General features: G+C 36.1%; 2 protein-coding genes and 1 long non-coding RNA gene across 7 annotated transcripts; 1 reads left to right on the forward strand and 2 right to left on the reverse strand.

Moving 5' to 3' along the window:
- The first annotated feature begins 43902 nt into the window (after positions 1 to 43902).
- ATSIK (Protein kinase superfamily protein) lies at positions 43903 to 48458 on the forward strand. Of its 2 annotated transcripts, none has more exons than XM_088223053.1 (5): positions 43903 to 44136; positions 45422 to 46093; positions 46748 to 47005; positions 47110 to 47229; positions 47626 to 48458. In XM_088223053.1, exons 2-5 carry the CDS (start codon positions 45464 to 45466, stop codon positions 48253 to 48255), a joined length of 1638 nt encoding a protein of 545 aa, XP_088079179.1. In that variant the 5' UTR covers positions 43903 to 44136; positions 45422 to 45463; the 3' UTR covers positions 48256 to 48458. The 2 variants fall into 2 exon arrangements, with proteins under 2 accessions (XP_088079179.1, XP_088079180.1); XM_088223054.1 differs by lacking the exon at positions 43903 to 44136 and adding an exon at positions 44159 to 44339.
- Positions 48459 to 51228: 2770 nt separating this feature from the next.
- On the reverse strand, positions 51229 to 52685 carry LOC148253400 (uncharacterized). Its single transcript, XM_088223359.1, has 2 exons — positions 52287 to 52685; positions 51229 to 51237 (listed from the first exon to the last, which is right to left on the reverse strand). The coding sequence occupies exons 1-2, from the start codon at positions 52683 to 52685 to the stop codon at positions 51229 to 51231; spliced, it is 408 nt and encodes a 135-aa protein (XP_088079485.1).
- Positions 52686 to 61369: 8684 nt separating this feature from the next.
- LOC110824319 (uncharacterized) lies at positions 61370 to 112471 on the reverse strand. 4 transcript variants are annotated; one of them, XR_015812888.1, is made up of 4 exons: positions 112206 to 112471; positions 110643 to 110772; positions 105593 to 105721; positions 61370 to 61583 (listed from the first exon to the last, which is right to left on the reverse strand). It is a non-coding gene; the product is annotated as an uncharacterized LOC110824319 (long non-coding RNA). The 4 variants fall into 4 exon arrangements; XR_015812887.1 differs by lacking the exon at positions 61370 to 61583 and adding an exon at positions 70102 to 70279; XR_015812886.1 differs by lacking the exon at positions 61370 to 61583 and adding an exon at positions 98276 to 98561.
- Positions 112472 to 144179: the final 31708 nt, after the last annotated feature.

A 144179-nucleotide genomic window follows, 5' to 3' on the forward strand; every position in this document is an offset into this window, starting at 1 on the left:
GAAATAAATCAATACAAATTCCTTACAAATATATATGAGTTCTAATTACATACATATAACTGAGGACAGAAGTAGCTACAAAATATAAAGTCAAAATACAAAGGAGGGCAACTTCTTTCACTATGCTATTAGACTCATCAAAGTACGAGAACAATCATACACTCAAATTTTATGGATCCACGAGATCCTCATAAACCCAATAGGTAGGCCATCTAGCAGTTCCTCATTTTCTTCTTTATCTTGGGAGGGGCGGCATAGAAAAAGTGAGTTCCATATGCTTAGTAAGGAAAATATTATTTAAATAACATCGCAAGGTTTTAAAAGTGAATTATTCTAACATAAATGTTTACCATTTGGCTACTTGTAAACCTATCTTACATTATGAAAATATTAATTTGTTAGAGAAAACAACACGTTAATCAAAGTAAAACAAACACACATTATACTAAATAATAGAGAAAATCAAATAAATCATGAAATGCTTAGATTTTTGTGTCATGCTTCATGAAGTAGTTACAACTTCCATCTCTGAAGGCAGAAATATATTTCCAACTACCCATGTGGAATGACCAGATTAAATACAGATAACGGTAATTTACTCAGGTATATTTCCAGCTTGCCAAACTATAGTACGATCTATGAACATGACTGTATTGACCATAGTGGTTCTATCAAATATTCTATAATCATGACATTACTTAGTCAAACGTGACCCCTAATAGATATTTGCGTCAGCACTCTCATCAAAGGGTATGTTGTCATCCATAGGGAGCGATCCTCTTATATCTTTTTAGACCAGATGAGGGAGGGGGAAACAGATACCCCAGATGGGGTTAGGGGAATAGATGTCCCTCAAAGATAAAAAGGCTAATGAGACACTTAATGCATTATGCATGTCAATAAATGATACATACTTCGGACCATTCATGCTTCATTCTATATTTTTTTTTCTTTTTTTTTTATTTCTTTTATTTTCCAAGTAACAACACTGACTTCATATTATTTTTATTACATGCAAATTATTAAGTGTCTATAAATCACATAGCATGCTTGAAATCAATAACAATTCAACTTATTAAACCTATAAATACAAAAGCATGCAAAACAGGCAAAATCACAATTGTCATATTTAATAATTATTTTTTTATCTAACAATACCCCTTAAAACGTTTAAAGAAATACTAAATTCCTTACTAAAACCTTGATAATTTCTCCTTCACCGTTCTTCTTTTCTTTCCCTCATTCTCTCTTTCTTTCTCTCTCTCTAATTCTTGAAAAATAGAAGAATGGAAGTGTGGGGAAGAATGGGAAAGAAAGACCCTACTAATAGATAATTAGGAACCATCAAATTCACACCAAGTGGCAAAATCCAGTGAAGAGAGGGAGGAAAAAAAATGCTCAACACAAAAAATAAGGGAGAAGAGTCTCCTCCGTCGACGGTGGCAGTGCACCGGCCCAGGTGACTGCGGCGGTGGTGCCCCACCCAAGGTGATGGTGGCGCACTATCCGAGGTGGCAGTGGCCCTGCATGCTAACCTATAGGTACACGGCCCTCTTACCACGCGCACAAGCCCCAGACGCACAGGAGCTAGCCTGTGGGCGCAGGACCTGGGCACGCTGGGCGCCACGCGCGCAGGCCCCAGGTGCACAGGGGCCTATCCGCGCAGGCCTACTGCACGAACAGCACGCGCACAGTGTGCGGTGCCTGTCCGCGCGGGCAGCTCCCTTCGCCGCGGGATTTTTCTCGTTTCTTCATTTTTCCAAAATTTCATTTTTTTCTTTTTTGGTACTGAATAAAATAAAATTAAAATTAATGCAATTAAATGAAAATTAATTAAGATAAAATTAAATAAAATCAAATTAAAATATACAAAATTCACGAATTAGGATAATAATTTGTGGAGTAAATTAAATGAGTTCAATGTAACCTAAAGACTCAAATAAATAAGATGAAGTCTGTCCCAGTGTACTATCTATTTCTGATCTCATTCTACCAAGTAACGGATCGGCATGGCCTACCATAAAGGGCTTCGAATGGAGCCATACATATACTGGAGTTGTAACTATTGTTGTAGGAAAATTTATAGAGAGGGAGGTGCTTACTCCAATTACTTTCAAAATCCAGAATGCAGGCATGCAACATATCTTCTAAGGTCTGGATGATGCATTTTGACTGTCCATCGGTCTGGGGATGATAGGTAGTATTAAAATACAAGTTAGTGCCTAGGGCCTCCTTAATACTATCCTAGAAGTGGGAAGTAAATTAGGGATCTCTATCTGACATAATAGAGGAAGGTAAACCATAAAATTGAATAATTTGATCAACATACGAACAGACTATCTTATAGGATCAATGGTTTTGATGGTGAGGAAATGGGCTATCTTGGTTAATCAATCCACAATGACCCAAATTGCATTACAACCACTAGTGGTCCTGGTTAGACCAGTGATTAAGTCCATGGTCATGTGTTCCTACTTCTATTTCAGAATGGGAAGGTTATGCAGCAACCCACCAGGTCTATGATGTTTAGCCTTAACCCTCTGACAGATGTGGCACCGAAAGACGTAATTCACAATGTTGCTCTTCATTCCTATCCACCAGTACTGACACTTCAAATCACGGCAAATCTTGATGCTTCCTGGATGGATAGACAAGTTGGATGCATGAGCTGCCTGAAGAACATCATCCCTGATAGTAGGAGGAACTCAAACACAGTTTTGAAACCAATACAAGCCATCGTCTGACATCTTGTAATCAGGAAAATCATCTTAGGTGAACTTCTTGAGGTTTTATGCAAGCTTGGGATCAGTAGATTGGGCTTCCCAAATCTTCAAAAGATCTGGTAAGGCTTAGATTGGCAAGGTAAGCACCATTTCTATAGTGATTTAGACAGAGAAACTGTATCGAATCTATCAAGTTCCAACTAGATATCATCATCTGGGCTAACATGGTTGATTCCTTCTGACTCAGGGCATCACCGACTACATTACCTTTATCGAGTTGATAAAGGATCTTGCAGTCGTAATCCTTCAACAAATCAATTCAGCGCCTTTACCTTACATTTAATTCTCTTTGCGATATAGATACTTTAGGCTCTTGTGGTCGGTGTAGATCTCGAAGGTTTGACTATAAAGGTAATGAAGTCAAATCTTCAAGGCATGCACAATGGTCGCCAATTCAAGATCATGAGTGGGTAGTTGCGTATGAGGATTTTGAGCTTTCGGGAACCATATGTGACTACCCATCCATGCTGCATAAGGACACAACCCAAATCAAAATGTGAGGCATCACAGAATACCTAAAACCTTCCTGTATTGTCAGAAAGGATCAACACTGGTGCAGTGTAGAGTCGATGCTTCAACTCTATAAAAGATTCTTCACATTTCTCATCCCAACAGAAGACTACTCCCTTCTTGGTGAGACAAGTCAAAGGGGCAGTAATCTTAGAAAAGCCTTTGATAAGTGTCGGTTATAATCGGGTAAACCCAGGAAGCTGTGGATCTTAGTGACATTAGTCGACTGGTTCCAAGTCACAACTACCTTGACTTTAAAGGGCTTGACAGAAACTCCAGCACCAAAAATCTCATGACTAAGAAAATATACTTGTTTCAACCAAAAAGAACACTTATTAAACTTGTCATAGAAGTGGTGCTCACAAAGGGTGATCATGACATAGATCAAGTGATTGGCATACTCCTCTAGGCTCTTTGAGTACACTAGGAAGTCATCGATGAAGACATGATACATTGATCCAGTGCATGATATAAAACTCTATTCATTAAGTTCATAAAGACTGCAGGAGCATTGGTTAGTCCAAAGGGCATAACTCTAAACTCAAACTGACCATACCTGCAGCAAAAGGTCGTCTTAAGAATGTCCTCTTCCTTCACTTACAACTGGTAAAATAGATCATCTATGCGGGGTAGAGGGTACTTACTCATTATGGTCTCATGATTGAGCTCGCGGTAGTCAATACACATGCGGAGGGGTCCGTCCTTCTTCTTGGCGAACAAGAGATATGTACCCCAAGGAGAATGACTGGGGTGGATGAATCTCAATCCTTGCAGTTCAAAATGCTGGTGCTCCAATTTTGCAACTTCTGCACGACTCATGCGATATGGGGGTTTTAAAATTAGCTGGGTACCTGGAATCAGGTTAATCAAAAACTCTATCTCCCATTCGGGAGGTAGATCTAGTTACTCCTTCTGAAAGACGTCCAAGAAATTCCATATAATGGGGATTGAAGAAATTGTTGGGTCGAAATCCATGTTTCTGTCCAATACAAGGTGAGCAAAGTAATAAAAACGTTTCGAAAGGAAAACACTCGTTATTTATTTTACACATTCTTTTTGCAAAATAAATAATTTGAATGCCTAGGTGAACATAGTTTTAAAATTTTAGTCTCGCAATTAATAATTGTCCTATATTTTTTTAACCAGTCCATACTTAAGATTACATCGAACCCTTTAAAGTCTAATAGTATTAGATCTACAACGAGTTCTTTTCTTGCGGCATTTACTTTATAATATTTATATACGTAAAAGGCTTTTAATAGTCCCTTAGAGGGTGTCTTTGTAGCTAAAATCTTTCCTAGGAGTTCAAGCCTAAGATCTAATTTACAAGTAAAATTGCAAGATACGAAAGAGTGGAGGCACCTGTATCAATCAAAGCATGTGCAGTAATATTATGAACAAAAACCATACCTTGAATGATAGCGGGGGTGGTGGGAACATCGAGCTCATCCAAATGGAAAACACGTCCCTAGGTTACCGGTCTGGTGAGGTCCTTGCGCCTTTGTAGCAATCCTTCCCCAAATGTTGTGTACTCCAGCACTTGTAACAGGAGTGGTTCAAGCATCGACAAGGCTAGTCAACATAATAGCGACCACAATGCCGACAAGGGGGAGAAGTGCAAATAGGGTCTTTAGTAGGAGGGGGCAAAACAGTAAGGGTTAGAGTCAGGAAATTTCCTCTTCTGTTATTGTTATTGCTGATTGCTGAAGTGGGTGATACACTAGTTATAGGCCAAGATAAGGTCTTTTGCCAATTAGGCATTCTCTAGCACCTCACCATAGAAACTAGGCTTGGACATTGTGACTCGATCAAAAATATCTGGGCGAAGACCCTTCAAGAATTTTCGGGCCTTTGGGCTTCGATGGGTACCAATAGTGGAGCAAATCTTTTCAACTGAATGAATTTAGTCGCATACTGGCTAACTATTAGATTCTCTTATTGGAGTTCTATAAACTCTCCTTTCTTCTCGTTTTGTACATAAGCTGGGAAGAAATTCTCATAGAAAGGGTCCATAAATATGTCCCAGGTGGTGGGAGTCGATAGTAAATCCTTCTTTACTTGCCACCAGTGAGCCGCTTCTTCAGTAAACATGAAAACAGCCAAGGAAACCTTTTGCTCTTCCATCACATCCAACACTTTAAAGAGCTTCTCCATTTCTTGGGTCTAGGCTTCGACAACCATGGGATCGAGACTGTCGTCAAAGCGAGGAGGGTTCAGTCTTTTGAACTCTGTAAGGTGCTAGGAAATAGGACGACCAAAGGGATGACACTCAGGAGTCAGAGGAGGCTGATAATTATTGGTCTAATTATGCACAGTAGCTATTGTCAAGCCCTGAATGGCTCGAAATAGCTCATTAGATTTTGCCCTGGTCAGTGTGTCCTAGGCCTCAGTTCTTTCTACCAATGGTCTCCCTCGTGTCATTTCTTACAAATAAAAAGGGAGACAATCAGTAGGGATTTCAAAGAAGTTTCTAAATAAGATTTCTAAAAAGAAGTTTTCTACACACTAAAATTTTTTCCTAACTCTAGATTAGCCTCAATGTAAGGGATTTTTCTACGGATTCTACTTTGATACCACTTGTGACATCCCCAATATTGATTACAACATAAGGGTGCCAGATAACAATACGGAACACAAGTGCATTAAATAGAATATATGCAGCAGAAATTTTATAATAAAAAATCTCTTACAAGTATATAAGTTCCCAATTACATATACAACTGAGGTTAGAAGTGATAATAAAATACAAAATACAAAAATACAAAAGGAAGGCCACTTCTTTCACTCTGTAAATGGACTCATCAAAGTGTGGAACAAGACATGCACTTGTCAACGATCATGGATCCACAGGATCCAGGCATGCTTCAAGAGGTAAGTCAGCAGACAACTCATCGCAAACATCCTTATTAATGTCATATAGGAAGGCCTAGCATAGAAAGGAAGTGAGTTCTATGAAACTTATTATGGCATACACTATTAAATTGACATCACTAAGAGATTTTATAAAATTAAATGCATTGGAGAAAAATATCTTTTTTTGCTTACCATTTACAACGATCCGTAGGGGTAGAATTAATGTAAGAAAATATTTAATATCTTAATCATTAAATAACATACAGATAGCTCATCAAGTAAGAAAATCAAACAAATTAGAATAATAACTATTGTTAAGTTTTTTACTATACTTTGCGCAAAGTCCGTTACGACTTTTTGTCTACTAGCTAATACGGACTCCCAACTACCACTGTGGTGACACTAATGGCAATTTACGGCTTCCGCAACCACAGTTGATTTGCAACTCGCTACACCATAACTGATTTGCAGCTCACCACACCATAACTGATTTTTTGTTCGCCACACCATGGCATAATCTATAACCACGATCATGCCAACCACTATGGTCCTAAAGACTATCACCATAGCCATACTTTGCCACAGTGGTCCTAGGATATCCTATGTGCTTTCGCAATGTCATCCACAAGGAATGATCATCTCACGTCTTTCAACACAAGGTGGGACAACAAAAGTAGATAAAATAGTTTAACAGATTAATTCATGTTTTTCATGTCATGTCAACAATTTCGTGTAATCTTTTCTTGTATCAATTGTATTTTAACTTCATTCATGAAATAACAAACTAGTCTTTATACAATGCATGTATAATTAAAATAATCGTCATAATTAAAAACTCATCACACCCTCAAAATCATGCCACAATCATGTAATAAAATCAACATTCATTTCTTTAAAAATCATGCCACAATCATTAAATAAAATCAACATTTATTTCTTTAAAATTCATGACACAATTATGCAATAAAACCAACATTTATTTCCTTATTTTTTTAAAAATGCATCTTAAAATATTCAATGAAATATTGAATCCCTTACCAATACCGATGACTCTTTGTAAGCTAGTCCCCCTTTCACTTAAAATTTTTCCTCTTTTCTCTCTCTAACTTTCTTTCTCTAGAATTTCAGTCTTTGAGGGTGAATATGGGTGAGAAAGAGTGGTGGGAGAGGTCTCTATTTATAAAAGAAGAGAACCGTTGGATTAGCAACAAATGTCACAAATCTGTGAAGAGAGAGAAAATGATGACATCATCGATGTCAATCGATCAAGGGAGGCAAGGCTCCCAAGGTGGCAGTAATTACGGCAACGGCGGCGACAGATGCAGCAATGGTGGCACGGGGCTCGAGGTGCCGAACGCTGTCCAAGTTTGCCATGCGTGGCAGGCTAGGCTTGGTACTCGCGCAGGCTAGCCTGCGCGCACGGATGATGTAATGACATGTGCATATGGCTGAGCCAACGCGATCGCAAGCGTCCTATGTAAGTCGGATCGCACAGGTGTGTATGGAGCTGTGTTCTTAACGTAATAGCACTGTGTGCGAGATTTACCTGTGGGATCTGCAAGCGCAGGGCTAGGCACTTGACGTGCACATCTGCGTGTGGTACAACACCTAGGCTGATGGGTCGTGCGTCTGTGCGCACGCCCAGGCGAATGGGCCATGCATCTGTGCGCACGCCCAGCTGGCTTAGCGCATGTGCACACGGGTGCATAACGTGTAAGCGTACGGGCAAGCCCTCGCAGGCTGGGCTTTTCCTATGGCATCCCAAATACAAATTAAGGCATAAAAGTGCTAGATACATAAATAAATTATGAGTGCATAATAGATAAATGTATTCACTAGAATAAATATTTATAAATCTCTTGTAAAGTATATAAGTTCCCAATTATGTATATAACTAAGGCCAGAAGTGGCGACAAAATACAAAATAATAAAATATAAAAAATGGCTACTTCTATCATTATGTAAAAGGACTCATCAGAGTGCGAGACAAATCATGCACTCATAAAAGTTCTTAGATCCACGAGATTCTCAAAGATTTTAAAGGGTAGGTCAATGATCAGTTCTTCACTATTTTCCTCATCTGGAGGAGGCATGGAAAGGGGCGAGTTTCATGTACTCAGTAAGGAAAGTAATATTTAAATAACATCATAAGATTTTAAAGGTAATTAAAAGTACCATCCTTACTTACCATCAAGAGTCATATCAGCATTCTTTATTAATTATAAAAATAATTTATTTTTATTAAAGAAAACTCAAATCCATCATGTCATGGTCATGTCAATCAATTAATCATACTGACAATAGAGAAAATCAAACAAATCATGATATGTACTTTCTTTCATTTTATTTCTTCGTGCAAAATCGTTCCTACTTCTATCTACTGAGGGCAATATGGATTTCTGACTACCCATGTGGAATGACCAATTCATTTTATATATAACAGCAATTTGCAGCTTGTCAAACTAACAACACATTTACGGTTTGTCAAACCATGACACGATCTATGACTATGGTTGTGCCAACCACAGTGGTCCTACATGTTAACTTGGTCATGGTCATACTTTGCCAAAGGTGACCCCTACAATCATATCATGTTACCACTCTTGTTAAATGGTACGCTGTCATCAACAAAGAGCAGTCCTCTCATGTCTTTTCATACCAGATGGGGAAGAAACAGAAATCTCTTAAAGATAAAAAGTCTAACGAAATACTTTATGAATTATGCATGCCAATACCAATATATATTTCTCATGTCTATACATCGTTACATACTTAGTCACTTTTTCACCGTCAATTGCATTACATATCAATATTTATCTCAAGTATTAAATTATTTAAATTACATATGCAAATGATAAGGACATATACATTCATAAAAATGCATTAACATGTAAAATTACTTCATTTTAAGTATAATATTTAATCATACAATCATTAATTTAAACTTTGTTAATTTTATTCTCGAAATTCTCCTTAGGATGTTTAAAAGTATATACTAAATTTCTTACCAAAACCTTGATATTTCTATGCCTTTTCTTCTTCTCCTCCTCTCTCTCTCTCTCTCTAAATCACTCCCTCTTTCTCTAAAGCTCTCTAGGGAAAGAATGAAAATGGAAGTGATGAGGAAATGATGAAGTGGAGGTCTCTATTTATAAGGACCATTAGATTTCCACCAAGTGGCAAAATCTGGTGAAGAGAGAGAAAATCAATCAGAAAGGTGAGACGTCACGACTGACGGATGTGACCGACTGAAGAAGGGGGAATGATGTGATCCTAGACAGCCCATAATTAATTCTAAATATCCAATCTCGCACCTAGGGGGAGCCCTATGAAAATATGGATTCCTGCGGAATAATCAACCACAGGTCCCATCCCAGATAGAAAAGCGATGCCAACATCTTTGTGCTTCCTAAATGGGAACACTCTGAACAAGAAAGTAAAATTATCCGTGACTACTTTCCTAATTGGGATTATTCCAATATATGGGCCAAGTTTGCCTAAAGAAAACTTAAGGCCAAGTAAGATTAATGGACTTGAAGAATATAAAGGAAGTCTAAGCTTTGGGCCTAACCCGAGAAGGCCTCAAGGCCTTATGGCCAAGATGGGCCACAACCCAAGGATGCCGCACTCATGGATAACCAATGCTCAAGGAAAATGGCCTACGCGCACCAAGCATGTGTAGCCCCCATACGAGCATCACGCACATATGCATAGCAAGGCTCGCACGCACGCGGGTTCAGGTCGAGCAGCAGCCTCGCTTGCACAGCCCAACTGGCCCGCAATGTCGCACGCACATGGACTCAGCTGACTTGCCCGCACGACTTAACAGGCTACCCTCAGACCCACATCTAGCACATGCCCCAGCCCACATGCAAGTCAAACCCGCTCGAACAACTCGTCCACGTGACCAGCGCGTGCCCATGACCTGACTCGCACAATCCGGCCAGGTTTGCCCTCCACCACCTTTCAATTTATTATTATTATTATTATTATATTTATTTTAATTCTTCTTGGACCCCACTTTTAATTTCTTATGTTTTTAAATTAATTGCCACATGTTTTAATTAATTTACTCATGTCTTTTACATGAAAATCACATGGGATAAAGTCTATCCTATTTTAATTATTATTCTAATATAAATTATATCCCTAGAATTATTTAATTAATTATCTTGTAATTAGATGGGATAGAATCAATTTTATTATGTAATTATCCTATAATTAGAAAGAATTTTATCTATAATATTATTTTATTAATTTCTTCAAGCGATTGTGATTATCTATAATTATCCTAAGAAAGCCTATAAATATACCTTTGCCCATAGGTTGTAAACACAACAATTACAATCAATTTGAGAGAAATATTATTGAAAGCTTAGGTTTTTCTTTAATTAGCATTTTTGCTAATTTTTAGCTTCTTTAAGTTCTTCAAGAAGCAAGAGTTTTGAGAAGTCTTATTGAATCGAGGAGTGAGGATCAGGTTATTAGTAAGTCTATTGCATTTTTTCCTTTCCTTGTTTTAATTCTCTACTTTTTATTTTTTAATTCCTTTTATGATTGTAGATTCAATTAGAGGGAATGGTTTTCTAGACAATTAAGTTTTAATATTGCATACATTGAGTGGGTTGTAGAAGTTGATTCGATCCTCCCCATACCCTCCTACGTCATCTGATATCAAAGCTTAGGCTCCTAAAACCAAAAATTATCTTTATTGTTTTTAGCATTTTTATTCCTAAATTAATAGTAAAAAGATTATTTTATCATTAATTTATTAGCATATTACTTTAATCTATTCTATCTATTCATTTCAAGTAATTTTGTGTTTGTTCTATTATTAAAAAAAAAATTATATATATATAATACAAAAATACCCTAATTGCACCCCATAAGGCAATTGGCATGTTGTTTGTATTTTTGCATAATAAAAGTATAATAGCCACCTGATTGGTGAGTGGAAAACCTTTGAGAAATCAAAAGTAGAGTACCTCACCTAATGTGTGCAAGCGAAAACTTTTATTTTCATTTCACATATTATCCACGTTTAAATTTTGAATTTCATTTACATAATCTTGCATCAACGTTGTATAAAGAAACTTGACCGATCATACAGCATCATCCATAAATTGAGGGTAGTATAAATAGATATACCCATCAATTTTATCCATCGGGATTGATCAGATCTCTATGCATCAATCCGTCTTGTCAATCTTTGTAATCTATGTTTTTGTCTTTTATTTTACTTTTATTCCATTATTAAAAAAAATTAAGTGACTAATTATTACTAGTTGCTTAACACATGAGAGGTACACTATTCCTTTTTCTGTGTGCTTATTTCTGAACTTTCGTAAAAATCATATCCTTCTAGGGTTCTTTGTTATGTCATAAGGACTAACGTATAGACTGATTCAAGTGATTTCAAATCTAAACACTCAACTTGACAAATGAAGCTATCAATTGAGAGATTGCAAGGTAAACATGAGTGAAGGTGTTGGAGAGATTTTTTTTCATTAACTTTACTTTGCTGGAAAATTCATTATGTTTCAACAAAGTGACATACTTCCATTTCAAGAAAGTATCATTGTTGTCCAAAGGGTCATGAATCTACAAGCCCAAGGAGAGGACAATGAGTAGAGGGAGAACATATTTTACCCGTAATGCCTTATCAATGGTAAGGTATGTGGAATGATCATTGACAGTGGTAGCTACACTAATGTGGCAAACATTATATTCGTGAAAAGAGTAGGGTTGACATGCATCAAGCATCTAAATCCCGACCAGCTACAGTGGTTAAATGAGTGTCGTGAAGTCCACATTACTGAATAAGTCATAGTGTCGTTCCCCATCAGAAAATATTACGACAAGGTATGTTGTAATATCATACCTATACATGTCAGTTACTTGATGCTTGGGAGAATTTGGTAGTTTGACATACATGAACAACATAATGGCTGCACCAATTAATATTCATTACAAAAGGACAGTCTGAATCATGTCCTTATGCCTCTATCATAAAAAGAAGTACATGAAGATCAGATTAAGATGAAAAGATCCTTTGATGAATACTGAAGAATGGCAAAATAGAGAAAAAGGCTAAAAAGATAGTTATCCGTTCAGCATCGAAAAAGTCCAAAAGGAAAATAAAAATGGTCCAATAAGAGAGATTAAGAGAAAAAAAACAATTAAGTGTCTGATAAAGGGGAAAGACTGTTAAGGATTGCAAGTTGTGAAAATAGAGATCTGGTTATACTCACCTATAGGATGGCCCATTTCAAGTTTCATCACTCTATACCTGTTGTACTATTCTCCTCTTACAGTTAATCACCATAGATTATGTGTTATAAAAATTTGATCCAGATCCCAGAGGAATTGTAAATCAAGTCACAAAACACATCAACAATAAAGTAAACATGCTAGGGAGGTATGGTGTGTTTTCTAATGTTATCACGAACCTTATCCCTTGTATTGAAGGTCAAGATTCGAGGGCAAATTTTTTTAAGAAGGTGAGATGATGTGATCCTGGACAATCCACAGTTAGTTCCAAAGATGCAATCTCGGATCCAAGAGGAGCCCCATGAAAATCCTGATTCTTGCGGAATAATCACCTACGGGTCCCATTCCAAACAGAATAATGATGCCAACATCCTTGTGCTTCCTAAATGGGAATGCCTTGAACAGGAAATTAAAATTATCCCTGACTACTTTCCTAATTAGGATTATTCCAAGAGATGGGTCAAGTTTTCCCAAAGAAAACTTAAGGCCCAAGTAAGATTAATGGGCTTGAAAAATCAAAAGGAAGTATATGTTTTGGGCCCAACCCGAGAAGGCCTTAAGGCCTTATGGTGAAGATGGGCCATGGCCCAAGGATGATGCACCCATGGGCAGCCCACGTTCGAGGAAGATGCCTGACGTGTACTAAGCATGCACAAGCCACATGCATGCACCACGCTCATATGCATAGCAAAGCCTACACGCATGCGAGTTCAGGCTGGGCAACAGCCCCACCCGAACGGCCCAACAGACCCACAAAGTCGCACGTACAAGGACCCAATTGACTCTCCCGCACAACCCAGTGAGCTAGCCATGGACCCATATCCAACGTGCGACCTAGCCCACATGTAGGCCCAACCCACACGATACCCGTCCAGACGACCCGTACAAACTCAGACTCGACCCCAGCGATCCGACCGGGTTTGCCCTCCACCTTTTAATTTTATTATTATTATCATTATTTTATTTTCTTTATTCTTGGACCCCACATTTAATTTTTCATGTTTTTAAATTAATTGCCACATGTTTTAATTAATTCACCTATGTGTTTTACATGAAAATCACATGGGATAAAGCCTATCCTATTTTAATTATTATTTTAATGTAAATTCTATCCCTAAGATTATTTAATTAATTATCTTGTAATTAGATGTGATATAATAAATATTTTATCATGTAATTATCCAAGAATTAAATAGAATTATATCTATGATATTATTTTATTAATTTCTTCAAGTGATTGTAGTCATTTAGATTTATCCCAAGAAAGCTTATAAATAGGCCTTTGTCTATAGGTTGTAAATACAACAATTGCAATCAATTTAATAGAAATATTATTGAAAGCTTAAACTTTTCTTTAATTAATATTTTTGCTAATTTTTAGCTTCTTCAAGTTCTTCAAGAAGCAGGAATCTTGAGAAGTCTTGTTGAGCTATGGAGGGGGGATCAATTTATCAATAAGTCCGTGGCATTTTTCTTTCCTTATTTTAATTCTCTAATTTTTGTTTTTGCATTTCTCTTAGGATTGTAAATTCAATTCGAGGAAGGGGTTTTCTTGGCGGTTAAGTTTTAATATTGTGTACATTGAGTGGATTATAGGAGTTAATTCAATCTTCCCTGTATCCTCCTGCATCAAGGCAAGGGAGGATTGGAAATATTGGAAAATTACACATTCTGAAAAGGTATGTCAAACTATAGTTTTAAAATTGAAATTATCTTTCATAAATTGCATTATGATATCTTTAAAACCTATTTGTGTGGCTATATTGTTGTCTTTCTTATTGAGTTTTTGGAACTTACCCCAAATGACTTGAAGGTCTCCCTGCTGAGCCTTGTTTAGATCCTTTCTAGCGAAGCTAGGAGAAAAGAGAAAATCTTTTAGATTTTGTTTTAGTGACGCTAGTAATATGTATAGAATAGGTTACCTTCATACTGTAAATTATTATATGATAGCCTTTAGTGCCTTAGTATACATTTTTTATATATATTTATAAGGGATGTATTATTCTGTTGTTATGTATTTAGTTCTTTTTTCTACTTGTCTGGACATTGGTGCTTGATTAGCATTAACCCGTCACATCAAGTCTAATGATAGTGTGTCTACACTTTACCGTAATTTTGTTTAACTCTCGACAATTGACACATGTTCACCATGATCCGTCCTTCTTTGTACCAACAAGACTGGTACAACATAAGGACTCAAGCTCTCCCATTTATGTCCTTTCTCTAGTAACTCCTCCACTTGCCATTAAAGTTCCTTTATTTCATCAGAATTACTTCAGTGGGCATGGCAGTTACAAATTGATGAGGCAGAAATTAAAATGATTTGGTGCTTAAATCTCCCCCAACGATGGCAATCCATCTAGTATCTCCTCTGGGAATACATCCTTGAATTTCTATTAAAGAGAGATAACAACACTAGGTAAAGAAGGGTCAAGGTTAGTTAAACTTAAACAAGCCTCCTTATAGTAAAGTACATTCAGACTTCTCCTCTCATAAAAAACACTCTTTAACTCTCTCTCCTTAGTATAAAAGCAGTCTCTTTCTTTTTCTCTCTCTCTTTCACCATCTCTCTTTGGGCCATTATCTTTTCTTTCAGCCTCTTTCTCCTTCATTAGACCATTATTTTTCTTTTCAGCCTCGTTGTAACACCCCAAAAACCTTTGCACTTTAATTGTAATTTACAAACCCCTATTTATTTGGGTACTAAGGCTACTTAAACTCTTAAAATATTTCATGATTTTAATTTTTGGATAAATATCATATTTTGTATTTTAAATTCGTATTTTTTATTTATTTAAATAATTCTTAAAATTTATTATTTTATTCTGTCGTAGAAAAATTATATTTTTATTGTTATTATTTAAAAATAAATTTTCAAGAAAAAAAGACAAAGAAAAGGCAGAAATCCAACAGGAAAATGCCTTTGGGAAGGATCCTGCCCGCGTGGGCATTGTATGCCGCTTGCACGAGGCCAATCCAGGATTTGCGTACCGTACGCACATCCTGTCCACGCAAGGCGCAAGGCCAAGTCTGTGCGTACATCCCATCATTTAGATGGGCATAGTCCACGCGAGTCCCATCATGCACAAACGGGTGCGGCTCCATGCGCCCTGTGCGCGCTCCATCCACACAGTTGGCTTGTACGCAACGCGCTATGTGTTGTAGGTCCTGCGAGTGCGTAGGCTAGGCCTGCAACGCGCGGCCGACTGGGGCAATGTGCTGCTACCTCAGGCAGTGCGCACCGTCCCCTTAGGCGTCGTGCGTCACCTTGGCCAGCCAGTTGCCGCTGGCTTAGGCGGTGTGCGTTCATCGCTTGGGTGATGTGCCACCTTTATTTGGGTTGTGTGCCTCAATTTTTAGCACTGCTGTCACGTCACATCACGTAGTCTGTCAGTTGGTCACATCTGTCAGTCATCACATCAATTTTTTTCCATTGACTTTTTCTCTCCTCACCAAATTTTACCACTTAGTGCAAATCCGAAGGTCTCCATTTTCTATAAATAGGGACCCTCCCTTCACCATTTCCCAGTCACTTCCATTCCATTCCTTAATCCTTCAAGAGTTTAGAGAGAGAGGGAGTGGTCTAGAGAGAGAAGGAGATGAGAAGAAGAAGAAAAGGTGTAGGAAAATTCAAAGTTTTGGTAAGGAATTTAGTATTTACCTTTAAACATCTTAAGGAGCATTTCTTGAGCAAAATTATGAAGTTTGAATTTGTGATTTACATGATTAAATTTAAATGTCTAAACGAAGTAAATTTTACTTAATAATGCATGTTTTATGATCATATATGAATTTTTAATTTGCATGTGATTTAAATGATTTAATACTTGAAATCAATAATGATGTGTGAAAATTGATTAAGCATGAAATAGTATATAGATATGAGAAACTTGTATCTGTATTGACATGCGTAATTCATAAAGTGTTTCGTTAGGCTTTTTATCTCTAAGGGGTTCCTATTTTTCCCTCCCCCACTTGGTTTGAAAAGATGTAAGAGGACCGTTCTCTGTGGATGATGGCGTACCCTCTAACCAGAGTGGTGATGTGATATTACTATAGGGGTCACCCTTGGCAAAGTATGATCATGGCCATAGTTTTACTAATAGAACCACTATGGTTAGCATGACCATAGTCATAGATCGTGTCATGGTTTAGACAAGCTGCAAATATATTGTTAGTTTGGAAAGCTGTAAATTGTTGTTATAACTAAACTGGTCATTCTACATGGGTAGTTGGAAATCCATACTGCCCTCAAAAGATAAAAGCCAATATGACTTCGTGAAGAATGACACGAAAAATTGTGCATATCATGATTTATTTGATTGATATGACCATGATATGATGGATTTGATGTTTTCTTTAATAAACAAATTATTTTCATAATTTAAGAAATGACCTTAACATGACTCCTGATCGTAAGTGTTGATGATATAATTACTCACTTTTAAAATCTTATAATGTTATTTAAATACTATTTTACTTACTGAGTATATGAAACTCATCCTTTTTTATGCCCCCTTCCAGATGAGAAAGATAGTGAAGAATCGATTGCTAACCTACCCCCTGAAGTCTTTGAAGATCATATAGATCCATAAACCTTGAGTGCATGACTTGTCTCGCACTTTTATGAGTCCTTTTACATAGTGAAAGAAGTGGCCCTTTTTGTATTTTGATATTTTGTATTTTGTTGCCACTTTTAACCTCAGTTATATGTGTAATTGGAACTCATATTTTGTAAGGAATTTGTAATAAATTGCTCTGTTGCATATAATTAACTACTATACACTCATAATTTGTTTCTATATCAGGTACCCTTATGCCTTAACTAGCATTTGGGAGGTTATAAATGGTATAAGAGCAGTTACGCGGACCAAATCCCTTACAACTGAGGCTGTAGATAGAAAATCCTCTAGGATATTTAGGAAATAAGTCATCTTTCCAAAAACTAGACCACCAACTTGTGTCTTCTGTTTCTTTTATAGGAATGACGCAAGGGATACCTTCTGTAGAACGTACTAAAAGACCCGAGGCACAGGATCATCTTACCAAGGTTGAGTTTACCGAACTCTTCTGAGCTATCCAGGGACTATTCGCAGCCATAGGATAAAACAAAGCCAACCCTTGCCAACATCCTACCCCAGAATATCGACCAGCCAAAGCATCTATCTCCCATAATATAGTGGAGTTTAGGAAGCTTAACCCACCCCACTTCGAAGGAGGTCCCGACCCCTTAGTAGCTGAAGCTTGGATCCTGCAGATAGAGAAATGTTTCTCTATCTTAGACCTAACTAAGGAATAAAAAGTCCCCCTAATAGCCTTTACGCTAACTGGTGAAGCTGAACACTAATGGTGACTTAAAAAGGAAATCCTACCTACCCCTACCACTTAGGTAGTTTTTAGGACACATTCTTTGATAACTTTTTTTCGGTCTATGTCTGAGAGAAAGAGGAAGAATTTCAGGATCTCTGCTAGGAAAACTTGACGGTTGCCCAATATGCAGCCTGATTTGTCCAACTGTTTAGGTTTGCCACAAATTAGGTCACCCCTAAAAGTCGTAAAATAAGGAAGTTTTTGAAGGGCCTTTGTGCCAATATCTACGACCACGTTGCGATGCTGAGACTCAGCTTGTATGTTAAGGTGCTAAAACATGCCTAGTTGGTTGAAGACCTTATCTCAGTCAGGCATCAATAAATTGTCTGAGTCCGTAGCCAACAACAATAACACCAACCCCAACAACCTAAAAGAAGACTGTCTGGCCTCGTAAATAGCTACCCTTATCAATGACCCAAAGTTGCCCTTCCTCCTGCTCTATCTCCACCTACTAGACAATCTGTCCAACCTTCTCAACCATGCCAGCATTATGGTCTCTTACATGGTGATCAACCCTGTCAGCATATTAATCACATATGCTATAGGTGCGGAAGCATTTAGCACCTTGTAAAAGACTACCCTCGGCGGTCGAAGGACGTGGCCAGACTTATAGTCCAGGGTCGTGTATGTGCTTGATGAACCTGGTGCCCTCTTCCCTCCTTTCCTTATCCAGGGTATGCTTTCTGTTCATGACATTTCTACCGGAGCTCTGATCAATACAGGTGCTACCCACTCTTTTATCTCTTATGAATTTGTTTGTAAATTAGATATTAGGCCTGAACCTTTAAGTGAAATACTAGTTGTAGAAACTCTCTATAAGGGTTTCTTAGAAGCTCACTATGTGTATAAAAATTGTAAAATAAAAACTTTGGAAGTATAATTATTAGTAGATATAATACTTTTAGATTTCTTAGGATTTGACGTTATCTTTGGAACGGATTGATTAAAGAAATATAAGGCAATCGTTAACTGTGAAAGTAAAGTTGTAATCTTGTGATCCCAAAAAATAAAATAAAAAATCTATTTTTGTTATTTTTTAACTATTGAATAAATAGGAATATGGATATTGATCCTACTATGTATTCCATTCTTATTGTTTATAACTTTTTGAAAGTCTTTCTAAAAGAAGTACCTTGTCTACCTCCCCATGGGAGATAAAGTTTTCTATCGACCTACTTCCCAGAACACAACTAATCTTAAAACTTTTCTATCGCATGAGTCGTACTAAGCTTGTGAAATTAGAAAACCAATTTTTTGAACTTCTTAATCAAAAATTCATTCACCCTAGTTATTCCCCTTTTGGTGCCCCGGTGTTATTCGTGAAGAAAAAGGACGACTCCCTCAGACTATGCATAGATTATAGAAAAATAAACTGGGTAACGATAAAGAGCAAGTACTTACTACCTCGTATCGATGACCTTTTCGATCAGTTATAAGGAGTTAAGGTCTTCTCTAAGATCGACCTCAGGTTAGGGTACTACCAATTGCGAGTTAAAGAAGAAGATATTCTAAAAACTGCCTTTTGATGTCGATACGGTCTGTACGAGTTTAAAGTCATGTCTTTTGGACTAACTAATGCCCCTGCAGCCTTTATGGATCTTATGAACAGAGTTTTTCGGTATGCACTGGATCAATACGTCATCATATCCATTGATGACATCCTAGTGTACTCTAAGTGCTCAAAAGAACATGCAGTCTTTTTATCTCAAGTACTGGGGACACTTCGTCAGAACCAATTATATGCTAACCTCAACAAATGCTCTTTTTAGTTGGATTAAGTCTCCTTCTTTGGCCATGTAATTTCAGGCAAATGAGTTTTTGTGGATTCGTCCAAAGTTGAAACAGTGATCAACTGGAACCTACCAACCAACGTAGTTGAGGTACGTAGTTTTCTTGGTTTAACAGATTACTACCGACGATTCATCGAAGGATTCTCCAAGATTACTGCTCTATTGACCTGTCTCACTAGGAAAGGTGTACCATTTTTTTGAGACTATGAATGTAGCAAAAGTTTTATGGAATTGAAGTATCGTCTCACCTCTGCTCCAGTGTTGATCCTCTCCAACAACACTAGAAGATTTTAGGTTTATTATGATGCATCTCATATTGGTTTAGGATGCGTTTTGATGTAGCACGGTAGAGTGGTCACTTATGGATCTAAATAATTAAAGCCCCGTGAGTGCAACTACCTTAATTATGACCTAGAAGTAATGGCCATAATCTTTACCTTTAAGATATGGCCCCATTATTTGTTTGGTCAGATATTTAAAATCTATACTAACCTCAAAAGTTTAAAGTATATTTTCTCGGAAAGGGAATTGAGCATAAGATAGAAACGTTGGATGGACCTCCTGAAGGACTATGACTGGAAGATCATCTACCACCCCGGTAGAAAAAATGTGGTGGCAGATGCGCTGAGCTGGAAAGAGTCCGCTATGTTAGCCCAAATCATAGCCTCCAGTTGGAAATTAGTTGATGCTATGGAAGCACTCTACCTCAACCACTATGGTAATGGTGCCTATCTCACTCAGATCCGAGCTTTGCCCAATTTTTTTATAAAGATTTGGGAAACTCAGTCCACAGACTAAAGAATAACTAAAAATTTAAGTTTACTTCTGACGAGTTTTCTGATTTTAGGCTCGCAAATGATGGATTATGTATATATTGAGACCATATGTGGGTCCCTGTCGCTATCAGGACGAATGTTCTCAAGTCTGCCCATACCTTCAAACTGTCTATCCACCCCAGGACTACCAAGATGTACCAGGACCTGAAGAGTCAATAGTGATGACCTAGAATAAAAAAAGACATTATCGACTATGTCTTTCGATGCCTTACTTGTAATGAGGTAAGGCATAACACTCCCAACAGTTTGTTTCTACGCCTCCCGATTCTGAAATGAAAAATCGGAGCATGTAACCATGGACTTTGTCATCAACCTTGTAACACCCCACTCACCTTCACGCTAAATTTATATCTAGAAATCCATATTTATTTGGGCTCTAAGGCCACTTGAACTTATTTAAATTTATCTCGTAATTTTATATCATATTTTGTGAATTAATTTATGATTTTAATTTTATTCTGATTTTATTATTTTTGTCAAATTTGCTTTATTATTTGTTATTTTTATTAAAATAATTTTTCAAGAGAAAAGACAGAAAAAGGGGGAAAAATCCAACGGGAAAACGCCCGCGGGAAAGACCCGCCCGCGTTGGCATCGCACGTCATGTGAGTGTGCATGCGCACGTTGCTTGCACAGAACGTGTGCATTATGTGCACGTCCCATCCACATGGGGCGCAAGGCCAATCTATGTGTGTGTCCTATCATGCGCAGATAGGTCAGCCTGCGCGCGTCACATCGCCCGTGGACAGGGCCAAGCGTCGTGCTTCCTGTGTGCGCATCGTCCACGCAGTAGGCCTATGCAGATAAGCATGTGCGTAATAGGCCTGTGTGTAGCACCCTGTGCGTTATAGGCCTGTGTGTAACACCCTGTGCGCTGTAGGCCCTGTGCGCAATATGATAGGTCGGTGCTTGCACGCTAGGCCTGCAGCGCACGGCTGGCTTGGGGAGGCACACTGCTACCTCAGGCAGTCTGCCACGGCCCTTTGGGCACCGTGCATGACCTTGGGTGGTGTGTCATCGCCGCCTTGGGTGGTGAGCTATCGCTGGTTAGAAGTTCTTCCTCTATTTTTCGCGCCACCATCGCATTGCATCATATCCCTCATTTTTCACTCAACTTTCTCTCTCTTCACCAAATTTTGGTACTTGGTGCAAATCTAACGATCCTCATTTTTTATTTTTCCTCATCACTTCTATTTCATTCTTCCATCCACCAAGCGCTTATAGAGAGAATGAGTGATCTAGAGAGAGAAGGAGATGAGAAGAAGAAGAAAGGTATAGGAAAACTTCAAAGTTTTGGTAAGAAACTTAGTATTTTCTTGAACATTTTAAAGAGCATTTTTAGAAATTAAAACTAGGAAGTTTGAAGTTTATGATTTGCATGTTTTATGTTTAATTGTTCAAATGAAGTGAAATTTTTCTTGATAAAGCATGTTATAAGATTTTATTTGCACTTGGTGATTTGCATGTGATCTAAATGACACGAGTTAAAAAGGAAATTCATAGAGCGATAGTTAAAAAGGAAATGTGTGAAGTATGACGACTTAAAACCTACAACAAGTGAGTATTATGGATTCATTATCCTACATAGCTTTGAAGTATTTTATGTATTTTCAGTATATAAAAAGTATAAGTAAATATTGTGATATTATAGTTTACATATTTTTGGAAAATATTAGTTTACATATTTTTGTATATGTAAGTACTTGTTTAAACGTTTTTCTTTGACATAAATGTTATCTCGTATTTTTATTTTCAAAATATGATTTTGATATATGTGTATCACTTGTTATGGAAATGAGTTATTTCAAAAGTACCTACATTATGCTAGGCTTCAATGTGTCTATACATGTCATTCGTGTCTGCGTGTATCGGAAAAATGATAAGTGTGTACTCATATATGTTCTTTCATATTCGGGTGTATGGAGATTTATGTGATCTACTACCTTGATCGTTTCATGTTTGGGGCGTAGCAGTATTTTGGAGCACCCATGTATGTCACTACATGTTCGGGTATATAGGGAATTAGTGATAAGTATGTGTGCATACGCATAATGTGTAGTAACTGATTATTTCTCCATAATAGTGATGACATTTAGCTCATTGTACAATGTAGCAATTGTGAATTGATTTTCTTATTTGTGCATTGGTTTCTGATTTGTTTTCAGAAAGTATAAATGATATATGTTTTGTTGTGTGTAAAAACTATATATTGAATGTATTATACTGTGATTTCATAATATTGTTTACAGGGACATTGTATCTCACTTTCTTATCACTATTCAAATACTGCTACAGAGTGAACGGTAATACAAAGAAAAGTTATTTTGAAGCTAAGCTCTAATATTAAGTTTATTGTTTTGTGTTTTTGTTTTGTAATGTAAGAAAGAAAATTTAGAGTCTTATGGCATATGTTTCTATTTTATGTTCAAGGGATGTAATGCTTATACGATTCTGTTATGATTAATAAAGTTAAATTATTTTTAAGTAGGTGTCCTCCAGTAATTACCCTATAAGATAGGATGTGGTTTGTGACAATAATGTTTATGGATTTTTTAGTACGTCTTTATGTCTTTCTACGCATTCAATAAAATAAAAATAAAAAATATGCAATGGTTCCTTAGATCAATGACACTAGTGCCTCAAGTCACATTGTCTACACCATGTCTATACGCAAATAGTACAATGGACATTATCTCCACTATTATCTTAGAAATGGTGATAGAAATGTTTCGTATGTTGGAACTATGAAGGTATTAAAAGCATTAGTTCTTCATAATGTTTTATGTATTTTATACTTTAATTTTAATCTCATATTAGCTAGAAGATTAGTTGAAGACTCAAAATGTCACCTCATTTTGTCACCTCAAATTTGTGTAATACAAGACCTTTCGACTTGGAAGATAATTAGAGTGGGTGAGGTGAAGCATAGTTTGTCCAAGCTGTAGCAGCACAAAGTTTTTTATTCAAAATATTATCAAGCATGTCTGTAAATGGTACTTCTGAATTGAATCAAGATGAAGGATTTGACCTCTGGTATTATTGTCTTGGACACTCTTTTTTACTTAGGTCAGATTTTTTAAGACATCTCTCCAAAGATATTGAGTATAAACTTTGTTATATTTGCCTTCTTACCAAACTTCAGAGACTATCATTTCTAATTAGTCAATATAAATTTAAACGTTGTTTTGATCTCATGCATTTTGATATTTGGGGACTTCGTAATGAAATTTCTTATGATGGTTAGAGATATTTTCTTTCTGTTGTGGATGACTTTAGTATATGCAATTGATTTTATCTACTTAGGTTGAAGTCTGACGCTAGCTCGAACCTACAATCTCATACACTTTCACAAACACACAATTCAATATGAAATTCAAGATCATTTACAATGATAATGGGAAAGAATTTGAAATAAGGAATTTATACCTTAAGAACGTAATAATCCATTACAAGATGTATTGTCCAGACATTTGAACAAATGAAAGATAGAAATAAAATATCAGATATTGAACATTGTTAGAGCCTTGAAATTTCAAAGTGGCCTCAGTCTAATATATTAGAGTGGCTTGATTCTCGCTGTTGTATATCTATTTAATAAAACACATTTATTTGTGATCGAGCATAAAACTACATTTGAATTGTTATTTGAGACCAAGTCAACCTACTCCCATCTTTGAGCTTTCGAATGTTTTGCATTTGCCTCAACTTTGATCAACAATATAAACAAGTTTGATGTTAAAGCAAAGAAATATGTCTACTTGGGGTATCCTTTTGCTATTAAGGATAGAAACTACTTAATAAGGAGACTATAAGGACATTTGTCTCAAGAATTATTGTGTTTTATGAGAACATTTTTCCTTATAGGTCTTCAATTAGAAAATACACTGATCCTAAGAGCCTTAGTTATACTCACACTTAAGGGCATGTCACACAAAATACTTATCCTACTAATAATTTAGATAATGATCTTAGCTTGAAGGACATATCCTTACAATCATCACTTAGGTGATGCAGAGACGAGTACAACTTCCACCCTTTTAAAATCCCATGACATGATAATTGTAACACTTGTTCCCTTAACCCCATCAAAAAGTCTAGCAAATAAAAGGCCTCCCCATGACCTGAAGGACTTTATATGTGAATAGACCAATGCTCCAATCACCCATTCACAATGGTCTAATGATAATACACTTACAAGTAAGCCTGTACACATATCTTCTAGTGTTTCGTAGAATAAATTTATTGATGAGTGTAAAAGCCTTATGTTTTACATTGATGCTCAAAATGAACCAAGTTCATATAAAGAGGATTGCAAGAACTCAAATTGGGTAAATGTTATAGAAGTTGAGATTGGAGATTGATGCATTGAAGCAAAACAACACCTGGACACTCACTGAACTTCCACTTGATAAAAAGGTTGTGGGATATAAATGGGTGTACAAGGTCAAGTTCCACATTAATATAACAAAGGAGAGATAGAAAGTAAGACATGTTACAAAGAGATTTACTCAAAAAGAGGGGTTGAATTATCATTAAACCTTCTTACCAACAGCGAGAATTACCTTTCATGATATAATATTTTTTTTGGGCTGTTAAAGGGTTACATCTCTGTTAACTTGATGTCAATAATGCATTCTTATGTGGGGATTTGAATGAAGAGGTATATGGAATTGACATTGGGCTACCTTAACAAAGGAAAACCAAAGGTATATAAACTGGTAAAGAGTATATATAGTCTCAAACAAGCCTCACGATAGTGGTATGCAAAATTATATGTATTTATCCTTCAGTAGGGTTCTGTACAGTCCAATACAAATAACAATCTACTTTTGAGTGTCGATGGCAGAAACTTCATTGCTATAGTAGTCTATATTAATGATATAATTATAGTAGGAAATGGTATGAGGTCAATAGAGCATCTAAAGTTTATAATGAATGAAAACTTCAAAACTAAAGATTTAGATACCTTAGATACTTCATTGGGATTGAAGTTTAATGATCTAAGGAGGGAGTTCATTGTTGGAGTTTTTTTAGGTGAAGAAAACTTGAATTTCTATTAACTCAAGAGTTAACAACTTAATGTGCCTCTAAACATGCTTATATACAAACTAATCTCTTAAAAATAAGTTACCACTAACTATATGATATTTAAAAGATAAATATGAACTAACTCTCCTAAAAGAGAAGCTCTATTTGACCACAAACTAATAAATAAAATAAGTTATAATTTTTACACTAATATTTTATACTCTCCCTTAATATAGAAATTACAAGCACCAAATTTATCTTGTTGGAGCACCTCTCTCTCATGTCTTGTTTAATCTTCATATTTGAAACACTTCTCTTTGATTGTTAATGGACTTCTCACCAATCTCCAATTATTGATGTATTTCTCATTAATCTATAATTGTTGATTGACTTCTCACAAAAATTTACTATTAATTTTCTTTGATGTTTCTTCATTATGACTCTTTAATTGAGCAATAGTTGGATGAGGTGGCAATGGTGGGAATTCACCATCATTTTTAACCACATTCCACAAATCAAAGGATTGTAGATATGTTTGCATTTTCACTTCCCATTATTGATATCCCCTGTGAAAATTGGAGGTGAAGCCATGAGACCAAATTTTATGTAAGGAACTTACTTGATTTCTCTCTATATTCTTTTATTTCTCACAGGTCCGTGACCAAAAAAGGCTTTGATACCACTTATTGAAGTTTTTCTAGGTGAAGAAAACTTGGATTTTCATTAACTCGAGAATTAACAACTTAATGTGCCTCTAAAAAGGCTTATATGCAAACTAATCTCCTAAAAATAAGTTACCACTAACTATATGATATTTAAAAGATAAACATGAACCAACTCTCCTAAAAGAGAAGCTCTATGTGATCACAAACTAATAAATAAAATAAGTTATAATTTTTACACTAATCTTTTATACTCTCCCTTAATGTAGAAATTACAAGCACCAAATTTGTCTTTTTGGAGCACTTCTCTCTCATGTCTTGTTTAATTTCATATTTGAAGCACTTCTCTTTGATTGTTAATGTACTTATCACAAATCTCCAATTATTGATGTATTTCTCATTAATCTCTAATTGTTGATTGACTTCTCACAAAAATTTGCTATTAATTCTCTTTGATTTTTCTTCATTATGACTCTTTAATTGAGTAGCAGTTGGATGAGGTGGCAATGGTGGGAATTCACAATCATTTTTAACCACATTCCACAAATCAAAGGATTGTTGATATGTTTGTATTTTCACATCCCATGATTGATATCCCTTGTGAAAATTGGAGGTGAAGCCATAAGACCAAATTTAATGTAAGAAACTTACTTGTTTTCTCTCTATATTCTTTTATTTCTCACAGGTCCATGACTAAAAAAGGCTCTGATACCACTTATCGAATCCAACCATATATAAAATGCTCATTTGCAAGTTGATGTCTCATAAAATCATATTGTGACATCCCCAATGCTAATTGAGGCATAAGGGTGTCAGATACAGAAATAGATTATGAGTGTATGATAAAACTATATGCAGCGGGGCAATTTATTACAAATCCCTTACAAAAATATATGAGTTCCAAATACACATACATAATTGAGGCCAAAAGCGGCAAAATACAAAACATTAAGATACTAAAAATACAAAAGGGCCACTTCTATCATTATGTGATTGGACTCATCAGAGTGCAGGATAAGTCATGCACTCAAGGGTTATGGATCCGTGGGATCTTCATAGACTTCAAGGGGTAGAGGTCAACAATCGGTTCCTCACTATCTTCCTCATCTGGGGGCATGGAAAGGGTGCGTTTCATATACTCAGTAAGAAAAATACTATTTAAATAACATCATAAGATTTTAAATGTTAATAATTATATCATAAATACTTACCATCTTATCACATCAGGGTCTTATCTTACTTTATGAAAATAATTTTATTTATTAAAGGAAACAATCATGTTGTAGACACAACAATCAAAGTCAAACATCATACTAAATAATAGAAAAAATTAAATAAATCATGAAATGCTTAGATTTTCGTGTCATGCTTCGCGAAGTCGTTCCGACTTCCATCTTTGAGGGCAGATATGGATTTCTGACTACCTGTGTGGAATGACCAGTCAAATATAGATAACAACAATTTGCTCAGACACATTTTTGGCTTACCAAATCATGGTACGATCTATGATCACGGCCGTACTAACCACAAGGTCTTATCAGATATTCTATAGTCACGACAGTACTTAGCGAAAGGTGACCCTTAACAAATATTCGCGTCACCACTATCGTCAGATGGTATGCCGTCATCCACAGGGAACGGTCCTTTCACGCCTTTCCAAATCAGATAGAGGAGGGAGAAATAGATATCCCTCATAGATAAAAAGCCTAATAAGACACTTGATGCATTATGCATGTCAATACAGATACATATATTTCTTGGACTATTCAGGTTAATTCCCTTTCTATTTCTTTTTTTTATTTTTCTTTTTTTTATATTTTTTAGACAAATATCACTAGATTCACATTATTTAATTTACATGCAAAATCATCGAGTGCCAATAAAATCACATAATATGCTTGAAATCAAGAACAATTAACTTTATTAGAACTATTAAACATGGAACATGTAAAACATCAAAACACATATTTATAAATTTAATTTTCTAGAATTACTCCTTAAAATGTTTAAAGAAATACTAAATTTCCTACCAAAACCTCAAACTTTTTCTATACCGTTCTTCTTCTCCTCCTCTCCTTCTCTCTCTAGATCACTCCCGCTCTCTCTAAACTCTTGGAAGATGGAAGAATGGAGTGGAAGTGATGAGGAAATGGAAGAAAAAGTCCCTATTTATAGAAAATGGGGACAGTTGGATTTGTGCCCAGTGGTGAAATCTGGTGAAGAGAGAGAAAGTTAAATGGAAGATGATTGATTTGACGCGACATGATGGAGGCGCAAAAAATAGAGGAAAAATTCCTCCACCAAAGGTGGCATACTGCCCAAGGCGACGCATGGCGCCCAAGAGGGTGGCAGCACACAACCTGAGGTAGTAATGCACCTCACCAAGCCGGCCGCACACTGCAGGCCTAGCCTGCAAGTGCCGGCCTACCTTCCCGCGCGCAGGAGCTAGCCTACACGCACGCAGGGCCTATTGCGCGCAAGGCCCAAGCACGGACTAGCTTGCCTACGCGCGACAAGGCACGCATGCAGGACCGGCCCCGTGCCCCGCGTAGACGGGATGTGCACATATGCGCACTTCATGTGCCTAGTCACGCGCACACGCTCGCGTATAGCATGAGATGCCCGCGTGGGCAAACCTCTCCCGGGGGTGTTTTCCCACATGATTTTTTCCCCTTTTTTGTTTTCTCCTTAAAATTATTTTTAATAAAAAATAATAATAATGCATAAAATAAATCAAAATAATAAAAAAACAAAAATAGTTATAACAGATAAAATTAAATAAAAATCAAAATAAAAATAAAATAACGAAATCAACTTAAAATTAAAATTACGAATTTAAATCATTAATTACGATATAAAGCTGTGAAATAAATTTAAATGAGTTCAGGTGGCCTTAAGGCCCAAATAAATAGGGTTTTCCAAATACAAATTTAGCGCGGTGGTGAGCGGAGTGTTACATCCCCCCAAATTTATTTCGAATAGGCCTGGGAACTTCTTTCTCATCTCGCTCTCCAACTCCCACGTCGCCTCTTTCGGAGTGTGGTGCTGCCACTGCACCTTCACCATGAGAATCATCTTGTTGCATAAAACTTTGTCAGTCCAAACAAAAATGTCCACTGGGAGTTTCTCGTAAGTCATATTGGCTTGTACCTGTGCGTCCATTGTGAGGAATGATATGAGAAGGGTCAGGGTGATACTTATTGAGCATGGAGACATGAAAAACATCATGTAGACCTGCAAACTCTCGAGGTAGAGTAAGGTGGTACGCAACGGGTCCAATATGCTCCATGATCCGAAAAGTCTCACATAACAAGGGCTCAACTTTCCTCTTTTTCTAAACCGCATCCCTCCCTTGTAGGAAAAAATCTTTAGAAAAACTTGGTCTCTAACGGTAAATTTCAGGAGTCTTCTACGATTATCAGCATAACTCTTCTGGTGACTTTGGGCGGTAGTCAAGTTCCTACGGATGATCACAACCTTCTCAATAGTCTCCTAGATGAAGTTTAGTCCTAAATGATGCTGGTTTCTGACTTTGCTCCAGCAAGTGGGAAAACGGCAGGGCCTACTATATAGGGCTTCATGCTGAGTCATAACCAATGTTGGAATGATAACTAGTATTATAAGTAAATTCGCACAGGGAAAGATACTCATACAAGTTATTGCCAAAGTCGAGAACACAAGTGCGCAACATGTCTTCCAACGTCTAGATAGTATGTTCAAACTGACCATCAGTTTGGGGATGATAAGCAGTACTGAAAAACAATCCATATCCAAGCACATCTTGTAAACTATCCCAAAAGTAGAAGATGAATCGAGGGTCTCGATCAGATACAATGAATGAGGGAACACTATAGAGTCCAACAATCTCATCGACATATAGGTGGGCTAATTTACAAGTAGAGTCAGTGGCCCTGATGAACAAGAAATGGGCAATCTTGGTTAGTCTGTCAACGATGACCCAATTAGCATTACGACCAGAACTGGTCCTGGGTAGTCCAGTAACAAAATCCATGGTTACATGCTCCAACTTCCATTCTAGAATTAGGAAGCCTTGTAACAAATAGCCAGGTCTCTAGTGTTCTGCCTTGACTCGCTGGCAAGTAAGGCATCGGGAGACATAGTCAACAACGTCATTCTTCAGTCCCGGTCACCAATATTAATGCTTCAGGTCCCAATACATCTTGGTACTCTTGGGATGGACGGACAGTTTGGAGGCATGGCCAGCCTTAAGAACATCCATCCTAACAGTGACAAGGACCCAAATCCGATCCTGAAATCTACACAACCCATCATTTGAGGGTCTAAAATTAAGAAACTCGTCAGAAGAAAACTTACTCAAATTTTTGGTGATTTCTTGGTCTATGGACTGAGTTTCCCAAATCTTCGTAAAAAGATCAAGCCAAGCTCAGATCTAAGCGAGATAGGCACCATTGCTATAGTGGTTGAGGCGGAGTGTCTGCATAATATCTACTAACTTCCAACTGGAGGCCATAGTTTTAGCCAACACTGCGGACTCCTTTTGACTCAGTGCATCAGTGACTACATTCCCTCTACTGGGTGGTAGATGATCTTGTAGTCATAGTCCTTCAAGAAGTCCATCCAACATCTCTATCTCATGTTCAACTCCCTATGTGAGAAGATGTTCTTTCAACTTTTGTGGTTAGTGTAAATTTCAAAGGTCTGACCGAATAAGTAATGACGCCATATCTTCAAGGAAAAGATGATGGCCGCCAACTCCAGGTCATGAGTAGGGTAGTTCTACTCATAGGGTTTCAATGTTTTGGATCCATAAGCGACCACTCTATAATGCTGCATCAAGAGGCATCCCAAGCCAATATGAGATGCATCACAGTAAACCTAAAATCTTCCAGTATCGTCGAGGAGGATCAACATCTTAGCAGAGGTAAGATGATGCCTTAATTCCATAAAGCTTTCACTACATTCGTAATCCTATATATGAGTCAACAAAGAAGCAATCTTAGAGAATTTGTCAATGGATCACTAGTAGTAACCTACCAAGCCAAGAAAACTACGTACCTCAGCTACATTGGTGGACGGGTTCCAATTGATCCTTATTTTAACCTTGGCTGGATCTACAAAAATTCCTTTACTTGAAATCACATGACTAAAAAAGAAAACTCGATCCAACCAGAAGGAGCATTTATTAAGTTTAGCAAATAATTAGTTTCGATTGAGTGTTCCTAGCACTTCAAATAGGTGGACTGCATGTTCTTCCAGGTTCTTGGAGTATACTCGGATGTCATCTATGAATACGATGATGTATTGATCTACTGCATACTAGAAAATACTATTCGTGATATCCATGAAGGTAGTAGGTGCATTAGTTAACCTGAACAGCATCACTTTGAACTCGTACAAGTCATATCTGCACCGAAAGACGGTCTTCTAAATATCTTCTTCTTTAACACTCAGTTGGTAGTATCCTAATTTGATGTCAATTTTATAAAAGACTGTGGCTCCTTACAATCGGTTGAAAAGGTCATCGATTCGAGGTAGAAGATACTTACTCTTTATTGTTACTCAGTTGAGTTCTTAGTAGTCTACACATAGTCTGAGGGAGCCATCTTTCTTTTTCACAAATAACACTGGAGCACCCCAAGGGGAGTGAGTAGGGCGAATAAACTTCTGGCCAAAAAGCTCAGAAAACTGGTTCTCTAGTTCTGCAAGCTTAGCACGACTCATGCGATAGGTAGGTTTCCAAATTGGTTGGGTTCTAGGAATCAGTTCAATAGAAAATTCTACCTTTCGCGGGGGAGGTAAACTAGATTATTCGACAGAAAACTTTTAAAAAGTTGCAAATAATAGGAATAGAGTACACAACAGGATCAACATCCATATTTCTATTTATTCAATTGTAAGGAAAATAAATTTTATTTCTTTTTCAAAGTTCACAAGGTTACAACTTTACTTTCACAATCAATAATTGCTCTTCATTTCTCTAACCAATCCATTCCTAGAATAACATCAAACTCTGATAAATCTAAGAGTATTAAGTTTACAAATACTTCTATTTCTGAAGCTTTTATCTTATAGTTTTTATACATACAATGAACTTTTAATGATCCCCTAGAGAGAGTCTCTACGATTAATATTTTTTTATAAAGTTCAAGCCTAATATCAAAGTTACAAGTAAATGCACAAGAGATAAAAGAATGGGTAGCACCCGTATCGATCAAAGCCTTGACAAAAGTATCATGAATAGAAAATATACCCTAGATAAGGACAGAAGTAGGGAGAGCACCGGTTCATCTAGGTGATACACACGACCCTGGGCTACAAGTCTAGCCACATCCTTCGGCCTCTAAGAGCAGTCCTTTATAAGATGTTGGGTGCTTCTATACCGATAGCAGGCGTGATTGATACACATGTAGGGTAATTAACCATGCAAGTGACCATAATGCTAACATGATTGGGAAGGTCAGGCAGGCTGTCCAGTAGGTGGAGGTAGAGCAAGGGGAAGGGCAACTCGGGTTCGTTTATTCGGGTGGCTACTTACTGGGTTATGCAGTCTTCTTCTAGGTTATTGGGGTTGTTGTTGTTGGGTACAACTCGGGCAATGCATTGGTGCCTAACTGAAATGAGGTCTTTGGCCAACTGAGCATGTTCTAGCACTTCAGCATATGAATTGGGTCTCAACATTGCAACTCAGTCATAGATGTCGACACGAAGACCTTTCAGAAACTTCCTAACATTACGACTTTTAGGGATGACCATTAGAGGAGCAAACCTAGACAGTTGGACAATTCGGGCTGCATATTGGGCAACCGTCAGATTTCCTTAACGGAGGTCTTGAAATTCCTCCTCTTTCTTCTTGCAGACATAGGCTAAAAAAAAGTTATCAAAGAATGCATATATAAAAACTTCTCAGGTGGTAGGGATAGGCAAGGCTTCTTTCTTAAGTCGCCACTAGTGTTCTGCTTCACCGATCAACATAAAGGTTGCTAAGGGAACTTTATATTCCTCAGTTAGGTCTAGGATAGAGAAAAGTTTCTCTATTTATAGGATCTAGGCTTTGACTACTAAGGGGTCTGGGCCACCTTCAAAATGTAGTGGGTTAAGTTTCCTAAATTTCGTTATGTTGTAAGAGATAGACCTCTCGGTTATTTGTTATTGCAGGGCAGGGTGTTGACAAAGGTTAGCCTAGTTCTATCCTACGGTTATGATCAATCCTTGAATAGCTCAGAAGAGTTCGATAAACTTAGCCCTGGTTAGATGGTTATAGGCCTCGGGTCTTTCGGTATGTTCTATGAAAAGTCTCCCTTGCGTCATTCCTACAAAAGAAAAGAAGACACAAGTTGGTGGTCTATTTTGGAAAAGATGACTTATTTTTTCTAAATATCCTAAGGGTCTTTCTATTTATGGCCTCAGTTGCAAAGGATTTGGTCTGCGTAACTGTTCTGATACCATCTGTAACATCCCAAATGCTAATTAAGACATAAGGGTGCCATATACAAAAATAGATTGCGAATGCATGATAAAATTGTATGAGCAAATTATTACAAATTTTTTACCAAAATATATGAGTTCCAATTACACATATACATAACTGAGGCCAGAAGTGGCAAAATATAAAATATCAATATAATAAAAATACAAAAGGGTCACTTCTATCATTATGCGATTGGACTCATCAGAGTGTAAGATAAGTCATGCACTCAAGGGTTATGGATCCATAGGATCCTAGACTGCAAGGGGTAGGATAGCGGTCGATTCCTCGATATCTTCCTCATTTAGGAGGGCATAGAAAGGGTGAGTTTTATATACTCAGTAAGGAAAATAGTATTTAAATAACATAATAAGATTTTAAAAGTGAATAATTATATCATAAATACTTATTATCTAGTCATGTTAGGGTCCTATCTTACTTTTTGAAAACAATTTTATTTATTAAAGGAAACAATCATGTCATAATCACAACAATCAAAGTCAAACATCATACTGAACAATAGAAAAAATCAAACAAATCATGAAATGCTCAGATTTTCGTGTTATGCTTCGTGAAGCCATTCTAACTTCCATCTCTGAGGGCAGATACGGATTTCTGACTACGCATGTGAAATGACCAGATTAGATACAGATAACAATAATTTACTCAAATACATTTTTAGCTTCCCAAACTATGGTACGATCTTTGACCACGGTCGTACCAACCACAATGATCCTATCAGATATTCTATAACCATAGCAGTACTTAGCAAAAGATGACTCCTAATAGATCTTTGCGTCACCACTCTTGTCAAAGGGTACGTCATCATCCACAGAGATCAGTCCTCTCACGTCTTTCCAGACTAGCTGGAGGAGGGAGAAACAGATACCCCTCAAAGATAAAAAGCCTAACGAGACACTTGATTCATTATGCATGTCAATACAAATACATATATTTCTTAGACCATTTAGGCTCATTCCCCTTCTCTTTCTTTTTTTTTATTTTTTTTTATATTTTTTAGACAAATATCACCATATTCACATAATTTAATTTACATGCAAAATCATCAAGTGCCAATAAAATTGCATAGCATGCTTTAAATCAATAACAATTCACTTTATTAGAATTGTGCCAATAAAACACATATTCATAAATTTAATTATCTATAAATGAGCTCCTTAAGATGTTTAAAGAAATACTAAATTTTTTACCGAAATCTCGAAGTTTTCCCGTACCATGCTTTTTCTCCTCCTCTCTCTAGATCACTCTCTTTCTCTTTAAACTCTTGGAAGATGGAATAATGGAATGGAAGTGATGAGGAAATGGAAGAAAGGGTCTCTATTTATAAAAAATGGGGACCGTTGGATTTGTGCCAAGTGGCAAAATTCGGTAAAGAGAGAGAGAGTTGACTAGAAGATGATCAATTTAACATGACACGATGGCGGTGCAAAAAACAAAGGAAAAAATCCTCCACCGATGGTGACACACGGCCCAAAGTGGCGGACAACACCCAAAGGGGCAGCGACACACCACTCAAGGTGGCAGTGCACTTCACCAGGTCGGCCGTGCACTACAGGCCTTGCCTGCAGTCACTGGCCTACCCAGCCTCAATCAGGGCATACAGCGTGCAGGCCCCAGGTGTGCAAGCCTACTGCGCAAACAGCGCAGGCATAATGTACTGTGCTTGGCCTTAGCCACGTGCAGACTGGCCTGCCTACATGTGACAAGACGCGCATACAGGATCAGCCTCGCACCCCGTGCGGATGGGATGTGCGCACAATGCACAAGTCCTGTGCCTGGTCACGGGTGCACACACGTGCACAGTGAGCAATGCCCACGTGAGCGAACCTCTCTTGAGGGATTTTTCCCCTTTTTTTAGTTTTCTCTTGAAAATTATTTTTAATGAAAAATAATAATCATATATAAAATAAATCAAAATAATAATAAAATAAAAATAATTATAACATATAAAATTAAATAAAAATAAAATAACGAAATTAGCATAAAATTAAAATTATGAATTTAAATCACGAATTATGATATAAAACTGTGAAATAACTTTAAATGAGTTCAGGTGGCCTTAAGGCCCTAATAAATAGGGATTTTCCAAATATAAATTTAGTACGGTGGTGAGCGGGGTGTTACACATATTGTCCTATTTTGTCCAACTTCTTAATCAATTTATGGAGCATCCATGTGAGCAACACTTTAATGTAGCCTACAAAGTACTCAAGTATATAAATGGTGCAGTAGGGTAAGGATTGTTTATCCATCCTATTCAAAATTGTAACTTAAATCCTATAATGGCAATGATATGGGAATTTGCGTAGATACTCGCAGATCCATAACAAGATATTGTAATTTTCTTGTATCATCCTTGATCTCTTAGAAATCAAAGAAACAACACATTGTTTCTCGATCATCTGCGAAGGCAGAACACTGAATAATGGCCTTAGTTTGTTGCAAGCTAATGTGGGTGAGGTATTTACTGTCAAACTTGGAGATGGACACTCACAAGTTGTGATCCTTCATTGTGACAATAGAGTTGCTATGCACATTGTAATGAACACTATGTTTTACAAAAGAACTAAGCACATAGAACTAGATTTCATTTGTGAAAATGATCCATAATGAAAATGTGGTGATAAGACACGTCGAGAGCTCATAACAAGTTAGTGATGTTCTCACTGAGTCTCTTCCGAGTACTCTATTTTTTTCACAAATTTCTAAGACGGAAGTAAAAAATGTTTACTCTCCATCTTACTGAGGCGGATGTGTTAAATTATGCTAGCCTGCGAAGCCCGAGTAGAATGATATAAGTCATGAAGCCCTATAGTGACTCTGCACGCATGTGTGTGTGTGTCAATTATGTATATATGCATGTTTATATAATATTAAAGTTAAAAGGGAAAAGTTTGTGTACATATGTTGAGTATGTTTGCCTCTTCTTTCCTTCATAAAAATACTTTTTTTTCTCACTTGTCAATAAAGAAAAGAAAAAAAAAAGGAAATTCTGACTAGGTTACCTCAAAGTCGTCACTCTTCCTCTTCTTTGTGATTTTTCATCTTTTATTTTCTATGTCTATATAGATCTCGATCTCTTATCATTTATAAACATTCTTAATCAAATCTTTTTAATCATCACTCAATAAAACTAGATACGTGTTTTAAATTATTTTTATTTGAGTTTCAAGTTTAAGAATGCATGTTGCTTATTAATAATACCTTTCTTGCTTTTTTAAACTAATAGTACCTTCTTAAACTTGAAGTAAAAACTAAGTGAATATCATATGATTTTAAATAACTTTGGAGGATTGGATGCATGCTCTTTGGTTCAAGAATTAAAAATATGAGTATTAAGCTTATTTCAAGTATATATATTTGTTAATGATTGAATAAATGGTTTATTTGATAACATATTTCTTTAGATTGAATTCTATTATCGATTATTATAGATGAAACAATGAAATTTGATTCAAAATTTGTTATAATCTACTGCAAAATCATTAATTTCTTACTTTTCTTTTTTATTTGCTTTTTTTATGAGCAATCACTATTTTCTTTTACTTTTCTCTTTGTTTTTTTTACTATAACATTAACGACATCACTTGAATAATAAAGATTAATGAATTTTCAAGTGATGTACAAAACAAATAAATTAGTACTTCTATGTAATGGGTACTAATTTATGCAACTAAGAATGCAAGGCAATAAATCAAAGATAATAGATTTAATTTAAAGTCTAAGCTTTAATACCAAATGATGCGGAACCTAGAATCAACACATGCAATGCCAAACCATGCATATAACATTAGCATGCAGAAACTTAAATCGTTAATAAACCATCCCTACTTAACCCACAATCAACAATGTGAAGGTGAACTAAGATAATAGGGAACGAAAAAATGGAATTGAAAAGAGGCAATGAGCTTATCTCGATAAGTAGATCCAACTCTTGACTCAATGAGACAGTTAAAAAACCTCTCATAGAACACTCACTATTAACAGAGCTAAAAGTAAATAACTTGATATTTTATTGATTGTGAATTGAGTGAATTACAACCTAAGGGAGTGCCCTTTATATAGGCTTTCATCGGATTAATCCTACTTGAAATCAGAAATCAAATTTCTAATAAAATACTTAATACAACTGTGACATCTCAAATGCTAATTAAAGTATAAGGATGCTAGATACAGAAACAGATTACGAGTGCATGATAAATAATTATATACAACGGAGCAAATTATTACAAATCTTTTACCAAAATATATGAGTTCCAATTACACATATAGCTGAGGCTAGAAGTGGCAACAAAATATAAAATATCAAATATCAAATACAAAAAGGGTCACTTCTATCATTATTCAATTGGACTCATTAGAATACAGAATAAGTCATGCACTCAAGGGGTTGTGGATCCATGGGATCCTCACAGACTTCAAGGGGTAGATCAGCAATCGGTTCCTCACTATCTTCCTCATCTAAGAGACATAGAAAGGGGTGAGTTCTATATATTTAGTTAGAAAAACAGTATTTAAATAACATCGTAAGATTTTAAAAGTGAATAATTATGTAATCAACATTTACCATTAAGGGACTTTATGAAAACAATTTAATTATTAAAGAAACATCATATCCATTATATCATAGTCATAACAATCAAATCAATCATGCTGATAATAGAGAAAATTAAATAAATTATGAAATGCTCATATTTTCTTGTCATGCTTCGCGAAGTCATTCTGACTTTCATCCATTGAGGGCAAATACGGATTTCTAACTATCCATGTGGAATAACCAGATTAGATATATAATGGTAATCTGCTCAATGCACATTTCTGGCTTACCAAACCATGGCATGATCTATGATCACGGTCGTGTCAACTATAGTGATTATATCAGATATTCTATAGCCACGACAATACTTAGCCAAATGTGACCCCTAACAGATAATTCGCGTCATCACTCTTGTCAGAGGGTACGCCGTCATCCATAGAGAGCAATCCTCTCACGTCTTTCCAAACTAGATGGGGGAGAGAGAAATAGAAATCTCTCAGAGATAAAAAGACTAACGAGACACTTGATGTATTATGTTTGTTAATACAGATGCATGTTTTTCATACCATTTCATGTTTAATCTCTTTTTAGTATTTCAGAAAATTATCACCAAAATCATGTCATGTAGATCACATGTAAATCACTAAGTGCCTATATAATCTTATAATATGCTATATTAATTAAAATTCACTTCATTTGTACAATTAAACATAAAACATACAATTCATAAATTTCAAGCTTCATACTTTTAATTTCTAGAAATACTCCATAAGATGTCCAAGAAAATACTAAGTTTCTTACCAAAACCTTGAAGTTTTCCTACACCTTTCTTTTTCTTCTCCTCTTTTTCTCTCTCTAGATCACTCATTCTATCTCTAAGCTCTTGGAAGATGGAAGAATGAAATAGAAGACAGGGGTCCCTATTTATAGAAAATAGGGACTGTTAAATTTACGCTAAGTGGCAAAATTTGGTGAGGAGAGAGAAAGTTGAGTGAAAAAAGAATGATGTGACACAACGCAACAGCAGCAAAAAAAAAACAGAGGAAGAACCTCCCAACCGGCGATGGCTCACCAGCTAAGGTAGTGGTGACACACTGCCCAAGGCAATAATGACACACCACCCAAGGCAATGCACGATGCTCAAGGGGCAGCGATACACTGCCTGAGACAGCAGTGCACCTCCCTAAGTCGGTCCCAAGCTGTAGGCCTAGCCTGCAAGTGTGCTGGCCTATCGTGCAGCCCACAGGGCCTACAGCACACAAGCTTACTGCGTAGGCAGCGGGCGCACAAGGGGCACTGTGCCTAGCTTGTCTGTGTGCAATGTGACACATGTAGACTGGCCTGTCTCCGCACAATGGGATGCACGCGCAGACCAGTCTCGCGCCCCGCGCGAACAGGACGTGCGCATAGTGCCACGTCCTATGCTGGTCGCACGCACGCACGCGTGCCCGGCATGCAATACTGCTCAAGAGAATTTTTTCCATGGGCGTTTTCCCACGAGATTTTTGCTCCTTATTCTGTCTTTTCTCCTAAAATTTATTTTTAGACAAAAATAATAAAATTGACAAAAATAACGAAATTATAATTTCTAAAATGAAATTAAAATCACGAATTAAATTTATAAAATAAGATATAAAATTATGAGATAAATTTAAAAGAGTTCATGTGGCCTTAAGGCCCGAATAAATAGAGGTTTCCAAATACAAATTTAGCGTGGAGGTTAGCGGGATGTTATAACAACCTTATCTACGAAAGCATTAAAATAATAATAAAAGAAATAATCTTTAAATAAAAGATAAATTCTTCTCTTTTGGAGGTTTAGAGGACTTCGAATCCAACTTGAATATCCTTCTTCTTGGCTTGAACTTTTAATTTTTAATTAATTTTAATGTTAAAGATTCTAATTTAAAGATGATTAAAATATCATAATTAAAATAAGAAAATGATAAAGAATTCAGCTAAAAGAAGGGATCCTTGGTCGAATCCTCCATGGACTATAACTCCTTCGTTCTTTGTTGAAGAAATTGCCTTTTTTAAGTATGCATCCTAAGCCATATGAAAATCCTTTTTTTCTTACTAAATCAAGTCCTAAGAGGACTTTCTTAGTCAATCTTGAGAGGAAAAGTTGGCAAGTAAGTCTAGTTCCTCTTAGGTTAGGAATCCCGTGCTGGCAGGATTGTTCTTCTTATTGCCTGCAATTTTTCTCCCATCTAGACTCCAATTTGAGCTCTTTCTTGGACTCTTCTTCCTTAGTCATTCATCATATCCAATTTGGACTCAAAGATTTCCAAGATACCAAAAGGAGAAGTCTGTTGAGGAAAGATGTCCTCATGGGGTGAGATATCCGTACGAGTAGGACTTTCCTCTCCCCATATCCCTTAGCCATATATGGAATATTTCAAGATCACACAAGGATATAGGCCTCTTCTTGAATCTTTATGGGCCTCTAAACTTAATTTTTCATTAATTCAATCTTAAACAAAGAAAATTGAAAGCTTGTTGAAGTTTTTTGGACCCTGATCTTGTTATTGGGCCTATGGGCATTATGATTCTTCTTTCAAGGTCTCTGAGTCCATCTTCTTGAAAATTCTTGGGTTGATCTTGATGTTTGGTTGGTGTAGGATGCAACTTTGGGCCAAAGCTTGTAATTTCCTAATTGTAGAACTTGCAGGAGTCCTTGCGAGATAAGGACTCTCCTTTCTCAAAGGAAAAATCCCCCATCTCGTAAAATAGCTGCTTCATGTGGGTGCAACTCTTCTCTTGCATATGCGAGTGTCCTTCTGTGCACTTTGTGCGTTCGTGGGAATCATCATATACACAGGGATCTTTTTCTATGTGGTTGGCTCCCATGTAGGTAGACTCGCGAGCTTGGTCGTGGGAATATCCTCAAGTGTCTGGGAAATACTCCTCTTAACTAGCCTACTCACATCAATTTCAATATATTACATTAGTTAATGTTCTTTCAATATCCCAATAAGCACCTAATTGTCCAATATAATAAAAGACTAAATAAAGAAGAGAACTTGGAGCAATCTTACGAAAAGAGGCCAAAAGCTAAGTTTGTCTTTAGTAGGTCATTTTAAACAATTCAATTTATCAAAAGGAAATCTCAATACTCAAAATGAATAATTAGATGTCTATTACAAGATCCCCAAAAATAAGGTCAATCTAATGGTAGATAACATCTAGATCATCTCTAAAAAATGAAGACTCAAATTAAGAAGCTCTTTCTTTCTTTTCTCTCACAAATCTCTCTTTTTCTCTATAAAGTGTCTATAGTAGAAAAATCCTCAAAGACCATCATAGATGTGTCTTTTAAGTCTTATAGGCAACTATTGAAAATTTACCAAAAAACCATTAGTGAAATGATATTAGACTTCTAATTGGGCTATAACAAAGCAAACCTAAAAAAATTTCACATTCTAAAACATATGGGTCATCCTCCACATAGGAATGACACCCCAACACATCTTTCTCTCTCTTTCCCTCTCCGTAATCACCTCTACTCTCTCCTTCATCTTTCTTATTTTTTTATTCACCCCCATCTCCTCCTTTAAGTTTGAAAACTCCTTTTTTTTCTTCCTTATTCTCATCTTTTTCACTATTCTTTTTTTATCAATATTATTTTCTATGCGAGATTCTCTATAACTTTTTTCCCCCCTCTTTATGCATCTTTTTGTCTGACTCTATCATGTTGGCCTCGATGTACATTGATCTAGCTCCATCCCTCTTTATCTATATACCTTTCTATAACTTTCTTTTGGTTATTGGTTGAAGTAGAATAAAAAAGAATTAAATAAAACGATGTTGTTCGGGAGGAAATAGGTTGGTGTGCAGGTTGGGCCCTTAGATTTAATGTTGGGCTAAAAAATAGATTTTTGTTTTTGAGACTTGTGGCATATGATTTTTGGTTTGTTATGTTTGGATTATTTTGATGAGCAATTACATTAAATGGAAAAGGTTGGGCTTGAAAGTTTTACATTCGTTGAATGTTTTAGAAGCATGAAAATTGGAAGTAGTTGGGATTAGTAGAGGATTAAGTTTAGAGCTTTTTTTAATTTTTAATTTTTAATTTTATAATAATAATAGTAATAATAATATTGTAACAGATTTAATATACTTAATTTAAAAATAAAATTAATTCAGATAAAATTAGAATATTACATATATATATAATTTATTTTGAGTGATTATCATAATCTCTACTATATACACAAAAAGTATTATCATTTGAAAACTTGTGCTTAGTTTATTCATGATAGTCCGTAATGGAAGAGCCACCATAATTGATGGCTAACATATAATTTTGTTACTTAGGTCGATTTATTATATATTGTGCAAATGATTAATTTTTTTTTTCATTTGTTTTGGTAAATTAATGTAATGTAATAATCTAATATGTGTTTATGTTGCAAATTTGCCTAAGATATAGTCAAGCAGAAATGACAGAGGAACATGTGAAAAAAATGAAGTACTAGGGAAAATAAGATTTAGATGAAGAGATTGTAGAAGTGAGGTTATTAAGATTATGATTATTATCTAAATTTAATTATTATATATTTACAAAATAATTAGTTATATATTTAGATTAAAAATTATGTTATCTACAATTTAAAATCTTCTAAAAATTAAAATTTTGTAGTAACAATCTAGTAAAAAGTTACATTAAATTAAAATATAGAATTCAAGTTTTGCATAATACATAATTAAACATTTTAGTACAATATAATATTTGTGTACATAATAGAAGATAAAAATTTAATAATAATTATTATTATTATTATGATGACAATAACATTAGATATTAGAGGTCTGATTAAGAAATTGAATACTAAAGCACGAGTGAGATAAAAAGACATTTATAAAAGTATTGAACTACAGAATTAAACTAATCAATTTAAAATTTATCCGCTAAATTAAAAAAAAAAAATGAATGACTGGGAATTTCCGAGGACAGATGAAGATGTCCTTCTCGCTCTTATCATCTTTATCTGCAAGCAGAATGCGTTGAGTTGTTGCACGCGTTGTATGCGCGTGCGTAAACTAATAGACAAAATAGTTGATGTAAGTGGGCCCCACCGAGCCTTAATATGACTACGTGCTGGCCGTTGATATCCATGCCACGCGCAAATCTGACGGAGGAGATTCAGAGTCAAAGACCTTGACAGGTACTTTGACCAGTCCGGAAACATGCTTAAAAAAAATTAATTTTCCAACTTTGACCGGCCTGTCACTTCAATGGAGGCGCTCTTCGTTGAACATCGAGGTAACACTTAATTTACAATTTTGACCCTCCACCACCAATTTCTGTTTTATTTTATTTTACATGAAAATTATATATTATAGCAACATCCTATTTTGTTAGCAAAATTATTTCAATTAATATTCCAATAAATTCCAATTTAGCTTTAGCCTTTAAAATTGTAATGTTTTAAAGATATATTAAATTTATTTGTTTTAAAAAAATTAGAAATATTTATTTAATTAATTTGTTTAATGAATAGAGTATGTTTGTATTAATTTTTATAGATCAAAATTAATATTTCATGTAATTCAATTAAAATCAAATATTTAGATGAAATTAAAAAATTAACCAAAATCTTCAAATTTTTATTTCAAAAAAATTAAACTCTAAACATCCTAAAAATTAGTTGTTTTTAAACATGGAATAAAAAAATAAATAGAGGAATCAGAAGGACAGAAGAGTCCAAAAGATAATAAGAAGCCAATTTCTGTTGTGTGGAAGTAATAATGATTTGTTATAAATTAGTTGTTAATTAAATCCGGGTTTTGTTTGGTTTGACCACTGCTCATTTCTCCCTTTCGCCTTCGTGATTGCCACTGTCTCTCTCTCTCTCTCCCATTCTTACTATTCTTCTCATCTCTTTTTTCTCTCCCTCAAAACTCTCTCTCACTTAGCTTTTGCAATTTGCCATATTTGACTTGTTGAGCCTCTAATCAGGCACTCCAGGATTCGTTTTGCTTAGCTCAATTCGTCTACAGGGACTTGTATGAGCTGCTTTTTCAAGGTTTGTTTACGCCTTTTCCTTTTTTTGGTTAATTTGGTATCCATATTTTTCTCTCAAATTTCGTAAACGAGATTTCTCCAGAAAATCCTCTACATAGGTTTGCTTCGATTTGGTTTTTAGTGCTATTTGGCTGCTTGATTTGTTTTTGTTACGTAACCTTATATATTTCTTCTGCTGGCAATTTTGGAGAGATTATTTTCCCGGTAAGCTGATGAGGTGATGTTTGAATTCTGTTTTTTACTAAATTTTAGATTTTGATATCTATTGGATCTACTTTTATTTTATCTTTATACCCATGGGGAAGGTCTGATTCATGGTTGTTGTATTATTTTGTGTTAGCATTGATGAATATATATGCCTTTACTCTTTTTTCTTTTGTTGTTGCGATTAGGTTACCTGGTTGGAATTTTTTGCCTGGGTTTAGGGTTTCAGATGATATACCTAGATTTTGCATTTTCAAACAATTGCTTTTATTAACATGAGAGATGCAATTGCAGCAGTCGAGTTAGCAAAGAACTAACAAAACTTGGTTGCAAATATGCGCTAACCGATTATCCATCAGCACACGGGTTTATTAGCTTCAATGATTTACCAGAAGTGGTTTCAAAATTTTCCTATTAAAGCCGATAAGTTTTATCAAAAAATTATTAGGGTATTGAATTTCTTTTTTATCTATTTTTTAGACCGCTAGGCTTCGTCCTGAGTGCATATGTTGGCTTGTAAGTAGTGATTTGAAGGTGAGTTCAGATTAGCATCTTTGCAGAGGTCCATGAACGCGTGTATAGTTTTGTGCTGAAACACTTCGAATTACAAACTTGAAATGATATATTTTGTTTGGTAATTTTGTTGATTAGCTTATTTTAGATATTTCATAATTAATGAGATTTAGTTTCATTTGGCAATTAATTGAGTAATTAGTTTTGATTACTTTTGCAGGCAGTCGGTCAATTGCTTAATTGTTGGATATCACATAGTTATTGTGATTTAATTCTGTTTAACGATTGATTGATTATCTTATTGGTTAGTGTGGATGTACAGTTAGCTTTTTCATGTATGCTAATGCATGTGTCTTGAAGTAGGATTTTTTGTCAAATTATTTATGTTCTTTGTTGTGACTTGCTAAGTTTTGTCTATTTCAATCATATCCTCAATTATGATAAAGCTCTTGGTAATAATTTCATTATCTTTTGTTTTGTATGTCATCTTAAATGAAATTCTAGACCTGTATAACATGGAGACATCAATTGGTATGTAATTCATCCGCTGTTTTTTTTTTCTTTGGCAGAATTCAAATTTATCAGTGCAGCTATAGATAATTTGCGCACGAATGGGCTGTTTCACAGTTTTAAAAAGTAAAAAGAAAAAAACTGAGCAGATAGTTTACACCAAACGCCCTGATCCTAAGGAGCAAATGCCCACTACGCTGCCTGAACCCCAACTCCCCACTCGCTCCCTGCAGTCAGCACCCCCAAGTTTTAGGACTAGAGTGAAGCCCATTCAACCAAATAATAAGGTCAACAACAACAGAACAAGAGCATTGTCTGCCCCATCAAGTCTTGATGCGGCAGAACAAGATGCCCTTGCATCTGTTGAATTTGAAGAACAGGAAGAATCAAGAAGTCGTATTCTATTGGCAAAAGAGCAACGGTCCTCAAGTCCACAGCCACTTCCTCTTCCATCACCCCAGAATTCTTTTTCCTTGAGGATTACAGGGAGCTTCAAGGCAGGAAACTCCAGCAACCAACTTTTTTCTTCTGGACCGCTGCCACTGCCTCCTAGTGGAACACTCCGGAACTTCTCTTATGAAGAAATTGCAGTTGCTTGTCACAATTTTTCTTCTGATCGATGCATGTCTGAAAGTTTCTCTTCTATTATATATAGAGCTTCTTTTGGAGATGATGGTTCGAGTTCAAAGAAGTTTGAGGCGACTGTTACTCGCCTTCACCCATCCTCTCAGGTGATACATGGTTTACAAGCTGTATTTTCATGGTCTGCCTGTATTACTTATCTTTTCTACTTCATTCTTGTTGTCATCTTTTAGTTGTGCATCTCTCCCAACTAAGCAATCTCAATTTTCCAATGAAGAATAAGGAAATTGTTTGCTGTTTACTTCGCTGTTCTCTCTCTGGTATTACCATAGCTGTTCTGTTGCTTGGAGTTCTTCTGTTTTGCTCAGTTTTAGTTATGTTCTCATGTTAATTATTTACAATAATTAACATAATGGAGTATCATCTTTTCTCTGTAATTGCTTATGTGGTTTAAGTTTTGGTTGATGTAAAATAGTTTAGGCTTGAAATATAAAATATTTTTTTATATGCTGTAAAATTACTGTAGAAAATTCAGCTCTATTCTCAACAGAGATGCGGGAAGGTGCTGATCTTTCTGCTCTCTCTTTCTTCTAGCCTGAGTTTGCTTCTACCACTTTCTCAAACATTCCTGTTCCAATAGTGATTTCATCTTTTCTAGTTTATACTTATTTGCCATAATAGTGGTACTTGTAAACTTGATGATACGTTGTTAGTTTTGCTGTTGCTGGATAACTTCGATGTACAAAAACTCTTGTGTTGCATTGTTATAATTCCTGATCCCCAATTTTACCTTGTTTTTTCAGGGTTTGAAGGAGTTCATCAATGAGGTTAACACACTTGCATCTCTGCAACATCCAAACCTATGTAAGTTGCTAGGTTATCATGCAAGAGATAGTTCAGAGCAAAGAATGCTGATCTATGAGAGGCTGTTTCATGGGAGCTTGGACCGCTTACTATATGGGAGATCAGATGGGCCACTCGTTGATTGGAACACCAGAATGAAGATTGCTTTATGCGCTGCACAAGGTCTTACTTTCTTGCATGAGGAAGGACCTTTTCAGGTATGATACTTCTCATTTTTGGCAGTACTTGAAGATGAAAAACTTTAAGTGATTTTCTGATCAGAATTTTGTTTGTTTGTTTGTTTGTTTGTCTTAATTAACAGGCAATGTACAATGAATTTTCAACTGCCAACATACAAATTGATAAGGATTTTAGTGCAAAGCTTTCAGGTTATGGTTGTGTGGGTCATATTCCAGAAGCAGAGATCTCTAATAGTTCAGTTGTAAGTTCTCACGTTATAAAAGTTGTCAGGATTTGGTGCTGAAAAATTGCAAAATGGGTGCATTAAAAGTTTGGCTAAGTATAGATCTGATTGTCCATTACCTAGATGAAATTACAAGCAACAATTGAAAGCTTATCTTCAATTTTATTACCAACAAACTGCAGAGTGGCTCAGATCTGTTTTGGCTTCAGATGGATTTAATTTCACTCACTAACATAAACCATGATTCATGATAACTTACTAGCAAAAATGGAGAGGTTGATCTCCATGTTTGTTTTCAACAGCCTGGAAAATGGGTGTGAGAAGTTTTGCCTGGAAATGGTTTTCTAATTGTTTATTACCAAAACCCAGTATTCCCTGTGCCTTAATAATTTCTTTTTCGTTAATTTTTTTCAGGCTTTAGCAAACCTTTCAGTTGAAACGTTAGAAAGAGGACTGCTGACTCCAAAGAGTAATGTGTGGAGCTTCGGGATTGTTCTTCTTGAACTACTTACTGGGAAGAAGAATCTTGACAGTCGTCATCCCAAGGAAGAATGGAACTTGGTTAAATGGAGTAAGCCTTTCCTGGCTGATGATTGCCGACTATCTCTCATCATGGATCCTCTTCTGAAAGGCCGCTTTCCAGCCAAAGCAGCACGTGCAGTAGCTGACATTGCCCAAAGATGTCTTCAAAAAGATCCATCAGAAAGGCCGACCATGAGAACAATTGTTGAACGTCTCAAATTCATACAAGATATGAAGTACTCCTGCCGGTTCCCCCTGCAAGAGCCTGCACTTATTTCTGGAAAACAGATGTCAAGATCTCCTAGTCTTAACGGAATAGTGACCCCAGCACCAAGGTTAAGTTTCTCTCCATCTCCACCATCAAGAAGTCGACCGTCTGTTTCTCCTCCAAGACCTCATGGACTGCCCTTGTCACTCCCACCACGAGCTTGTTCATCAGTTCTTTCACTTGAGGAACTTGAGAGGCAAGAAAGTCAAAAATCATCTTCAACAGTTCGGAGGCCAAGTGTTGAAGGATTTTGATTGTTAATATATGCATTTTTTTTTTCTTAAATTTTTTTATTTTGGAATTCAACACAGCATATAGGAGATGAGTTGTTGTTCTTCAACCTTTGCTGATCCTCAGGATGATTAAATAGAGAGGATGGTGTTTTGTAGATAAATTTAAAGAATTCGATTAATCTTCTCTGATCTAGAAATGCACAGTACATAGAAATTTTACTCTAGTCCTCTTCTGTTTTGAGTAAGGTATGGTTTGCTGTTGTGCAATCTATTTCCGTGACTGGAATTCTAATAGCCATTTCTAAATCAGTTGAAATTTGAACATGAAATGCTTATTGCTACAAGTAATGGGTCGTGTCTGTGGCGGCAACGTTAAACTAGAAATACACGGAAGATAAACAGAAGATTGTGGTCAAACTCTGAGTAATCTGAATTCAAATATGCCACATATTTTTGAAGAAATTGAAGAATCTTCATAATTATCAGAGTTCTAAATATATTTTTTAATTTTTTAAAATCAGCACTTAATGGATTGGAAAAGACATTTAATAAGAAATAAACAATTTTAAACATTTTTTCAACCATACAATTTTTATTCCCATTTTAAGATCAAGCAAGTCCTCTGGGGAATACAAAAAAGTTAGAAATTTAATTTTTTCCTTTTTGGTCCTTTTTAAATAACATGTTTTCCCTAATTTCTTTAATCTTTTTCAATTTGACGCTCATGTGAAATTTCTTTTATTTTTTTAACATTTTGAAATTTAAAATTATTTCCTGGAGAAATTTAAATTTCTTCTAAGATAGATTAAATTATTATTTTTTTTTTTGAAAATTTGATCTATTTTGAAAAATTTAAAAATTATTTTTATTAAATTTCTATCGGAACATTGTACTTGCTCTTTAATTCTCGGATTACGGGTTAACTATTTGTTCTCGGATACTTATTTTAAATTCTCAGGAATTTTAAATTTAAACTAAATCGTTTGAAAATTTTAATATCCTTCTGATATTTCATTCTCTGATAAATTCTCCCAAAAATACCTTGAAGGTCGCGTATTCTATTTGCGAGATGTTACATCATCCTCTCTTAAAAATTTGGTTCTCTAAATTTGTACTTCCCAGAATTCATCAATTGAATTATATACCCCGTCTAAATTAACTAACTTCCATCACGTTTCCAAGTTTGTATTTTATTGAAAGGATTTCAACAACAACAATCATTGTATAAGCTCAATACTAGATCTAAAGTGCTCCTTATCACATCAAGTTAAAGGATTCTTCGATACCATAATTCACTATTCATTTTTGAATCAATTTCGCCTAGATATAAACTTTTTTTATCTCCCAAAATAATTATCGATCAATGTTGCTTTTGGACATTAGAAGGGATCCACTTAAGATCACTCTATTTACTTTTAAGATAAGTTATTTACCTCCACCAATTAAAATTAAGACTCTTTACTTTCCCTAATTATGCATGCTGTCTGACTTTCGAAAATTAATTTGAGAGCATTTAGAAAACGGTTTTGGTGTCCTAAATCAAAACTAGTTCTCTTTCTTCAAGTAACTCAATATCCACAACTATTAGTCTCCCTAATAAGTCATCCTGGTCCTCAACTCATCAAGGTCAATTGTTTTAAGGGTGCCTTAGTCCAAGTTTATTAACATTTCAATTCATGAGTTACGAAATCCATGATTAGGGGTCCTTTGTAGTTACAAAACGGTTTTGCAGAGATATTTATATTTCTTAGTTCTTTTCATATTTGGATATGCTTGTACCTTTCTAGAAAACACAATTGGTTGGCCCTAGGTTTTCTACAAATGATGACATTATTGGAAGGGATGGTCTCTGTGACATTCCAAGTGCTATTTAAGACAAATGAGTGTCAGATACAAATATAAAATAACAAGTGCATGATAAAATTTATGTAGTGAAATAAAATTATTACAAATCTCTTACAAATATATATGAGTTCCAATACATACATATACTTGGACCAAAAGTGATTGTAAAATACAAATCAAAACATGAGGGCCACTCATTTCCCTATGTCATTAGACTCATTAGAGTACAGGAATAATCATGCACTCAGACTTATAGATCCACGGGATCCTTATAGATTTCCAAGAGTAGGTCAGCCTGTAGTTCTTCACTTTCTTCCTTATCTGGGGCAGGGGAGGACGGGGGGAGCAGAAGCATGGAAAGAGTGAGTTTTATATGCTCAGTAAGAAAAAAAGTATTAAATTAACATCGTAAGGTTTCAAAAGTTAATTATTTTAACTTAAGAGTTTACCATTTAACCTCATCATTTACCTATCTCACATTATGAAAATAATTTATTTATTAAGAAAAAGTGTGTTAATATAGACAACCAAACATACATCATGCCAGATAATAGAGAAAATTAAATAAATCATGAAATACTCAGATTTTCGTGTCATGCTTCGTGAAGTCATTACAACTTCCATCTCTAAGGACAGATACAGATTTCTAACTATTCAAGTGGAATGACTAGATCAGATATAGATACGTCAATTTGCTCAGTCCCATTTTCAGGTAGCCAAATCATGGTACGATCTACGGTGATGACTGTACCAGCCATAGTGGCCCTAACAGATATCTATAGTCAAGACATTACTTAGCCACGGATGACCTCTATAGATAATGTGATACCACTCTCGTCAGAGGGTACACCGTCATCAACTGGGAGTGGTCCTCTTACGTCTTTCTAGACTAGATAGGAACGGAAAAATAGATACCCCGAAGGGTAAGGGGAACAGATATCCCTCAGAGATAAAAAACCTAATGAGACACTTGATGCAACATGCATGTCAATAGAGATACACTTCGGACTATACAGACTTCATTCCACTTTTCTCTTTTTCTTTTCTTTTGTACTTTTTATTTTTTTTACCAGGCAGTTATACTAGTTTATCACATGCAATTCATTAAGTGTCTTCAGTTCACATAGCATGCTTGAAAACAAGAATAATTCAACTCATCTGAACACAGAAGCATAAAAAAGGTAAAATTATAATCGTATTAAATTAGTTTATCTAAAAAAAATACTCCTTAAGATATTGAAAGAAATACTAGATTTCTTACCGAGACCTTGATGTTTTTTCATTCACCATTCTCCTTTCTTTCTCTTCTTCTTTCACTAGACTACTATCTCTTTCTCTCTCTAAATCTTAAAAAATTGAAGAATGGAAGTGTGGAAAGAAATGGCAGTGGAAGGGCAATTTATAAAATTTTAGATTGGATTTGTGCCAAGTGGCAAAATTCGGTGAAGAAAGAGGAAAAAAAATGCTCGGCACGAAAACTGAGGGAGAAGGGTCTCCTCCTTCGGGGATGGTGGCACATCGCCCTAGGCGACAGCGGCACATTGCCTGAGGTGGTAGTGTCTCGGGTGGCACGCTGTAGGCGTGCACACCTCATGTCATGCACGCAAGGCCTAGGCGCGATGGGTGCCGCTTGCAGGCCTATTACGTGCAGGCCTCAGGTGCACAGGGCCTATCTGTGCATGCCTGCTTCGCAGATGGTGCGTGCACAGTGTGCGGCGTCTGTCCGCATGCGAGGTGATGCGTGGACGACTCGTCTGCCCCTGACAAGACGTACGCAGGTCCTGATCCCATGCCGTGCACGCGGAAGGGACGTGCATGCGTGCGTTCGGATGGGACGTGTGTGTTGTGCGCACGTCCTGTGGCTGCTGTGCACGCATGCGCGCGCGAGCAGTGTCCAGCATCCGCGCGGGTAATCTGTGTCCCCACAGGATTTCTTTATGTTTTGCCTTTTTTTTCCGATTTCTCTCAATTTTTTATAATTAATTTGAATAAGTTAAACGCAAAATTAAATAATAAAATTTAAAATTAAATAAAAATAAATAAATTTAAATAAAAACAAAATAAATAAGAATTAACTAGATTTATAAATCATGATAAATATTAAGCATAATAAATTAATTAAGTTTAATGTGGCCAAAGGTCCAAATAAATAGAGTTTTCTAAATTATTTAAGCACAGTGATAGGCAGGATGTTACATCCCCCTCACCTTAAAAAATTTTGTCCCCAAATTTATCTCAAATGAGTCCGAATACTTTTCCTTCATCTTGCCCTCCAACTCCCACGTTGCTTCTTCTGAGGTAAGATGCTGCCATCGTACCTTCACCATGGGAATTGTCTTGTTACGCAAGACCTCATCAGTCCACCCAAGAATCTCCACATGAATCTCCTCATAAGTCATGTTAGCCTGTACCTGCAAGTCATCGCGAGGAATAATATGAGAAGGATCATGGTGGTACCTCTTGAGCATCAAGACGTGAAAGACATCATGCAGACTTGCGAACTCTCCAGATAGAGTGAGACAGTATACCATGGGTCCAATGCGCTCGATGATCGAAAAATGTCCCAGATAACGAGGGCTCAACTTCCCTCTCTTTCCAAACTTCATCTTGCCTTTATAGGGGTAAATTTTCAGAAAAACTTGATCTCCCACGACAAACTCCAAGGGTCACCTACGATTGTCAGCATAACTCTTTTGGCAACTCTGAGCAGTTGCTAAGTTCTTGTGGATGATTACGACCTTCTCAATGGTCTCCTGAGTGAAGTCTGGTCCTAAGTGCCGCTAGTTCCCGACTTCACTCCAACAAGTAGGGGAACGACAGGGCCTTCCATATGATGCTTCATACGGGACCATATCGATACTGGAATGATAATTGTTATTATAAGTGAATTCATAAAGAGGAAGATACCCATACCAGTTATCACCGAAGTCAAGAACGCAAGCATGCAATATGTCTTCCAATGTTTGGATTGTACGTTCTGACTGACCATCCGTTTGGGGATGATAAGCAGTGCTGAAGTACAACCTAGTCCCTAGAGCTTCTTGGAAGCTATCCCAAAAGTGAGAAGTGAACTGGGAATCGCGGTCGGACACAATAGATAAGGGAACTCTATGAAGTTAAAAAATTTCATCAACGTATAGGCGAGCTAACTTACTGGTGGAGTTAGTGGTTTGAATAGGCAAGAAAGGGCAGTCTTGGTCAGCCTATCCATGATGACCTAGATAAGATTTCAACCAAAATAAGTCCTGGGAAATCTGGTAACAAAGTTCATAGTCACATGCTCCCATTTCTATTTGGGGATCAGAAGACCCTGTAGCAAGCCACCAGGTCTTTAATTTTCTACCTTTATCTGTTGAGAGGTGAGGCATCTAGAGATGTAGTCAACTATATCATTCTTTATTTCAGACCACCAATATTGTCGCTTTAAGTCCTGGTACATTTTGGTACTTCCTGAATGAATGGATAACTTGAAAGCATGGGCAGTCTTAAGCGCATCCCCACGTACAGCAATGGGGACCCAAATTCGGTTCTAAAATCTTAATAGTCCATCATCTGAGATCCTGAAATAAGAGCATTTGTCAAAAGTGAACTTACCTAGATTCTTGGTGAGTTATGGGTCCATGGCCTGGGCTTCCCAAATCTTCATAAAGAGATCTGGTATGGCTTGGATTTGGGTAAGATAGGTGCCCTTACTGTAGTAGCTAAGGCAGAGTGATTGTACAGTGTCCATCAAGAGCCAGCACGACAGACTATTTTCAGGTTAGTATATCGACGACTACATTCCCTATCCTAAGGTGATAAATGATCTTACAATTGTAATCCTTCAAAAGATCCATCGAGTGGCTTTGCCTCATGTTTAACTCCTGCTGAGAGAAGATGTACTTGAGACTCTTATGGTCAGTGTAGATTTTAAAATTCTGACCATACAGGTAATGTCGCCATATCTTCAGGGCAAAGAGAATGGCTGCCAACTCTAGTTCGTGGGTAAGGTAGTTCTACTCATGAATTTTGAGCTGTCGGGACCCAAAGGCGACTACTCTGCCATGCTGCATTAGGTCACACCCCAAACCAATATGAGATGCATTGCAGTAAATTTTGAATCTCCCAACATTGTTAGAGAGGGTTAAAATAGGAGTAGAGATGAGACGATACTTCTGTTCTATGAAGCTTTCACTGTAATCATAATTCTAGACAAAGGGTACGCCCTTTCGGGTGAGTCGGGTCAAAAGGGCAGCAATCTTGGCGAATCCGTCAATGAACCGTCAGTAGTAGCCTGCTCAGCTAAGGAAACTATGTACCTTAGCCACGTTGGTGGGTGGATTCTAGCTGACCACCATTTTCACCTTGGACAAGTCTACAGAAACTCCTTCACTTGAGATTACATGATCGAAAAAAGAAACTCGATCCAACCAAAAGGAGAAGTTGCTTAGTTTTATATATAGTTGGTTTTAACAGAGAGTCTTCAACACTTCAGCCAAATACATAGTGTGTTCCTTAAGGCTTTTGGAACACACTAGAATGTCATCAATAAAAAAAATGACTTACTGATCTAGTGCGTGCCGAAAACTTAGTTCACTAGATCCATGAAGGCTGCTGGGGCATTGGTCAATCTGAACGGCATCACCTTGAACTTGTGCAAAGGGTACCTATACTAGAAGATGGTTTTTAGAATATCTTCTTCTTTAACTCTCAATTGGTGATATATGGTCTTGAGATCGATCTTAGAGAAGGCTGTGACTCCTTGTAGTTGGTCGAAGAGATCATCGATCCAGGATAAGGGGTGCTTGCTTTTAACGGTCACTCGGTTGAGTTTCCTATAGTCCACACAGAGTTAAAGAGAACCATCCTTTTTCTTGACGAACAATAGCAGAGTGCCCCAAGGAGAATGGTTAGGGCGAATAAATTTTTGGGTGATAAGGTTAGAAAGCTGATGTTCAATCTCTGTTAGCTCAGTGCGACTCATGAGATAAGCGGGCTTCAAGATCAGCTGGGTTCCAAGCAACAATTCAATTAAGAACTCTACTTCACGTGGGGAGGTAGACTAGGAAGTTCGATGGAAAAGGCATCCGAAAAATTACAAACAATTAGTATTGAACACACAGTAGAATCAACACCTATATTCTTGTTTATTCAATTGCTAGGAAAATGATAACAATAATTTTTATTCTTTTTTGAGGATCGTAAAGTTATAATTTTACTTTCATAGTCTATTATAGCTCTATACTTTTCCAATCAGTCCATTCCTAATATCACATCAAATCCCACAAAATCTATCAGTATCAAGTTTACACATACCTATATTCTTGAAGTTTTTATCCTATAGTTCTTATATACACAGTGAGCCTTTGGTAGTCCCTTAGAGGGAGTTTCTACCACTAGTGTTTCTCCTAAAGGTTCTGGTCTAAAATCTAGATTACAAGCAAATGCACAGGAAATAAAAGAGTGAGATACACCTGTATTAATCACCTTGACAGAAGTGTTATGAATAGAAAGCATACCCTGGATAAGGATAGGAGCAGGAAGGACACCAGATTCATCCAAATGGTACACTCGACCTTGTGCTATGGGCCGGGATACATCCTTTGTTCATTGGGGGCATTCCTTTATAAGGTGCTGGGTGCTTCCACACCAAAAAAAAGGCGTTATTGATACACCGATAGGGCAGGTCACCATGCGAACGATCACAATGCTGACAGGGTTGGTTAGATTGGGTAGGTGGAGTTATAGGTGGGGCGAGGCAGAAGGAAAGGGCAACTCTAATTGGTTTATTTGGAGAGTTACTTACTGGGTCAGGCAATCTCCTTCTAAGTTGTTGGGTACGAACTCCGGCAATGCATTGGTGCTTGACCGAGATAAGGTCTTTAGCCAACTAGACATGTTTGAGCACCTCCGCATATGAGCTGGGTCTCACCATTGTGACCCGTTCATAAATGTTGGCATGAAGCCCTTGAGAAACTTCCTAACTTTTCGGCTTTCGAGGGTGACCATCAAAGGGGCAAACCTAAATAGTTGAACAAAACGGGCTGCATATTAGGCAACAGACAGACTTCATTGGCCAAGGTCTTGAAATTCCTCATCTTTTTTTTTCCGAACATAGGCAAGGAAAAAGTTATCAAAGAAAGCATCCATGAAAACTTCCCAGGTGGTAGGGGTAGGCAGGACTTCCTTCTTAAGCCGCCATCAGTGTTCTGCTTCACCGTTTAACATGAAAGCTATAAGGAGAACTTTTCGTTCTTCAGTCAGGTCTAGGACAAAGAAGAGCTTCTCTATCTGTAGGATCCAAGCTTCAGCAACTAAAGGATCAGGGCCACCTTCAAAGTGTGGGGGGTTAAGTTTCTTAAATTTCACTATATTATGGGAGATGGACTGATCTGTGTTTCGGTATTCAAGGGTAGGGGTAGACAAGGGTTGACCTAATTTTGTCCTATGACTGCAGTTAATCATAGGATGGCTGGAAAAAGTTCTACAAATTCAATCATGGTCGGATGATCCGGGGCTTTAGGTCACACAGTACGCTTTATGGATGGTTGTCCTTGCGTCATTCCTATAAAAGAAAGGAAGACACAAGTTCTGGTCTAATCTTGAAAAGAGGACTTATTTCTTTCTTAGGTATTCTAAAGGATTCATCTACCTAAGGCCTCAGTGCAATGGATTTGATCTGCAAAATTCTACTCTAATACCATTTGTGACATCCCAAGTGCTATTTAAGGTAAATGGGTGTCAGATATAGATACAAAATAACGAGTGCATTATAAAATTTATGCAACATAACAAAATTATTACAAATCCCTTACAAATATATATGAGCTCCAATACATGCATATACGGAGGGCAGAAGTGGATGCAAAATACAAATCAAAATATAACGACCACTTCTTTCACTATGCTATTAGACTCATCAGAGTACGGAAACAATCATGCACTCAGACTTATAGATCCACGGGATCCTCAGACTTTCAAGGGTAGGTCAGCCTGCAGTTCGTGGCTTTCTTCCTCATCTTGGAGGGAGGGGGGTATGGAAAGAGTGAGTTTCATATGCTCAGTAAGGACAACAATATTAAATTAACATCGTAAGGTTTCAAAAGTTAATTATTTTGACTTAAGATTTTACCATTTAACCTCATCGTTTACCTATCTCATATTATGAAAGTAATTTATTTATTAAGAAAAAAGTATATTAATACAAACAACTAAACATACATCATGCGAGATAATAAAGAAAATCAAATAAATTATGAAATGCTCAAATTTTTGTGTCACGCTTCGCAAAGTCGTTATAACTTCCATCTTCGAGGGTAGATACAGATTTTCAACTACTCAAGTGGAATGACCAGATCAGATACAGATACAACAATTTGCTTAGACTCATATCAGGCTAGCCAAACCATAGTATGATTTATGACCATGACCGTACCAACCATAGTGGCCTTAACAGATATCTATAGTCACGACATTACCTAGCCATGGGTGACCCTTACAGATAGTGGGATACCACTCTCGTCAGAGGATACGTCGTCATCCACTTAGAGTGGTCCTTTTACGTCTTTTCAGACTAGAAAGGGGACGAAGAAAAAGATACCCCGAATAACAAAAGGAACAGATACCCCTCAAAGATAAAAAGCTTAACGAGACACTTGATGCAATATGCATGTCAATATAGATACACTTTGGACCATATTAGCTTCATTCTACATTTTTCTTTTTCTTTTCTTTTGTATTTTTTATTTTTTTTAACATGAAATTATGCCGGTTTATTACATGGAATTCATCAGGTGTCTTCAATTCGTATAATACGCTTGAAAACAACAAAAATTTGACTCATCTGAACATAGAGGCATATAAAACAGACAAAATTATGATCATATTAAATTAGTTTATCTAAAAAAAATACTCCTTAAGATGTCGAAAGAAATACTAGATTTCTTACCGAAACCTTGATGTTTTCTCCTTCACTTTTCTCCTTTTTTTTTCTTCTCTCACTAGGCTATTATCTCTCTCTCTTTGTCTCTCTAAATCTTCAAAAATGGAAGAATGGAAGTGTGGGGAGAAATGGAAGGGGAATGGAAATTTATAGAATTTTAGAAATGTTAGATTCGTGCCAAGTGGCAAAATTCAGTGAGAGAGAGGAGAAAAAGAAGCTCGACATGAAAAATGAGGGAAGAGGGTCTCTTCCACCAACAGTGGCAGCACGTCGTCCGAGGAGACAACGACACATTACCCGAGGTAAAAGTGCCTCGGCCGATGCGTTGCATGCTAGCCTGCAGGCACACAGGTCTCTTATTGCGCGTGGAGGGGCTAGCTTGCGCACTAGGTGCCATGCACCGGCGATGCATTGGGTGCCGTGCGTAGGCCCCAGGCGCATAGGGCCTATCCACGCAAGCCTACTGCATGGACCACACGCATAGTGTGTGGTGCTTTTCCATGCGTGAGGTGATGAGTGGATGGCCAACCTGCGTGCGACAAGACGCGCGCAGGTCCTAACCCCACACTGTGCACGTGGATGGACGTGCGTATGTCCCGTGCATGTGTACAAATGGGACGTTCATGCTGTGCGCACATCTCGCGTCTACTGTACGCGCATGTGCACTTCTCGTGACTACTGTGCACGCGTGCGCACATGCACAGTGCCCAGCATCCGCATGGGCAATCTGCTTCCTCGCAGGATTTTTTCCCTTTTCACTATTTTTTTTCCGATTTCTCTCAGTTTTCTATAATTAATTTGAATAAGTTAAATGCAAAATTAAATAATAAAATTTAAAATTAAATAAAAATAAAAATAAAATAAATAAGAATTAACCAAATTTACGAATCATGATAAATATTAAGCAGAGTAAATTAATTAAATTTAATGTTGCCAAAGGCCCAAATAAATAGGGTTTTTCAAATCATTTAAGCACAGTGATGGGCGGGGTGTTACAGTCTCCCTACTAGGTGTTGGAAGAACCAGACGGTAAGAAAAGTATGATAAGCTAATCAAATAATTATTTTATTTTTGGAAAGTGACCTTTTTTATGTGTCATTAGGTTTTATTTTATTTTATTCATGTCTGCATCAGAGGTTTAATTGGAATGTAAGGTAGGTTTTGATATATGCTCCTAAATCAAGATAACTACACTTGGTTTACTAGTGGCTATTAGTATATTTTTTATATTTTCAGGGAATTCTAGTTGATGTACAAGGGTTAGGTCTAGGACCCCTTTTTGGTAACATATTAGGGCTCACTTTTGGTATGTTACCTTTTTCCTTAGAATACATGAAAGATTGGGATGTTTAGTTATGTTTTAAGACTAAATTAGCATGTTGGTGATATTTACCTAATTCAATCTGTTTGATTTCTAAGGATTGCTGAAATTTCAATTTAGCCAAAGAGCATCATTGTAATTTGCCTAAAGGCATTTGTCTTTATTCTTACTCTTTTATTTAACTCTAGGGGTTTTACTTTCTCTTGGATCTTTGGTAAACTTAGGAAGCATTCTTTCAGAGATTTACTCCATGTTTTTTGTATATTTGAAAATTGTCCTTATAGTATTTACTAGGATTTGTTTGGTCTCATTTGCACTTCCAGTTCCAGGGTGGAACCTATCTTTTTCATCTATACTTCTTATTCTTTTGCCTTTATTAGGTTGGATCCTTTAGTAGTAGCTTAAATCTCCTATTGTTCTTATTGGTATTCTCTATGTTTGACTATAATTATTTTTTATTCAATGTCTCTAATTGTTTTGGAATGAAGCCATACCTATCTTGATTTCCACATTTATCAAATTCTGATTTTTATAGGTCCTATCTTTAGGACTTTAGTATACCGTACTCTCATTTTCTTATCGCTATCTCTTACATGCACCTATATTTTAGTCCTTAAACTAACTTCCTCTATAGTGTCTCCTAAGGTTTGTTTTGTCTAACTTCCTTTAGTCCTAAGCCTCACAAAATCCTAAGTCTCATATAACAAGGGATGTCTTAGGAACGTGTGCTTTTATAACACCTTTTATATGCCACACTCACGTTAGAGGCATGGATGTCGGCACACATAAAATAAGAACAATAATGACTAAAAGTTTTAATTTCGCAGTGGTTCCCATACTATAAATTTTAGATATTCTTATTATCCCTTATAATAAATGGTTTAAAATCTAAACATGAGGCACTAAAATTTTGAAACTTTTTCATCACTTGGATCGATTATTCTACATTGTCTTCAAAAAGATGGAGCTTAATGTAAGTCCCAATCATTATTATCCTATCTTGTTTTCTTCACTGGTCCTTACACTAATATGAAATTGAATTATGAATTAGAGTGAGTTTTACATACTCAATAAGAATAAAGTAGTAATCTAATAGCAGATAGAAACCAAAACTCTTAAAATTTAGTTAATTAAATATTTATAAATGCAAAAATGTCACTTTTAGAAATAGAAAACTTTTTAAAACTAAATGTAAAACTCAATTTACAATGAAAACATATGCACTAAAAAACGAATTCATTTTTCCAACATTTCCTACTTACAAAAAACCACACAAAAACATATACATTTCATAACAAATCCATGTTTAAATAAAAAAATATATACATTTTTATATTTACAAAAATTCAAATTCTGGTCCCATATCATTTTTACATTTATTATTTATACTTTCAGATTCTCATAATTTTTAGATTCATTTATTTAAGGAATTCCTATCTTTCATTCAAAAATTTTGGACTTAGAAGATTTTCACTTTTTTATTCGGTTTTACTTCTTACTTCATATTTGAATTTTTTGAGTAACTTTTTCATTTGAATTCTTATCAAAATTTGCACTTATCATTTTATATATACATTTTCACATTATGGATTATCTATTAACACTTATCACTTTACTTACACTTTTTTGCATATGGATTTTTTCACATAAGATCAAAATAACACTTCATGTAAAAAATTTCTTGAATTTTTACTTCTCAAATTATTCCCTTCATATTGAATTATCAAATGCATTGAATTTCATTTCATTGTATGATGCTGTTTTCAAACCAGTATTAGTGAGGGCAAAAACTAACATGATAGCACACTAATAAGGGATAACGAAAGTCTCACAACAATACTTCGGTAGGTGGTCTCCAAATAGACTCTTATCCAATATGGATAATAAATAATAGATCGCAAAAGTACCATGACAGTACTTCACCAGGTGGTCATTAAACAAAATCCATATTGAATGTGTGACATTCCAATACTCGATAGGGTAAAGGTATCCAATAATATAACATATATGAGTGCATACAAATTATACAACAGAAGAAAACTCATCTCTTACAAAAATTTAATGTGCAAATCCATCTGAGCCAAAAAGATGACTGACAGAAATGTATACAACGCTTGTCTTAGACACTTCTTTCATTACAAATAATTGTTCATCAAAGTACAATAATCCAAATGTACTCAAATATCCATTACAGATCCACAAACAGATCCAAGCAAGCTTCAAGGGGCAGCTCGGAGAGCGATTCCTCATTTTCCTCATCATCTGGGAGAAATGGATTGGGTGAGCTACATAAAACTCAATAAGGAAAACAATATTTAAACTATGCTACTAAAGTTCTAAAAGTTATTTGTTTTCAAAACGTGTCATTACTTTCATAATCAGTGACTTACCTTTGAGATCGTTGCAGAACATATTCATTTAAAATATCGTGAAGATGTTTACTTTTAATTAATCAAAAAATAATTTAAATACTAGTTTCAGACATAAGTAGTAAAAATGATATAGTGAGAAACATAGTAGAACCAACAAAAAGCATGACATGACATAATGGAACAGTGAGAAACATATTCAATTCAAATAAACAATTTAAGTATGGAAAATCAATCAACAGTCCTAACTAGACAATCAAACAGTTTGATTCAATAATGGATTTTACATATTTTTGCACAAAGCAATTTTAATTTATATCAACAGAGGGCAGAAGGGATCTCCGATTACCACTGTGAATGAGAAATAGTTTAGTTCGATATATAGTATAAGAATTGAAAACTAATAACCATGATCATACTTTGTACCGTAGCCCCTACAATTAGTCGTTATTCCGCTCTCGTTAGAGGGAACACCAGCACCATTCACAGGGAGTGATTCATCAATAGTTAGTAGTAGTCATAATCAACCCCTAAGCGATAATTGTCAAACGGATTTTAGTCTTTCTACTTTTCTTATCAGTTCAAAATCAAACTCAAGATTACAGTCTAGATCTAGTGGGGGTCCATTAACCAATCCTGCCCCAGCAAGGGCCCATATACCTAAATTGGACCATTGGGTTACCTTCTCAAGCCAAGACCCAATTGGTAACTCTCGCGGTGATCGCCGAAAGGCAAGATCGAGGGCCCAATTGGCACACACGACATACCATTTGAAACCATTCCTTCCATTTTCGATGACTCAAATTTAAACACGCAAAATCATATCTGTACATGGTTCAAAGATAAAATACTCAAAATCCATCAAACACTATATGAAATATGATCTTTAAAATAATACTCATTGCATGCATGAAACCAAACCAAACTAAACAATCGTGAATTTCATTATCTTCAAACATTTTTGAAGTCTAGAAAACACAATAAGAGAGTATGTGGAAATACCAAAACCTCTACCTAAACTTCCAAGCTTTTGGTTTCCAAAATGAGGTTGCTTACGGATTTAAAGAATGAAGGTTGCTCGACAACCTGTAGATTTTAGAAGAAAGTTTTGGAATTTAAGGAAAGGAAGAGCCTAAGAATGAGCTCTTAGAAATCTTAATGAAGAAATAAAATGGAAAAAAAAAGAAAGCTTACTGTGCGAAAGGGAAAAGTTATTTGGTCTCCTTGGTTCCATTTCTCTCTCAAGCTCTTTCTCTATTTAGTTATCTCCCTAGCTTCTCTCTCTAGTTTCACTATCTCTTGACCATATGAAGAAAAAGAAGAAAAATAGAGAAAATGGGAGAAAAAAGAGAAGAAGTGAAGTTTAAATAGCCAAAGGTAGGCATGCATATGTGCCATATGGCAATTGACATACATGCCATGTGGCGTTCGGTAGTGGGAAGTACAATGACGTGACACAAGCAACAAGCAGTACAAGTGGCTGCAGTGACATAATAGTGGCAACGTGACCACGACAGGTGCTCACTAGGTAGATGGGATGTACGTGTGTGACAATGGCAAGCACAACAGGCAGCATGCATAGGTGCACGGATAGGATATGGATGCAAACATGTGCATGTGACGAGACATGCGTGCAGGCGTGTGTAGGCGTGTGTAGGCGATAAGATAGTTGTAGTTTTCGTACGATGGGACATGCGTGTGCAGTGTGCAGGCGCGTGGGCATGAGGACATGCAGGTGTTCCCCACGGGCTTGTCCTTGGGTTTGATTTTTTGATTCATTTAGTTTTTTTAATTTTTGATTTTAAAAATGACGGTTAAAATATGTTGAAAATAATTTAATCACCAAATTTAAAAATAAATTAAAATAAAAACAGAGTAAATTACAACATTAAATATTTAAAAGGTTTAGGGGTGTCACATCCTTCCCTCATAAAAAATTTGGTTGTCTAAAATTATAAATTTTAAAATAATTCGGGATGCTTATCACACATTTCATCTTCGAGTTTTCAAGTAGCTTCATCAAGGGTGTGGTACTACCATAACACCTTGACCATCAGAATCTTCCTGTTCCTCAAAACTTTCTCCTCTTGAGCAAGGATCTCGATAATAGGACATATCTGAAAGGACTAGGATTTGTTGGTGTGGAATGATGTGAGAAGGATCATGGTAATACTTTCAGAGCATAGAGACATGGAAGAAATTATGTAGACCCATGAACTCGGGTGGCAAAACAATATGATAAGTCATGGGACCGACACGTTCCAGTATCTCAGAAGGTCCTACAAAATGATGACTTTGTTTTTTTTTCTTCTCGTACTGCATTCTTCTCTTACATAGAAAGATCTAGAGGAAAACATGATCACCTATAACAAATTCTACCTCCTTCCTCTGATTGTCAGCGTAGCTCTTCTGTCGACTCGAGTAGTGATGAGATTCTTACAGGTAGTGGGAATCTTCTCTATCGTCTCCTAAATGAGATATGTTTCCTGAAAATGTTTATTTCTAACTTCATTCCAACAAATAGGAGATTGACATAGCCTACCATATAGGGCTTTAAATGGAGCCACACCAATATTGGAGTGATAGCTTTACTTATAAGTAAACTCCACTAAAGGCAGATACTTGTTCCAACTATCGCCAAAATCTACTACACAGGCTCGTAGCATACCCTCTAACATTTGAATGGTTCGTTCAGACTAGCCTTCAGTTTGTGGATGGTACGCAATGATGAAGTAAAGATTATACCCAAGAGCTTCTTTGAAGCTTCCTCAAAATCGAAAAGTAAAATGAGGATTTTTATTGGACACCATAGAAGTTGGAACGTCATAGAGCATGACAATCTCCTTGATGTATATACAATCTAGCCAACTTGCTGGTTGAATTAGTATTCTTGACTACAAGGAAGTGAACTGATTTGGTCAATCTATCAACAATGACCCAAATAACATTGCAATATGAATTAGTTCTAGATAATCCTATGACAAAGTCCATAGTCATATACTCCCATTTTTACTCCAAGAATGAGAGACACTGCAAGAGACCACTTGATCTCTGATCTTCTGCCCTGACCTATTGCCAAGTGAGACATCTGGAGATAAAGTCATCTATATCCATCTTTATACCTGGCCACCAAAAATGATGCTTCAAATCCTGATACATCTTTGTGCTTCCTGGATGGATAGACAACTTAGATACATAAGCTTTCTTCAAAACATCTAACCTGAGCTCGAGGTCATTAGGCACCAAAATTTGATCTCTGAATCTGAAGATTCCATCTTCAGACATTCTGAAGTCATGAGGTTCCTCTAATGCAAACTCATCTGCTTTTTTCAAGATCTTGGGATTCGTATATTAGCCTTCCCAAATTTTGTGGATGAGAGTGGGTTGCATCTAAATTTGGGCAAGGTACATGCCCTGACCATTTAAATCGGAGACTTTGAATTGTTTCAAGCATTCTCTAACCAGAAACCATCATTTGTGCCAACAATGTTGAGTTCTTCTTACTAAGGGCATTCGCAACTACATTACCCCCTACCTACATGGTATAGGATTTTGCAGTTGTAATCCTTCAGAAGGTCCATCTAATGGCTTTGTCTCATATTGAGTTCCTTATAAGAGAATAAGTACTTCAAACTTTAATAATCAATGTAGATATAAAAAGTTTGATTGTACAAATAATGACGCCATATCTTGAGGGCAAAGACTATGGCCGCAAGTATAAGGTCGTGAGTGGGGTAATTATGTTCATGCGGCTTCAGCTGCCTGAAACCATAAGTGACTACCTGACCATTTTGCATGAGCACGCATCGTAAACAAACATGGGATACATCACAATAGACTTGAAACCGACCAATATTGTAAGGAAGAATCAACATTAGGGTGGTGGTAAGTCGACACTTGAGTTTGACAAAACTTTCTTCACAACTAGGGTCCTAATAGAAAACAACATTCTTCTTGGTAAAGTGAGTCATAGGAGCCGTAATGCAGGAAAAGCCTTCAATGAAATGATGATAATATCCCGCTAAGCCCAAAATGTTACAAACCTTAAAGATATTGGTTGGCTGACTCTAATTAATCACTTCCTCGACCTTTGAGGGATCCACAGAAACACCATCACTAGAAACAACATGACCAAGGAAAGAGATCTGATCTAACTAGAATGAGCACTTATTAAACTTGGGATGCAGCTTGTGCCGTCTAAGAGTTCTCATAACTTGAGTAAGGTGACCAACATGCTCTTGATGGTCCTTGAAATATACTAGAATATCATTGATGAAGACAATGATGTACTGATCTAGTACAGACTTGAAAATCTAGTTCATAAGGTCCATGAATACCGTAGGAGCATTGGTTAAGCAAAAGGGCATGACCCTGAATTCAAAGTAGCCATACCTATGGTGGAACACTATCTTAGAAATGTCTTTAGCTCTAATCCTCAACTGATGATAGCTCAACCTGATATCAATCTTGGAGAAGACTGATGTACCTTGTAGCTGGTCAAACAGGTCATCAATGCAGGGTAATGAATATTTGTTCTTAATTGTCACCTAGTTGAGCTCCCTGTAATCAATACACAACCGGAGGGTTCTTGGCACAAAAGATTGGAGCACTGCATTGAGAATTACTTGGTATAAAAAAATCTCTTTTCTCCCAGTACTGCAATCTAACGGCCCAAACCCCAAAGTTTCGCTTAATCCATCTGATAAATGGCTTTGAAAATGGTTGTCACTAGAACTAGGTCAATGGAGAACTCAATCTCCCACTGTGACATCCCAAGTATTAATTAAGGCTAATGGGTGTTAGATACAAATTCAGAATAGCAAGTGCATGATAAAATTTATGCAGCGGAACAAAATCATTACTAATCCCTTACAAATACTTATGAGTTCCAATATATACATATATTGAGGCCAAAAGTGGTTGTAAAATACAAAACAAATATAAGGGCCACTTCTTTCTCTATGCTATTGGACTCATTAGAGTGCGGGAACAGTCATGCACTCAGACTTGTTGATCTACGGGATCCTCATAGACTTCCAAAGGTAGGTCATCCTGCGGTTCCTCACTTTCTTCCTCATATGGGGGTGGCATGGAAAGAGTGAGTTCCATATGCTCAGTAAGAAAAATAGTATTAAATTTAACATCGTAAGATATCAAAAATTAGTTATTTCATCTTACCATTTAACTTCCTCAGCTACCTATCTCACATTATGGAAAACCATTTATATGTTAAGAAAATGATACGTTAATACATACAATCTAACATACATCATGCCAGATAATAGAGAAAATTAAATAAATCATGAAATGCTCAGATTTTCGTGTCATGCTTCATGAAGTTGTTACAACTTCCATCTTTGAGGGTAGATACAGATTTTCAACTACCTAATTGGAATGACTGGATCAAATATAGATACGACAATTTGCTCAGGCCAACCATGGTACGATCTATGACCACGGCCATACCAACCATAGTAGCCCTAATAGATATCTACAGTCACGACATTACTTAGCCACGAGTGACCCCTATAGATAGTGCAACACCACTCTCGTCAGAGGGCACACCGTCATCCATTGGGAGTGGTCCTCTTACGTTTTTCTAGACCATATAGGGGAGGGAAAAATAGATACTGTGAAGAGCAAGTGCAACAGATGCCCCTCAGAGATGAAAGTGTAACGAAAAACTTGATGCAATATGCATGTCAATACAGATACACTTTAGACTATATAGACTTCATTCCACTTTTTTCTATTTTTTTTCTTTTATACTTTTTACTTTTATTGATTACACCTCATATTTATTACATGCAAATTCATCAAGTGTCTGTATTTCACATAGCATGTTTGAAAACAAAAAGAATTTGACTCATCTAAACACAGAGGCATACAAAATAGACAAAATTACAATCATATTAAATTAGCTTATTTAAAAATACTTCTTAAGACATCAAAAGAAATACTAGATTCCTTACTAAAACCTTGATGTTTTCTCCCTGACAACTCTCATTTTTTTCTCTTTTTCTCTCACTAGACTACTATATTTCTCTCTCTATCTTTCTAAACTTTTGTAAAATAGAAGAATGGAAGTATGAAAAGGAAGGGAAAGGGAGGGCAATTTATAGAATTTTAGAACCGTTTGATTTACGCCAAGTGGTGAAATCCGATAAAAAGAGAGGAGAAGAAGATGTTTGGCACAAAAAATGAGGGAGGATGGCCTCCTCCACCGGCGGCGGTGACGTGCCACCCAAGGCAGTAGCAGTGGCCTGAGGTGGCAGTGCTTCAGCCAGCAGGGGCAACCAGCCTTCTTGCGGGATTTTTCCTGGGAGAATTTTTTTTCCGTTTCACCATTTTTCAATTTTTTCTCAAAATTTTCATTTTCAATTTAATTTAGTTAAATTAAAATAATTTAAAATAAAATAAATTAAATTAAATTAAAATAAAATTTAACTAAAAATTAAATAAATAAAAATAAACTCAAATCACGAATCACGATAAATGTTAAATAAGTAAATTAATTAAGTGCAAAGCGGCAAAAAACCTGAATAAATAGAGTTTTCAAATTATTTTAGCACAGTGATGGGCAGGGTTTTACACCTGCCTATGTAGCAGACTTGGAAGCTCTATAAGAAAAACTTCTAGGAAGTCACAGATGATTGAGATTGTTAGTATTGAATTTTTAGAATCCATATGCCTATGCAACAAAAGTGTTAGAAAAATAGGCAGTTTACTTTAAAAATCTTTATCATGCATTTCACATAAAATGTTAAATACATTCAAAATTTTAAAACATTAAAAAATTTATTCACAAAACATTTATTTATATAGCACAAAATTTCCCATTTGTTCTTGTTTTAAGATTGTTTCTCTTTAGTGGGACGGAGGATTATAGTTTTCTCATAGTAGTAAATAATGGCACGATATGCCTCCAGCTAGTCCATGCCCAAAACAATGATAAAACTAGAAAAATTTAGGAGTATATGATCTACAGTTGATTTTATAACAACCCGAAACTCCCTTGCATTTAACAAACATAGAACTCCTATATTTTAGGCTTTTTGCCTTTAAAATTTCATTAGTACTTCAATTTACTAATAATTTATTTTACAATAATTTAAATGAGTTTTATTAAAATCCCCAAAATTATTTCCAAACTAATAATATTTTTAGGAAAAAAAGGGCAAAGAAATCAACAAATGGGAAGCAACCTGCGAGCCCGTGGTCTGGCCTATGAACAGCTTGCGCGAGTGAACCCACATGCGCTGCACATGCCCTGCGCACAAAATTCGTTCCAAAGATGCAATTTTGCATTAGGGAGGAATCCCCTAGAAAAATGGACTTCTGCAAAATAATTATCTGCAAGTCTGTTGCAGTACAACAGATGTACACACATAAGTCCCACAGGTCCCGTCCCAAATAGGAAAGCGATGCCAACATCTTTTTATTTCCTAAACAGGATCGTCCAGAATAAGAAAGTAAATTCATCCCTGACTACTTTTCTAATTGGGATTATTCCAAGAGACAGGCCAAGCTTGTTCAAGCTAAAAGGCTTAAGGCCCAATTAATATTTATGGGCTTGAAGAATTGTAAGAAAGTCCAACCCGAGAGCAAGAGGACTGAGCCTTGGCCCAAGTCAAGAAAGGCCAAGACTCACAACTTAAGGAAAATGCATCGAGAGTGCGTGCCAACCCGCACAACCAATTGTGCGTGAGCCTAGTGTCGAACACACTGCCACCTGTGCACGTGCAACTCACGACCCGAGAAAGGAGGACTCGCGACTGGCAGGCCCAACCAAGCCACCCCATGCAGCCAGGCTAGAAACCATCCCAGCCGACCCAATGTGAGGCCTACAACCCAATTAATGGTCCTGCTTTGCGTAACCCGCGTGGGCCAGCCGACCCAACTCGTACAGGTTACTTAAACCAGCATGTCCCCACTTTTTAAATTAATTAATATTTTATTATTTTTAATTTTAAGGCTTTTTAGACCCCACCTTTTAAATTCTCATATTTTTAAATTAATTCCCACATGTTTTAATTAATTTTCCTATGTGTTTTACATGGAAATCACATGGGATAAAACCTATTCTATTTTAATTATTATTTTAATGTAAAGCCTATTCTTATGATTATTTAATAAATTATCTTGTATTTAGATGGGATAGAATAAATATTTTATTATGTAATTATTATAGAATTAAATAAAATTTTATCTATGATATTATTTTATTAATTTCTTGAAGAGATTGTAATTATCTAGAATTATCCTGAAAAATATTATAAATAGGCCTTCCCTATAAATTGTGTGACATCCTAAATACTAAATAAAGTATAAGGGTGTCAGATACAAAAACATATATGAATGCATATAAGATAAATGTATGGAGCAGAATAAAATATTTACAATCCCTTACAAAATAATAACACATTTTTACAATACTGAGGGGAAAACAAAATTAAATACAAGCCTCTACAAAATATGGACTCATCAGAGTGCGAAAAAAAACATGCACTCGTAATGGTTCACGGATCCATGGGATCCTTAAAAGCTTCAAGGGGTAGGTCAACGATCGATACCTCACATCGTCCTCATCTGAGGGGACATAGAAAGGGATGAGTTCCATATACTCAGTAAGAAAAATAATATTTAAATAATATCACTAAGATTTTAAAAGTAATTTAAACTTGAATAGGGTACCATAATTACTTACCATCGGGAATCATGTTAGGGCTCCATTTCAATAATTATAAAAATAATTTACTTTATTAAAGAAAACATCAAATCAATCATGTCAAGTCATGTCAATCAAATCAAGCATGCTGAAAATAAAAAAAATAAAACAAATCATGACATGCTTTTATTTCATTTTATTCTTTGCGCGAAGTCGTTCCGACTTCTATCTACTGAGAGCAATACAGATTTTCGACTACCCATGTTGAATGACCAATTTATTTCATATCATATCAGCAAATGTGCAGCTTGCCAAACTAACAGCACATTTACGGCTTGTCAAACCATGACACGATCTATGACCACGACTGTACTAACCACAGTGGTCCTACATGTAAACTATAGTCACGACCGTACTACGCGAAAGGTGACCCTACAATCATAATGCATCACCACTCTCATCAGATGGTATACCGTCATCCTCAGTGAGTGGTCATCTCACGTATTTTCAGATCAGACAAGGGAGAAAGAGAAACCCTCAAAAGATAAAAAGCCCACGAATCATGTCATTTATAAACCATACATGCTAATATCGATAAATGTTTCTCTTTTTTACAATATAACATCATGCTTCATTACTTCATCTTGTCATCATACAATATAACATGCACTAACATTTATCATATGCAAATTAATTATTATAGTTAAACATGCAAATAACTAACTTATGTTCATTCATATAAACATGCATTAACACATAATAATTATGTTAAATCATATAATTTAAGCATGCAATCAATCGATTAAGATTCCATTAAATTAATATAGATATACTTCTTAGTATGTAAAAATAGATACTAAATTCCTCACAAAAACCTTGCAGTTTTTTCTACGTCTTTCTGTCTTCTAATTCTTCCTCTTGTCTCTCTGGCTCCCTTTCTCTCTCTCTAGAACTCTTTAGTGGATGGAAGAATGAAGTTAGAGTGGTGAAGAAATGGTGAAGAGGGGTCCTTATTTATAAAAAATTGAGACCATTAGATTTGTGCCAAGTGGCAAAATCTTGTGAGAAGAGAGGAAAGAAAAAGGTGACTTGATGCGATGCGACGACTAATGGATGCGATTGATGGATGCCGATGTGATGATGATGACAAAACCGAAGGCACGCCAATCAAGCGACAGTGGCTCGCCGTTCAACCGGTAGCGGCACAATGCCCAATCGGCAGCACATGACCCCCAAGGGGTGGCGCGCATTGCCAAAGCCTATTGTGCCTGCTACACGCGCTTGCTAAGGGTCTGCGTACATAGGCATGCGCACAGGGTGCACGGAGCCGTTCTCCCATCTACGAACATTGTGATATGCCTAGATCGCATGCCTCGTGCCCTACTTGGATGGGGCATGCACGTAGGCGCACGTGCCGTGTTGGCCATATGCGCGGGGGCCGCGCAGACAGGGGGGCCTTCCTGCAGCCTTTTTTGCAGGATTTCTCTACTACTTTTCTTCCCCATTTTTTCTGAAATCTTTTTAAAACAATTTAGAAAACGCAAAAAATTACAAAATAATTTAAATAATTATTTAATTAAATAAACAAAAAATGTGTTAGTTTTGTAAAATTCAAAAATAAGTTTTAAACCATTTCATTCAAAAATCAAAGCATGAAATTTAAAGAGTTCAAATGGCCTTAGGGCTCGAATAATTATAGTTTTTATATAACAATTAAGCAAAAAGGTTTCTTAGGGTGTTACAAGTTGTAACACATTCAATTAATATCAATTTGATAGAAATTCTTGAAAGCTTAGGTTTCTCTTCAATTAATATTTTGTTAATTTTTAGCTTCTTCAAGTTGTTCAAGAAGTAAGAGTCTTCAGAAGTCTTGTTGAGTCAAGTAACATAGATCAACTTGTCAGTAAGTTCATGGCATTTTTTCTTACCTTGTTTATTTTTTCTAGTCTTTGTTTTTGCATTCCTTGTAGGATTTTAGGTTCAATTAAAGGGAGGAGTTTTTTAGGCGGTTAAGTTTCAGTATTACATACGTTGAGTGGGTTATAAGAGTTGATTTGATTATTCTCATACCCTTCTACATTGTATTAGAGCTTAGACTCCTAAAACCCAAATCTATCTTTATTGCTTTCACCATTTTTCTTCCTAAAAATTCAAAAATTATTTGAATGCTAATTCATTTGCATATTATTTGAATCAATTTTATATGTTCATTTCAAGTAATTTTGTGTTTGTTCTATTATTAAAAAAATTATATGTATCAAAACTACAAAAATATCCTAATTGTACCTCATAAGACAATTGGCATGTTGTTTGCATCTTGCATGAAAGAAGTAGAGTAACTACCTATTAGATTGTCAGAAAACCGTCGAGTGGAAGAGTAAGTCATTTATTAGGTGTGAGTGAAAACTTTTGTTTTCATTATGTTTGCATCATTCATATTGCATTTGCATTGTTCATCGCAATTCTTATTCCGTGAGCTTAAATTCTAAGCTTTAGAGATAGATTTCCTTTAGAATTCCTTGCAGTGTCTTTAAGACTAACCTGTAGGTCCTAATTAGGGAGATCTGATTGTAAAGGCTCTACTTGAAGCATGAGTGTTGAAGGATTATGAGGTTAAACACGAGTGAAAGTGAGGGAGAGATTTTATTTTATTAACCTTTACCTTGCAGGAAGATTCACTATGTTTCAACAAAGTGGCATATTTCCCATATGGGAAAGTATCTTTGTTGTCGTTATGAACCTACAAGCCTAGGGGGAGGACAAGCAGAGGGAGAACATATTCCACACACAATGCCTTGTGAGTGATAAGGTCTGTGGAATGATCATTAACGGTGGTAGCTGCGCTAATGTGGCAAGCACTTTATTCATAGAAAGAACAGGGTTGACATGTATCAAGCATTTAAATCCCTATCGGTTACAACGGTTGAACGAGTGTAGCAAAATCCAAGTTACTGAACAAGTCATAGTACTATTCTCCATCGAAAAATATGATGATGAGGTATGTTGTGATATCATGCCTATACATGCCAGTCACCTGATACTTGGGAGACCTGGGTAGTTTAATAGATAGGTACAACATAACGATCGCACCAATCGATATTCATTGCAAAAGAACGGTCTGAATCATGTCTTTTTGCCTCTATCATTGAAAGAGGCACATGGAGATCAGGTCAAAATTAAACGATTTTTTGATGAATACTCAAGAAGGGCAAAAGAGAGAAAAAAGGCCACAGAGAAAGTCAATGGTCCATTGAGCAGAAATACTACCCAGCAGACAGCTAAAGATAGTCCACTAAGAAAAAAATGGAGAGAGAAAAGAAAGGAGTGTTCTGATGACAGGGACATAATGTTAAGGACATCTCTTGTGAAATGGGAAGTTTGATTGTACTTACCTATAAGGAGATTCATTTTGACCTCAACTACTTTTTGCATAGTCGTACAGTTTTCCTCTTATAGATAACTACCATGGTAAGTGCGCCACAAAGATTTGATCTAGATCCTAAAGGAACTATGAATCAAGTCATGACATGCATCAACAAAAAAGTAAACATATTGGGGAAGTATGGTGTATTTTTTATTGTAATAACTAATATTTTCCCTTGTAATGAAGGCCCATATTCGAGAATGAATCTTTTTGAAGAAAAGGGGGATGATGTGATCCTAGACAGCCTAAAATTAGTTCCAAAGATGCAAGTCCGTATCAAGGAGGAACCCCCTAGAAAATTAGACTCTTGCAGAATAATTATCTTTAAGTTCGCTGCAGCACAACATATGTGCACATGTAAGTCCCGTAGGTCTCACCCCAAACAGAAAAGTGATGTCAACATCTTTTTATTTTGTAAATGGGATCACCCAGAACAGGAAAGTAATTTCATCCCTAACTATTTTCCTAATTGGGATTATTCCAAGAGATGGGTCAAGTTTGTTCAAGTTAGAAGACTTAAGGCCCAAGTAAGATTAATATGCTTGAAGAACTATAAAAAAGTCTAACCTGAGAGTGAGAGGACTAAGCCTTAGCCCAAGTCAAGGAAGGACAAGACCCACGACCCAAGGAAAATGCACTGAGCATGCGAGCCAATCTGGGCGTGGTATACACGCAGGGCATGCATAATATGCACACAACACTGCCCATGTATGTTTCATGCACATATCATCGCCATTTGGGAGGTGTGTGCCATCCCTTAGCCAGCATGCCCTCTTTGTGCTGAGTCATCACATTGCTATCGTCTCCTTGATTGTCTGTCAGTCATGTTCGTCAGTCATTGCATTGTGTCGGTCAAATTTTTCCTCCTTCTCTCCTCACGAATTTATACCACTTGGAAAAAATCCAACAACTCATTTTCTCTATAAATAAAGGCCTTCTCCCCACCATTTCTTCATACTTCCTATTTGTTTTCTATTATAAAGAATTTCTAGAGATAGAGAGATAGAGAGAGAGGCTTTGAAGAACATAGGAACTCTTCAAGCTTTTGGTAAGGAAAATCTTAGTATTGTCTCATACATTCTAAGTAGTATTTTAAAAAAAATTAATTGAACTAAAAATCTTAGTATTGTCTCATACATTCTAAGTAGTATTTTTAAAAAAATTAATTGAACTATGGCATGATTAACGTAATATAATAATTACATGTTTTAATAAATTTTTAAGTTGTAAATTAAATTGTTGAATGATATAATGATGATGAAATATTGTTGATGAATGAAATATTATGATATTTGCATTAAGACGCATGCATGTATTATGAAAATAAAACATGTAGGCCAAACACCGTAATATTGATGCATGCCATTGGTAATGATATAATCTGTTAGGTTATTATCTCTGAAGGATTCTGTTTCTCCCCCATCTCGTCTGAAAATACATGAGAGGACCACTTCATATGGATAACAACATACCCTCTAATGAGAATGGTTATGCGATATGATTATAGGGGTCACTGTGGCAATATACAACTGTGACTATAATTTACATGTAGGACCACTGTGGTTGGCACGACCATAGTCGTAGAACGTGTCATGATTTGACAAGCCATAAATGTACTGTGGTTTAGCAAGTTATAAATATTGAATTTTGTCATTCCACAATGGTAGTAAGAAATTCTTATTGCCCCCATTGATATTGGTCAGAACTGCTTCGTGCGAAGGATAGGAAAAAATGAAATAAGAAGTCATAAATGTGTTTCATATTTTTTTGGTTTTCTCTATTCTATGCATGAATGATATGAATGATTCCATGACTTTTTTTTAAAAATAAAATGTTTTCTTTATCATTGAAATGGACTTCCACGCAACGATATCCGATGGTAAGCTATTTACAATTCATGTTTCTTTAAAGTTTTAGATACCTTTAAAATATTAGTACTATTGTTTAAATACCATTTTTCTTATTGAGTTTATAGAACTCACCCTTTCCATGCCCCCCAGATGAAGATGAAAGTGAGGATTCCCTTGTTGATTTGCCCATTGAAGCCTTTGAGTATGCCGTGGATCCCTGAGTTGTTATGAGTATATATTTTATTTCACACTTTGATGAGTCTATTTTGTAATAGAGGCTTTTGTGTTATATTTTGCCAAATTTTTTTGTCTCAATGATGTAAAATTTAGAACTCAAATTTTATTATGTAAGGGATTGTAATATTTATTATGCTGTATATAATTATTTTAAATGCACTTGTAATCTATTTTTGTATTTGGCTCCCTTGTGCTATAGTTTAATATTTTAAATGTCATAGCAATAACTATGGCAAGAGGCACTCTGGGTCATTTGTCAGCACGACGCTAGCCATTTTGTTTCCTCTTTTGCTAGTATTGGATTCGGGGATTATAGATGTGCCAGTAACTAGCAGTAAGAAGTTCCTCGGCCAATTGGGTGTGCTGGAGTGCTTTAGCGTAGGTGTTTGTCCTCATCTTAGCTACTCGATCAAACATGTCAACTCTTAGACCTTTAAAAACCTTCTGGGCCTTCTTGTTTTTCATGGCTATGATCTCTAAGTTAAATCTAGAGAACTAAATGAAATTGGAGAAATACTGGCTCACTGTTCTGCTTCTTTGACACAAATCCTAAATTTTTTCTTCTTTTTTCTTTTGAACATAAATTGGAAATAAGCTCTTGAGGAATGTAACACCTTACCCATTGTTGTGTTTAATTAATTTGGAAAAACCTATTTATTCGGACCTTTAGGCTGCATTGAACTTATTTAATTTACTCTGCAAATTATTATCATAATTTGTGAATTTATGTCAATATTTATTTATTTTGATTTTATTTAATTTAATTTTAATTGATTTTATTTTATTTTATTGTATTTTAGTTGATTTTAGTTTATTTTATTTTATCTTAGTCTAATTAAAAATGAATTTTGGAAAAACAAAAATATGGGAGAAAATCCCGCAGGAAAGGGGGCTTCCTACGCGGGTGCTTGTGCATTGTGCGTGCGCACGTGCGCACAGCAGGCATGGGAGGTGCACGCAGTGTGCACGTCCCATCTGCGTGCGCGGCACAGGAGGTGTGCATAGTGTGCATGTCCTATCCCTGTGCTCGACACGAGGTTAACCCTTTGCATCTTATCGCGTGCAATTGGGCCATCCACTCATCACGTCGCACACGGACAAGCGATGCACACTGTGCGCATGCCATCCACAATGTAGGCCTATGCGGATAAGCTTCTGTGCACCTAGGGCCTTAACGAAGTAGGCCTATGCGTGCAACACCCAACACGCCTAGGCCCTACGCACGTGGAGGCTAGCCCCTACATGCACAAAAGGGTGAGCCGTGCACCTGCAAGCTAGCCTGCAGTGCACTTGGCGGACCATTGCTACCTCGGGTAGTGCGCTGTCACCCACCTTGGGCAGCACGCCACTGCCGCTGATGGAGGAGACCTTCTTCCTCCATTTTTTATGTTGAAAATCTTTTTCTCTTTTTTTACCGTATTTCCCCACTTCACACAAATCCAACGGCTCCCAATTTCTATAAATAGGGGCCCTCCCTTTCCATTTTCCCGACACTTCCATTCTTCCACCTTTTAAGAATTAGAGAGAGAGAGAGAGTGAGTGAGTGATCTAGACAGAAAAGGAGAGGAAGAAAAGAATAATGGTGTAGAAAAAATTATCAAGGTTTTGATAAGGAATTTAAGTTTTTTAAACCATTTTAAGAGGTATTTTTAGACAAAAAAAGAGATTAAATTGATATTTTGTGTTTTGGTCTATTTTGTATGCTTTTGTATTTGTAGGTTTAATAAGTTGAATTATTCTTGATTTCAAGCATGCTATGTGATTTATAGACCCCTGATGATTTGCATGTAATTAAAATAATATGAAATCGGTAAGGTTACTTGGAAAATAAAAGAAACAAAAAAAAAGAGAAAAGAGAAATGTAGAATGAAACATGAATTGTCTGAGTATGTATCAATATTGACATGTATAATGCATCAAGTATCTCATTAAGCTTTTTAACTCTGAGGGATATCTGTTCCCCTAACCCCATCCAGGATATCTGTTTTTGCCTCACCATGTGGTCTGGAAAGACGTAAGAGGACCGCTCCCTGTGGATGACGTAGTTCTCTCTTACGAGATTGGTGATGTGAATATCTATAAAAGGTCACCTTTGTCTAAGTACTTTCATGACCATCATGCTGATAGGACCACTATGGTTGGTACGATTGTAGTCATAGATCCTACTATAATTTAGCAAGCCAAAAATGTGCATGAGCAAATTGCCGTATCTGTATCTGATCTGGTAATTCTACACGGCCAGTCGAAAATCTGTATTTGCTTTTAAAGATGGAAGTCATAATTACTTCACGAAGCATGACATGAAAATATGAGCATTTCATGATTTATTTGATTTTTTCTATTTCTGGTATGATGTTGTTTGTTTGATTATACTAATGTGATGTTGTTCCTAATAAATAAATTTTTTTCACAAGGTAAAAGATGTCTACAAAGTATTCAAATGGTAAGTATGTATGTTAGAATAATTCACCTTTAAAATCTTACGATATTATCTAAATATTATTTTCCTTACTAAGCATATGGAACTCACTCTTTTTATGTCCCTCCCAGATGAGGAAGAAAATAAGGAACCGCCAACTAACCTACCCATTGAAGTTTATGAAGATCTTGTGGATCCACAAAAATTGAGTGCATGATCGTTTCCATGCTATAATGAGTCCAATAACTTAGTGAAAGAAGTAGCCCTCTTTTGTATTTTAACTTTGTATTTTATAGCCACTTCTAACCTCAGTTATATGTATGTAATTGGAACTCATATATTTGTAAGGGATTTGTATTAATCTGCTTCGCTGCATATAATTTTTATCATGCACTCGTTATTTTGTTTCTGTATCTGACATCCTCATGCCTTAATGCAAGTCGTTGGGGCATGCAGGGTGTCCTTTTTGAGATGCTACTAGTGGTCGACCTCTCCAATGAACATGAAAGTTGCAAGGAGAACCTTTTGCTCTTCAAGAGCTAAAGGATAGATAAGAGCTTCTCCATTTGCATGATCCATGCTTTGGCGAGCATAGGGTCCAGTCCACCATGAAAGTGAGGAGGGTTCAGTCTTCTAAATTTTGAGATATTGTACGAAATAGATCACTGGGATGGTGGTCATTTTAAGATAAGGCTATCGAGCATTTTGAGCAAAGTTGTTGTCCATAGCAGCGGTCAAATCCTAAATTGCCCAAAATTATTTAGTGAACTCTGCCTAGGTTTGGGCATCCTAGGCATTAAGTCTTTCTACATAAGGTCTCTCTCGAGTTATATTGCCTAAGAAAGGGAGACAAGGATTTAGAAATGATGTTGTTTACTAAGTTGAAAAGATTACTTTTAGCCCTAAGAAAATTTATTCACATTTTGATATCCAACCATTGGCCTCAGGTGTAAATTGAACCTTAATATTTGATGTAAAGGAATTCTATTCTTTCACTTAAATGTTGATTCAATTAGTAGCACTTGCATATATTTATGTTATATGGCTCCCTCCTAGCATCAGGTACTTAGGATGTCACAATAGTATCAGAGCATGGTTCTTAGGTGAATCCCTTTCACTAAGGCCTATAGTGTGGACTTAGGGAGAAACCCTAGAAAAGTCTTAGAGTTAAAATTAACCTTTTCCATCTAATCATCAAGTTTGTTATCTCTCTTTTATACGATTAAAAACTCAAGGGAGACCATCCGTAGAGCACCCCGAGGCCCACGATGCTTCGATCTAGGCTGTGTTCATCAAATTATTTTGAGCCATCTAGGGTTTAATCATTACTGTTAGTCAAAACCAAAATCAGCCAACATTGAGGAGCTAGATACAGAAACAGATTACGAGTGCATTAAAATAAATTAAATGCAGGGGAATGAATTTTATAAATCCTGTATAAAATAAAGTTTGAGTTCTAAATTTTACATCATTGAAGCTAAATGATTTGGAAAAAATAATATATAAGTCTCTTTTACAAATTGGACTCATCAGAGTGTGGAATAAAAAATGCACTCATAGCATCTTAGGGATCCATGGGATCCTCAAAGACTTCGATAAGCAAATCAATGAACTGGTCATCACTATCATCCTCATCTGGAGGGGGCATAGAAAAGGGTGAGTTACATAAACTCAGTAAGAAAATAGTAGTTAAACAACATTACTAAGATTTTAAATGTGCTAAATCTTCAAAAAAAATATACCACTAATTGCTTACTGTCAAAGATCATTACATGTGAGGTACTTCTGCACTTGTATCAGGTGTAATTCAGATGCAAACAAGGCTGATCACCATGGGAAGCATCTGCAGTACTTGCATGATTGGGTAGGGTGAATAGGGTTTCCAATAGGTAGGGGCAAGGCAACAGTAGGGTCAGCACATAGTCTCTTGTTAGGGTTATCGTTGTTAAGGTTAAGCAACCTTCTCTGTTGCTGTTACTGTTGCTGTTGCTGCTTGATGTGGATACGAGTGATGCGTTGGTGCCAGACCGAGATGAGATCATCGACTAACTAGGCATGTTTAAGAACCTTTGCGTATGAGCTGGGCCTCAGCATAGACACTCAATCATAGATGTCCACACAGAGACCCTTTAAAAATTTCTTGGCCTTTCGACTTTTTGGGGTCACTAACAAAGGAACAAATCGAGACAACCGGTGACTAGGCTGCATATTGGCTGACAGTTAAGTTTCCTTAGCGAAGGTTCTCAAATTCCTTCTCATTCTTCTCTTGGACATACACAGTGAAGAAATTCTCGAAGAAGCCATCCATAAAAACTTTTTAAGTGGTGGAGGAGGGCATGACGTGTTTCTTGAGTTGCCACCAATGTTCGACTTCACCAGTCAGCATGAAGGCGACAAGGGGAACCGTTTGTTCTTCTGTCAGGTCCAAGATAGATAAGAGTTTCTCAATTTGTAGAATCCTAGCTTCTACAATCAAAGGGTCAGGTCCTCCATCAAAGTGGGGAGGGTTCAATCTCTTAAATTCAGTAATGTAATTGGAGATGGAGTGGTCGGCAAGGTGATAATCTTGGGCCCGGGGGTGCTGGCAATGGTTGGCTTGGTTATGTCTTACGATGGTTGTCAAGCCTTGGATGGCTTGAAAGAGTTAAGTGAATTCAGCCCTAGTCAATGTGTCCTAGGCCTTGAGTCCTTCGGTTCTCTCTACTGATGGTCTCCTTCGAGTCATTAGTCTTATAAAAGAAAAGGGATATAACAAGTTGGTTGACTAGTTTCAAGAAAGAGGAAATCTCCTAAGTTCTCTAGAGTTGTTTCCTAGACCATAGCCTCAGTGTAACGGATTATTCCGCACGTAACTGCTCTGATACTATTTATGACATTCCCAATACTAAATAGAGCATTAGGTACTCAGATACAGAAACAACTTATGAGTGCATTAAAATAAATTAAATACAGTGGAATAAATTTTATAAATCCCTTACAAAATAAAGTTTGAGTTCTAATTTTTATATTACTGAGGCCAAATGTTTTGGCGAAAATAATATACAAGCTTCTTTAAAAAATTAGACTCATCAAAGTGCATAACAAAAACATGCATCTCAGGGATCCACAGAATCCTTAAAGACTTCGATAGGCAAATGGACAAGTGGGTCATAACTATCATTCTCATACGGAGGGAGCATGGAAAGGGGTGAGTTCCATAAACTCAATAAGAAAAATAGTATGTAAATAACATTACTAAGATTTTAAAGGTGCTTTTAATCTTTAAAGAAACATACCATTAATAGCTTACCCTTGAAGATCGTTGCATGTGAGTCCATTTCATTAATAAGGAAAACCATTTTAATTTGTTTATAAAATTATTAACATCAAGACATTTATATCAATCATGCATATAATGTTATGACTTCTTGTTTTATCTTTTTCCTATTCTTTGCATGAAACTATTCTGAACCATATCTACTAAGGATAATATGAATTTCTAACTACCATTGTGGGATGACAAAGTTTTTTTTGTTTTAGCGCATTTACGGCTTGCTAAACCATGACACACTCTACGACGACAGTAGTGCCAACCATAGTGGTCCTACATGTAATCTATAGCCACAACTGTACATCACCACAGTGATCCTGCATTCAAATCGTGTAACCACTCTCGTCAAAGGGTACACTGTCATCCATACGGAGTAGTTTTCTCAAGTCTTTTTAGACCAAATGTCGAGGGCACATTAACCAAGGGATAACACACGCCTCCCAAGGCACGGCACCTGCCACCCAAGGGCGGCGCATGTGGAACCCTGTGCAGACTATGTGCTTTGTGCACCACACGGAATTGACGTGCATGCAGGTGCACGTCCAGCTGATCGTGAGTACACATGCATGCGCGCGACACATGGGGACCCGTGCGGGTGGGGATTTTTTCAGTTATTTTTCCTAAAAATTAAAATATCAAATTAAACAGTTAATGATCTTAGGGCCCGAATAAATAAGAGTTTTATAAAGCCACATTTAAATACAAAGGTGCTGGGTGGTTATATAGGGCCACAGTGGCGAAGTACGGTTGTGGTCAAAGTTTAGATGGGGAAATGATAATGGGTTAGGAATGGATCAGTGATTCAAAGTGGTAGCTGGGGATCTCTTCTGCCCTCAGTGAATATATGTTGTAACGGCTTCGCATGAAGGTCGATAAAAGACTTAATAAAACATATACATGGTTAAGGATACTATTTGAAACTCTATGATGAGTTGTACGATGGTTCTTCTATTTATTGAGTGTGCTACTTGTACTAATTATATCTCTGTGATGGTTCGTATGATGGTTCTTCTGTTTATTGAGTATGCTTTTTGTACTAATTGCATCTCTGTGATGATTCGTAATGATGGTTCTTTTGTTACTGAGTGTGTTGTTTGTACTAATTGTATCTCTGTGATGATTTGTATGATGGTTCTTCTGTTTATTTAGTATGTTATTTGTTTGGTCTCTACTGGATATTTGATATGTTGGGACATGCCAATGGTGACATAGCATGATTGCTTAAATATGGATTTATGGTGTTCTTAGTTTGGTTGTATAACTGTTTCACCGGGTTTCCTAAATAAAGACAAAGAGTTTTTTTAAATAACTAAATAATCTTCATCCCGTGGCTGTTCTCCAAGGTAAGAGGTAAATAAAGTATTATTCAAAGTTGTTTAATTTTTAAACTTTAGCCGTGTGGTTTTAAATATTGTTTCCCTTACTGAGTTTACATGGAACTCGCCCCTAATCTGAGCCCCCCAGATGTTGTGGAAGTTGAGAATTAGCTCCCCGAGTTATCTTCAAGTTTAATTAGAACCATTCACGGATCCTTGAAAATTCTTTAGGACATAATTCACGTGCAATAATTATTTTGCACTCTAATGTAAAATCTTGTGAGGACTCTACATTTTAGTATTTAATACTTAGGATTGCCAATTTATGGCCTTTGATGTAAGTTTTAATCTTAAATTTCCTTGTAAGGGATTTTTATTTTTTGCTTCAATGTCAAAAATTATTTTTAGCACTCGTAACTACTTAGTAGTAGGATCCTTTTTACCCATTAAGTATTTGGGATGTCACACCCTTTTCCAGCAAAACCCTTTTAGTTTGGTCAACCCTGCCGATGCTATGGATGGGAGCATGGTGACAAACCTTGCAGTCATTTGAATAACTCCTGTTATAAGTTTGAAAGCACATAATATTTCATCAAGGATTGCCCTCAGAGGACCTGGGATATTGAAAGCCTATTGCGCAAGAGAGTCGTCAGTCTAGATGAGCCCAACACCATTACAAAACCAACCGTCATTCATGGTATGCTTTTTATTTATAACTCTATCATTCAGGCCTTGATTGATACTGGTGCCACTCATTCATTTGTATCTTATAACTTTGCTAGGAACTTAGCAATAGCACAAGAATCATTAGGACAAGTGTTAGTGATAAAAACACCCTCTAGATGATTTTTAGAAACACACCTTATTTATAAGAATTGTAGGGTAAATGCCTCAGGTAAAGAATTAACCGTAGACTTAATACTCATAGACTTTTTTGGATTCGACATCATTCTAGGAATGGATTGCTTGGAAAATTATCAAGCCATTATAGATTGTGATGAAAAAATTGTAACCCTGCATTGCCAAAAAAAAAAGTCATCTTAAGAACTTTTATGAAAATTATTGTTTTAAAATTAATATTTTCTTGAATATGTGAAGCATAAGACCACATAAAAATAAGGCTATTTCAAATTCTATTCTACCTACTTTTCTCTAATTGTGTGATACATAGGTAAATAAATTATGAGCTGTCAGTTTAAATAATTCCTATTGTCTTTAACTTCTTGGATATTTTTTCGGCAGAATTACCGGGTTTACCTCCTCGATGAGAAATCAAATTCTCAATTGACATAGTCCCTGGAGCGCAATCTATCTCAAAACTCACTTACCCAATGGGACGAGTAGAACTTATAGAGTTAGGATGACAAATCGCTATTTTAAAGGAGAAGAAGTTTATCAGACCGAGCCATTTCCCTTAGGGAGCTCTTGTGTTGTTCGCGAAGAAGAAAGACAAGACCCTTTAACTTTGTGTTAATTATCAAGAGTTAAATTAAGTCACCATCAGGAGTAAGTACCCTCTGCACCGTATTGATGACCTGTCTGATCAATTATAAGGAGCATCTATCTTCTCGAAAATTGATCTTAGGTCAGATTACCACTAACGAGGGTTAAGGCCAAGGATATTCTAAAAATGGTGTTCTGCTGTAGACATGGTCAATTCGAGTTTGAGGTCATGCCCTTCGGTTTGACCAATGCCCTCACTGCCTTCATAGATCTCATGAACCGGGTCTTTAAACTTGTACTGGATCAATATATTATTGTCTTCATCGATAACATCCTAATTTACTCCAAGAACCCCCAGGAGCATGCTGTTTACCTTGCTCAAGTATTAGAGATCCTCTATTAATACCGCTTTTACACCAAACTAAGCAAATATTCTTTTTAGTCAGATCGAGTTTCCTTCCTCGGTCACATGGTTTCTGGTGAAGAAATTTCTATGGACCCTTTAAGGTTGAGGCTATTATTAATTGGAGCCAACCAACCAACATCATAGAAGTTCACAGCTTCCTAGGATTGACGAGACACTATCGATGATTTATAAAAGATTTTTCTCGTATTGTCACTCTTGTAACTAAGCTCACCAGAAAGGGAATCGCTTTCAATTAGGATGAAAAATGTGAAGAAAGCTTTATCAAGCTCAAGTGTCGATTCACCACTGCTCTAGTGTTGATCCTACCTGATAATGTCTTACGGTTTCAAGTTTTCTATGATGCATTTCATGTTGGTCTGAGATGTGCACTTATGTAACATGGTTAAGTAGCGGTTTATGGTTCCAAGCAACTAAAGCCACAAGGGCATAACTACCTTAAACATGACCTTGAAATTGCTGCCTTTGTCTTAACCCTAAGGATATGGCATCACTATCTGTATGCTCAGATTTTTAAAATCTACACTGATCACAAGAGTCTAAAGTACTTGTTTTTCTAGAGGCAGTTGAACATAAGGCATAAACGTCGGATGGATATTTTAAAGAACTACAACTGCAAGATCGTATACCTTCTTGGTAAGGGTAATGTAGTCACCATTGCCCTTAGTCAAAAGGGATCGGCCATGTTGAGGCAAATGTTAGATTTTAACTAGAGAATACTCGAGATAATTCAAGATCTCTATTTGAATCACCCAGTCAATGGTGCATACCTTGCCCAAATCCAGATCAAACCATTCTTTCCATAAGAATTCGAGAAGCCCATGCGATAGATTAGGAGATTTTGATGTGCATCGACAAATTTACCTCCGAGGAGGCCCACAACTTTAGGAGGACTGATGATGGATTGTAAAAATTTTGAGATCGAATATGGGTACCAAACGACCCTGATCTTAGGTCGGATGTCCTAAAGGAGGCTCATGCCTCCAGGCTATCCATTCATCCACGTAGTATCAAGATGTATCAAGACCTGAAACGTTGTCACTAGTGGCCTAGAATGAAAAATGTTTTTGTTAATTATGCCTCTCGATGTCTCACTTGCCAAAAGATCAAGGTTGAACATCAGAGACTTGGTGGTCTTTTGCAAACTCTTCCATCCCTGAATGGAAATGGGAGCACATAACCATGGACTTTATCATGGGTTTGCCAAGAACCAGTGTGAATCGAGATGCTATTTGGGTCATTGTGGACAGATTAACCAACTTTGCCCACTTCAATGCAATTAAGACCACTGAAACAATCATGAAATTAGCCCGACTGTATGTCAAGGAGATCATCCGACTCCATGGTATCCTAGCTTTTGTGGTATCTGACCAAGATCCTCGTTTTATTTTCTATTTTTCGAGAGGTTTCCAAAAGGCCCTCGATACCGACCTGCATTCCAGTACTGCTTATCACTTGCAAACTAATGGGTAGTTAGAATGAACCATTCAAGTGCTGGAGAACATGTTTCACGCCCGCATTCTGGACTTTGGTGACATTTGGGATTAACATCTTCTTCTTTTCTAGTTTACTCATAACAATAGCTACCACTCCAGTATCGTCATGGCTCCATTTGAGGCTCTTTATAGTTGGGCTTGCCAATCTCTAATTTATTGGAATGAAGTTGGGAACATGTGTCATCCTGTGTCGGATTATGTCTAGGAGACCATCGAAAAGGTCGACATCATTTGATAACACCTTGTCATTGCCCAAAATTACTAGAAGAGCTATACGGATAGCTAAAGACCTTTAGAGTTTGCTGTTAGTGACTATGTCTTTCTTAAGGTCTTTCCATACAAGGGAAGAATGCAGTTTGAAAAGAGAGGAAAGTTGAATTCTCATTATGTTGGACCTTTTGAGATTGTTAGGTGTTTAGCCCTTGTGGCATACTGCCTTACCCTGATCCCAGAGTATGGAGCCCTACACGATGTCTTCCATGTCTTTATACTTAAAAAGTATCACTATGATCCTTCTCATATTATTTCGCACTTGATAGTTCTTATTAGTGCAGATATGGCATATGAGGAGTATCCTTCTAAGATTATCGATCAATCGGAGAAGGTCCTATGCAACAAGAAGGATTCCCATGGTCAAGGTGTTATAACAACATCACACTCCAGAGGAGGTGATTTGTGAAGTGGAAGAGGAAATGTGGGAATGATTTTTCAAATTAGGAATTTATTCAAATTTGGAGGACCAAATTTTTATAAGGTGGGGAGAATGTAACACCCCAAACTTTTGTGATAATTTGAGTCCCAATAGTATTTGAATTCTGGTATTTCAAAATTCGTTGATGATTTTGTTCCTTTTATATTTTTCCAAGAATTAGATTTAAACAAGAAGTTAAGGGAGATTGAAAATCAGCAAAATGGGAGGTAGAAAAAAATTCTCGCAGCCGGCACCCATGAGACCCATGCCCCATCGGGTATCACATTGAGAAATGGCAAGGAATTGTTGGAAAATCAATGTCGGGTAACCTGTGGGCAAGGTTTACAAAAAGGCACAGAACAAGAAGTAGTTGTTGATGATAAGGCCGACAAAGCTAAGCTAGACTATGACCAACCAACATGGCTCATAATCCCTCTGTCGTTACTAGAAAGATTTATAAAATTAAGGAAGGAAAAAGAAGATAAGGAGATCCTAAAAACTTTCTACAAAGTTGAGGTAAACATTCCTTTACTCAATGCAATTAAGCAGGTACCTCAATATGCCAAGTTTTTAAATGAGTTGTGCACTAAAAAAAGAAAGGTTGAATTATAATGAAAGGATAAGTGTGGGGGGAAAATGTTTTAGCTATAACTTAGAGGAACTACCCCCCAAATACAAGGATGAAGGTATGTTTGCTATTTCTTGCAAGATAGGCACTTTAGGGATGAAGAAAGCCATGTGTGATTTACTAGCATCAATAAATGTCATGCCTTTTTCCCTTTATTCAAGGTTAAATACTGGTCCTTTAAAAGAAACAAGTATTATAATTCAACTAGCTAATAGATCATTTGTTTATTCTGAAGGAGTTCTAGAGGATGTGCTTGTCAAAGTTGATAATCTCATTTTCCCTATTGATTTTTATGTGTTACTATGGAAGATGACAAATCGTCTAAATCCTATGATATTTTGCTAGAAAGACCTTTCTTAAATACAACCAAGACGAAGATAGATGTGCATGATGATACACTAACAATGGAGTTTGATGGAGAAATTGTAAAATTTAATGTTTATGATGATATAAAGCATCTTAGTGTTGTGTCTTGTGTGTATGGTGTTGATACTATATATTCTCTAAGTAAAAAACACACTTATTTAAGCCATGATGATAAGCTAAACATTGTGCTTTATAATGATTTTGATGTGGACAACTTAAAAATTTTAAGAGATGATTTTGTTGCTGAAGAGAATCTACAAGGTATATTACTAAAATTGGAGACATTTAAACCCCAGAGGAGTAATGTTTAACACCCCAAACTATTGTGATAAAACGAACTTACAAATTTTGTGATTTTAGTCCCAATAGTACTTAAAATTCTGTTATTTCAAAATTTGTTAATGATTTTGTTCCTTCTCTATTTTTCTAAGAATGTAATTTAAACAAGAAGTTTAGGTAGATCGGTACTCGGCACAACAAGAGGTGGGAAAAACTCTCGCAGTCAGCACTTGTGGGACTACGACCCTGTGCGCGATCAGCTCGTGTGCAGACACATGCGCTCGTTATGCACTACACGCCCAGTGTGCTGCATGGGTACCTACACGCAACAGGGTGCTTGCGCACAGGCCATGTGCACCCATGTCACACACTACGTGGCTGTTTGGTGCAAACTTGCTGCCAAACGATGTGACCGGCTATCAAGTTAGACGACCATGCTGCGTGGGGTCCACAACCATGTCCCCCTCTTGGCCTCTTGGATTTCTACCACGTGGCGCAAATTCAGCCTTCAAATTTCCTTTAAAAGGCCACTCCTTCTCCTTCACCCTTCACCATTTCAATTTCTTCAATTTTTTCTAAAATTAGAGAGAAAGAGAAAGGATTTTATAGAGAGAAAGGAGGAGAAAGAATTCTTTGTATTTTTACTTACATTTCTAAGTGCTCTTCTACTAAATTGATTTAGTGGAAATGAAGAAATCGTTAAAATGGACTCCATTCTTGCTTGAAGATTTATTTCAATTCATGTTTATTTGGTGATTTGCTTAGACGCTTGATATTTTATTGTGACAAAATGATATGACGATGAGTCGTGGGATTGACCCTTTGTTTGATCTTTGGTAACGACAAAGAGGGTTGTTCTAAGGAGCTCTGGCTTTAAGGAATACTCTGACGGTCAAATCTAGAGATGATGGGCCTTTGGCCGAATATGTTGATGGGTTCTACCAGGCTTTGGATATAAATTAACTATGAATGTGTGATAGATATAAAACGTGATGGTCATAAAGAGTTCTGAAAATAAAAGAGAAAAGAACAACAATCCATTAGACTGTAATCTCTAAGGGATTTCTATTTCATCCTCCGCTAAATAAATATTGGTTAACTTCTCCTTGTGAATGATTGACATTTTTCTCTAACAAGAGCAGACTTGCAGAATGATATGTATGGCCACAACGGAAAAGTACGACCATGGTCATAGATTATACCTCGAAAAGTTATGAAACTGACTCAAAAAGTTATGGAATTGACCTTAGAAAGTTAATTAGCCCTAATGAGCAAAATGAAATGAATTGGTCATTTACAGTGGTAGTTGGGAATCTCCTCTGCCCTTAGTAGATATGCTTCAGAATGGCTTTGCACGAAGGTTAGTAGAAGACTTAATGAAGACATAGATATAGTTGAGGTTAAGTTATGATGATGCTTTTAATGTGAACCTTGGTAGATGCTATTTGTTTCTCTATTCATAATATGTTCTATGTTATTCTTATTTTTGTTAAAATGTCTTAGTCACCTATTTCTTTCAAGTCAAAAGACAATTTCTCCAAGTACTTAAAATATATTCATCCATGGAAGCTTGTAAGATAAGTCAACTTTATTGTGGATCTTATGTTTTTCTTCAAAGGCTAATCACTTTTAAAACCTTAGTAATGTATTTTAAAGACTTTTTTCCTTACTGAGTTTGCATGGAACTCACTCCCTATCCGTGACCCCCCAGATGATGAAAATGATGACACACTCGATGTTTGCTCCTTGAAGCTTGTTTAGATCCTTTTTTGGATCCTTAAGAAAGTTACGAGTACTTTGTAATGTTTGTGCTCTGATGACTTTTTGTAAACATTTAAATGATTTGACTTTGTATATTCATATTTTGATAGCTAACCATTGGCCTCAGGTGTAAACTGAACCTTGATTTTTGGTGTAAGGGAATTCTATTCTTTTGCTTCAATTTTGATTCAATTTTTAGCACTCGTATATGTTTCTGTTATCTGGCCCCCTCTTATCATCAAGTACTTGGGATGTCACAAATGCACCTTGTGTTGATCTTCTTATTTCTCACACAAAATATCTACTTTTTGTTCTGCAGGCATCAAAGTTGGAGTTCAAATCGCTAGAAAAATTAGAGAAAATTAGAAATGATGCTTATGAGAATTTAAGGATCTACAAAGAGAAGACAAAGGCTTTTCATGATCGAATGGTTTCCAAGAAGCAATTTTTGGTGGGGTAGAAAGTTTTATTTTATGATTCTCATTTAAACCTATTTCCCGAAAAATTATGAATTAGGACTTTTTGTCATTTTTACTATATTTTGTAACACTCTGCTCACCTTCACGGTAAATATGTATATGGAAACTCCAATTTATTCAGGCCCTAAGGCCACTTGAACTTATTTAAATTTATCTCGTAATTTTATATTATATTTTGTAATTTAATTCGTGATTTTAATTTTATTCTGATTATGTTATTTTTACGTTATTTTATTATTTATTATTTGTTTTATTAAAATAATTTTTCAGGAGAAAAAATGAAAAAGGGGTAGAATCCTACAGGAAAATGCCCGCGAGAAAGACCCGCTCACGCACGTCCCATCGCGCGCAGACTATCTAGTCCACGTGCATCACATTGCACGTGGATGGGGCCAGGCATCGTGCGCCCTATGAGCGCACCGTCCGCTCAGTAAGCTTGCGTGATAAGCTTGCATGCATGGGTCTGCATGCAACACCCTGCGTGCTGTAGGTCCTACGTGAGGTAGGATAAATCGGTGCCAGCAGGCTATGACTGTAATGCACGACCAATTTGGGGAGGTGTGTTGCTGCTTCGGGCAGTGTGTCACTACCTCTTGGGCACCATGTGTCGCCTTGGGCGGTGTGTCATCACCGCCTTAGGTGGTGAGCCACTGCCGATTGGAGGTTCTTCCTCCACTTTTTGCACCTTCGGTGTGTCATGTCACATCACTCTTTTTCCATTTAATTTTCTCTCTCTTCACCAGATTTTGCCACTTGGTAAAAATCCAACGGTCCCCATTTTTTATAAATAAGGACCCTTTTCTTCCATTTTTATCATCACTTCTATTTCATTCTTCCATCCTCCAAGAGCTTAGAGAGAAAAGGAGTGATCTAGAGAGAGAAGAATAGGAGAAGAAGAAACGTGTAGGAAAAACTTCAAGGTTTCAGTAAAGAACTTAGTATTTTCTTGGACATCTTAAGGAGCATTTCTAAAAATTAAAACTACAAAGTTTGAAATTTATGATTTATATGTTTTATGTTTAATTATTCAAATAAAGTGAATTATACTTGATAAAGCATGTTATAAGATTTTATAGGCATTTAGTGATTTGCACGTGATCTAAATGACATGATTTTGGTGATAATTTTTTGAAGTACAAAAAGGGGAATGAGCATGAAATGGTATGAAAAACATATATTTGTATTAACATGCATAATACATCAAATGTCACGTTAGACTTTTTATCTCTGAGAGCTTTCTGTTTCCCATTCCCCAATGTGGTCTGGAAAGACGTGAGAGAACTGCCCCCTGTGGATGATGGCATAACCTCTGATGAGAGTGGTGACATGAATATTTGTTAGGGATCACCTTTAGCTAAGTATTGTCGTGGCTATAGAATATATGATAGGACCACTGTGATTAGCACGAACATGGTCATAGATCATGTCGTGGTTTGGCAAGCCATAAATGTGCCGTGAGGAAATTACAATTATATATCTTATCTAGTCATTCCACATGGGTAATCAAAAATCTATATCTGCCCTCAAAGATGGAAGTCGGAACGACTTCGCAAAACATGACACGAAAATCTGAGCATTTCATAATTTATTTTATTTTCTCTATTATCAGTATGATTGATTTGATTGTTATGATTATGATATGATGGATATGATGTTTTTCTTTAATAAATTAATTATTTTCATAAAATAAAGACCCTGACGTGACCCCTGATGGTAAGTGTTGATGATATAGTTATTTACCTTTAAAATCTTATAATGTTATTTAAATATTTTTTTCTTACTGAGTATATAGAACTCACCCCTTTCCATGCCCCCCAGATGAAGAAGATAGTGAGGAACTGATCGCTGACCTACCCCTTGAAGTCTATCAGAATCCCGTGGATCCACAAACCTTAAGTGCATGAATTGGCCCTTTTTGTATTTTTATATTTTGTATTTTGTTGCCACTTCTGCCCTCAGTTATATATGTGTAATTGGAACTCATATATATTTTGGTAAGAAATTTGTAATAATTTGCTCCACTGCATACAATTTTGATCATGCACTCGTAATCTGTTTCTGTATCTAGCACCCTTATGTCTTAATTAGCATTTGAGATATCACATATTTTCTCATGGTGCAGTTGAAATCAAAAGCTTAAACACCAATAAAATTTTTATGGTCAATTATCATCAATTGAAGCCTCTCTATGAAGGATTCCCTGCACCAAATGTTGAAGAAATCATGTTGAGAGATCCTCTAGAAGACACATGAAAGAACTGATAATGTCTAGCATAAGATGTTAAACAAGGATGTTAAATGGGAAGCAACCCATTCAATTTTCTTTTTCTTTATTTCTAAGATTTTTCAATTTCAATTTCATTTTTTTCTTTATTTTTCATTATTTTTGTAACACCATATAACCTTTATATTCGATACCGAATTTTAATTTTTTTTTATTTTGAGTAATTTTTTGTATTTAAATTTTTAATCAACATCGAAATTGTGTTATGCATGATTTTATGATAATTTTCAATTTGTATTTTTGCCCAAAGTAATTTGAAATTTTTTAAAAAGAATAAAAAATAAAATATAAAGGGAAAAACAGAGGAAAAGGACTTGCGAACTAACGGAAAAGCCCGGGCCCACGTGCTTGTTGCACGTGCATGGACGTCCCATCACAGACGGTCACTTCATTTTCTGAAATTTCTTTTTCTTCACTTTCTAAGAAAAATTAGAGGAAAATTTGAGAGATGGTTTAGGGAGACCGAAATCTTGATTTTGTTCTTACAAAATCCATCTACGATTTACGAATCACTGAGCAACTTTTTATCTTCCTTAAAACCACCAACAACCTCATTGGAACTTCGAAGTCTAAAGGTTTCGGTAAGAGATTTCTTAGTATTTTCTCTAACTCTCCTAAGTGAATTTTATAGAAAATTTAATTAATTATTAATGATTTGTTTTTAATGGATGCAAATGAATACTGCTCACAATCATAAATTATCAAACATTTGATGAGTTTTGGATATATGTCTCTAATCTTTTCTAAAAATGAAAATGCATGCTCAAATTGTCTTCTTCCTTATTTTCTTTAACTAGAAGTTTTCTTGATCAATTACAGCTTTTAAGTGAAGGAGGCATACAACAAATTGCTGGGTTTTAATTTGGGATGTTTGCATAAGACTTGCCTAAGGCTTATGCCAAGACCACTTAACACCTTTTTTTATTTATTTTGCCTGGATACCTAAAAAGACCAAGTTGTCCTAACCTTATTCATTTCAGACCCGACACCCACTTCCTTCTTCTGTCAAAATCAAACCTCCCACTTCACACTTCACAAATTGATTCGACACTCTCCTTTTCTCGCCTGCAACTTCCACTAAAACTAAAGTGGCTAACACCACAGAACCTGCACCAGTTGTTATCCCACAAGAATCCCTAACTTTGGAAGTGTTATTCCTACACCTTCAGAAGATGGACACACACTTGAATCACCTTGAGAATTTGAGTCTCCACTTACCGGAAAAATTGAACAATGTGGAGTTAACCCAAGCCATATCAACAGTTATGAGGGTCGCTTCACAACCTAAGCAAAAATGATGACTTCTGGTTTTTGCTCCATCTCCAAGACAAGTAACTAGGGGAGTTCACCTATTCATTCACTTTTTATTGCTCATTATTCATAACATATAAGGGATAATGTGTGGTTTAAGTGTGGGGGAGAGGCATTCTACATTTTGGGTAGTTCCTTTAGCATTTTTAGTTATTTCTATTGCATACTTATCACTATTTATTTTGACTTAATTTAATTTTTTCCACACCATAAATAATCTTTCAAAAAATTTTAGCCTAAACTTTCACAACTATCTCAATTATTTTATCAAATGGAAAATTTAAAAAATCAAATTGCAATTACAACCATCTTCTAGGAATTGTAGCCTTTTTTTTCATCTTTTCACATTATGAATAGTTATCTTTAATTATTTATCTTAAACACAACTTGTTTGGGGATTGCCTATTCAAAGTCGATTTTCTCTTATCATTGAGTGAATACCAATATTTAGGAAAAAATCTACTGCAACTTGTCCTGATTTGTGTGTTTAGAACTCTATGGTTCAAGTTTAGGACAACTATAAAAAAAAGAGCACAAATAATAATTACTCCTCTAGTCACTTGAAATTGTGACCAACCGAGTAACTGGATTATGTCTTAAAGAGTCACCAAGGATTTGTGAATGGTTCTAATCAAACTACAAGATAACTCGGGAGGGCAGATCCTCAACTTTCACATCATCTGAGAGACATGGATTAGGGATGAGTTCTATGTAAACTCAGTAAAGAAAATAGTATTTACACCACACGACTAAGGTTTAAAAGGTAAACAACTTGAATAATACTTTATGTACCTCTTACATCAGAGAACTGTCATGGGATGAGGATATTTAATTATCTAGAAAACGTTTTTGCCTTTATTAAGGAAATTCGATGAAAAAGTTACATAACCAAGCTAAGAACACCATTATTCAACATCTAAGTAGGCAATTTGTATCACATTTGACATACTTGAATGTATCAGATATCCAATAGAAATCAAACAAACAACCTACTCAATAAAAAAAAGAACCATCATGCAAATCACCATGGAGATTCAACTATCACAAGTAATGTACTCAGTAAAAAAAAGAACCATCATATAAATAATCATGGAGGTTTAACTATTATAAACAACGTACTCAGTAAAGAGAAGAGCCATCGTATAAATCATCATGGAGGTTCAACTATTACAAGCGGTGTACTCAGTAAACAGAAGACTCATCATACAAATCATCATAGAGATTCAACTAATACGAACAGCATACTTAGTAAACAGAAGAACTATCATACAAATCATCATGGAGGTTCAACTAGTATGAGCAGCATACTCAGTAAACAGGAGAACCATCGTACAAATTATTATCGAGATTCAACTAGTACGAGTAAAATACTTAGCAATATGAAGAATGAGCGTACAAACCATTATGGAGATTTAACTAGTACGAGCAACATACTCATTAATAAGAAGAATCATCATATAAATTATTATTGAGATTGAACTAGTATGCGTAGCATACTCAATAAATAGAAGAATCATCGTACGAATCATAGTAGAGATTCAACAACTTTGAGTAACATACTCAATAAACAGAAGAATCATCGTATGAATTATAAAAGAGATTCAACTAGTATAAGCAGCAAACTCAGTAAACAAAAGAAACATCATACGAACCATTATTGAGATTTAACTAGTACAAGCAGCATACTTAGTAAATAGAAGAAGTGTAATACGAATCATTATAGAGATTCAACTAGCACAAACAACATACTCAGTAAATATAACAAACATAGTACGAATCATTATAGAGATTGAACTAGTACAAGTAACATATTCAGTAAATAAAAGAAGCATTGTACAAACCATTATAGAGTTTCTAATAATATCTTTAACCATATGCATGTTTTATTAAGTCTTTTACTGACCTTCGCACGAAGCCTTTATAACATATATCCACTGAAGGTAGAAGGGATCCTCAACTATCGCTGTGAATCACCAACCCATCCAAACTCTAACCATGGGAATCCATTTTCCATGGTGCCCCTACATATGCCTGATACGTATCTTCTCTGATCAGAGGGAACGCTGATCATCATAGGGATGGTTCACGAACACTAGTTCAAAGGAGGAGAAATAGAAAGTCCTCCAAGATAATAGTTGAACAGATGTTTCCATTCTTTTCACTTGTTTATTTCATCCTCACAATAATTTCGTATTCTTTTCATATGCGTACTACATGTTCAAAGCAACCATTTCTGAATCCATAGGGATACCATAACTTATCTAGCCCATAGGCCCTTTTTTCATATATTTGGCCTAAAGGCTCATGCCTACCCTGAAGGCTCATTTTACGTATCTAACCCAAAGGCCCATCTTACTTGGACTTGACCTTTTGGTCATTCTCTTGAATTAAGGTCCACTAGAATAACCCGCATGTAATTTCTAATCATCATATTTTTATGCATTATGTTTACTACTTTCATGATTAAACAAAACAAAACATCAATATTTGTAGGAATTCATGCATCATAATCATATGACACACAATCATGTATCATACCTCATGTCTAGAACTCGGTGGAGGTTCAACAACATATTCAGCCAAAGGCCCATTATACCTGGATTTGACCATCAAGTTATTCTTTAAAGGTAAAGCTCCTTAGAATAACCCTCTTTGCCATTACGAATGGTAAGAAAAAGGGTCAATCCCACATATATCTCAAATAATCATTATAATACATTTATCATAAATTATTATAAAAATAAATCATCAAACAAACATAGAAATCCATTTTAATAAATATCTAATTTTACAAAATTAATTAACTAAAAAGAGCACTTAGGAATATAGATGAAAATATTAAAGAATCCCTTACCGTAATAAGGTTGTCTTAGCCTTTTAAAAGTTTAGGGTTGAACAAGCTTGCAAAACTCCTACTTCTTCTCCTTCTTTCTTGCTTCTTTCTCTCTCTAAACTTCTCTCTTTCTCACTTTAAAATCTCTCTATAGAAAGCAGAAATGGAAGAAGAAATAAAGTGTGGGAAATAAAGAAGAAAAGAGTCTTTAAGTAGGCATAGAAGAGGCTTGGATTTACGCCACATGGCAAACATCCAAGAAGAAAGAGTGTGGTGGTGACCATGGGACCCATAAGGTATGGGGGAAGCATGGGAGCTATGAGAACGAGTACATGGAAGATTTTATCCACTTTTTTTGTTTTCTTTTGTTTTCTTTCTTTTCACTCTTTTCTTATTCTTTTAAAATTCAAAAATATAAATTAAAGAGAGTATGGGGAGCATGCCACGGTATGGGGGAGGTCTTTTCTCCCTTTTTTGGTTTTCCTTTCTTGTCTTTCTTTACTTTCTTTTCTATCTCTTATTTTTTAAATTAAAAAATATAATTTAGAGATAAGATCATAATTAAAACTTTAAATAGACAAATATCTATTTTAGTTTACCTTTTTGAAAACTCATAATTATAAATTAAAGATAAAATCAAATTTAAATATTTTAAATAAACAAATACCAAATTTAGTAAACAAATAAACAAATACCAAATTTAAACAAATACTAAATTTAATAAAATAAAACATTATAAATATTAAAGTATGAAAATATTAATAATTTAAGATATAAGAAAATTAGTTACCGATAGAAAATTAAAATGGCTACTAAACCCAAATTAATAAAGTTTTGACCATACGCTAAAGCACTAAAATTTGAGGTGTTACATTCCTCCCACCTTTAGAAATTTAATTCTCTAAATTTGAAAACATTTTAAAAAGAATTCGGGAAACTAGTCCCGTACTTCTTCTTTTCTAACACACCTAAGGTATAACTGATAGGAGGGTGCCTTCCGAAATTCATGCGCCCAAATTATTTCATTTTCTCTCCAATAGTATGGGATTGTGTGAAATACGTTCCCTTTATACTCTTCAATTACACCAATATACGTGTTGTCTTTAAAGGTTTGGAATTCAAAACTATGTTTTGTGTGGTAGTTTTCTGACCCCAAAGTATTATCTATGGACTTGATACGATACATCTATATTAGCAATTCTTAGGGAGTCATATCTCTCACTAATGATTATTCGGGGTCCTTAATCAACGGATCAAATAATAACCTGATTAAAGTTTATTATATTCTTTGCCTATTTCAATCTTTCCAGGGATAAGTACTACATTGTGATATCTCCAATACTAATTATAGCATAAGGGTGCCAGGTACCAACACAAAATACGAGTGCATTAAATAAAATATATGTAGTGAAAATTTTTACAATAATGCAAAATTCCTTATAAAATATATGAGTTCTCAACTATATATACAATTGAGGCGAGAAGTGGCAACAAAATACAAAAAAAAATCACTTCTATCATTATGTAAATGGACTTATCAGAGTGTGTAACAAGGCATGCACTCATTAACGATCAGGGATCCACAGGATCCAGGCAAACTTCAAGAGGTAACTCAGTGAACAACTCATCGTAAACATCCTCATCGATGTCATCTGGGAAGGGGGCCCAATATAAAAAAGGTGAGCTCTATAAAACTTAGTAAGGCATACAATATTAAATTGACATAACTAAGAAATTTTATGAAATTAAAAGCGCTTAAGAAAGATATCTTTTTCTGCTTACTATTTACAACAATCTTTAGGAGTATAATTAATGTGAGAAAAGTTTAATATCATGATCATCAAAGAACATTCAGATAACTCATCAAGTGAGAAAATCAAACAAATTAGAATAGTAACTGTTATCAAGTATTTTACCATACTTCACATGAAACCCGTTATGATTTTTTATTTACTGGCTAATACGGACTCCCACCTACCACTATGGTGACACTAATTGTAATTTATAACTTGTTTAGCCATAGTAGATTTACGGCTCGCTACACCATAATTGATTTTCAGCTTGCCACACCATAATTAATTTGTGGCTCACCACACCATAACACGATCTATGACCGTGGCTGTGCCAATCAAATACTATGACCACAACCATACTTCACCATAGTGGTCCTAGGATCTCTTACGCGCTTTCGTGTCGTATCCACAGGGAGTGGTCATCTCATGTCTTTCGAGATAGGGTGGGAACAACAGAAGTAGGTAAAATAGTCTAACAAATTAATTCATGTTTCATGTCTCTATTTTTATTTTTCATGCTATGTCAACAATTTCATGTAATCTTTTCTCATATCAACTGTATTTAAACTTTGTTCGTGAAATAACAAACTAAGTCTTTACAAGATGCATGAAAATTAGAACAATTGTCATAATTTGTAACTCATCACACCCTCAAAATAATGCACAGACATGCAATAAAATTCATGTTCATTTTTTTAAAAATCATCCGACAATCATGCAATAAAATCAACAATCATTTCTTTATTTTTTTAAAAAAGTATCTTACAATGTGCAAAAAAATATTGTATCCTTTTAATTACTAACGACTCTTTGTAAGCTGGTCCCCCTTTTTTTTTCTTTTTCCCTTCCTTCTCTTTCTAGAATTTCAGTATTTGAGGGTGAAAATGGGTTATGAAGAGTGGTTGAGGAGGTCTCTACTTATAAAGGAAGAGAACCGTTAAATTTGCAATAAGTGTTGTAAATCCTTTAGGAGAGAGAAAGTAATGACATCATCATGATGTCTTCAGTGTCAATCAGTTAAAGGGAGACATGGCTCCAGAAGTGGCAGCAGCGGCAGTAGCAGTGGTGGTAGCAACTGAAGCAGCGACGGGTGTGGCATGGGGCTCGAGGTGTCGCACACTTACCAAGCCTTCCACGCGCGACAGGCTAGGCCTGACATGCATACGCAGTTAATCTGTGCTCTTTAACGACGTGCTGATGCGCGCGCCTAAGGTGCGTGTCTGTGCACGGGATTCATGCCCAGACAGGGCGTAGTACGAGTGCTTGACTGATGAGTCATGCACTTGCGCGCACACCCAGTCGACGTGGCGAATGGACACAGAGCGTGTGGGCACTTCTGCGCGAGAGTGCGGGTAGGCTTACGTGTTTCCCTCAACTTTTTTCTTCACAATTTTTTTCCTTTCTCTTTTATTTCTAATCCTTAGTAAATAAAATAAAATAAATTAAATTAAATTAATATAATAAAATAATAAGATGTTTGATAAATTAAGGAGAAAACGACAGAAACTCTAAACAAAATAACATTACACCATAGAAATTTAATGGCCAAATGCCCAAATAAAATGGAGTTTTAATACCACATGAAGCGCAAAGGTGCATGGTGTCACTTACATCCTTTGAGTTCCAAGGCTTCGAGTGAATTATCCTTAGAAATGGCCCTAGGATATAATTTGTAAGTTTGTCTTATTAGTATTTTATACTGGTCAATTTGAAGAAGCATTCTTTATGTATCTAATTGCAATTGTGTCTTAGTTTTGATTGTGTCTACTTAGAGGATTTACCTTGATTTATTTGTATTACATGTACTTTTATATTACAACTTGGGAGTAAGGAAAAAATATGCACGGGTTGTTGCACTGAAGGCCTTATTGTTAAAAAATGTTAGCAGGAATACTCTCATTAAGTATTTAATTTAGGAGGGGATAAGGTCTTTTTGTAGTAAATCCTAGTAAGGTATTATATTTTCTTTAGAAGTTTGATTATGAGTTGGGAACAAATAGTTGTGGCTAATGATTGCCGAATGTTTGGGATTAATTTATATTACTGAATTTGTCAATGGTAGTACTTGTGTTTTAGAAATTTTATTTTTAGAGAGGTCGGTTTGTGGCACCTTAATAGTTGATCTTCTAGGATTTTGGATCTAAGATTGCATTTTTTTTTTATTATTACATATATATATATACATATTTTTTAGGCATTATTGAAGAGATTTCGAGTAAAGTGTTTATCGCTTAGGATAAATTTAAGGTCTTTCCTAAATGAGAAAAGGAGGATGCTTCCAAAGTGGGTCACCTCTTTTATGTCTCCTAGGTTGGTTACTTTCCTTCTAAATACTCCCAAACTAAGGTTCATTCACCAAGAACTACTATTCCAGTCTTATAGATTCAAAACTTAAGTGGTCTTATTATAACCTATTCTAAAAAATTTTATTTCATTTTATATAGTCCTTCCGCAAGGTATTATATTACCCTTACAACTTGTCAAAGTCTGGGTGACTCTTAAAATCTCAACCATTGATCGAGTTCCTCTAGGATATTTGAGTACAAAATTCCTTATTATCGAGATTTATTAGTATCCTTCAGTAATGGGGTCCACTGTCAAAGGAAGAAGGTTTTTGTCTCCTAAACTCAAAGATGTTTTGAGAAATGGTTCGGTCTACATGTCGAAAATCATTATTAGGGGGTGGTTGGTTTGGGTTATGACCTATAGTATCAGTCAAACCCTAGGTGGCTCAAAATAACTCAGTAAAATTAGACTGGGTCAGAGCATCCTAGGCCTTGGGGTGTTCTACAGATGGTCTCCCTTGAGTCATTAATCTTTCATAAAGAGACAACAAGCTTGAAGACTAGAAAAAAAAGGTCAGTTTTAATTCCAAGAATTTTTTAAGTCTAAATTATAGATCTTGTTGTAAGGGATTTTCCTAAAATCGGACTCAGATACCATTTGTGACGTCCCAAATACCAAATGGGTAGAAGGGAGCCAATTACTTAAGTAGTTACGATTTTTGACATTGAAACAGAAATTAGAAATCCCATATAGAACAAACGAAGTTTTTAGAACTTATGTCAAATGCCATAATTTGGAAATATTAATTAATTGAATACAAAAGTGGGGTCCTTATAGAATTTTTATATTAGAGTATGGAATAACTATTGCACTTGAATTATGTCCTAAAGAGTTACCAAGGATCCATGAATAGTTCTAATCAAATCTCGAGATAACTCGGAAGGACTGATCCTCAACTTTCATATTATCTGGGGGACATGGATTAGGGATGAGTTCCATGTAACCTTAGGAAAGAAAACAATATTTACACCACACAGCTAAGATTCAAAAAGTAAGCAACTTGAATAAAACTTTATGTACCTCTTACCTTAAAGAACTGTCGCGAGATGAGAATATTTAATTATTAAGAAAACTCTTTTATCTTGATTAAGGAAATCTGATGAAAAAATTACATAACCAAGCTAAAAGGACCATTATTCAACATCTAAGTAGGCAATTTGTATCATTTTTAGCATACTTGAACGTATAAGATATCCAATAGAAATCAAACAAACAACCTACTCAGTAAACATAAGAACCATCATATAAATCATTATGGAGATTCAACTGTCCCAAGCAGTGTACTTAATACACAGAAGCATCATCATATAAATCATCATGGAGGTCAATTATTACGAGCAACGTACTCAGTAAACATAATAATTATCGTGTAAATCATCATAGAGGTTCAACCACTATAAACAACATACTCAATAAATAGAAGAACCATCATACAAATCATCATAGAGATTAAACTAGTACTAATAGCATACTTAGTAAACAGAAGAACTATCATACAAATCATCATAGAGATTCAACTAGTACGAGCATCATACTCAGTAAATAAAAGAACCATCGTATAAATCATCATAGAGATTCAACTAGTAAGAGCAACATACTCAGTAATCAGAAGAATCATCATACAAATTATTATAGAGATTTAACCAGTATGATCACCATACTCAGTAATCAAAAGAATCATCTTACGAATAATTATTGAGATTCAACTAGTACGAGCAACATACTTAATAAAAAAATGAATTATCGTACTAACCATAATAAAGATTCAAGAAGTGTGGGTAACATACTCAATAAACAGAAGAAGTATCGTACGAATCATTATAGAGATTCAACTAGTACGAGTAACATACTCAGTAAGTAGAAGAAGCATCATACGAATCATTATAAAGATTCGACTAGTGCGAGTAACATACTCAGTAAATAAAAAAATATCATATAAATTTTTATAGAGATTCAACTAGTACGAGCAGTATACTCAGTAAACAAAAAAAGTATCGTACAAACCATTATAGAGTTTCTAATAATATCCTTAACCGTATGCATATTTTATTAAGTCTTTTATTGACCTCCACGTGAAACCATTACAACATATATCTACTGAGGGCATAAGCGATCCCTGACTACCACTGTGAATCATCAACCAATCCCCGGGTCCTTATCATATCCCCATCTAGACTCTAACCATGGCAATCCATTCGCCATGGTGGTCCTACATATACTAAATGTATATCCTCTCTCGTAAGAGAAAACACCAATCATCACATGGAGCGGTTCACTAACACTTATTCAAAAGAGGGAGAAATAGAAACTCCACTACAATAATGGTCAAATAGATTTTTCCATTCTTTTCACTTGTTTTTTTCATGCTCACAACAATTTCATATTCTTTTCATATGCATATTACATGTTCAATGCAACAATTTTTGAATCCACAGAGATACCATAACTTATCTGACCCATAGACCTTGTTTTCATATATTTGCCTAAAGGTTCATGCCTAACCTGAAGGCTCATTTCATGTATCTAAACCGAAGGCCCATCTTACCTGCCCTTGACCTTCAGGTCATCCTCTTGAACTAAGGTTTACTAGAATAACCCTCTTCACCATTACTAAGGTAAAGTGAAGGACCAATGTGAAATCCCGCATCTTTGTGCTTCATGTGGTATTAAAACTCCATTTTATTGGGGCTTTTGGCAATTAAATTTTTTTAATGTAATATTATTTTATTTTGAATTTCTGCCATTTTCTCATTAATTTATCAAAAAATTTATTAGTTTTTATATTAATTTAATTTAATTTATTTTATTTTATTTTATTTGTTAAAGTTTTAAAAATAAAAAGAAGAGGAAAAATTTTTGAAGAGAAAAAAAAAAGGTGTTGGGAAAAACCCAGCCCACGTCGCCCTACCTGCATACCCATACGGAAGTGCCTGCACACAATGCACCTGTGCGCCCATCAGCCAGGCACATGACCCATCAACCGGGCACTTGTATTACACCCTGTTTGTGCATAAATCTGGCATGCAGATGCACCCATCAAGCGTGCATAGTTCAGCGCCTGAAGATCCCACACGTAGATCCTGCACGTAGAGTTGTCGCGTTAGGCACTGTGCACCCTTGTGCGACGCGACAGGCATAGGATAGGCTGTGCGCATGTGCCAGGCCTAGCCTGCCCCGTGCGACAAACTTGGGCAGTGTGCGGCGCCTCGAGCCCCACGCTGCTGCCACTACTGCTATTGCCACCACAACCGCTATTCTTGCTGCTACTGCCGCTGCCACAACTGTTATTACCAACACTGCCACCAATACTACCGCCACCGCCACTGCCACTGCCACCGCTGCCGCCGCTACTGCCTTGGGAGCCGTGCCTCCCCTTAGCTGATCGACGCTGATGATGCCATGATGACATCACCATTTTTCTCTCTCCTCCTAAATTTGTGACACTTGTCACAAATTCGATGGTTCTCCTTCCCTATAAATAAAGACCTTCCCCCACCACTCTTCATCACCTATTTTCACCCTCAAAGACCGAAATTATTGAGATATTAGGAATACAAGCACCAAGGTCTAACTTCATAACATGTAATACGATATTGTAGAAATCATGATAAGTAGAGTGTATCAGTAAATGGTTTTACTTTTAATAGATCATTCTCCTTTATATATTTTTTAAAAATATTTTTTAGTAATAGTGGGTGAGAAAATGGTAAAGAGGGGGTCCCTATTTATAAAAAATGGGGACTGTTAGATTTGCACTAAGTGGTGAAATCATCTAAGGAGAGAGAAAGTCAAAGTGAAATGATGAGATGTGACAATTGACAGATGTGACCGATGGATGGACGACGCGACGTGATAGTGGTGCAAAAATTAGAGGAATGCCACCCAAAAAATGGTGGCACATTCCCCAAGTGACAGCGACATACTGCCCAAGTCGGTGGCAGTGCGCTGCCCAACCACGGTGCTCGCCGCCTGAAGGTGGTGCACGATGCCCAAGGGGGAGGCACGCCTTGCTCGAGGCAGCGCGCGCTGCTCAGCCTACCCAACGTGTTGGCCTACTACGCACAAGCCTACCACTCACAGACCTCTTGGCCCCAGGCCTATCGCGTGGACAGCGTGCGCGAAGCTGCAGGTCCGTTTGTGTGTGACGGGACACGCAACAGACCGTGCCTCACACCCTACGCAAATGGGACTTGAACACAAGCGAACGTCCTATGTTGGCCGTGCACGCACATGTGCGCATGGTGCGTGGAACTCGCGTGGGCAGGATCTTTCCCGCGGGTATTTTTGCTGGATTTTCTGTCTTTTTCCTTCATTTTTTCCTGAGATCTTTTTTAAAAAAATTTTAAAAATAAATTCTCAATAATTTACCAAAATAAAATAAATTTCAATAATAATTTAAACTAAATAAATACGAAACTTCAAATGTTGAATTTATCCATAGAATTTAAATAGTTTAAATGGTCTTAGGGGCTAAATAAATAAGGGTTCATAATAAAAATTAAGCACAAAGGTTTTTAGGGTGTTAGATCAATCATGCAACATACTCTCCTGTATCATGCCACATGTTTGAAACTCGGTGGGGTCCAAAACATTTGGCCAGAGGTCCATTATCTCCGGACTTAACCATGAGGATGTTTCTTGAAGCTGGTGCTCCTTAAAATACCCCTCTTTGCCTATACCAAGAGTAAGACAAAGTATCAATATCCATAAAATCCCAATTTGTTGTTTGTTTAAAAATAAAGCAATAAAAAAACACCAAAATGAATTATTAAACCAACACAAATCAAGATGTCGCCAAGCAAACATGAAAAAAAACTCATCACAATTATACTTCATTTTCATCATTTTATTTAACTATAAAGAGCTATTAGAAGTGTAGATAAAAATACTAAAGAATCCATTACAATAACTAGGTTGACTTAGCCTTTTCGGAAATGGAGGAAGAGATACTAAAAATATTTTCAAATGAGCATATGGAACTCCTATTTTTTTTACATTCTTGTTCCGGTCTCTCTCTAAAATCTCTTTTTTTCTCTTTCTAAACTTGATAATCTAAAGAATGAAGAGGCAAAGGGTTTATATAAGGGTAAAAATTGTCAGATTTGTGCCACTTAGCAAAAATCAGAGTTGTGGAGTGAACGAGTGGAATTGGGCCAACAAAACATGGCCAACATGGCCAAGAATGGCCTTGGCCTATGGGACAAGCTGCCGTCCCAATGGCTATCAGTGCACAATGTCGTGTTATGTGCTGGCGCGGGTGGTCGTGCCATATACTGTGCGCGCATAGGTACTGGTATGCTGCCTACTGTGAGCAGTCGTGCTGCATTTTATGCACAAGTACCGTTAGCACAATCACATTTAGGGTGGGCGCGATGCATGCAAGCTTGCCTACGCAAGTTGCTCGTAGCTCAGGAGTCACGGGTCTAGTTTTCTTGTTGTTTTTTCTCCTAAAATTTTTACTAGTTCGCGTAAAATTTTGGGAAAACTAATTAAAATAAGAAAAACTCAAATTTCCAACAAAAATCTCATTTCACCGAAGGCCTAAGATATTGGAATTTTAAAATTCGTTAACTGCCAAAAAGTTGGGATGTTACATTCCCTCCACCTGATAAAAATTTAGTCCTCCATATTTGTAGGGGTTCTTCAAAACAAGTTGGGATATAGGTCTCACATCTCTTTTTCTTCTTCCCATGTCGCCTCCTTCTGGGTGTGGTGCTATCAATATACCTTGACCATGGAAACTTCTTCTCTGTATAATGTCTTCTCTGACCAGTCGATGATCTCTATAAGATAGGCTGCATAAGTGTTATCGGTGAAGATAAGGGCTCTCAGATGCATAATATTGTGGAATGGATCACTGAGATGCTTTTGAATAATGAAAACATGAAAGACATTATACAAAAATCATACCCAACTGTCAAAGCAAGGTAGTATGCCATGAGGCCTATACGGTTTGCAATCTTTAGGGGTCTAATGAAACAAAGACTTAGCTTTACTACCTGTCCATCTTGCAATCCTGCCTTGCATGGGAAGAACTTGAGGAAGTGTGGTGATCAACCACAAACTCCAAGGGCCATCTTCGGTTGTCTGTGTAGATCTTCTATCGACTCAAAGCTGTTAGGAAGTGCCTCCGGATAGTGTCAACATCTGCGATAGCTCTATGGACATAATCCAACGTAGTGAGACGTCTGTTTCCAACCTCATTACGATGAGCTAAAGATCGGCAAGGCCTACCATAGAGGACCTCAATGGAAGTCATACTAAGACTAAGTTGGTGACAGTTGTTGTAAGTGAACTCATAAAGAGACAGGTATTGATCCCAACAGCTTTCAAAATCTAGAATGTAAGCACCTAACATGTCCTCTTGGTAATGCTAAGGTATATTGGCCAGTAGTGTGGGAATGAGTGGCGATGCTAAGGGTCAAACTAGAACCGATAGCTCCTTGAAAATTATCCTAAAATGTTGTGTGAAGCGAGGGTCCCTGTCCGACACCACAGAAGTAGGTATACCATGAAGTCAGACAACTTCTTCGATGAATAGCTAGGCTAGTCTCACAGTTATATCGGTGGTCCAGGTGGCAAGAAAGCAAGCTGACTTGGTCAACTAAGCTACAACGATCCAAATGGTATCATGATTGGTATAAACCTAGTCTTGTGATGAATTCCATAGTAATGTGCTCCCACTTCCACTCGGAAATGGGAGGACCTTGCAAAAGACCACAGGACATTAGATGATTGATATTGATTCTTAGCAAATGGGACATCAAAAGACATATTCAGTGATATCCCTCTTTATGCTTGGCCACCAATACTGGTGCTTTAGATCGTGGTGCATTCTGGTACTATTAGGGTGGATGGGTAGCTTGGACGCATACACCTCATTCAGAATATTTGTTCAGAGCGCTGGGCTATTAGGTACCCAGATCTAATTACAGAATTGGTACAGCCCTTTGTCAGTCACTATGAAGTGACCGTGACTTCTGCTATCTCCCATGCGGCAAACTTGTTCCTATGTTTCAGAATTTCTGGGTTTATCGCCTGGGCCTTTCAAAGTCCATCGGGGATGTTGGGTTGACCCTGAATTTGTGCAAGATAGGTATGGTGGCTGCGGTGACTTATTCAAAGCTCTTGAATCATCTCTAACATCTTCTACCTAGAAATCATCAGTCGTTTTAACAAGGGTCTTTCCTCTCGGTCAAGGGCACCATCGCTTTTTCTTCCCCTGCTGAGATGATGTAGGATTGTACAATCATAATCTTTCAGAAGATCCATCTAGTGTTCCCTTCTCTTAAATCCACTTTTCTAGAGAAACTAGTTGCTTTAGACCTTCATGATTGGTGAAGATCTCAAACGTTCGACCTTGCAGATGATGGTGCCATATCTTTAATGGAAAGACTTTAGCAATAAGCTCGAGGTTGTGAAAGGTGTGTAGCCACATTCATATGGCTTCAGTTGCCTAAAACCATATGTTAGAGTTCAACCTTATTGTATGAACACACATTCTAGACCCGTATGGGATACATCGCTCATTATTCGAAGGTAGTCAGTGTTATCGAGAAACAATAACACTGAAGTGGTGGCAATTCGATGTTTAAGCTCCAAGATGCTTCCTTCACACTCGGGGTCCTAGTTGAAGTAGAACCCCTTTTTTGACAAGACTTGTCAAATGAGCAGAAATGCAGGACAGGTCTTGGATGAATCGCCAATAGTATCCAACTTATCTCAAGAATCTTCGAACATCTTTGGTGTTGATAGGTTGGTATAAGCTGATGCTGTTCTCGATCATAGTCGGGTCAATGGAAACCCCTTCACCAAAAATCACATGGCCAAAGAAGGAGACCTGATCCATCTAGAAGGAGCATTTCTCAAACTTGGTGTATAGACGGTGTTGATGAAGAGTTTCAATTACATAAGTGAGGTGGGCAATGTGGTCCTAGGAGTTCTTTGAGTACACTAGTATCTTGTTGATGTGGAGTAGAATGTATTGGTCCAGGACAGGTCCAAAATTTGGTTCATGAAGTTTGAGAATATCGTTGGAGCATTTGTTAGTCCATAAGGCATGACTCGAAATTCAAAACAATCAATTGATAGCAGAATGCCATCACTAGTATATCTTCGATTCTAACTCGTATATGGTGATAAGTAGATTTGAGGTAAATTTTAAAAAACACTGCAACACTTGAAAGTCAATTGAATAGGTTGTCAATACGGGGCAACGGGCACCACTTTTTAGTGGTCACCTAGTTGAGTTCTCAATTATCGATGGGAAGACGAGAAGTCCCATTCTTCCTTTCTGTGAACAAGACAGGGGCACCCAACAGAGAGGAGCTAAGCCAGATAAACTTCTTTCTTTGCAGTGCCACAAGTTCACAATATAGCTCCCGGAGTTCGATCCTATTCATGTAGTTTGAGGGTATGTCAATGGATTGAGGTCCAAGAACTAGATTGATGGATCACTCAACTTTGTGTCTGCGGGGTAGTCTTAGCAATTCTTTGGGGAAGGCATCTGAAAAGTCATCAATGATAGAGATTATATGAGATTATGGTTCTGGATCCATCTTCTTATCTACCACAAGGGTTAACAGAAAACAAATATTTGTAAAATAAGTCTTTTACGATATATATATATATAATATAAAACAAGTTTCTTAGTTCTTCCTCTCATATGAGATATGTTTCCTAACTTGGCTAGCTACTCAATGACACTTTAACAATGATAGTGATGAGCATCTAGGATTTCCTACTTCAGACTTGGAATCCTAATCGTAAGGAAGTTTTCCTAGAATCGGGCTATGCTACCATTTATGGCATCCCAAATACCTAATAGGTAACAATAGAAGAACCACCATATAAATCAAGGGTAGTATTTTAAACTACATTTAAGTTTTATTTTGTCTTTCACTGACCTTCACACGAAGCTGTTATAATATATATCCACTGGGGTAGAAGGGATCCCTGATTATCGCTATGAATCACTGACCCATTCTCGGGTTGTTATCATTTCCCCATCTAAGCTATGCCCATGGTCGTAAATTTACCACTATGGCTATACCTAACGTGCATCCTCTCTCGTAAGAGGGAATGCTGATCATCACAGGGTGGTTCACCAACACTAATTTAGAGGAGGAAGAAATAGAAACCCTTTAGAGATAATGGTTAAATGAATTTTTCCCTTCTTTTTACTTATTTATTTCATGCTCATAACAGTTTCGTGTTCCTTCTATATGCATGTTGCATGTCCAATGCAACTGTTTCTGAATCTAATGAGAATTCCATAACTTATCCAGCCAGAAGGCCTATATTTGGCCCAAGGGCTCATAACCAACCCGAAGTCTCATTTTTGCAGACTTGACCTTTGGGTCATTCTCTTAAACTAAATTCCACTAGAATAACCCTCTTCACCATTACTAAAATAAGGCAAAGGACCAAACCTACATACAGTTCTAATCAGCATGTGTCATGCATTATGCTCATTGCCTTCATGATTAAACAAAAATCAATAACTATAGAGACATTAAACATCAAATCCATAAGTTCAACCATGCAAATCATCAACCTTAACAAGGATTCATGGATCTCAATCATACAACATACTCTCTTGTATCATGCCTCATGTTTGGAACCTGGTGGGGCTCCAACACAGTTGGCCAAAGCTCCATTGTCTCTGAACTTGACCATTGAGATATTCCTTGAAACTGGAGCTCCTTAGAATAGCCCTCTTTACCTTTACCAAGAGTAAGACAAAGGATCGATATGTATAAAATCTCAATTTATCATTTATTTAAAAAATAAAGCAATAAAAACACCTAAATAAATTATCAAACCACCACGAATCAAGATATGTCACCAAGCAAACATGAAAAAAACTCATCACAATTATTCTTTATTTTATCAATTTATTTAACTACAAAGAGCACTTAGAAGGATAAATAAAAATACTAAAGAATCCCTTACTATATTCGAGTTGACTTATCCTTTTTGAAAGTGGAAGAAGAGCTTCTAGAAATTTTTTCGAACGAGCTTGTGAAACTCTTATCTTTTCCTTTCTTTCTTGCTCTTTTCTCTCTCTAAAATCTCTACTCTTTTTCTCTCTAAACTTTATATTTTAAAAAAGGAAAATGATTAGAAGAATGAAGAGGGGAGGGGTTTATATAGGGGCAAGAATGGTCGGATTTGCACCACTTGAAAGAAATCAGAGATGTGGAGTGAAGGAGTGGAATTGGGCATTAGTACACGGTGCTGCTGTGCGCCTTGCTACGTGCAGGCAGCCACACCGCGCATTGTGTGCGCACTGGCTACCTACCATGGACTAGCCTTGTTCTGTTGCACATTGTGTAAATGGTACGCACACACAGTCGTTCGAAGGGCATGCATAGTGCACGCCGACAAGCCCACACAGGTTGCCCACAAGTTATAGGTTGCGGGTCTAGTTTTTCGTGTCATTGATTTTCTCATAATTTTTTCTCTGAACTAACAACTTTTTTGTTAGTTCGAGTAAAATTTTGGATAAAATACTTAAAATAAGTGAAACTCAAATTTCCAATGAAAATCTCATATGGCTGAAGGTATGAAGTATTGGAGTTTTGAAATTTGTTAACTGCCAAAAAGTCGGGGTGTTACAAATGCCATATGTGGAGTTTTTGATTGCACTATTGATCTTGGATTTTGCGTCATAAATTAATTTTGACCATGGAAAAAACTCATTTTTGTCCCCTCATCATGCCGAAATACTAGTGAATGCAAGTGATATAACCTAAACAGTGCAAGTAAAATCCATAAATCCTAGAAATTAGTGAAAAATAGTGAATAAATTAAACTTAAGTGTTCAACAAAATTAATATCAACCATAAAACACTAAACTAACAAAAATTTTAAGTTAAAATGTTCAAAACTGAAAATTAATTGACCATTTTTGATGATTTTTCAAAGACCCTAACGTCTCAGTGGACTCAAAGATACAAAATAAAAAAAAACAACAAATCTGTTGTAGATACTACATTGTTCCTACCCCTAGTCGTAGGAAATATGTGGTGGACTAACATCTCAGTAGATATTATGGCAAGGCTGGGGCTTTTCTCTTCCCTAAAACACACATATACACAATTAGAGATAGTAAAACTTAAATCGAAATCACCCCAGGGAGGTTTAAGTGTTTACCAAAAAAAGAATGACTCTCACTGGCAGTAGGCGTCTAGAGAATCGAAAGAGGCTCTCAGCTCAACTCCCTCTCCCTTTCCCTCTCTACTTCCTAGTTTCCCCTCTATTCCTCGGCCTTTGTTTTCTCTTAGTCACTCCGATCTCCCTTTCTCTCTCTCACTCCTGTACTCGATCTCTTCCCCATGCTCAACTTCCTCTCTCAAACTCCCTTTCCCTCTTTGTTGTTCATTGACACTCCTCTGTCTTTGGTTTATTTTTAGCAAAAAGTTGGCTTTTATACGAGGTAAGGGTGAATCTGCACTGTCGGATCTAAGGATTAAACCATAACCATCCAATTTAGGGTTCTTTAAAGGTAATTTTGACCTTTTAAAGGGTCCTACGATGAGAGTGAATCTCCACCATATGATCCTTAATGCATCTCTTGTGTGGCAAAATCTAGATTGTCCATGTTAATTTCATCCCTGTGACTCCGATTTGCCACTCAACGTCTGCATGGCTTGATCTGGACCATTAATTCAAATTTCCTTATGCACACCTATGTGGCCCATTACGTGGTCATTTCTGATTGGTTCCCTTGGACATCTCAGCTGCTGAGATTCCAAAACTCTTAAAATCTACAGATTTCTCCTAATTTCAAAAATCTTTTTCATTTTGGTCTTTTTAAAATTATAGATTTTTCCAATTTCTTTAATCTTTTTCAATCTGACCCTTATGTCAAATTTCTTTTATTTTTCTTAATATTTTAAAATTTTAAATTATTTCTCAAAGAAATTTAAATTTCTTCATGGGTAGATCATATTAATATTTCTTGAAAATTTGATTTTCGTTGTTCTTGTACATTGCAATCTATTTCGAAAAAATTTGAAATTATTTTTATTAAATTTCTACAAGAACATTGTACATGCTCATTGATTCTCAAACTGTGAGTTAACTATTTGTTCCCAAGTACTTATTTAACATTCTCGTAGGGATTTTAAATTTAAACTAAATCTCATAAAAAATTTAATATTCTTCCGATATTTCATTCTCTGTTAAATTCTCCCAAAAATGCCTTAAAGGTCATGCACCTTATTTGTGAGGTGTTACAAAAAATATATAAAGAATTAAGTTGAGATTTTAATTTTGAAGTAAAAAAAATTAAGTTCAAAATTAAAATTTAACATTCAAAATATTTAGTTAATATCAACAATGTAAATATTTGTTAGTAAAACTAGTAATTGGTAGTAATAACTGGCATTTAACTAGATACATAATTCCATATGTAATCCTATTTATATTAAAACTAGTGGAATATATGCTAATCAGTATTGGTTAATTTCATGTCATTTGCTACACTCATTATTCTAGCTAAGTTTCCTCCTCATTTTTCTCGCCATTACTCTTTATAATGATTTTGGTCTCTACTTTTTCTTGTCTTTTCCTCCATATATAACCTTAGCTTCCACCATTTATAGTCTAGTTTCCTCCATTCTAGTTGCTCATTCAAATTTCCTTTCTCTACATGATGTTCATTGTGAGAGCCTCACTTACAAGATCAAAACGGTGCCATCAATGTTGTATTTTATTATAGTAATTCATTACATAATGAGCATCATATCACCATATCATTGTATATCTTGTCTTATTTGACACCATCATCAAGCTCCTTACATGTGTAATTGATAAAAATTCAACTTCTTTTGTTTGTTACAAGCAAGAACATGATGTAACTTAAGTTTAAATGGGTTAGACAACTGATAAAACAAACATTAAAGAGAATTATAGGCTCAAACTATATTACACTTAGATAATAAGATGAAGTTGGACTTTCTTAATTTTCTTTTTTTTGAGAAGTTTAGTCCCATGATTTAATTTGGCCTATCTAAATATTTTGAAACTTTAACTGAGATCAATTTTTCATATTTCCCTATTTATTTTAATTTTCTAATAAAAATTGAAAAAAGAGCTCAATAAAATTAGACTATAACACAAATATTGCATCTAAAGTGAATATTATTTTAAAATGTTTTCTCTTCTTACTAGTGTGTTAATACTAACATGAATTTTTATTGTTTTGTTCTCCTAAATATGCAACTCCTAAGGGTTTATATAAGAATTTGAAATGAAAGGTTTTAAATATTTTAAACATTCATCGAATGCATAGATTTCAAAATTAGTTGAAGTTAAAAAAAAATTACAGGTTTTATCTATTAGCTTATGTTGGATTTGGGCGGTAATCTTTCCTCAATTATGGAAATTGACTAAATTAGTTGCTTTATCTTGATTATTTTTTTAAAATACTAATAATAAATAACATTCAATTATTAAGTAAAAAAATTAACAATTTGTTGGATTCTGTGCACCAAGTCTACTTTGTTATTACTTCCCTAGAAAAAATTAATTGGTAGATATCTTAACTAAAGGAGGAGTTACAAGAGGAGATTACACACGAAAGCATTCTTATTATGATTGTGAAGATCTAATCTATGTGTTATTACCTGTGTGACATCCTAGATACCTATAGGTAAAAAGGAGCCAACTACTTAAGTAGTTAAGAGTGCTAAAACAAAAATTTGACATTGAAGCGAAAATAGAAAATCCCTTACAAACAATCTAAGGTTTAAAACTTATAGTAAGGCCATAAGGTGGCAATCTTAAGTATAAAATAAATAGTAGAGTCCTTATGGAAATTTACATCAGAGTGCGGAATAGCTATTGCACTTGAATTATGTCTTAGAGAGATCACCAAGGATATGTAAATAGGTATAGTCAAACTCCAAGGGGTGACTCATGGAGCAACTCTCAACTTTTTCAACTCTTGGGGGTTGCATGAATTTGGGGTGAGTTACATGTAAACTCAGTAAGAAAAATAATATTTAAAATCATACGACTAAGGTTTAAAGAGTAAACAATGTGAACAATGCTTTTTATACCTCCTACCTTGGAGAATTGTCGCGGAAAAGAGTCATTTAATCATTTAGAAAATCATTTTCTATGTTAGGAAATTATATGAAATAATTATACAACCATGCTAAAAACACCGTTAGTCAACTTTCATGCAGGCATATTACATCATATACAACTAAACCAATGGAACACTAGATAAACAAAAAAGTCAATCATACAAGTCATCATAGCAAAGCCAAATACATAAATAACATATTTAGCAAATAGAAGAACCATCATATAGATCAAGATTAGCATTCTAAACAACTTATAGGCTTATTAATCTTTAACTAACCTTCGCTCAAAGCCGTTACAATGTATTTCCCTATATTTTAAATTGTTAATATTTCTATATTTTAATTTTTATCATGTTTTATTTTATTAAAATTGGTATTTGTTTAAATTTGGTATTTATTTATTAAAAATGGTATTTGTTTATTTAAAATATTTAAATTTGATTTTATCTTTAGTTTATAATTATGAGTTTTCATAAAGGTAAAATAACATAGGTATTTATCTAATTAAAATTTTAATTATGATCTTATCTCTAAATTATACTTTTGAATTTAAAAAATAAGAGATAGAAAAGAGAGAAAAGAAAGACAAGAAAGGAAAACAAAAATATGGAGAAAATATCTCCCCCATATTGTGGCATGCTCCCTCTTACCTCCTTTAATTTATATTTTTGAATTTTAAAAGAATAAGAAAAGACTGAAAAGAAAGAAAGAAAGGAAAACCAAAAAAGTGGATAAAATCTTCCTCATACCCACCCCCTTACCTCCCCACACTCTCCTCATACCCGTCCCAATACCTCCCCATACTCCCCTCATATCCACCTCTATACCTCCCCACGCTCCTCTCATACCTTGCGGGTCCAATAATCGCCACCACACTCTTCCTTCTTGGATGCTTGCCATGTGGCGCACATCCAAGCCTCCTCTATGCCTATTTAAAGGCTCTCTTCTTCCTTATTTCCCACACTTCATTTCTTTTTCCATTTTCACTTTTAGATAGAGGTTTAGAGTGAGAAGGAGGAAATTTTAGAGAGAGAGAAAAACAAGAAAGAAGGAGAAAAAGTAGGAGTTTAAGGAGGTTGACCAAGGAGTGCTAGAAGTTCTTCCTTCACTTCCAAATGATTAAATCGACACGATTATGATAAGGGATTCTTTGGTATTTTCATCTACATTTAGAGCGCTCTTTTTAGTTAGTTAGTTTGGTGAAATTAGATATTTATTGAAATAAATTTCTATACTTGTTTGATAATTTATTTTGATAATCATTCATGATATGTGTTATAATGATGATTTGAGATACATGTGGGATTAACCCTTTGTCTTACCATTGATAATGTCAAAGAGGGTTGCTTTAAGGAGTTTTGACTTTAAAGAATATCTCGACGGTCAAATCCGAGTATAACGGGCCTTTGGCCAAATGTGTTGTTGAAGCCCCACCTGGTTTTGGACGTTAGGTATGATACATGATAGTGTGTCGTATGACTATGATGCTTGAATTCCTACAAGGATTGACGTTTGGTATTGTTTAGTCATGACAATAGTAAACATGATGCATGAAAATATGATAATTTAAAATTGCATGTGGATTTGGCCCTTGGCCTTACCTTAGTAATAGTGAAGAGGGTTATGCTAATGGACCTTAGTTCAAGAGGATGACCTAAATGTCAAGTTTGGACAAGATAGGTCTTCAGGCTAGATACGTGAAATAAGTCTTTGGACCAAACATAAGCCTTTAGGCTAGATATGTGAAAAAGGGGCCTACGGGTCAGATAAGTTATGGAATTCCTGTGGATTCAAAAACTATTGCATTGAACATGTAGTATGCATATGAAAAGAATATAAAATTATTGTGAGCATGAAATAAACAAGTGAAAAGAATTGAAAAAATATGTTGATTGTTATGTTTGAAGGGTTTCTATTTCTCCCTCCTCTTAGTAAATTTAGTGAACCGCTCCTTGTGATGATCGATGTTCCCTCAGACAAGAGAGGATACATGTTAGGTGAATATAGGGTCTCCATGATGAATGGATCGATGTGGTTAGAGTCTAGATAGAAAAATGATAAGGACTCAGGAATGGGTCGGTGATTCACAATGGTAGTTGGGGATCCCTTATGTGCTCAGTGAATATATGTTGTAATAGCTTCATGCGAAGGTCAGTAAAAGACTTAATAAAAGATACATATGGTTACAGATATTATTAGAAACTCTATAATGATTTGTACGGTGCTTCTTCTATTTAACTAGTTGAATCTCTATAATGATTCGTACAATGCTTTTTCTATTTATTGAGCATGGTGCTCGTACTAGTTGAATCTCTACTATGACTCGTATGATGATTTTTCTGTTTATTGTGTATGCCTCTCGTACTCAATAATGATTCATACACTGATTCTTCTAATTACTGAGTATGTTGCTCATACTAGTTGAATCTCTATAATGATTCATACAATGATTCTTCTGATTACTGAGTATATTGCTCATATTAGTTGAATCTCTATAATGGTTTGTATAATGATTCTTCTATTTACTGAGTATGCTACTCATACTAGTTGAATCTCTATGATGATTTATACAATGGTTCTTTTGTTTACGAAGTATGCTACTCATATTAATTGAATCTCTATGATGATTTATATGATGGTTCTTCTATTTACTGAGTATGCTGCTTGTAATAGTTGAACTTCCATGATGATTTATATGATGGCTCTTGTGCGGTCCTAAATACTAATTAAAGCATAAGGGTGCCAGATATAGAAATATATGTGAGTGCATTTTAAATAATTATATCCAGCAGAATAAAATATATTAAAATCCCTTACAAAATAAGTTTGAGTCCCAAATCTTACAATACTGAGGTGAAATGAAAAAAAATACAAACCTCTTCAAAAGTTGGACTCATTAGAGTGTGAGACAAAACATGCACTCGTAGGTTCATGAATCTACGGGATCCTCAATGGCTTTAATAGGTAAGTCTACAAGCGGCTCCTCACTATTACCCTCATTTGAAAGGAGGGTCATGAAAAAGGGTGAGTTCTACATATTCAGTAAGAAAAATAGTATTTAAATGATATTATTAAGATTTTAAAGGTAATTAACTTAAAATAATACATTATCTGCTTACCACGAGGAACATGCATGTGAGGTAATTTCAATAATAAAGAAAACATTATATTTTATTTAGAAAAATGTCAATATCAAATTAATCGTATCAATCATATAATCAAGTCATATAAATAGAGAAAATCAAACAAATCATATTATAACATGCCTTCATTTCATTTTACTTATTCTTCGCGCGAAGCCGTTCCTACCTCTATATACTAAGGGTAATACGGATTTCTGACTACCACTATGGAATGACCAATTTATTTCATATCATTTTAAGCATATTTATTTCTTGATAAACCAAAACACATTTACAGCTTGCCAAACCATGACATGTTTTATGACCACGATCGTGCCAACCGTAGTGGTCCTACATGTAAACTATAGTAACAACCTTACCTCGGCAAAGTTGAATCCTACAATCATATTACATCATCACTCTCGTTAGAGGGTATGCCTTATCCATAAGGAGCGGTCTTCTCACATATTTTCAGGTCAGATGGGAGAAAAATAGAAACCCCTCAAAGATAAAAGGCCTAATGAATCATATTAATTTAAATATCATGCATGCAAATAACCATAATCCTTTCACATGTTCGTCAAATAACATCATGCTTCATTATCTCTTACCATGCAATCATATTCATCATATTTATTTATTCAATTGTTAAAATGACACAAATCATGCAACATCATAGAGTATTTATGTAAACATAGTTAAGACATGGCAAATATTAAACATGTAATCAAACCATTTCATATTCAAGTAATATTCTTTAATTGATCTAGAAATACTCCGTAGAACATGCAAAATAAATACAAAATTTCCTTACAAAAGGCTTGAAGTCTTTCCTAGCTCTTCTTTCTTCTGTCCTCTCCATCTCTCTCTAACTCTTTGTCTAACTCTCTCTTTCTCTAATTTGCTTTTGTAAATGGAAGAATGAAAGTGAAGTGATGAAGGAGTGGTGGAAATGGTCTGTATTTATAGAAAAAAAGGGATCGTTGGATTTCTGCCAAATGGCACAAATCTGTGAGAAGAGAGGGAAGGGAAAAAGTGACTTAATGCGATGCGACGATTGATAAATATGACTGATGGATGGCTGACGAGACGACAACGATAGGATAACGGTACAAAAACTGAAGGCACATCGCACAAAAGGCAGCAGCACGTTGGTCGAATGACAATGCATGCCCCCAAGGGGTGGCGCACATTGCCCAAAGGGTGCGTACATTGCCCAAGGGGTGGGGCCCACTAACCGAGGATAGCACGCACCGCCCAGGCCTATCGCTCGCGCTAGCAGCGCTTGCTGCCCACGTTGGCCGAGGGTCTATGCGCACAAGTTCGTGCACACTGCGCGCAAAGCCGCGTGCCTGTCTAAGCACAATGTGATGCTCATCTGTCTATGTGCCTCATGCTGCATGGATGGGACAGGCACGCAGGCACTTGTCCCGTGCTAGCTGTGCGCATAACGCATGGGGAACGCATGGGGAACGCATGGACAAAAAAATTTCTTGTGGCCCTTTTTGCAAGATTTTTTTTCCGTTTTCCTTATCTGTTTCTCTTGAAATATTTGAAATTATTAAAAAAATAAAAATAAAAAAAATAAAATAACAATTATATAATTAAATAAATAAAAAAATATGTCAGTTCGTAAAAAATAAAATAAAATTTTAAATCTTATTTCATTTGAAAACTAAACATAATTTAAAGAGTTTAATGGCCTTAGGGCCTAAATAATTAGAGGTTTTATATAATAAGTAATCACAAAGGTTTTGGGGTATTATAGTTCTTTTGTTTATTGAGTACGCTACTTGTGATAATTGAATCTCCATGATAATTTGCAAGATGGTTCTTCTATTTACGAAGTGTGCTATTTATTTAATTTCTATTGAATATTTGATATGTTCATGTATGCTAAATGTGATACAAGATGCCTACTTAGATGTTGAATAATGGTGCTCTTAACTTGGTTATATAACTATTTCATTGGATTTCCTTAATAAAGACAAAAGAGTTTTATCAATGATTAAATGACTTCATCTCGTAATGGTTCTCTGAGGTAAGGGGTACATAAAGTATTATTCAAGTTGTTTACTTTTTGAACATTAGCTGTGCGGTGTAAATAATGTTTCCCTTACTAAGTTTACATAGAACTCACCCCTAATATGTGGTCCCCAGATATTGAGGAAGTTGAGGATTGGACCTCCCGAGTTATCTTGAAGTTTGATTAGAACCTTTCATGGATTTTTGGAAATTTTGTAGGACATAATTTGAGTGCAATAGTTATTTTCCACTTTGATGTAAAAATTTTGTAAGGACCCCACTTTGTACTCAATCATTTAAGATTGCCAAATTATGGCCTTCGATGTAAGTTCTAAAAAGTTAGGTTGTTTTGTAAGGGATCTCTTATTTCTGCTTCAATGTTAAAAATTATTTTTGCACTTATAACTATTTAAGTAGTTGGCTCCCTTCTATCTATTAGGTATCTTGGATGTCACAAATGGTATTAGAGCCTGATTCTTGGGAAATTCCTTACACCGAGGTGTATAGTTTAGACTTAGAGAAAACATTAAAAAATTCTTATAATTAGAAATAACCTTTTTTTTTTAGTTGTCAAGCTTGTTGTCTCCATTTCAAAGGATTAATGACTCATGGGAGACCATCTGTAGAACACCCCAAGGCCCAGGATGCTCTGATCCGGGCTGAGTTTATTGAGTTATTCTGAGCCACCTAAGGTTTGACCGTTGTTGTAGGTCATAGCCAAAACCAACCACCCCCTACCAATGATTTTTTTCATGTAAACCAAACCATTTCACAAAACATATATGAGTTTAGGAGACTAAACCCTCTTTTTTTGACAGTGGACCCCATTACTAAAGGATTCTAATAAATCTAAATAAGGAATTTCTTACTTATCTAGAGGAACTCGATCACTAGTTGAGATTTTAGGAGTCACTTAGACTTCGACAAGTTGTAATGATAATATAATACCTTGCAGATGGACTACGTAAAATAAAATAGAATGTTTTAGAATAGGTTACAGTGAGGCCACTTAAGTTTTGAATCTATAAGACTAGAATACAAGTTCTTGGTGAATGAACCTTAGTTTGGGAGTGTTTAGAAGAAAAATAACCAACTTAGGAGACATAAAAGTTTTCTCATTTAAGAAACACCATAAATTTTTCTGAAGTGTTAAAACAATATGTTCGAGATTTATTCAGCCATGCATAGTAAAAATGTATATACATTTTTACTATATGCATGTAATAATAAAAGAAAGGATATAATCTTAGATCCAACATCCTAAAAGATCAACTATTAGGATACCACAAATTAACCTTCCTAAAAATAAAATTTCTAAAACACAAGTGCTACTATTATTAAATTCAGTTATCTGAATTAACCCTAAACCTTCAATAGTCATTAGCCATAATAAACTGTTACCAAACTCATGATCGAACTTTTGAAGAAAATAGAACACCTAACTTGGATTCTCTATAAAAGGACCTTACTCATCCGAAGTACTTAATGAGAGTATTCCGAGAAACATTTTCTAATAATAAGGCCTTTAGTTTGATAACTTGTAACATCCCACTAACCTTCGCGCTAAATTTGTATATTGAAATTCCTATTTATTCAGACCCTAAAGCTACTTGAATTATTTAAATTTATCTCATAATTTTATATCGTATTTTGTAACTTAATTTGTAATTTTAATTTTATTCTTATTATGATATTTTAACTTTATTTTATTTTATTATTTTTGATTTTTTATTAAAATAATTTTTCAAGAGAAAAGACAAAAAAAGAGGCAGAATCTTGTGGGAAAATGCTCGCATGAAAGACTCGTTTGTGTAGGCATCGCACGTCGTGCGCGCATGCAGGCGAGCATGGCCAGCAATGGACGTGCACACTATGCACACGTCCCGTCCGCCTTGGGTATGAGGCTAGTCTGCAAACACGTTCCATCGCATGCAGATATGTCAATTCGTGTGCAATGTGGACCAGGCACCGTGCGCCCTGTGCGCGCACTGTCTGCATAGTAGGCCTGCACTATAGGCCTGTGCGTAGCGCCCTACGCATTGTAGGCCCTATGCACAGCATGATAGGGTAGCGCACCTGCAGGCTAGGCCTACAGTCGCGACTAACTTTTGGAGGTGTGCTGATGCCTTGGGCAGTGCTGATGCATCTCATATTTTAGGTTTAGTGCAATGCATCTCATATTGGTTTGGGATGCGTTTTGATGCAGCATTGTAGAGTGCTTGCTTATGGATCTAGATAGTTGAATTCCCATGAGTGTAACTACCCTATTCATGACCTGGAGTTGGTGGCCATCATCTTTGCCTTGAAGATATGGCGTCATTACCTGTTTGGTAAGACATTTGAAGTTTACACTACCCACAAAATTTTAAAGTACATTTTCTCACAGAGGGAGTTGAACATGATGGGTTGTGCAAATTTCAGGACCGTATTTGGGTCCCTGTTGCTATCAGGACTGATATTCTCAATGCTGCCCATGCCTCTAAACTGTCCATCCACCCCGGTAGTACCAAGATGTACCGAGACCTAAAATACCAATACTGGTGGCTGAGAATGAAGAAAGACATTATCGACTATATCTCCCGATGCCTTATTTGCCAACGAGTTAAAGCAGAACATCATAGACTTGATGGTTTCTTGAAGGGCCTCCAAATTTTGAAATGGAAGTGGGAGCACGTAACCATGGATTTTGTCACTAGTCTACCTAGGACCTGTTCTGGTCATAACGCCATTTGGGTCATCGGGGACAGACTAACCAAGACTGCCCATTTCTTACCCATTAGAACCACTAACTCCACCAACAGATTAGTCCGCCTGTATATCGATGAAATTGTTCGACTTCATGGCATTCCTTCAACCATCGTATCCGATCGAGATCCTTGATTCACCTTCAATTTTTGGGACAACTTCCAAGAAGCGTTTGGGTCTTGATTGCATTTCAGTACTGCTTATCACCCCTAAATTGATGGCCAGTCTGAACGCACTATTCAGACGTTGGAAGACATGTTGTGTACTTGTATCCTCAACTTTGGCGATAACTGGTATAAGTATCTTCTCCTGTGTGAATTTGTTTAAAATAACAGTTATTTTTCCAGCATCGACATGGCTCCATATGAAGCCTTGTACTGTAGGCCCTGTCGTTCTCCCACTTGCTAGAGCAAAGTCGAAAACTAGTGTCATCTAGGATAAGACTTCATCCATGAGACTATTGAGAAGGCTGTGACCATCCGTAGGAACTTGGTTACTGCCTAGAGTCACCAGAAAAGTTACACTAATAATCGTAAAAGACCTTTCGAATTCCCCATTGGAGACCAAGTCTTCCTTAAGATTTTCTCCTACAAAGGAAAAATGTTGTTCAAAAAAAGAGGGAAGCTGAGCCACATTATATGGGACCTTTTTGGATCATGGAGCATATTGGACCCATGGGGTACTACCTTACTCTGCCTCGAGAGTTTCTAAGTTTACATGATGTTTTTCACGTTTTCATGCTCAAAAGATAACACCTGACCCTTCTTATATGATTCCTCACAATGAGACGGAGGTACAAGCTGATATGATATACAAGAAACTCCCCACAGAAATTCTTGGTTGGATTGATAAAGTTTTACGCAACAAGAAGATCCCTATGATGAGGGTGCAATTGCAGCACTACACTCCAGAAGAGGCAACATGGGAGTTGGAGAGCGAGATGATAAAGAAGTTACCAGACCTAATCGAAACAAATTTGGGGGGCTAAATTTTTTAAGGTGGTTGGATGTAACACCCCGCTCACCTTCGCATTAAATTTGTATCTAATAACCCCTATTTATTCTGGCCCTAAGGCCACTTAAACTTATTTAAATTTATCTCATAATTTTATATCATATTTCGTAATTTTATTCTGATTATAATATTTTTACTTTATTATTTGTTATTTTTTTATTAAAGTAACTTTTTAGGAGAAAAGACGAAAAAAGGGGCAAAATCCTGTGAAAAAACACCTGCGGAGAAAACCTGCCCATGCGAGAATGGCACGCCATGTGCGTGTGTGTGTGCACGGCAAGCATAGGACACGCGCACTGTGCGCCTGTCTGGTCTGCGCGAGGCACGTGGCCTGTCTGCACGCGCATCAACATCGCGCATAGCCAGGCTAGTCCGTCATGTCACATCGCGAGCGGACAAGGCCAGGCGCGTTTGCCCTGTGCATGCACTGTCTGTGCAGTAGGTCCTGTGCATGGCAGGATAGGCCAGCGCGCTTGCAGGTTGGGCCTACACCATGCAGCCAACTTGGGGAGGCGTGCTGCTACCTCGGGCAGTGCACCACTACCCCTTAGGCCTCGTCCACTGCCTTGGGCAGTGTGCCGCCATCACCTTTGGTGGTTACCACTGCTGGTTAGAGGTTCTTCCTCTATTTTTTGCGCTACCATCATGTTGTGTCACATCACTTTTTTTCACTCAAGTTTCTCTCTCTTTACTAGATTTTGCCACTTTGCATAAATACAACGGTCCCCATTTTCTAGAAATGGGGACCTTTTTCTTCCATTTTTTCTCATCACTTCAATTTCATTCTTCTATCCTCCAAGAGCTAAGAGAGAAAGGGAGTTATCTAGAGAGAGAAGGAGAGGAGAAATAGAAGAAAGATGTAAGAAAAAATTGAAGGTTTCAGTAAGAAACTTAGTATTTTCTTTGAAATCTTAAGAAGCATTTCTAGAAATTAAAACTAAGAAGTTTTAAATTTATGATTTACATGTTTTATGTTTAATTTTTCAAATGAAGTGAATTATACTTGATAAAGCATGTTATAAGATTTTATAGGTTCTTGGTGATTTGCACGTGATCTAAATGACATGATTTTGGTGATAATTGTCTGAAATGCGAAAAGGGGAATGAGCATGAAATGGTACAAACAACATGTATCTATATTGACATGCATAATGCATCAAGTGTCTCGTTAGACTTTTTATATCTGAGGGGTTTCTGTTTCTCCCTCCCCCATATGGTTTGTAAAGACATGAGAGGATCGCTCCCTGTGAATGATGGTGTACCCTCTCACGAGAGTGGTGACGAAAATATCTGTTAGGAGTCACCTTTGGTTAAGTACTATTGTGGCTATAGAATATCTGAGGATCACTGTGGTGGCATGGCCGTAGTCATAGATCGTGCCATGGTTTAGCAAGCCAAAAATGTACTGTGAGCAAATTTTCGTTATATATCTTATCTGGTCATTCCACATGAATAGTCAAAAATTTGTATCTGCTCTCAGTAGATGGAAGTCAAAATGACTTCGTGAAGCATAACACAAAAATCTGAGCATTTCATGATTTATTTGATTTTCTTTATTATCAGTATAATTGATTTGATTGTTATAACTATGAGAGATGGATCTGATGTTTTTCTTTAATAAATAAATTATGTTCATAAAGTAAGAAAGGACCCTAACATGATCCCTGATGGTAAGTGTTGATGACATAATTATTAACCTTTAAAATCTTATGATGTTATTTAAATACGATTTTTCTTACTGGGTATATGGTACTCACCCCTTTCTATGCCCCCGAGATGAGGAATATAGTGAGGAATCGATCACTGACCTACCCCTTGAAGTCTATGAGGATCCTGTTGATCCACTAATCTTGAGTGCATGACTTGTCCTATACTCTAGTATGTCCATTCACATAGTGAAAGAAGTAGCCCTTTTTGTATTTTGATATTTTGTATTTTGTTACCACTTCTGCCCTCAGTTATATATGGTAATTGGAACTCATATATATTTTGGTAAGGGATTTGTAATAATTTATTCCGTTGCATATAATTTTTATCATCACTCGTAATCTGTTTCTGTATCTGGCACCCTTATGCTTAATTAGAATTTGGGATGTCACATAACCCGTGCATATCTTTTCCTTACTCCCAAGTTAGAATGTAAAAGTACATGTTACACAAATAGATCAAGACTTATCCTCTAAGTAAACATAATAAAATCTAAGGACTAAATACACAAATAATGCTTCTTTAAAATTGATATGCACAAAATAATAATACGACAAACTCACGAATTATATCTTGGGGTCTTGCCCAAGGATAAGTCACTCGAAGCCTTGGAGGCGAAGGATATAGTACTTAGCCTTGGAAAGATTGAAATAGGTAGAGAATATAATCAACCTTAATCGGGTTATTATTTAATTTTTGATCAAGGACCTCTAACAATTAATAAGAAATATGACTCCTTAAGAATTACTAATATAGATATATCCTATCAAGTCCATAGATAATACTTTGAGGTCATAAAACTACCACACCGAACATAGTTCCGAATTCCAACCCTTTAAAGACAACATATATATTGGTGTAATTAGAGAATAAAAAGGGAACATATTTCACATAATCCTGTACTAATACTCAAAATTTAGAGAGTAAATGAAATAATTTGGATGCATGAATTTTGGAGGACACCCTCCTACCAGTTACACCTTAGGTGTGTTGGAAACAAAGAAAAGCGGGTTCAATTTTATGAATTGTTTTAAAAACTTTTTCAAATTTAGAGAACCAGATTTTTAAGAGGTGGGGGGAATGTAACACTCCTTGAATCTTTGTGCTTTAGCATATGTTCAAAACCAGCATAATAGCCATTTTCAATTTCCATCGGTAATTAAATTCTCTGTATTTTAAATTATTAATATTTTTGCATTTTAAATTTAATCTGTTTTATTTTATTAAATTTAGTAATTGTTTATTTAATTTAAATTTAGTATTTGATGTTTGTTTAAATTTTTTATTTGTTTATTTGTTCCTTAAATTTGGCATTTAGTTATTTAAAATATTTAAATTTGATTTTATCTTTATTTTATAATTATGAATTTTCAAAAAGATAAAATAAAATAGGTATTTATTTAATTAATATTTTCAATTTATGATCTTATCCTTAAATTATATTTTTCAATTTCAAAAATAAGAGATGGAAAAGCGAGAAAAGAAAAAAAAAGAAAGAAAAGAAAGAAAAATAAAAAAAGAGGAAAAGCCCCATGCCTCCCCATCCTTCCCCCATATTGCTGGTCCCATGGACACCCCCACCTCACCCACCTTTACTCTTCCTTCTTGGATGCTTGCCATATGGCGCACATACAAGCTTTCTCTATGCTTATTTAAATGCTCTCTTTTCCTCATTTTCCCACATTTCATTTCTTCTTCCATTTTCACTTTTTAGAGAGAGAAAGAAGCAAGACATAAGGAAAAAAGTAGGAGTTTAAGGAGCTTGACCAAGGAATGTTAGAAGTTCTTTTCTCCCCTTCCAAAAGAGTAAATCGACATGGTTATGGTAAGGGATTCTTTAGTATTTTTACCTATATTTCTTAGTGCTCTTTTTACTTAATTAATTTGGTGAAATTGGATATTTGTTGAAATAGATTTTTATGCTTGTTTAGTGATTTATTTTCTACAACAATTCATGATAAATATGTTATAATGACGATTTGAGATACATGTGGGATTGGCACTTTGTCTTACCATTTATAATGACAAAGAGGGTTGTTTTAAAGAGCTCTGACTTTAAAGAATATCCCGATGGTCAAATTTAGGAATAATAGGCCATTGGCCGAATATGTTGTTGAACCCCCATTGGGTTCTAGATGTAAGGATTTCTTAGTATATTTACTTATGTTTCTAAGTACTATTCTAGTAAATTAAGATTGTTAGATGGACTCCATGCTTACTTTGTGATTTATATCGATATATGGTGGTTCGATGATCTATTTTAAATGCTTAGCACTTTATATTTCTGACAAAATAATATAACATTGAGTTTTGGATTGACCCTTTCTCCTGCCTGTGGTAATGGCAAAGAGGGTTGTTCTAGGAAATTTTAGTTTCAAGGAACATCCCGATGGTTAGATCTAGAGACAATGAGCCCTCGGCCAAATATGTGATGAGTCCCATCGAACTCTAAGTATGAAATAACTATGAATGCATGATATATCTAAAATGTAATGGTCATAAAAGAGAGTTAAAAGTGAAAGAAAAAAGAAATGAGAAGTCTCTTAAACTATTATCTCTGAGAGGTTTTTGTTTCTCCTTCCTCTAAATATATGATTGGTGAACCGCTCCTTGTGAATGATTGATATTTTCCTCTAACGAGAGTGGATTCATGAAAAGATGTTATCGTAGAACCATACCTCAAAACGTTGTAAGACTATGCCTCAGAAAGTTATGAAACTGACATCAGAAAGTTATAGAACTGATCTGAGAAACTTATAAAATTGTTCCAAAATGGGGAATAATGATAAAATGTTTGGGTCACTCATAACGATAATTAGGAATCCCCACTACCCTTAGTAGATATATGTCACAATAGTTTTGCGCGAAGGTCAGTAAAACACTTAATAAAACCTAGTTCTAATTAAGGGTGTTGATCATAATTTGTATGATGATTACTTTTTTAACTGAGTATGCTGCTCGTACTAGTTGAATTTCTATGATGATTTTTATGATGGTTCTTTTGTTTACTAAGTATGCTACTCATATTACTTGAATCTCTACGATGATTTGTATGATGGTTCTTCTATTTATTGAGTATGTTGGTTGTACTAGATCAACCCCCATGATGATTTGTATGATGGTTCTTCTGTTTACTAAGTATGCTATTTATTTAATTTCTATTGGATGTTTGATACATTCGAATACGCTAAATGTGATATAACATGCCTACTTAAATATTGAAAAAATGGTGCTCTCATCTTGGTTATGTAATTATTTCACCGAATTTCCTTAATAAAGATAAAAGAGTTTTCTAAATAATTAAATATCTTCATCCCTCAATGGTTCTCCAAGGTAAGGTATATAAGGTATTATTCAACTTGTTTACTTTTTAAAATTTAGCCATGTAGTTTAAATATTGTTTTCCTTATTGAGTTTACATGGAATTCACCTCTAATCCGTGCCCCTAGATGATGTGGAAGTTTAGGATTTACTCTCTAAGTTATATAACAGCCCAAAGCTTTAGCATATGGTCAAAACTTTATTAATTTGGACATAATGACCATTTTAAATTTCTATCAGTAATAAATTTCTCTATATTTTAAATTATTAATATTTTTGTATTTTAATTTTTATCATGTTTTATTAAATTTGTTGTTTGTTTATCTAATTTAAATTTACTATTTGGTATTTGTTTATTTGTTTATTAAATTCAGTATTTATTTATTTAAAATATTTAAATAAAATTTTATCTTTAGTTTATAATTATGAATTTTCAAAAAGGTAAAATAAAATAGGTATTTGTTTAATTAAAATTTTCAATTACGAAACTTATCTCCCCCATACCGTGGCATGCTTCACCATACCCCCTTTAATTTATAATTTTGAATTTTAAAAGAATAAGAAAAGAGTGAAAAGAAAAAAAGGAAACGGAAACCAAAAAAGTGGATAAAATCTTACTCATACCCCCCCCTTCGTACTTCCCCATGCTTTCCCCATACCGTGGGTCTTGCAGACACCCCCATTTTACCCACCTTTACTCTTCTTTCTTGGATGCTTGCCATGTGGTGCACATCTAAGCTTTCTCTATGTCTATTTAAACGCTCTCTTTTCCTCATTTTCCCACACTTCATTTCTTCTTCCATTTTCACTTTCTAGAGAGAGAATTTTAGAGTGAGAAAGTGGAAATTTTAGAGAGAGAAAGAAGCGAGAAAGAAGGAGAAAAAATAGGAGTTTAAAGTGCTTGACCAAGGAATACTAGAAGTTCTTTTCTCCTCTTTTAAAAGACTAAATTGACACAGTTACGGTAAAGGATTCTTTAATATTTTTACCTATATTTCCAAGTGCTCTTTTTATTAATTAATTTGGTGATATTTATTGAAATGGATTTCTATGCTCGTTCGGTGATTTATTTTTGATAATTATTCATGATAAATGTGTTATAATGATTATTTGAATAGATGTGGGATTGACCCTTTGTCTTACCGTTGGAAATGGCAAAGAGGGTTGTTCTAAGGAGCTCTAGCTTTAAAGAATAACCTGATGGTCAAATCTAGGTATAATGGGCCTTTAGTCGAATATGTTGTTGAACCCCCACCCAGTTTTGGATGTGAGGTATGATACATAATAGTGTATCGTATGACTATGATACATGAATTCCTACAAGCATTAATGTTTGGTATTGTCGAACATGTGGGTTTGATGTATAAGTCTCTAGGGTGAATGATCACTGTTTAACCACGGAAATATCGAACATGATGCATGAATATATGAGAATTGAAAACTTGCATGCGGGTTTAGGCCTTTGCCTTACCTTAGTAATGGTGAAGAGGGTTATTCTAGTGGACCTTGGTTCAAAAGGATGACCCAAAGGCCAAGTTTTGGTAAAATGGGTCTTCAGACCAGATACATGAAATGAGCCTTCGAGCCAAATATGAGCTTTCAGGCTAGATAAGATGTTGAATCCTTAATGGATTTAGAAACGGTTACATCGAACATGTAGTATAAATATGAAAGAAACATGACATTATTGTGAGCATGAATTAAACAAGTGAAAAGAAGGAAGAAATCTGTTCGATCGTTATCTCAGAGGATTTCTGTTTCTCCCCCCTCTGAATAAGTGTTGATGAACCACTACTTGTGATGATCAGTGTTCCCTCTAACGAAAGGGGATACGCGTTAGGTTTATGTAGGAACACGACTGTGGTTATAGTTTAGATGGAAAAAATGATAAGGACTTGGGAATGGATCAGTGATTCATAGTAGTAGTCAGGGATCTGTTATGCCCTCAGTGGATATATTTTGCAACAGTTTCACCGAAGGTCAGTAAAAAACTTAATAAAACCTAGTTGTAATTAAGGGTGTTGATCATAATTCATATGATGTTTCTTCTGTTTACTAAGCATGCTTCTTGTACTAGTTGAATCTCTATGATGATTTATATGACGATTTTTCTATTTACTACGTATGCTGCTTGTGTTAATTGAATCTCTATGATGATTTGTACGATGATTCTTCAGTATATTAAGTTTGTTGCTCGTACTAGTTAAATCTCTACGATGATTTGTATGATGGCTCTTCTGTATGTTGCTCGCACTAGTTAAATCTCTATGATGATTTTTACGATGGTTCTTTTGCATGTTACTCGTACTAGTTGAATCTTTATAATGATTTGTATGATGGTTCTTCCATTTGTTGAGTCTATTGCTCGTAGTAGTTGAATTTCTATGATGATTTATACAATGATTCTTTTGTTTACTAAGTATATTGCTCATATTAGTTGAATCTCTATGATGATTTGTGTGATGGTTCCTCTATTTACTGCATATACTACTTATACTAGTTGAATCTCCATGATGATTTGCATGATGATTCTTCTATTTACGAAGTGTGTTTGTTTTTTTGAGTTCTATTGGATATTTGATATGTCTGGGTATGCCAAATGTGATACAACATGCCTTTTTAGATGTTGAATAGTGGTGCTCTCATCTTGCTTATGTAACTGTTTCACCACATTTCCTTAATAAAGAATCAAGAGTTTTTTGAATAATTAAATACTTCATCCCGCAACGGCTATCTGAGGTAAGAGACAAAAAATATTATTCAAGTTATTTATTTTTTAAACCTTAGTCATGTGGTTTAAATATTGTTTTTCTTACTGAGTTTACATGGAATTCACCGCTGATTCATGCCCCCCGGATGATGTGGAAGTTGAAGATTTGCTCTCCGAGTTGTCTTTTAAAGTTTGTTTAGAACCATTTCCTTGGTAATTCCTTTAGGATATAATTCAAGTGCAATAGTTATTCTACACTCTGATGTAAAATTTTGTAAGGACCCAACTTTTGTATTCAATTATTTAAGATTGCCAAATTATGACCTTTGATATAAGTCCTTAAAACTTAGTTTGTTTGTAAGGGATTTCTAATTTCCGCTTCAATGTCAAAAATTATTTTTACACTCATAACTATTTAAGTAGTTGGCTCCTTTTTACCCATTAAAATATTTGTGACATCTCAAATACCTAGTGGGTAAAAAGGAATTAAGTACTTAAGCAATTACAAGTGCAAAATAAAAATGTTTACATTGAAGTGGAATTATAAAATCCCTTACAATCTTCTAAGTTTAGTTCCTTATAATAAGTCTCATCAGAGTGTGGAGTAATTATTGCACTCGAATTATGTAATAGAGTCTTATCAATAGTTTGGAACTAGGTTTAGCTAGGCTCTAAGAGGTGACTGAGAGAGCGAACCCTTAACTTTCTCAACACTCGAGGAGGCATGGATTAGGGGTGAGTTCTATGTAAACTCAGCAAGAAAAATAGTATTTGAAATCACACCACTAAGGTTTGAAGAGTAATCAATTTGAATAAAGCCTTAACACCTCTTACCTTAGAGTTCGTTGTAGAATGGAACCCTTAAATCATATGAAAACTGATGTCTTTATGAAAAATTAGGTGAATAAATCTTTAACCATGATAAAAATATCATCGTAAGTAGATACATTTCATTAACTAAATAGAGAAGTTGAACAAAATAGTGATAAGAGAAATATCAAAAAGTATAAACAATGTACCAAAAATAGGAATTACTATCATACAGATCAAGGATGATGCTCCGAACCATACTTAGATTTTGTTCATTTTTTACTAACGTTTGCGTGAAGCCATTGTGACATATATCTACTAAGGGCCGAAGGGATCCACGACTACTACTATGAATCATCAATCCATTCCCCCAGTCCTTATCATTTCCCAATCTAGACTCTAACTATAGTGATCCATTCGCCATGGGAACCTTACATTCACCTAATGGATATCCTCTCTCCTTAGATGGAATGCTGATCATCACATGGAGCAGTTCGCCAACACTTACTCAAACGAGGGAGAAACAGAAACCCCTCAGAGAAAATGGTTGAACAGATTTTTCCATTCTTTTCACTTATTTAATTCATGCTCACAATAAATTCATATTCTTTTTGTATGTATGTTATATGTTCAATGCAGTTGCATTCACCTTGTTGGGTTCCATAACCCATCTAGCTGATAGCTCATATCCAACCCGAAGGCTCACTTTGCGAATCCAACCCAAAGACTCACTTCACATATCCAACTTGAAAGCTCTTTTCACTCAGACTTGACTTTTGGGTCATCCTCTTGAACCAAAGTCCACTAGAATAACTCTCTTCACCATTACCTAGGTAAGGCGAAGAGCCAACCCGCATAAAACTTCTAACATTCATATTTTCATACAGTATGCTCATTATTTTTATGGCAAAACAATCTCAAACACTATAGAGATATTCATACAAAATCAACATCTTAAACCAGTAAAAATATCACTCTAGGTAAGGTTTTATGCATTTTAATAATATAACAAACCCTCGTGCATCAAGCCTCGAGTTTGGAACCTAGTGGGAGTCTAACTCATTTTATTAAAAGTCCATAATTTCTAATCTTAACCGTCGAGATATCTCTTATAGCTGGGGCTTCTTAAAACATCCCTCTTCGCTCTTACTAAGATAAGGCAAAGGATCAATACCCATAAAAATTTTAATTTTGTCACTTGTTCATAACAAAGTATAAAATCAGCAAATAAGGTCTCTATGGTGTAAAACAGTATGGGATGGGTTATGGAGATGCTTCCGAATCATGGAAACATGAAAAGACATCATGCAAAGTAGCATACCCAAGGGTCAGAGTGAGGTAGTATGCCACAGGGTCTACATGTTCTGAAATTTTCAGGGGTCCAACGAAATAAAGACGTAGTCTTATTATCTGCCCATCTCGCCATCCTGCCTTGCATGGAAAAACCTTGAGGTAGACGTGGTTATTGACCGCAAACTCCAAGGGCCATCTCGAGTTGTCTGTGTAACTCTTCTGGTGACTAATAGCCATGTAGAGGTGTTTATAGATAGTGTTAACCTTTGCAACAACTCCATGGACATAGTCCCATTCAAGAAGGCATTTATTCCCAACCTCATTACAACATACTGGGGGTCGACAAGGTCTACCATAGAGGGCCTTGAAGGGAGCCACACCAAGACTAGACTAGTGACAGTTGTTGTAAGTGAACTCGTAGAGGGACAGGTTTTGATCCCAACAACTCTCAAAATCCAGAGCGTAGGTGCGTAACATGTCCTCGAGGATCAGAAGAGTCTTCTCAATTTGACCAAAAGTGTGGGAATGTCTGGCAGTGCTAAGGTTCAACCTAGAATCGATAGCTTTTTGAAAGTTATCCAAAAAGTGTGGCGTAAAATCAGGGTCCCTTTCTGACACCACGGAGGTAGCAATGCCCTGAAGTCACACAACGTCTTTAACGAAAGGTTAGGCTAATTACATAGTTGAGTCAGTGGTCCTAATGGTAAAGAAATGAACTATTTTTAGTCAATTGATCTACTATGATCCAGATGGCATCATGGTTGACACCAGTCTTGGGTAGTCCCGTGATGAATTCCATAGAGACGTGCTTCTACTACCACTTAGGGACAAAAAGATTTTACAAAAAACCACGTGGTGTTAAATGCTCGGCCCGATCCTCTAGCACATGGGACATCAGAAGAAGCATTCAATGATATCACCCTTCTTTTTTTGGAGGAGTTAAAAAAAATACTAGTATTGGCATTTCAGATCACGTACATTCTAGTACTACAAGGATGGATGGCTAGCTTAGATGCATGTACCTACTTTAAAATATTTGTTCATAGTGATGGGCTATTAGGTACTTATATTTGATTGCAAAACCAGTATAGTCCATCCTTAGTTACTATGAAGTGATTGTCGCTACTATTATCCCCCATAGAGAAAAACTTGTTCCTGAGCTCCAAAATCTCTAGGTCCAATGCCTGAGCATCCCAAAGTCTGCCAAGGATGCTGGGCTAATCCCATATCTATGCAAGATAGACATTGTGACTGCATTGGCTCACTCAAAGTTCCTGAATCATCTCCAACATCTTCCACTTAGATGTCAGTAGTCATTTCAACGAGGCTTGTTGCTTTCGATCAAGGGCACCATCGAGTTTTCTTTCTCTATCGGGATGTCATAGGATTGTGTAGTCGCGATCCTCAAAGATCTGTCCAGCATTCCCGTCTCTTAGTCTATTTCTCCTTAGAGAATATTTATTTTAGGCTTCCATGATTGGTGTGAATCTCGAAGGTCCGTCCTTGCAGATAGTGGCACCATATTTTCAAAAGATAGATGATGGCAACAAGCTTGAGGTCAAGGTAGGTGTAGTCGCATTTATACAGCTTCAGCTACCTAGATCCATAAACTATAACTTAGCCTTGCTATTCGAGCACACTCTCTAAATCCTGTATGAAACGCATTGTTTTTTATTCAAAGGTAGCTGGTGTTGCAGGAAAGACCAACACCAGAGCAGTGGCAAGTCAACGGTTAATCTCCAAAATGCTTCCTTCACATTCGAGATCCCAATTAAAGTATAATCCCTTATTGATAAGGTTCGTCAAAAGAATGAAAATGAGAGAAAATTCGTAGATGAAGCATCAATAGTATCTAACTCGTTTAAAAATCTGTAAACATCATCGGTATTGTCAAGTTGGCCCAAGTTGATGATGTTTTCGATCAAAACTGGGTCGATGGAAAGCCCTTCACTGGAAACCTTATGGCCAGGGAAGGAAGTCTGGTCCATCTAGAAGGAACACCTTTCGAACTTAGCGTAAAGACAATGTTGACGGAGAGTTTTCACTACAAAAGTGAGGTTGTAGGCATGATCGTGGGAGTTCTTGTAACACCCCGCCCATCGTTGTGCTTAATTAATTTAGAAAACCCTATTTGTTTCAGCCTTTGGCTGCATTAAATTCATTTAAATTACTCCACGTATTATTTATCTTAATTCATAAATCTGGTTGATTTTTAATTATTTTTCTTTTATTTAATTTTAATAAAATTTGGAAAAAAGTCAAAAAAATGGCGAAATGGAAGAAATCCCACTGGAAAATCGTATAGGGAAGCAGAGTCACCCACGTGGGATGCCGCGCACTGTGCACGCACACATGCGTGCATAGCATACACGGGACATACACACAGCTCACACGTCCCGTCCACGCGCACGGTGCAAGAAAAGGTCATGCGCGGGTTTTGTCGCGTACAAGTAGGTCGTCCGCGCGTCACCTCGTGCGTAAATAGGTGCTGCACATTGTGCATGCATTGTTGCGCAGTAGGCCTATGCAGATAGGCCCATTCGCACACGGCAGGATGCTATGTGCCTGCGGGCTAGCCTATAGCGCGCCGGCCGGGGCATTGCCGCCTCGGGTAGTGCATTGCCATCACCCTAGGCAACGCACTACTGTTGCCAATGGAGGAGGCCCTCCTCCCTGATTTTGAATGCCGAACATCTTTTTCTCCTCTCTCTCTTCACTAGATTTTGCCACTTGGCACAAATTTGATGGTTTCAAAATTTTATAAATAGGTCTTCCCCTCCTATTTTTCTCCACACTTCCATTCTTCCATTTTTTAAAGACTTAGAGAGAGAAAAGAGAGAAAGAATAATCTAGTGTGAGAAGGAGGAAAACAAAAGAGGAACAATGAAGGAGAAAGCATTAAGGTTTCGATAAGGAATTTAATTATTTGTTTCGACGTCTGAAGGAGTATTTTTAGATAAAATAAAATTATTAAGCATGATGATTGTGACTTTACCTATTTTGTATGCTTTTGTGTTTATAGTTCAGATAAGTCGAATTGTTCTTTTTTTCAAGCATGTTATGTGAATTATAAACACTTGATAAATTGTATGTAATAAATATAATATATAGTTAATATTATTGCTTGGTAAAGATAAAGAATACAAAAAAAAAAGAAAAAGAGAAAAGTGGAATGAAGCATGAATGGTCCGAACTGTATTTGTATTGACATGCATATTGCATCAAGTGTCTCATTAGGTTTTTTATCTCTAAGGGGTATCTATTCCCCCAGTCGTTCAGGGTATATGTTTTTTCCTCCATCATCTAGTCTGGAAAGACGTAAGAGGATCGCTCTTAGTGGATGACGGCGTACCCTCTAACGAGAGTGGTAACGTAAATATCTGTTAGGGGTCACCCTTGGCTAGGTACTGTAGTAACTGTAGATATAGAATAGGGCCACTATGGTCGGTACGACCCTGGTCGTAGATCGTACAATGGTTTGGCTAGCCAGAAATGAGCTTGAACAAATTGTCGTATCTGTATCGGATCTGGTCATCCCACTTTGGTAGTTGAAAATTTGTATATGCCTTTAAAGATGGAAGTTGTAACGACTTCGCGAAGCATGACACAAAAATATGAGCATTTCATGATTTATTTGATTTTCTCTATTATCTGGTATGATGTATATTTGATTGTTCATATTAATGTATTGTTTTCTTAATAAATAAATTGTCTTCATAATGTAAGATAGGTCTACGAGGTGGCCAAATTGTAAGCTTTTAAGTTGAAATAATTCACCTTTAAAACCTTATGATTTTAATTTAATACTATTTTTCTTACTGAGCATTTGGAACTCACTCTTTCCATCCCTCCCTAGATGAGGAAGAAAATAAGGGACAACAAGCTAACCTACCCTTGGAAGTCTATGAAGATCCAGTGGATCTATAGAATTTGAGTTTATGATTATTTCTGCACTCTAATGAGTCCAATAGCATAGTGAAGAAAGTGGTATTCTTTTGTGTTTTGTTGTTTTTTTATATTTTGTAGCCACTTTAAGCCTCAGTTATATTTGTAAGAAATTTGTATTAATTGTTCCGCTGCATAAAATTTTATCATGCACTTGTTATTCTCAATCTGTATCTGATACTCATTTGCGTTAATTAGCATTTGGGATGTCACAGTTTCTTGAGTATACTAGTATGTTGTCATGTGGATAAGAATGTACTGGTCTAAAACAAGTTTAAAAATCTAGTGCATGAGGTCTGAGAGTATCGCAGGGCCATTCATTAACCCATAGGCATGACTCAAAAATAAAAGCAACCGTACCGACAGCAAAATGTCATCACTGATATATCTTTAGTTTGGACCTTTATTTGGTGATAGCTCGACTTGAGATGGATTTTGGAGAACACTGTAGCACCTTAAAGTTGATTGAACAGGCTGTCAACACGGGACAAGGGACACCATTTGTTTGTGGTCAATTGGTTGAGTTCTTGATAGTCAATGCAAAGGCAGGGAGTTACATCTTTCTTCTCTATGAAAAAGACTGGGGCACCCCACGGAGAAGAGCTAGGTCGGATAAACTTCTTTTTTCACAATGGAAAAAATTGCTAATGCAGTTCCCGAAACTTGATCCTGTTTATTTGGTTTGAAGGTATGTTGATGGGTTGGGTTCCAGTAACTAGACTAATAGAGCACTCAATTTCACGCTTGGGTGGCAGCCTTGATAGTTCCATGGGAAAGATGTCCGAAAAGTCACCAATGATAGGGATGTATGTGGTGATGGTTCGAGATGTATCCTCCTATGTACCACAAGAGTTAGAATAAAACAACATTTGCAGAATAAATTTCCATTACACATGCATATCCATTGGAGAGTTCTAAATCAATTCCTAGTGTTTTCTTCAAGAGGTAGTACATTTCCTAACCTGTCCAATTAGCAAACAGTTCTCAAATGATGATAGTGATTAACATCGAAGACTTTCTAATATTGAGATTAGGAACCTAATAATGAGAATTTCTTCGTAGAATTGGGCTCTGATACAATTTTATGATGTTCTAAATACCTAATGGGTAAAAAAGAGTCAAGTACTTAAGCAATTATGAGTGCAAAAAAAATAATTTTAAATTGAAGTAGAATTTGGAAATCCCTTACAAATGTCTAGGTTCAATTCCTTAAAATTAGGCTATAAGATGGCGATTAAATACACGGTAGGATCCTTACAGGAAACCTCATCAGAGTGCGGAGTAATTATTGCGCTTGAATTATGTCCTAGAGTATTATCAGCAATCTGGAACTAGGTCTACCAAGACTTCATGAGGTGACTCAAAGAGCTAAACCTCAACTTTCTCAACACTTGGGGGGGGCACGAATTAGGGGTAAGTTCCATATAAACTCAGTGAGGGAAATAATATTTGAAATCAAACGACTAAGGTTTAAAGAGTAAGCAATTTAAATAATGCCTTTATACCTCTTACCTTAGAGTTTCATCACAGGGTAGAGTCATTTAATCATTTGGGAAAATCATTTTTATAGAAATTAGATGAACAAGTATTTAACAATAATAAGGATATCATCTTAAGTAGATACATTTTTTTCAAGTATACTTGAACGAATAACGTGCCGAATAAACACAGAATTTTAACAAATGGCGATAAGAAGGATATCGAAAAGTATAAATGATCCACCAAACAACAGGAATACTATCAATTCAGATTAAGGATCATGCTCTAAACCATACTTAAATTTTATTTTGTCTTTTACTTACCTTCGTGCGAAGCCATTGAAACATATATCCCCTGAGGGCAGAAGAGATCCCCAACTACTACTGTGAATCACCGACCCATTCCTGGGTCCTTATCATTTCCCTATCTAGACCATGGTTGTCCAACATTCACCTAACGCTTATCCTCTCTCATCAAAGGGAACACCGATCATCACAGGGAATGGTTCACCAACACTATTCAGAGGAGGGAGACACAAAAAAACCCCTTAAAGATAATGGGTGAACAAATTTTCCCATTCTTTTCACTTGTTTATTTCATACTCCCAACAATTTCATATTCTTTTCATATGTACGCTGTATGTTCAATGCAACTACATTTAGCTTGCTAAAGGGTTCCATAATCCCTCCAGGAGATAGCTCATACCTGGTTCGCAGCCTCATTTGACGTGTCCGGCCCAAAGGCTCATCTTACTTGGACGTAACCTTTGGGTCATCCTCTTGAACCATGGTCCACTAGAACAAGCCTCTTCACCATTACCTAAGTAAGGCAAAGGGCCAAACCCTCATGCAACTTTTAATCTTTATGTTTTCATGTAGCATGCTCAATATTTCCATAATTAAACAATATCAAACACTATAGAGACATTAAATGTCCAATCAACAAGTTCAACTATGCAAAACATCACTCTAAGCAAGATTTTGATGCATTCCAATCATACAGCAAACTCTTATGCATTATGCCTCATGTTCGGAACCTGGTGGGGGTCTAACACATTTGGCCAAAAATCCATTATTTTTTGTCTTAACCATCGCAATATTTTAACGCAGCCGTGGCTCCTTAAAATATCCCTCTTTACTCTTACTATGAGTAAGGCAAATGATCAATACCTATAAAAATTATATTTCTGTCACCCATTTAAACAAAGTATGAAATCAGTAAATAATTTATCAATCAACACAAATCAAAATATGTCACCAAGCAAGCATTCATAAATATCTTATGTTATCATTACTTTGTTTATTTAAAAAGAGCACTTAGAAGCGTAGAAATATATACTAAGGAATCCCTTACCATAATCAGGTCAACTTAGTCTTTTAGTAGCAAAGGAAGAACTTCTAAAAATCCACTGAATGAGTTTGTAAAACTGTGAACTTTTCTTTCTTTTCTTGCTCCTTACTTTCCCTAAAAGCCTCCTCTTTTTTTCTCTAAAAGTCTCTCTTCTCTCTTTCTCTAAATTTTAGAAAAGTGAAGAAGGAAGAAGAGTGTAGAGGAAATGGGGAGGAAGAGGTTTAAATAAAGAAATGGAAGGTCGAATTTGTGCCATTTGGAAAAAATCAACAGAATAGAGTGAAGGGGTGGGCTTTGGGCCTACCAAGCTTTGCCAAAAGTAGAAAAGAAAGGCTAAACATAGCCTTTGACCAACAGAACAAGGTTTCCACGCAATCCGCACGTGTGGACACATGCCTGTGATACAGGAAATTTTCCTTTAAAAATATCCTCCCTCCTCCACTCTTTACCATATCCATTCTTCTTCAAATTTCAAGATTTCTCTAAAACTAGAGAGGGAAAGAGAGAGAGTTTGAGAGCGAGAGAGAGAAGAAGAAAAATAGAAGAATTTCAAGATTTGCGTAAAGGATTTCTAAAAGTTTTTCTTTGCTTTTAAAGGACTAGATCAACTTAATTTTGGTAAGGATTTCTTAGTATTTTTACTTATGTTTCTAAGTACTTTTCTAGTAAACTTACTTTGTGAAAATCATTAAAATGAACTACATTACTTGCTTTGTGATCCATCTCAATGCATGCTAGTTTGATGATTTATTTAAGAGGTTTGTGATTTTATCTTTGATAAAATGATATGACCATGAGCTTTGGAACTGACCATTTGTCCTACCTCTGATAACAGCATAGAGGGTTGTTCTAAGAAACTCTGATTTAAAGGAATACCATGATGGTCAAATCCGTTGATAACAATCCACTTGGCCGAACATGTGATGAGTCCCACTAAACTCCGGATGTCAAAATAATTATGAATAAGTGATAGATCTAAAATGCAATAATTATAAAAAAGAATTGAAAGTATAAAAAGAAAGAAGGAAAAATTTGTTAAACAGTTATGTTTGAGGGGTTTCTGTTTCTCCCTCCTCTGAATAAATATTGGTGAATCACTCCCTGTGAATATCAATATTTCCCTTTAATGAGAGTGGATTCATGAAATGATTTGGTTATAGAGCCATACCTCAGAAAGTGATAAGACTATACCTCAGAAAGTTGTGAAACTGTACGTAAGAAAGTTATGTTACTAACCTCAAAAAGTTATGAAACTAACCCCAAAACTTTATGGTATTGTACCTTAGAGAGTTATGGAATTGTACCTTAGAAAGTTATGGAACTGTCCTAAAATGAGAAATAAATAAGCCCTAATAGGGAATAATAATAATAAAATGTTTGGGTCATTTACATTGGTAGCCGAGAATACCCTTTACCCTTAGTAGATATATGTCAGAAGGGCTTCATGTGAAGGTCAGTAAAAGACTCAAATAAGATACGATTATGGTTAAAGGTTAAGAATGATGATACTTTTATTTATCTTGGTTATGTAGATGTTGTAGTTTCTTTATTTATAAAATGTTCTATGTATCTCTATCCTCGCTATGATATTGCCCACCTATTTCTTACGAGTTAAAAAGTTGATTTTCTTAAAATACCGAAACTTGTTCATCCAGGAAGGCTTGTGAAGTAAGTCAACATTATTATAAAAGTCCATGTTTTTCTTTAAAGGTCAATCACTTTTCAAACCTTAGTAACTTAGTCCCAATACTATTTTTCTTACTAAGTTTACATGAAACCCATCCCCAATCTGCGCCCCCCAGGTGATGAAAGCGACGACAAGCTCGATGTGTTGCCCTTTGAAGCTTACTTGGACCCTTTTTTGGATCTATAGGGTAGTTACGAGTACTTTTTGTAAAACTTGCTCTCTGATAATTTTAGTAAATATTTTAAGTGGCTCTATTTTATAGATTATGTTTTGGATAGCCAACCATTGGCCTCAAGTGTAATGTAAAACTGATTTTGTGTAAAAGGATTTATATTCTTCCATTTCAATGTTAAATATTAGTTGATATCATTCGTGTATGGTTCTATTATCTGGCTCCCTTCTACCACTTGGTATTGTATGAAAGCATACAATCTCAGGTGAATCCCTTACACTGAGGCCTATAGGATAGACTTAGAAAAGGACATTAGATAAATTCTTAGAGTTAGAACTCACCTTTTTTTATTAGTCATCAAGTTTATTATCTCCTTTTTATAGTACTATGACTCGAGGGAGAACATCTGTTGAGCACCCCAAGGCCTAGGACATTCTGATTTGGGCCAAGTTTACTGAATTATTTAGTGCCATCCAGGGTTTGACCAATGTTATTGGTCAAAACCATAATCAACCACCTCCTGCCCATGACTTCCATCATGGGAAAAGAACCATCTCAAAAAACATTTATAAGTTTAGAAGACTGAACCCTCCCTCCTTTGACGATGGACCTAATCCCCAAGCTATAGAAGCTTGGATTTTACAAATTGAGAAACTTTTCTCCGTGTTAAAACTAACAGAGGAACATAAGTTTCTTTTAGTTGCCTTTATGTTTACTGGCATGGCCGAACATTGATTAGAAAAGTTGTCTTACCCACTCCCATGACTTGGGATGTCTTTATGGACACCTTTTTAGAGAGCTTCTTACTTGTTTATATTCGGGAGAAGAAAGATGAAGAATTTCAAGACTTGCATCAGTATGCTGCTAGGTTTGTCCAACTGTCCCACTTTGCTCCCTTAATATTTTCCATTGAGAGCTAGAAGGCTAAAAAAATTTTAAAAGGCCTAAGAACATACATTTTTAACTGTATTCCCTAATAAAGTGCAGTACTTATGCTGAAGCCCTTGAGCATGCTCTTTTTACTGAAGGTCTCATTTTAGCCTAGCACCAATGCATCACCCATATCCACACTCAGTTATAGCCTAAGAGGAGGATAACATACCTTGGCCCCGTTTATTCTAACAAGAAGCCCTGCATTGCACCAAACCCTGTCTTAACCCCACCACAAGCAAAGTCTCCTTAGTTTACTCAACCCTTCGACACTATGGGCGGGAGTATGGTGACCGACCCTGTTGTTGTCTAAACAATTCATGTTATAAGTGTTGAAGCACACGACTTTTCATCAAGGATTGTCCCTAAAGGCTCCAGGACATTATTAATCCTACTGCACAAGGGTGAATCTATCATCTGGGTGAGCCTAGTGCCATCTCTACACCGGCCGTCATTCAAGGTACGCTCTCTATTTATAACTCTACCACTTGTGCCTTGATTGATACTAGTGCTATTCATTCGTTTGTATCTTGTACCTTTGTTAGGAATTTAGCAATAATACCAGAACTATTAGGATAAGTTTTAATGATAAAAACACCCTTTAAAGGACTTTTGGAAACATATTCTTGTTTATAGGAATTGTAAGGTAAATGCCTCAGGTAGAGAACAACATGTATATTTAATACTCTTACATTTTTTCGGAGTTGATATCATTCTAGGAA

Source organism: Carica papaya, chromosome 6 (assembly GCF_054855325.1).
Source record: "Carica papaya isolate Zhongbai chromosome 6, ASM5485532v1, whole genome shotgun sequence".
In the NCBI taxonomy this organism is placed as follows: Eukaryota; Viridiplantae; Streptophyta; class Magnoliopsida; order Brassicales; family Caricaceae; genus Carica; species Carica papaya.

Bases quoted from the DNA above. Each gene is read 5' to 3' on its own strand.
- ATSIK (XM_088223053.1), top strand. From the start codon at position 45,464: ATGGGCTGTTTCACAGTTTTAAAAAGTAAAAAGAAAAAAACTGAGCAG. The intron at 47,006-47,109 runs GTATGATACTTC...CTTAATTAACAG, and splicing joins ATGAGGAAGGACCTTTTCAG to GCAATGTACAATGAATTTTC. The intron at 47,230-47,625 runs GTAAGTTCTCAC...AATTTTTTTCAG, and splicing joins AGATCTCTAATAGTTCAGTT to GCTTTAGCAAACCTTTCAGT.
- LOC148253400 (XM_088223359.1), bottom strand. From the start codon at position 52,685: ATGAAGTTTGGAAAGAGAGGGAAGTTGAGCCCTCGTTATCTGGGACAT.